Source organism: Typha latifolia, chromosome 3, assembly GCF_019914945.1.
Source record: "Typha latifolia isolate L0001 chromosome 3, TyphaL0001v2, whole genome shotgun sequence".
Taxonomy (NCBI): Eukaryota; Viridiplantae; Streptophyta; class Magnoliopsida; order Poales; family Typhaceae; genus Typha; species Typha latifolia.
In genome coordinates this window covers 5,226,655-5,345,745 of record NC_133088.1, presented here as the reverse complement: position 1 = coordinate 5,345,745, position 119,091 = coordinate 5,226,655, and the positions used below count along the sequence as shown (strand labels likewise).

Genomic DNA, 119,091 nt, shown 5'->3' with positions numbered 1-119,091 from the left:
TTTCTATTATTTAGTACATCATTAAATATTAACGAAATACTATAAGAGAGAAAAATAGCTCCATACTCATCATCTTCTTCATCATCTTCTTCATCATCTATCTTTTTTTTTTCTTTTCGTACTTAAACTATAAAATTTTAGTTTAGCGTAATTCTAAAATAATATTCAAAAGATAATTATTCGACCGTTCAAATATTATAAAATTAATTAGATAAAATCGGTGACATTATAATCTATAATTTTTTTTATTCATAGTTTTCTTTAGATTATAAATCTAAATATAATAAAATAAATACTTTTTAATTTAAATATAAAATTATATAAGATCATCATCTAGAAGAACCTTAAAAAGTCCCTTATAAAGGTAATGGATTGGAGAAAAGAAATTGTTCGTCGATTATAATTATGTAAAGTTGCGTGATGCTCCCATATAAAGAGTGGTATTTACAAAAAAACCCCTTACATTATGACACGTATTGAAACTCTATTTATAATAACTATGACCATAACTATAACTATTTTTTAATTACTATTAAAAAAATGACTGCATGTAATTCAATACTATTATTAAATTGCTCTTATACACAGATGCTGATCGAACTTTGGACTTCATCAATGTCTATAGACATACCTATTTTTAAATGTCTGAAATTATATTGATTTCCAATTAAGGTAGCTACATTCTAAAACAATTCTATGATTGGTGACAAAATAATTGAAAGTTTGTCGGATAAAGTTAGATGAGGTTAGAGGTTGGTAGATTTCATAAAAAAAATGATTAGAATAATTCAAACTTAAATTTATTTAAGCTGGGTATAAGGTATCATAACCTTACATTTTATGAAAGAATAAGGTGTTTCTTTTATATAAACTAAGCTAATATATAGATAAGACAACTAGATTAACCTAAAAAGCAGGACAAAATATATAAACTATTGTCCGTTTCCACATGTATTCTCTCATCTATAAATTAGGAATTTTTTTTTTACTTCCTCTCGAAGTTTTAATAAAAAAAATCAAATATTTTTCTATTTGTAAATGGTCTATGTAGGGCTTGAAATGGATCATAAAACATTCACATATTATTTTTTAACAAAAGAAATATAATAGATAAATGGTAATTAATAGAAAGGCATGTCAAAATTTTTTCCGTAGTTAGTGTCACAAAAAATAAATAAAGGGAGTATATATGAAAATGAGCAATAGTTGGACGACTCCGAGTATAATTATTTATAAAAAATAAAAACTTTTATAATTGCCCTTAAAAAAATTTAAAATATTATAATTACTATTTTTTTTAATATCATAGTTGTCACTGAAATGAAATTATTGTGCTCTTTAAAAAATGTCATTCTGTAAATTAAATTTACCTTTACCCTTCTAAATTTAATATTTATTGTACATCCTCCAAAACCTATAGTATTTATTTGGATGTTTTATAAGATTCTTTTTTAGACCTATAACTTAAAAGCTTATTGAGTTAGCAGACGAAAAGATAAATATGCTTAACATATATAAATAGGAATAAAGATATTTTAGTAGTTAACTTGATTAAATTTTGGAGGTGTATATATAAAATATTAACTGTGTATATAAAACTTGATCAAATTTTAGCTTTTTATAGTTAACTTGATGAAATCTTAATGGTTAATTATGTTTGAGGGTATTGATAAAAGAAGAAGAATTTTAAGAGGTATCTATACAAACAAAAAAATGTTTAAGAATTATACATGCAAATATAAATTTTGGAAGGGTATACTTGCAAATAAAATATTTAGAAGCTTATACATGCAAAAAAAAAAAAGAACTCTAGTGAATATTAGCCTATACAGTATTTGGAAGCTCAATTATTGGAACTAACTCAAATATTTAATTTTTTCTAAACTCTTAATTGTTTAGAAGTATATTTTCTATTTTTTTTTGTTTAACCAAACATGCAAATAAAAATTATATCAAAGCAATTAATGTTGAAATCTATTTATCTAGATTTGCTTTAGTTGATACTTAATGCGTCTATATAAATTATTATCAAAGTTAACATTTTAATTTGGTAAAAATAGCTAACATGGTTAATGGTTCTTGATGCACACTCCCAAAGTTAGGGATCTTTTAAAGCGAAATCGTTGTTTTCTAATCAGATAAATTTCTTTCCTTCGAGTGTAGAAACTCAATATTTTCTTAAGAAATAATAATTAAGGTATTAACCCAATAATACTACATCTTCACAAATAAAAAGTTACCAAATTTATAAGACAAGCTCACAAGAAAGGTAGGAGGTAGAATAGAATGTCACTCATCTTCTATCTAGCAAAACTCCAAGATGGATCATCTTCCTTCTTGCTCTCTAAGATGATACCAAAATGAAAAAGATGACCTAGAGTTATCTTGACATACAAAAGACTTACTTGTATATAACTAAAAGACTCATACATAAACAATATAAAAGTATTCCCAAAATGCTCCTAATAAATATGAGGACGATCAAAATAACCTTAGTAGTAACACACAAATTAGCTAGATGAAATAGTATGACAAAATGATAACTAAGTTTAGCACTAGTTTTTAACAATCTCCCTTAGTGCAAACTTGTGAGTAACCAAACTGAGCTTTTTTGGAAGTTCTTCAAACTTGGCTTTTGGAAGAGCTTTAGTAAAGATATCTGTCAAGTTGTCTTGAGAGCGCACATCTATAAGAGCAACTCCAACTGGGCTCCGTTGCAGCCACCAAAAACATGGAGCCCGGCTCCATTTTTTTTAAGCTTTTTAAAAATTTCAAGTTTGTCCAATAATTATTGTATTCAATAATTTTAATTCCATCTGTATCCTTTATAAAATAATCTAGTTAGTTAAACTAAGTATATAATTAGTTTTACTAATCAGTTTTTAATAAAAATAGTACTATTAGAAAGGTCTCATCGAGACTTTAAAATGAGTCTAATATTTTATTATTTATAAAATAAATATGTTTATTATTATTTAAAATCAATGTGTCCTAAAATATAATTACTCAAAATTATTTCCCAATGTAAATATTAAATAATAAAATACATCAGATATGAAATACATCAAATATCAAATATATCAAATAAAAATTACATTACAATTTATATTCCTTCATTCCAGTGCCTCTGCCATAAGTGTTCAATCAGTGCATTTCGAAGCTCAAAATATCTATTATTTTTATTATAAAATATTAATTTATACTTATTTTATGTAATATAATTTTGATATTTTTAGTTAATGACATGTAATGTTTATTTCGTGTAATATAATTTCGATGTGTTTAATTAAAAAATTAGTAATTTAAAATTAATTTTGAAACTATTGGATATTAGTTTTATTTTAAAGATCTCGATGAGAGTTTTCTAACCATATATTTTTTATTAAAAAATAATAACACTAAGATGACATATTAAGTAATTTAAAATAGCTAATATAAATATATATATTCTATTATTATTTTAATAAATATGGAGCCCAATGCGTTGGAGTGCATCGGGCTCTTGGCTTCATATTTGGAGCCTTTGGAGCATCCGGTTGGAGATGCTCTCAGCTTAATTTCTTTCCGAAGCACTTTCTCTCGAATAAAATGATACTATATTTCAATGTGCTTCATTCTTGCATGAAAAATTGGGTTTGCCGCTAATTTGATTGCACTTTGATTATCGCAACTAACCTTCATTGTATAGTCATTCTCTCTTTTAACACCACCAACCAAAATTTGCAACTATACACATTCTTGTGCCGCAAGGGTCGCTGCTTTATACTCCACTTCCATACTAGAGAGCGCCACAGTATCTTATTTTTTGCTATACTATGGTACACAAGACGAACAAGCTAAAAACATAACTCGATGTCGACTTTCTCTCATTAAGATTACAAGCCCAATCTGCATCAGTGAAACTTACAAGTTCACAATTTGTATTCTTCTTATAGAGTAAACCAATATCAAGAGAGGAATTGACAAATCAAAAAATTATCTTGGCAGCATCCAAATGAGGCTTTCTAGATGCTTGCATATACTGGCTCACTACTCCAATTGAAAATACAATATTCGATCTTGTAATTGTGAGATACAACAAGCTATCTACAAGTGTTCGAAAAAGTCTTTGATCTTCAAGAACCTTGCCATCATCTTTTCTCAATTGACAATCACATTCATGAGAGCAAAACATGATTTACTTCTTTGCAATTCAAACTTTTCAATAAGCTTTGATGCATAGTCCTTTTGAGAAATAAAAATGCTATCAACACCTTTCTCTACTCCAACCCAAGAAAATGATTTAGTTTCCAAATTCTTTATTTCAAATCGAATAGCAAGTTTATCATGAAATTTACTAATCTCTTTGTCATTATCACCGATAATAATCATGTCATCCACATAAAGTAAAACTATGGCATAGATACCACCATGCTTCTTCACAAACATGCTTGGATCAGAATTTGAAACATGAAAGCCAAAAAATATAAGGTATTAATCAATTTTACTATACCAAGCTCAAAGTGCTTGCTTGAGGTCATAAATTGCCTTATTCAATTTGCATATATGGTTCAGTGAAATCCTTGAAATAAAACTCAGGAATTGGTACATATAAATTTTTCGATCCACCTCACTATACAAAAAAATATTTTTGACATCAGGTTACTACATCTTCCATCCCAAGAAACTGAATCTATATCATCTTGGCCACTGAACTAAAAGTCTCATCGTAGTCTATACCATGTTGTTGTGTGAACCCACGAGCGACCAACCTTGCCTTGTACCTATCCATGGATCTATCGACCTTGATTTTAATTTTGTCCACCCACTTATATGAAATTGCCTCCATATCCTTTGGCTTTGGCATCAAATCCCAAGTTTTATTCTTCTTAAGTGCTCTAATTTTTTCTTCCATGACATTCTCTCATACATGAACTCTTTTTGCATCATCATAGCATAGTGGCTTATCCACATCAATAGGACCTGCAAAGAAGTATGAAACAACATCCACCAAATTTGTACCCGAGTTCCACTCCAACCCAAAATACCTTGAGTTCTTTCTACTTCATTTTCTGGTGCATCATCTGGTATTTGGGTGTCACTCCCACAAACGGTCTCCCATAACTCTTGGCCTTGAAGGTACTTATGTAAGTTCTTAAAGACAAGTCTAATTAAGTCATATAAGTTAATAAAGCAAGTTCAATTAAGTCATGTAAGTTTCTAAGATAAGTTCTAGTTCGAGTCGTATAAGACTTTAGAGCTAAGTCCGAGTAAGACTTTATTGTACCCGATCTCTATATATAGAGGGGCTAAGCTTTAATAATTTAAGCATCCAAGTATTCAAGTATTAAAAAATTATTTTAGTCTTGAGTTTACCTTAGGAGTAAAAGTAAAATAATTTAAGAGAAAAAGTAACTTAATCATAGCCATTTATTTTTCTAGGAGTAGATCTAAGTTAGATACTCAAATTCTATCCCCAACCCATAGCCACCATCACCTCCGGCAGTCACTATATCTTTTAATATTTTCATTATATCTTTCAATCCATATCTTTTAATCCATATATTTAAGTGATACAAAACTAGAGCTATTAGAATTCTATCTCGCGAGGCTACCACCACCTAAATTTTTATAATTTTTTTTACTTCAAATGAATCATAACATGCTTAAACTTATGCTCTCTTTCTTCAACCAATGATTGATTTTACTTTTACTCTTTTATAAAAGGAGATAAGAACTATAAGAAAACGTGTGAGCTATCTTTACTTGCAAAACCTTGGAATAATAAAAATCATCAAAAATATGTCTTTGAATGAACACAAACAATATGTTCGAGGTGCAGAAGCTGTTAGCTTTTTAGGCACTATTGTGTGAATTGGAGGTTATGCTCCACTTCACTATAAGAATTATAGACTTAAACTATAGACACAATGATTCAATGTGGGAACGAGTAAACATAATTATTGTAATAGTTGTTATATTAATTAAAATAATTTTTTGGAGCATGATCATTTATTTTATGTGAGATTTGATGCCAAGGAGGAAGATCAAGATTAGATAGAAAAGTTTTTTTTTAGAAAGAAACAGAGAAAATTAAAGTATGACTTGAAACAAGAACTTTGACGTGCGTATGAAACAACGATCTATTGATTTAAATGATAGTAAGTGTATAACAATGGATGCAATGAATAAGTTGAAATTAATGATAGTTGCATTTCAAAAGAGACCTATTGAGAACTATCAAATAAATAAAGAACCAAGAAATATACATGATGATGAACATATATTACAATACTACCTCTTTTACAATTTATTCATTGCTTTGTAAAAGTAATACTACCTCAGCTCCTTGGGTAATTTACTATTTCTTCTAAATTAATGAAATTATTAACTTACTTTTCCGTCATCGCTATTACTCATTTCACTTTGCTCCAAAGTTTAGGAATGATATTGTAATCTAAAAAAGTTTAGGAATATTGTGAAAACCGGGTATACTTCAGGAGGTGTTAGAGTAATTAACGCTATATTATATTTGCATATTTGTTTATATTGTTATATAAATATAAAATTTTGTTAGTAGCAAAAAGTAAAATTATATTTGATTACAGTATAACGCACCATATCTGATCTTAGCACAATTATAGTGCCACATAAATTAAAGATAATAACAAAATTAAATGCCTAGCGATATGTTTGCCAATGCCACTAAAGCACATAAAAAGAGTATGATAAATGCCACTATTTCGCCTTTATGTCGGCACAGAAATGTTATTGAATATAATGCAAATGCTACTATTGATCTCCACCGATATGGCTTTAGGTGACACCTCTCTATATGCATGTGCAAGCCTATAGTGATAATTTAGCTTAGTTTTAGCGATATTTGTCAACGGTTGGTATATAGTCTACATGATTTTCGACGAGTGATAAGTTGAGTATATTACTTTAAGAGTTGGACTATTTGGATTAATAATATTCCGAAAATGCTCAGTTTGGTCAAAAGCTGTAGCATTAACAACAAATTAATTCCGCAAATATTTCAATTAATTTTCATTAGGACTGAGAAGGTTGGTGATACGTATATAGTGGAGAGTACAGGGGTGTTCCAAATGGTGTAATGGAGAAGTCATGGCTCGCACGAAGTTAATAGTAGATTAGTACCAAATGGTGTTGATTTCGGGAAGTAGATAGAACCCAACTCGCTGCTGCCCATTTCCGCTGGATTCCTTTTCTTCTCCATCCGAGCCCACAATTTCCGAGGCCTTCCATCGTTGACAATTGACGGAGACCGAGCCAAATCTATATAGCAGAGGGTTTTAATCGGCACGTCTTAGCCCATATTTCGACGAAAGAGAAGAGAAGAGAAGAGAAGAGAAGAGAAGAGAAGATGATGGAAAGCAATCCATCTTCTTCCTCTGAATTCCAACCTCTGCAGCCTCCTTCAGCTGTAAGTAAGACGAAGCCCAATTTCTTTTTTCCTTTTTCTTTGCTGGCTCAGTTCTTGATTGGGATGTCAGATGGGGTTTTTGCTCCCACCGATTGGATCTCTTTGTTCTGTTACGTGTCTGATCATGATGGAGTTCATGCAGTTGGTAGTAGGATGATGAAGATTTTGGGGCAATATTGTATTACTAAGCTGGGAAGACTTATCCGTTTAGTAATTTGACATGAGATTTTTGCTATTGGCCTAGATCTATTCTTGTGCTTAGATTTTGATAGCATAGAAGTGCATTTGCATGTGGGACGAAAGTGTGTGCAATCAGAAGCAAGGAAGCTTGGATGTGTTGGTAACCATTGATGGAGCTTTGATGCATGACCTATCGGAGAGTAGATCTGGATCAGTTCTCAGCCATCCATTTGGCGGCAACATTGGTTGACCAAAGTTAGCCTCAATGAATTGACCTCTGCAACCTTTTGCTTGATTGAACGAGCTGCATACATTTTGTCGCTCTCAAATGAAAATTCTATTTTAGTGTGCAATGCAATGAGCCAAGGGGTCCCTACTTCTGTAAGCCTAGGGGGTCAGGTTGATGTAACACTGAACATGATTAATGTAGCCCTTCCGATTGAAAGAATAGTTATTATAGGAAGAAAGGATAGTTTTAATTAACTTATAGAGATGGGAATGGCAAATATTGTTTTACAAAGTGGCCTATGCGGTCTGCAGGTCGCTGCCATGGCGGTTTTGCCTTCCCATTGTCATGCTAATGTCATGGCAGTGGAAAGAAAATTGATGAGCAAGATGGGAAAAAGGGAAGGAGAAGAAGAAATAACACATAGGAATTAAGGCAACAACTTGACAAAGTTGCAAATAAAGTAAGGCCCCCAGATATTGAAAAGGTGGAGTCTAATTTATTGAAGGATGACGGAGATGAAGTACATGCAAAATTTTGATGGAAAACTCTGATGATGTATATAATATGATTACTTTTTAGGTTAAAGTCTTAGCCTCAATTGGCCAGCATATATCCGCCAAGTTCTTTTTGGAAATAGGCCCAAGGTGGTTCTAGCTTGATAGCTTCTAGTTTAGAATTGTTCTTCTGACAGCAATAGACTGCAATTATTGTCCTGTAGCTGAGCCGAACTTTTTTTCCTTCTATAAGAGCTACCTATAGACCTGGATTTTGCACATTCTCATAACTAACTAAATGTATCCTTCGGAAAATGATTATATTGGGCTAACAATTGCCAGCCTTGAGTTTTGGACACTGATCATGTTATGAAGTTACAAACTATCCATGTGTATTCACCAAAATTTCAGGAAAGATCTTCACATTATGGAAATAATCTTATCACAGCATATATTTATGTTTTGCATTGAAAAGACCCATACGCTATTGAAATAAAATGAAAAATTATGCCACATTTGAAGTTTTGTACTACTTTGCCATGAGATGCAAACCGACTCACCAATTACTGCTAGGCAAGTTACCAATGATAGTTAGGTGACTAAACAATTGTACCTTATATAGTTATATGTCAAATGGAGAAATAGTTCTATAAGCAGAGGTAGAAGTAGAACTAATAGATGCCAACCTTGTTAACAAGACTATTTTAGGAACACTTTTTTTGTGACAGTTTCATACAACATTTTGAAGTTTTGTAATCAGGACACATTCTACGATTTCTTAAAGCAGCATGGAAGTGCATAAGTTTTTTGGTTTCCCATGAATAAGAAGTTCATACAATCTCTGCTATATATCTCTATCCTTTTCATCTGGGTAAGCTTGCAACCTCTGTTGCTAATATTTTTCACTAATTATATAAGTATACTTAGTCATGTCAATATAGGAGAGCTTGAACAAAAGAATTGTACTATATTTGAAGTGGTTATGTTTTGGTACTTTTGTAGTTTAACTTTTGATGCTAAATGTCATCATCAAGAACCTGAATGCCAATATGTTATATTAGTTATCTTAGTCAACTTTTTTTTTTTAACATCTGTTCTCGTTACTCTAGTGCATTTTTTCCTTAGTGCTATACATGCATTGAGAGTACATTTTCAATCAATATGTTTGCGACTATTATGGAAGTGTTTACACTACTTTTCTTTTGTTGCTTGTCTTAAGAGTAATTTTGCAGGCCTTTGTTAAAATTTTCTGGCCTTCTGAAAGTTCTGATGCACTTGAAATCTATGTAGTATCTACTTTATCCATTTATCTTTAATGCAGGTTGGCAGTGAACCAAAAGGATTCACTCGAACCTGCAAAGGCCTTGCTGTAGTACTTCTTGGAGGATATGCTTTACTCCAAGTATTTCCCTCAGCTGTCAACTATCTTGCACTTATTCCTGCAAGGTAACCATTTGAGCTTTCTTTCTATGAAAACCAAGTGAGCACATATCTGCAAGTTTACAGAGCGTGTGTATGTGGTATGTAGTATATACATAAACAGATAAACAAACAACAAAAATGAAAGAGTAAATCAAAAACAGAAAGAGAACCCAAGGAAAAGGAGGGATGGGATGGGGTGGTGTTATGTTGATCATGGAGGAGGTTGCTTATTCCTACAAACATTAGAAGGATGACTCTTTGGTCATTTTATAAGTACATCTCTGTTTCTGTCCTGTTTATCAAAGTTTTGTTCTTTACCATTTTATGGCCATGTAGATGATGTATCATGTACGTACAGAAGCCAACCTGTGATGCTCCTTGACTGTATAGGAGGGTCTTTTTTCTTTAACACAGCTTACTTCCACTGTAATAGGATTTACTTGTTAGTATTAGTAATGCTAGCTCAGGATCAATAATCACTTTCCACACTTATTTAGGAGTTAGAACTTATTTAAAGTTTTGACTTCTTGTAGGACAATTCCATTTGCATGGAACCTCATAACTGCTGGTTATCTTGAGCAAGTTCTTCCAGGGGTAGGCTATATTCTCTTACAGATTTAGCTATCAATTATTCCTGTCTTCCTTTGTTTAATTGTACGAGTGAATGGATTTTTTTCCCTGATGTTTGTGATATCTTGTGTGATGTACCTACTTTTTATGCTCTCAGAATTCAATTAAATCATATTATAATGCATGATAGGTAGTATGGTTTTGTTACCTCTAGTAGAAATTTTTAATACTTTAATCTTGATTGAATTAAACTTTTCTATTATTTGTCAACATTCATGTATCATTTACATGAACTACAATCACTTAAATATTGTTTTAAAGATGATTCTTATTTATTTGGTCATGAGGTCACTGTAGGACATTGACGTTTGTTTCTTTTACTTGTTAGCTAACATGAGAACTGGAGTACTAGAAATTGGGAGCAATCAATATATAGTTGTTCCAAATTCCAGTGTGCCCATAAACATTTCCTAGAGGATGTCACATCAATTTAGAGTGGTTAACAAAGAACAAGGATATCATTTTCTTGCTATTTCCATATCTTGGTTTTTTTAGGTACTATAAAATATTTACACTTTAGTACTATAACATGATTTTGGAGGAATTCTTTTGTGGGTTTCTTTCGTTTCTTTCTAAATATCTTTATTTTCTACAGTTGGTTAATGTGCGCAAGTTAAGGGACAGTATCTAGAAGTGTTAAGAGGACGTGTATGATGGTATCTATTTCTAGAATCAGTTTCAGGCTACTATCTTCGTTTAATATCTAACAAGGACTTTATTCACTATATTTGTGCGTTATGTGCTTGCACATGGTTGTGGGTGTTGCATAAGCATAGGTGTCTGCGCTCCTGTTATGAACTTATTATTGGTATCATGTGAGTTATGCATCAAAAGTCCACAAAGATTCAACACATACAAATAATACGGCATGATGTGGTAGGTTGATCTTGACATTAATTATAGTAAGCTAAATATGGTAGAGAAGCACACCACCTCATTATTCCTGCTGAGATCCTATCTTGTGATAACTTACTTATTCTGAATAAGATCCTTTGGATACAATCATTATTATAATAAAAAGGCATGACTTCTGCAATGGTGGCCACCATGTTGGTTTTAAATCCTATTTGCCATACTAGGTGTTTTGGTGGCTTTGAAGAATGTTTAAGTTCATGACATGTGCAATCCTTACCATAATCAACTACTAATCTAATGCTTTAAACTATGGGAGGTCATGATCATATATGGTAGCAAGCGGATTGCTAGGTCCTCTTTATTATGCTAGTTTTTGTTCTATTATATTCTGTTGATGATTTTATTTTTGCATATGATGTCCTCCTTAAACTATTGGTGTTCTTTTGATTATGTTACTCTCTATCCTTTCAGTTCTTTCAAGTTTTAACAAATTATGATACTTAATAAAATAAACATTATATATTTTAAAAAGTTCTCTTTTGGCTCAAGTCACCTGCTATGGTGCCTATTGTCTACTTCATGCCATGAAACCTGTTGGTCTTCTTCCTAAGCTCTCTTGGTCTTCCCCATCTTCCTTTCTATCCCTTAACTTTCTTCGTTCCTTACGATGAATGCCGTGCCTGCTGGTTTCCAGCACTTTGTGTATTTTATGCAGCACAAGATAACCTTGGTATTTGGTTAGTATCTGTTGCGAAATTTTTATGTATAGTTGATACTTGATAAATATGCGATACTATTTATTCTAGCAAATTTTAGGAAGGCTTCCTAAAAAATTATATATTTATATGTATTGTCTTATATGGATAGTACTATCAATCGAGCCTTTTTGGTGAAACTCACTGAAGACAATGAATCACTGCAAGAATGAACCTTCAATCCCATACCTTCTGCATTTTACAATTGCAAGTTATAGCATGAAAATCTTTGATCTTGCTAGTTTAACTTTACCTGGAATATAATCATATGATGGCAATTTTATACTTGCAGGCTATAGGAAGCTCTGTTGGCCTTCTTTTCTGTGGTAAAGTGCTGGAACCAGTATGGGGTCGCAAGGAGTTCATGAAATTCATTATTTTGGTCAACTTTTTTACTTCTGTCTGCGCTTTTGTTACTGCTATAGCATTGTACTACATCACAAGAAAGGAGAGTTTCTTGTAAGTAGAAGAAACAATTGATCTTAGTTGTATATTCTTTCTTCACTATCTTCTATGCATTCATATTATACCTGACTCTTCTTATACTTCAACATCTCATGCATTTTATATTTTTGTTGTTGGAAGAATAATTAGCATTGTATGGTATGGAAACTGGACTTTCTAATATCTCATCATGGGTACCATTTGTTTGACTAATGTAGCTCCTATTCTTCTGATATGAGTAATTTTATACTCACCCCAGTCAGATTCCTTCCCTGCACATATTTGTAGAAGTCATTTGTTGCAGGAGCACTTACAGCACACTAACATCAGCCACATGCATTACATGAATAAATGAGCTCTATAGTTATTGCAAATGCAACACTCATCAGTCTTTATACTCATTTGTCATGTAATCATGTTTCTTGACCACTTTATAATTGGGAAAAAGCTCTTTGTTCACCATGTGCTAAGATAGCTATCAGGGCATTTTCTTTTTTCTTTTTCTTTTTTTTTGCTTTTGTTTGTCTCTTTTCAGAACTGGTCTGCATCATGCCTGTTGAAACATGTGAATCTCTATGTACGTCCTGTATTCAATCTGCAATTCACATTGTTTCTGATTTCAATAACTATTTTTTGTTGTTCTTTCAGATATACACCTCTTTCTGGCTTTCACGGTGTTCTTGCTGGATTTTTAGTTGGTATGAAGCAAATCACACCAGATCATGAGTTGCCTATGTGTTTTTTCTGGAAGATTAAAGCAAAGGTGTGTATTTAAATGTAAGATGAGTATTTGCCTCACCAAACTTCATATTTTCCAAAGTAATTGGCTTGATATTGGTATTTTCATTTATTCCCCTACTTTTCCAGTGGATGCCACTTTTTGTTGCAGTGTTCTCAATAGTCATGGCCTTCATAATAGAAGAATCCATAAATTTCCTTCCAACTTTATTAGCTGGCACGTACGTAAGTTGGATTTACCTACGATACTTTCAAAGGAAACCAGAAATTGGTCTTAAGGGAGATCCAAGTGATGAGTTCTCCTTTTCCAGCTTTTTCCCAGAATTTATGCGGTACCATTTGTTCTCCTGCTACATCAATCAAATATTTTTATGTTTTGTTCCTCCAGTTGTGATCCTTATACTTCAAATTGCAGGCCAGTTATAGAACCAATCTCATCTTTATTTGATCGAATTCTATGCACAAGATTGAGAACTTCTGAATTCATTGATCATACATTGCCTATTTCAACTTCCACAGAAGCATCCAGGAGGAGGTATGCTCTGTTTGTACTATATTGCTGTGGTATATCCATTTCCAGCACTACTAGATGTCATTTCACATAAACCATGTAAAAGAAAAACCTTCTGATCCACCAGCAGGTTAATGTGATAACTATCATAAGATGGTCATATGAAGAGATGCTCTGTTACCTACTAGATTTAGAACGATCCATACGTAAGAAAATTGTGAAACTTTAATGAAAGATAGCCTCGTGAGTTAGAATTTTTTTGACTCTAGTTTGAGTGGATTTGGAATTATGGGCAAAAAGTTATGACCAAAAGGGTGAGAAAAGGTCAAGACGGGGATGAAACAGATTATCCGATATTGTAGCGGTCATCGTAGAGTGGTGGACAACCAAAGGTGGTGGTGAATGACCGTAAGATAGAATGACTTGTGAAAGAAAATGGTGGCTATGATTTAGAAGCTTGAGACGATAAATACACGATAATAAAATAACTAAACTCAATATCATTCCACACCTGATAATTATCCCATAATAACTCATATTTATAAGAATAGAATCATAGCAAATCGAATTTAATTCACCCTAATGGGTTTACATTCACTTATTTAAAATTTAAAGTAATAAGCAAATCTAATTAACTAACTCAACTTGACTCGATTTGACTCAACTTTAATCCACATGGTTGGATCGTATTATGCTCAAAAGAAATATTTGTTAGTTATAGGAATATAGCAGGTATTATGATTGACCAATTCTAGGTTATACCTTCTAACCAAGGAAGAAATGTGGATTAATCTTAAAGTCAGCTCTCTACTCCTCTTGTCTCATGTATTTGCTGTCTTCTGCACTATTTTGGAGGATCATGAATGGTTAAAATAATTGTTGTCTAATGTATATACATCTAATAATGCACTTGCATTAGTGTGTAAATATTATATGTATATCTAAAAGAGACAAGTGAAAAAAGAAGAAAATAACCAGTGAGAAATTCTACAAAAGCGTTGTTAATCAGCGAGCGCATACTGATGACTTACTCAGTGTGTAAAATTATACATCTCGTCATATAGTGGGAAAATGGTCCAAATGTCTCTTTGGTTAAAAGAGCAACACCATTATCTGCACATCCATGTTTTAGGCAAAATTTTATCTGATAAATTGGTTAATAAAATTTTCCACTATCATGTGTACATACATCTTGCCCTCCTTGGATACATTGGTGGGAGTCTCATGCATAATAGCCTTTTTCTTACAATTCAAAAGAAGATAGAAAGTGGCACACTATGATATCTGGCTTATCATATTACTTAGTTGGACACATTATTTTATTTATTGTACATGTGTAATTACATAAATAATGAAAGTACTATAAAATCCACCAAAATTATCCCTTGATTTCTATACTTCCATTTTACTGCACTGACAGTCAACAACACAATGATTAGGCGAGTTGCTTTATTATTTTCTCAATGATACTTTTTTGGATTTTCCTTCTCCAGTTCAATTTTATTTGGTAATCTGATGTCATTTCAAATACATGTCAACTCATTAATGTTAGTAAGATTTAAGCATTTATCAATCCAATTTCTACATCAAAAGCTTTTTCATAAAGGATACCTAAACTAAAGGGACTAGTACAATTTGCTTCTCCATTCTACTATTCTTAAACTTGCTCGAGTACTTGGTATCACAAGTGCCTGATTCTAGCATGGTAATTGTGGGTCCGAGTTTTTGCATATTTATTCATCTATGATGCTTTCTTTAAAAGATAGTGAGCAATTTCTGCCCATTTCTTGCAGAGAACGGGGAGAAAGAGCATTAGAACAAAGATTAGCAGCTGAAAGATCAGCTACCATGGGGAGCATAGAAGTCGCATCCCGTGGCATTTGATAGCTTTCAGGTTCCAAAAATACAGAATTGATACTGCCTATATTTGCAAGAGTTCTGGAGGTTGCGTTGGGTTACTGTGTGATTGGGTACAGTCTGTAGGTGAACTATATGTTTTAGTGAACAGATTTATCATCATATTCTATTTTAGGCTTCGGATCATCAGATGACATTCGAAGGATGCTTCTTCTAATGTAATGTAGAAAAAATGTTGGTATAGTAACTTATCAGTTCTCTGTTTGGTTGTTCAAACCTTTACATGTAAATCTTCTAGCATCAATCTGAACATGCAAATATTATAAGTGGTACTTCTAAATATAAAATATAAAAACCACAGTAATTGGTGAATTAAGATGATTTAATATGATATCAGATCAGAGGCTTCGAATTCTCAAATTTTGTTTGGCCCATATGTTATTTAAAATATTAATTCTTTATCCATTTAATTTAAGTATATTGGTTGGGCCTGTTAAAATGTCTATTATCAATAGCTTAAAGCTTTTATAGAAGTTAGTAAGTTATGAGCATTATCAAAATTTTCATTTGTCGGTGCTCTTCAAACGCTGCAGCAAATAGTTGACATGAGGGAAGCAAGAAGATACTGCTTTTTGGAAAGAATCTGTAGATGGATGGAACATTCATTCAAAGTTGGTATTACTAAGAGATCCACCTGTGGGTCAGTCCATTCTTTGCAAGTATGTTCACGAAGAGCAAAACTATCATGAGCATTATAATTAACTCTGCTTGTGAATGAAACCCTTGGTAATATGAGCGATATGCATCCATCTAATACTTTCCAGAATTATTTAAGAGATACATCAATCCAATTGTCTCATTAGAGTCGGGCAGGCAGTCACTAAATAGCCAGCAAGTCCCTGCAGCATTGATAGCATGCAAAGATTTTAACCCTAACAGCAGCAGGGCTAAAGTTTCATCATCATATAAAGCATCATAACAATGAGGAAAGGATGCTTTACTAACTATCTCGTCCAATCCATACTAGGAAATATAAATGCCCATTCCACCACAGCATCCTCTACGCCAAGCCGTGTCCGCCCAACCACATCGCGGTGTGAATAAGAAATAAAAGTTATGTTTGCTTTGAGTTTAAGGGCACTCCTGAATTTGTTTAAAGATTCCTAAATTAGTTCACTAATAAAATATTTTTTTATTTTTTTCATACTTAATTATATTTATTTTTTTAAATTTTAAAATTAACTAATCGAGTTCGGAGCTTAATCTCAAACTAAACAATGCCAAAGAGATTAGACTCCGGCTATCTTGCATAGCATTAGGCAACGTAAGAGCAAAATCATGCAAGTATTCGAAATAGGACGAGTCACGGCCAACAATCGGTCTAATTTGGGTCAGATTAGATATAGATTCGGTCAAATTAATATAAATACAAACATAAAATATTTATTAAACTATAAAAACTTATACAATACGATTTAGAATATATACATAATTTTCTAACTAAACTAACAAAAAGAATACAACACAAATATATCATAAATAAATAAATAAACATTTATATTACAATATTGCAGCCCCTACGCCTCCCACAACGTCGACGCCCAAACGCTTGCTCGCCTCCTTATCTCCCGCCCCACCGTCGTCTGCTTCTCCCTCGACTCCAAGAAGTTCGACCTCCTCCCGTCGCCGCCCAAAATCAAAACTGCTTCTCGGAGATAAGAGCCAAGAGGCTAGGTCTTGTCCACAGTTGGTGTTCCACAGAGAGAATGAGTAGCAGAACAAGCAGCTCTAGAGACGTTGCAGAAGAGTTGGAGGTGCTTCGATGTCTCGAGTTCCTGATTGCAAAGTAGGAAAAAAACCATCAATCTTTGGGATCTTATGCTTTAGGTTGGGCCGGACAATAATTCCTCCCAAGATACATCTCTAAATGAAAAGTTTTTGACTCTTGGGATAACACCACGTTGCTAAACAATCTTCCATGTCACATCCTCAGCTAGGTCTTTGAGAGTAGACCTTGAAGTGAACTCGCCAAAGGGATACCAAAGGATAGAGTCCAACTTAGAGAGGGAGGCAGGGTTGATGAATATATTGCAAATAGCAGTGGGGACTTCAATAGGGAATGGAGAGTGGATAAGCTACTCTTTCAAACTGGTTGAGGGGATGTGGAGAAGAGGGTAACCCTTTAGATTAAAGCCAACAACCTAGAGGTCAAGCAAGATGGAGATGTTCCTACCATTTCACAATTTTCATAAGGGTTTCTCTGACACTGAGAATAGAGGACCATGACCAAGAAAGGGGATGGAGCTTCTTAGCCTTCTAGGAGGAAGTTGATAGATTTTAGCTTCTAATGCGGCAACCCCAAGTACTGCTCTAATGCTTGAGTCTCTAAGCGAGCCTGGCAATAAGGAGCTTATTAATAAGTAGGCAAGTAGGACGACATAGAGCCTTACGGCTTTTGAGATAGAGATTTTCCTTGTCACCCTTGCATCCCCACCAAAAGTCACAAACAATAGAGTCTAAAAAGTTATTAGGGAGGAGCTCAGGAAAGACAACAGTGGACATGTGTTAAGCGGGTATAGAAGTGAGCAATTATTTTATTAGGACAAAGCATCCGACATGAGAGAGGAGATTTGCTTTACAACCTGCAAGTCTATGTCTGATCTTCTCAGCAGGAGAGGATTGCGCATTTATCCATTTATTGCTATCCAATGTTGACTTGAAGGGCCGAGATAACCTAGCTATGGGAACTCACTTTGTTACTGAAGAAGATGGCTTATTTATCGTAGTTTATAGCTTGGTCAAGTGCTTCATAATAGAGGTCAGTGACCTCTTTCAGATGAGAGCCTAGGAGTGGCTTTCCCAAACAAAGTAGGTCACCCATGAAGAGTAGGTGTGTGAATGGGGAGGCCTGGCGAGCAGTCTTGATGCCACCAAGATGACCGGCCTTGAGATTCTTATCTAGGAGAAATGAGAGTACGTTAGACATGAGGATGAATAGATAAGGAGACATCGGAAACCCTTGACAAAGACCTCTAGAAGGCTTGAACGAGTCATCGGAATGCACGTTGATATCAATGGCAAGAGTGGAGATTAAGAAACAGGCAAACAGTAAGGGAAAAAAAAGTGATTAGGGAAGCCATAAAATTTGAGGCAGCCACAAATAAAATCTTATTCCATGTGACCAAAATCTGTAGAAAGATTGACTTTGAGGATGAATGCACCAACCTCACTTTTAGAAGATTTCAAGTAGCTAACAACCTCTTGCGCCAAGACCTGAATGTTTAAGATCTGGCGTGAAGGCGTTCTAGGCCAGAGAGATTAGAGATCGGGCTAAGAAATGATTTAATTCTCATGGTCACCAGCTTGGAAATCACCTTGTACATAGTGTTGCAAAGACTTTTATGGGCGGTATTTGGTGACTTTGGCAGGGCATCCTTTTCTGGGATAAAAACAATGACAGTTCAATTGAGATCCTTGTCCATAACGACAGTATTGAACAAATCCGTGATGGCAGAGCAAGTTGGTTATTTCATAACTAACCAAAATAGTTGGGAAGAAACCTGACATTGAGTCCATCAGTATAGGGAGCTATATCATGGCCCATGCTCCCAAGATATTATTTATCTCCTCATTTGCAGGGGAGACAAGAGTAGGTCTAATGGCTTCCTGCGGAAGAGAATAGAGGCTTTTCCATCTGTCACAGCTGTTGCTAAGAAAAGAGTGAGGAGAGGAAGTGAAGATGTTCTTAAAGTACGCTATGAACACTTCCCTAATACTTTGACGGTTTTGGGACCACTCATCTCCAACACTCAAGCAACGCTCGTCTTCCATGAGCAAATTGTGGACAACCACATTATTACCCAAGAAATGGGCTCCTTCTTGAATACCTCCCATAGTAAGACCGACTCCTTTATGCTCAAGGCGAATCAATCTAAAGCATTCGATAGGATGGAGTGGTATCTGGAGCGCTTCCCTGAATACTTTAATGTGTTTGTATCTATCTCCTCCTCATCTCTCGCTATTGATGTGAACGTGGTGGTGATGACTCTTTTCAGCTAGGGATGACAAAGATTGACCAAACCCAATAATACGACATCATAACCCGACTTTTAAATGAGTTTGAGTTTAATATAATAGGGTTCGGGTCATAAACTGATCAACCCGTCTAACTCGATTATTAAATGGGTCATGTTCATGTTTATAATCTCAACCCAATTAACTCATTTATGACCTAACTCATCAACCTATTTATAACATGAGAACTCATTTATAACTCGGCTAATCTATTTATGACTCAATTAACTCATTTATAACTAGATTTGAACCTGGCTAACCTGACTCGATTGCTACCCCTATTTTTAGCTCTCTTAAAAGTTAGGGATGCCTTGTTAGTCTCTACCTCTTTATCAGGAGTGCACTTGTTCCTCCTTGATCAAGCCTTGAAAGCAAAGAAAATCATAGGAGTTCAACTAGTGAGAGGTACCCTAGCTATAAACTACCTCTTGTTTGTTGATAACTTTCTACTCTTTGGAAGGGCGTTGATGGAGGAAGTTTCATCCCTTGCTGAGTGCATCGACATATATTGCAAGTTATCTAGTCAAGCGATCACCTAGAAAAACATTCTATAAGGTTTAGCAAAGGTGCTAGGGCTTCTTGCAAACCTTCCATCACATCGGCTCTCAAAGTTCATCATCTCAATGATGGTGAGAACTACTTGGGCTTGTCATTATCGCTTTCGAAGCTCAGCACGTCCTTAACAAAGTTCACAGCAAACTTATAGGATGGAAAGGTAAGCTCCTTTCACATGTAGATAGGGTGGTCCTCTTCAAATCAGTCATTAGTTCCATTCCTACATACATCATGTCTTCCTCCATCCTCCTCGAAAAGTAAGGGTAGCAATTGGGTTAGGTTAAGTAGGTTCGGGTCGGGTCGACTTTGCCTTAACACAAACACAACCCGATTATTAAACGAGTTGCATTTGGTAGACACGAACATAACCCGTTTATTAAATGGGTAACATGGCATGATTCATGTAATCCATTTAATAAATGGATCATGTTAACACAATACGTTAACTTGACATGATAAAAATAACATGACATGATAATAAAATAACACGGCAAGATTAACCTGATTAATGATTTATACAACATAAAAATATCGTTTATGTTTCGAAATACAAAATAACATAGGCATACAAAATAACAAATAATAAACTCACTACAAAATAACAAAACAATCCACCAGCACTGGATCTAGCTATGAATCCATCACCAATGCCTCAGTGGTGATTGCATCGTTGTAAGCAAGGGGAGTGGAGCCCTACCATTGGGCAAAACTAGGCGAGATCAAAAAAATCAACCTCTTGTGTGTGGTGATCGAGGCAGACGTAGGCCCTATTGCAACTAATGTCATTGACATTCTAGATCAGCTCCTTGAGGATAGTGGTGCCCTTGGGGTGGTTTACTAGGACCTTATGAGTCATGACCTTGCCTCGTGAGGTTGATTCTCTGCCTAAAATCCTCCAGCAAAGGGAGGTCAAGAGGACCAAAGGGATCTATCTCTTCGACTCGAAAAGGGGAAGATGGATGGAGTTTGACAAGGAGAGAAGCTCATCAAAACCCTATGAGTGGGTCAGTAGCGGCGACGTAAGAGACTAAGGGAGGGAGTGGGAGAGTAGACAAGAAGTTGAGGCTTGCGTCGACTATTTGAGGCTGACATCACGAGCAATGGCTGCGAGGGAGAACCAGAGAGGTAGAAGATGAAAGCTGAGGTGGGAGGTTAGGTGCGGCGGCGATTAGAGAGAGTAAGGTGTGAGTGAGTTAGGGTTTAGGCTTAGGTTACATATATATATATCGGGTTGGCCAGTTGATGGGTTGATCTGACTCGACCCATATAATTAAACAGGTCGACACAGGTCAAAAGTATAAACCCGAATACGACCCGATTATTAATCGGGTTAGGCGAGTTAACCCGTTTATGATCCGAACCTAATTAGACTAAACTCAAACTCGATTGTGAGCTGGGTTATCGTGTCGAATTATTAGGTCGAGTCAATTTCTGCCGCCCCTTCTCAGAAGTCCTTAGCAAACTCAACTCAATGTTTCAAAATTCCTAGTGGGGAGTTGCGAGAGATGGTCACTACCTCCACCTCCAGAGTCCACAGTTGGAGAAGCATTTGCAAACCCCTCTAGGGTGAGGTTTTGGCATCAAAGATCTTCCCCTAGCTAATTAACTCATGGTTCTCAAGCTTGCTTGGAGTTTTACCAACAAAGCGAGCTCTCCTAGTGCCAGACTTCTTAAAGATAGGTATTTTCGCTCGTCCCTCTAGGACTCCTCAAAGAGTCGAGCTTTGTAGACTGGTCCATCTCACAATTGAAAGACAATCTCTAGCAGAACGTCATATAGAGTTCCGGGGATGGAGCTTCAATCTTGATAATTAAATATCCCAAGCTGCCTAGCTTCCGCCTATCGACATCCTCTTATCTCCCTCGATCTCTGGGGTTAAAACATCTCCTCAATTACAATGACTAGAACAAGCCTCTTGTGCGAAGCTTAATCCCTCAGAATGTGGCTAGTAGCATCCCTAGGATCCGCATTGGTTTGGCATCAGCTAAACGTCTAGATCACCTAGTTTGGACACCTCGAAGTCTGGGGAGCTCTCTAACAAGTCCACCTACGATGCCCATTTCGAAGGGGAGCTGGGCGAGCTCTGCTTCTTTGGTCTCTGTTAAAGATACTTGGAAGTTAATTTGGAAGTGCAAGTTAGCCATCTCTCTTTTTAGAACTTTCTTTTGGCATTGTATTCTGGGGAGCGCTGCTAGTGAGATACACTCTTCATGGAAGTATTTTTTAGCATCGACGATGATTTTTCAATGTGCACCTCTGGCCCGAAAGTTGTGGACTATCTCCTCTTCAATTGTCCCTTCGCTCGAGCTGTGTGGTTCTCTTCATAGACTAAATCCTAGTTTAGACCACCGTATGAAGCCAAAAGATTTTTCTTTTTAAAAGGCAAATGATGACTTTATGGTTATTGTGATATTTTTTGTAAATCTACAAATATACCGAACCAAACTACAAGAAAAGCAATTGAGAGTACCCTTCTATGCTTTATTTCAGCAAACTTTTCATTGAAAATTGCAATTAATGCCATAAAGATGTTATATCAATCTCCATTATTGCCATTTCATGAGAACGATTGCAGCTAGCAACTAAGATTACGGTTTAATAGAAGCTAACCAAATTAAGATTCAGATCAGCGATATGTGAAATATATCTACTAAATAGCAGATTCACATTCACAAAGTCGCAAAGTTTGCAAATACTAAATCGGCAACAAAAGATGTGCTGAGTTTAATGAATCACAGAAGCTCATACTATGTCTGTCGCTTGCCTAAACTTTACCAGCTGCTAGTTTATACAAATCATAAGCCAGCCATCACAAATAGGAACACATGCTGTATGATGATCAATTTCTTTATACTACACAGGTTATACATTTCTGGATTCATTAAAAGGTCACTTCATCTTAACAAAGTATCCTAAAAGTATATTACAATGGCAACTAAATTGAGATATCTACACCATGCCAAGGGAAATGAGAAGCATAATTTACAGCAACACATTTACATAAATGCAGATATCAAACAACAACAAAGACCAAGGAGATAAATACATCCTATGATCCTACATCACCAACTATAGGGCATGATTTGTGTTACACCTGTTAAAAACAAAAATTAACCATGTTATAATGGGAAAAGATGCAACTTTTATTAGAGAATTCTAAGAAAAGTTGAAAAGGATTTAGGACTACTAACCAACATCATTGTTAGCGCACACAGGTTAATTGCTCTTGCCCGTATTCACTACCTTTTTTCTCTTCTTCTTGGCACCATCATTGGGTTTTTCTGTCTGACCAACAACCCTCTTGGTAGAAGATCTAATTGCAGGAGATACCTGCATGGGAGTCAACACTGCGCTTGGAGCCCTAGCTGATGCATTTTTTCCCAAAGAAGGAACATCTTTTCCCATAGCAGACGGACCGTTTCCCAAGTTTTCATTCACTGAATGATGAGGGTTAGTACCTCTTTGGTTGTTGGAAATCATGCTACCATCAACTCTTCTGTCTCCTTGCAACTCTTCATACTTAAGGACTTTTTCTCTAGCCTCTTTCATTACTGATAAAGCAAACTCCATAGAATCAATATTTGTGGCTCCAATCTCAACGATATCTGCAAAATATTGATGTCCATGCTTGTACAGGTAGTCATAGATCCTCATTTCGCGAAAGTGTTCCACATGTGGAGACGTCATAGATGCATGCACTCGTTTATAGTCCTTCCTCCAACGATTAAGTATGTATTTTGTCGGTATTAGCATGACAAGTTCTTGCCTCAATACTCCTAGTGCATGGCTGCACAAAATACCTTTGAACTGAAAAGACCTACAAATGCACCAAATGTCTTTCTCGACACTGTTATACATTACTGTATAGTCAAACCTCCTCTCTTTCCCTAGTACAGTGACTGTATAAGTAACTACTGGGCCACTCCTATTGACTTCACTACAAATCACATGCATTAGTTGCTTTACCTGATCTTGGAATTTCTGAAACATGTTTATTGTATAGATCTTTGCAATCTGCTCCTCTAACTGCAATCCCGATAACAATTGTGGCCTTTGCTGAAAGGATCGATAATCATCATAAGCATCTTTATCGGATTTCAATTTCATAGCGTCGTCATATTGTTCAACAAACTTTCTGATTGTAGTTTCAGGTGTTATATATCCATCAAAAAAGGAGTCCAACCTCTCGCTCTTTTGAACAGTGGACATACCAGCCCAAAATGTGTCTTTCACATAAACAGGTGCCCATTGCTTCCGATCTTCAAATAAGGAGGACAACCATTGATTGTCTTCAAGACGATACTGCTTAAGCATTTCCATCCATTCTCTTTCAAAATCAGTAGCCACTAAGGTGTCATAAACGACTTTTTTCAATCTCATACCTATGGCTTCGCGGTCTTCCGTTCTTCCCGACATCTCAGGAAACTCTTTCATGATATGCCAAAGGCAAAACCGATGCCGAGCATTTGGGAATACCTCGGCAACAGCTCTAGCTATAGCTTTAGAATGGCTGGTTATTATTGCATCAGGTGGCTTGTCATTCATACATCTTAACCATTTTTTAAAGAGCCACATGTATGTCTCCACAGATTCATCCCCAAGTAGACCACATCCTAATAAGACTGGCTGCCCATGATTGTTGACTCCAAGAAATGCAACAAGTGGCATGACATACTGATTTGTCAAGTATACAGTATCAAAAGAAATGACATCACCAAAATATTGGTACACAGCTCTAGATCGGGCATCAACCCAACAAACATTTTTTAGCCGGCCTTCTTCATCCATATCCCAACTATAAAAGAAATTTGAGTTTTGGGCATGCATCTTATCAAAGAAATTCATAAGCGCATCGACATCTCCTTCGAGAAGCCTTAATTTCCCTGTCTTGCTTACTTGATTTGAACAATCCTTCAGAGTGAATGTCGGATTGGTGTGCTCTTTATTTTGAGCATATGCTTTAACAATCAACTTCTTGCGAGTTAGAGCAGTCTTGCTATTGAATGGATTATGCTCCTTTTGCCAAGCAGGAAGATCTCGGAAACACTTCATAAACCGCACCATTTCAGGATCGCAAGGGTGATTGTGCTCAAGCTCAAGAAAATCTACCTCCCAACGGTTCTGGCGAGTACTATCTTTTATAACCATCATAGCCTTGCACTCAGTCTTTGCCACTAGCCTTCTTCTAGATTTAGGGCCTGGTCTAACTCTAGGCTTGCCTTCTTTACAGCAAACAAATGCAGCGCGGTACTTAACCCCATCCATGCTATGACAGCTTCGTTTGATAACCCCAAAACCAGTGCGATATCCGTATGCCATATAAAATTGGAAAGCTTCATCGATTGACCCAAAGATCATACCTAATCTCGGAACTAAAGAATCATATTGACCAGTAACGATTCTCCCGAGCCTTTCGCTCTCCTGTAAAGGATTTCTGATAAGGGAATTATTCCGTGGATCTTCCATAGTCCTTAATACCAATAAGCCACCTACAAAATTACCAAAATTCAGCAACGCAATAATAGAAGAGCAATGCAAGCAACTAAGTTAATGAAGCTACTCATATGCACTGAAGAAGATAATTCACAGTTTACATCTTGAATATGCACTTATATTCGCCAGCATTAGACTATAAAAACCATTTTTTTTTCCATACTCGAAGCTAAATTCATCATTCACCAAATTTAGCTGCGAGTGCTGCATGATAAGAATCCTCATGGAGTGGGCCCTTATTTTCTTCTCAAAGTTCGTGATGAAAGCTCCCAGATATGAAGAAGACGAAGAAGGATACTATCTAAATTTAGCAACTCAGTATGGAAATCCAACATAACCAACATCGGAATTTAGGAAGAGTAGAAGATACAAGAGATTGCACAATAGCAGAGCAACCAATTCCGCAAATATTTCCATCCGAAGGATAAAATAAAAAAAAAATTTAAAAAAAAAAGAGTCCTTAGGGAGGAAAGAATCATACCGGAAGCCGACGAGGGGGCCTGGAATCGGATCGGAGAGAGCGGCGGAGCGAGAAATCTCAGAGCCCCACTTTTGCATACTATTATGTTGCTAGGGCTAACCAATAGCTACCCAATTACTACCCAAAAGTAGTGATCTGACGAACCAAACCCTGGACGGACCCGATCGGTCAAACCCAAACCGAATACGTCTCCGCTTCAGCCTTCAGGTAACCTTTCTGGCCGCCGTAGTCTGGTCAGTCCAAATAAAGCCGATTACTACTATCAAGTGTGATAGGTTTTGAAATTTTCCGTAGGACACCCGGAAAATTGTGATTAATACCTTACATTTTTTATTATTTATAAATCGAGTTTTATAATTTAACAAATATGTATAGAAAATATCATACTATTAGATATATTAGTTAAACTTAATAAAATCTCTAGATTAAGTTAGCTATACTATGAAGATTATAAAAATATCATGAGCTAAGTTATACTTACCCCATATTAATCCAACTAAACCCAACCTAACCTAATCCAATCTAACCCAACCTAATATAACATAATCCAATCCAACCCAACCTAACTTGGCCTAATCCAACCCAACTAAGGTAGGATCTTTTGATCGTTTTTTATAAAATAATTTAATTTGACGAAATATTCTCATCTTCCTAAACAGTGTTAGTTCAAATCTAATGTAAAATATTTTCTGCACATATTCATTAAATTATAATTTTATTAAAATACATAGTGTTCTATGTAAATTTCTCTTTTTTTTTTCTCTCTACTGTTAAGCATTTTTCTAAGTAAAGAACTTCTTAGGCTAAAGAATATGAAACATTATCCGTAAACAAAAACGCTGACAAAAATAATGTTTTACTTAAGAAAATGTTGATCTTATCAACGTTTTTAGTAAATTATAATAAAATAAATATATTTTGGTATTTAAGTGTGGGATCGATCTATTTTAGTATATAGATTGAAAATTAGATCAAGTCAACAACGCACCCGAACTAGATCAGCCTGTGCTCATCTATGCCTTAAACAAATAGTTTTGCATAGTACTCCTCAGGATGCTACTGCATGGAGGATTGAGTGTGCCACTAGAGTATCAATGGTTACCCGGATAAGAAAAAATTAAATTAAATTAAATTAAATTGATAGAAGGTTAAAATTAGAACACAATGTGGTCCTAATTTGATTAACATATTCCACAAGAATATCATAGTAAATAATTTTCTCTTGTCCTTGTTATTAGTGTCATTCGTTCATCACACATCCTTAAAAAAAAGTTAAAACATATATTTCACCTAATAATCGAGCAGCTTTGTGCCTAAGCAAGCATTGAGTGTTCACCACCTAATTAACTGCATACTGGAAGTTAATACCCATGAAAGCCACCACACATATCAATATATCATCACATTCTTTCTAGCAAGTCGCATTGGCAAACCACCGGGAATCAACACGATATATGCATCAAACAGCTTCATAGCAGCCATTTCTAGAAAGCAAAGGAGATTTCTGAGAGTTTTTGACCAAAATAGCCCAGTTCCAATTTATTTTTACCGAATTATACTACTCTTCAAACTTATTACCAAATAGAATCTAATTTACCATAGCCCTAATAAAAATATTAAATCAGCATTTTATCTAAGCAAAAATGCTAATCTATTAAGCATTTCTGTCTGGTCCTAAAACACTGAACTAATCAACATTTTATGTATGTAAATCTTTTTAACTTAATCTTTTAGCAATTAAGTAATTAAGAAAAAAAAATTATTTGGTGATAAAAACACTAAACTGATTAGCGTTTTATTAGGACTACAGTAAATTAGACCTCATTTGATAATAAGTTTGAGAGATAATTTATTTCGGTTAAAAAAATGAAAAACTGATCTAGTTTGGTCAAAAACTTGATTTATGGAGAAGAATCAATCGAGGATAACATATGCAAGTACTTTTGATACATGTTTTAGGCATGGAACTCCATGTCTCAAAGGAATAAAAGGAACAACAAAATGGCTTGACATTTGCAACTATAGGTTGTAGACTATCAACAAGGCATGATACAATCTGTTACTGTCCTTAACAAAATAAAAGGTTTCTATGAGCAAGAAACACTTAGAAACAGGAACCATGAAAATTGCCGCAGGTTAGGTCCTCAAGGTAGCGTTTCAACCAATATGATGTGCATCCATCCTCTTGGTGAATTACAAGCAGATAAAAGAGTGCAACTTAGAATTGCTACTTCAAATAAGTAGAAGATACCCAGAGAAGCATGTAGCTTATCAAAGAAGTGCTCACTTCCAAACTTCTTGGACCTTGAAGTAGAGGTGGAACCACAGAGACCATGAAGAAGGTCCCCAAAAACCAGGAAGCAAAGAAAGACCCAACCCTGAAGAATACAAGCAATATCAGCATTCTGATAAGAAACATTTGCAAATCATGGCTGAACACCAAACAGATGAATGATAAAAATAACAACACTCCCATGGAAATCTGATATAGCTAGAAACAGTGATTTGTTAATAAGATTGTCAACAAGCTCAAGAAGTTGGTCAGTGACGCTCAGATCACCAGAATATGAAGTAGTAACGTACTCCATAGTAACCAACAGTGAAAGGAAACATTTCCTTTTCTTCTTAAGAAAATAAAATGCAATATACGAGACATCTCTATCAATCAAGCTAAAAACCCTTGTATTTTCTTGTTGCAAAAAGTAGCTGCTTATAATTTTGTTATAGATGCTAAAGTACTATGACAGATCATTTATTGGACCTTATCATTTAGTGGAAATTTGGAATACTCTTTCTAGGTTGCAGTTCTCTGCTATCTGCCTCAATAAAAAGATGGAAAAAGAAAAAGAGGACATGTCTATAGACTGCACAAAAAACAGGCACCAGTATATTATCGACAATAAGAAAATAACTAGATTACTCTAGCAATTTCAAGAAAAGCATTTAATAGGTACACAAGGAATGCTTAATTCAGAACTTTGGCCCAATGCATAAGGAATTAAGGATGGCAACCAATAGAGGGAATGCTCAGAGCAGCCCACCTACTCAAAGATAAGAATATTTTTCAACACATTACAAAAGTTCCAATGCTAACAGTGCTAGAAAGAAATTCCTTATTGTACGTTCAAGGCTAGTTGTGGGCCTAGACAAATGGCCGATGGGTGTATGCATACTTGTTGGGGGTGTAATCATGTATATGCGGGAAAGTTATATAGTTATATTTGTGAACAGACAAGCATAGAATGTTAAAGCATACACAGAAGACAAAGTAGGCGTACCCATATAAGAATGCTCGGATTCGACTCTTAAGCCTGTTGTATATGAAATATATGGATACCACAAGAGAAATGGCCACCTGAAGTGTTGGCCCTTCTTCTGTGGGAAACAGCACAGTGAGAACTCCAAGCACCAAAAATGCCAAGGTAGTCTTCAAAATGAAATTCCTCTGGGGAGCTTCAAACCTACTAGTGACGGCCTTAACATAACGCGATTGAGTAACTTCCCTTACTTTTTTCTTAATGTTGATTTTTGGATTTTTCCTCTCAAAAAAACTTTGCATGATAATCTTGTCATGAGCAGATTCAATTGCATCAATGCTTGGCTTGTGTCCTGAATATTTGTTTATTAGAAAGTTCCTTGCAGCTTGAATTTCTTCTTCAGATGCGTCTCTGCTTATCCCAAGTCGTTGATAAGGGTCCCTCACATTAATTCTGGGGAATATAGCTGAGGCAAGATATGCAATTAGGACTTGACAAACAAATACAGGAGTTATTAGATTGACATCATAAGATCGGCAATGGATATATTACAAGAGGCATGGACTATGCTTTATCTATTTTTAAGGTCAGGCCATCAGTACATTCATTTGAGCATCAGCAGCTGAAAAAAATGCAAGCATTTCTAATTGAATTACAAGAATGTTTAGGATACAAGAAAAACAAAAGAGAAAGCAGCACATAAGTCATATTTTGCATTGCATGCCTCCAAACAGAACCTCTGAAAAAAAGAACAGAACAGTGCTGACAAGCTTCATTTCTTCATTAACTCTTCAAAAGAATAAAGCTCTCAGATCACCACTACCCTCTGGATTTGAAATCACTGCTTAAACCTAGTATTGGCCATAATTACAAGAGCAATCTGGAGTATTAGTCACAGGACAAAGATTTACTAGTGTGAGATGTCACACTGTTCAAGGAACACTAGATGACATCAGATTAAAGAATGATCAACAAGGGCATCCTAGTGCAGTATAGATTCTTATCCAAGGGTTATATTATTTTATGATGACATGTGAATTGCTATAAACGTGCATGAACAGTAAGAAATTAAGTTATATATACAAAAGTTACTAAGAAACAACTTATTTATTCGGCTTTTGATGTCAGAAAAGGTTGCGATCATGCCATGCACTTACTTTTCTCCATGGGAATAAAAAAGATGTAACTATTTGTGACAACCCTACTTAATCCCTCTGAGCAGATAGGCAATTCTGTTGTTTAACTGTTTTTTATTTTCTCAATTGAACGGGAAAAATTGCTAGTCCCCTTCAAAATGTGAAACTACCTGGTTAGAGAACAATTCATGCAACGGAACTCTCCATCTTAAGAACTTTTCATCCCTTAAGGTAGAAGCTCATCACTAATAAACTTTTATATCACATTAAAATCTAAGACAGTCAATTTTTAAGAGAAGCATGACGTCCATTTCCCAAAGACAAAGGATTACTTTTTAACACTGGTTACCCTCCCACAGAGTTTATCTATCAAGAGACCAATCATTGTGCTCATCTTAGATGCCAATAGAACCTTACCTCCAATCAAAATCCTTATAGATGATTAGAGACCATCCCCAGCCATCATTAATAAAGGAACTCAACAAAAAGCCTATGACCACACCACACAAACTCTACTGCAAAAGGTTGACTCCAGATAGGAAGATCTTATCATCTTACATGCATAATAATGTACCTTGAGCACAATTTCCAGGTAGTTTCAGTGCTATAGTATTGTAATGCACCTCCTTCAACCTCCTGTCATCATAAAATTGTATAAGACTACAGGACATCATTGCCATGGCCATCATGATGTAGCTCTTCTCAGCTTTGACTGTCTAGGAACCACCATTATCTGGATATCTCCAAGCATTTACTCTTCACTGAAGCTTTCAGTTAACAACTAGTAATCTCAGTGTGCTTATCTTTTTTCATCTCTCCAACAATGGAATGCATGATCCCTTTTGCAAGAGTCAAGATTCTTGTGTTGGATAGTGTATATTTCACCAAGACACTTCATTGTGAGTTTAGACAAAATTCGGTCTTTAAATCAGTAGAACTGAAGTCCCAGAAAAATGAGAAACATGTTTAGATAGTTTGATATTTTATTCAGATTTTAATATCACTACAAACTATGAACTTATCGTCAGCTTCAACTTTTCTATCTCTAAAAAGTATTGATACTCTTTAATATGTCATCAGGTCCATATGTTATAGCCATGAATTCAAGTATCAGCTGATCCTGATCCGTATTGCCGAAATTGATCGGCTAATACGGCTGATTTAGCTGATCCCTGCTCTGAATTGTCTGAAACGGAAGGCCGATAGAGTCGATACTTATCATTTTTTCAAGCACCCGATCTCGATTCTGAAACCGATACTTAGAACCTTGCTTATAACTCCTTGAGATCCTAGATCATTCATCACCTATCATTTTATAGATTTAAAAAGAATACAAAGATATACTCTTATCCTGTTCTTCACATGCTCACCACTTAATGTACTATGCAACATTGTATTAGTAGTAGATATTGGCATCAGTCCATATAGAACAATATGCACTAGAGAATCCATTTAAATGAAAATAAAGATATGTCACTAATCAGATTTTCCATATGCTCACCACTTAATTTACTATGCTACATTGTATTACTGGAACAATAGTAAATATTTGTATCACCCCTGATGGAACAATATGCACTAAAGAATACAGCCAACTCTTACTAAGCATGTAATTATCTTCATGCATGTCCTAGTTTCCAGAGAAATTGCTTGAAGCATGAATCAAGGGCCAAAATACCAACAGGTAATCAATCCGAAAGAATAAAAGGTATACAGTACACACCACTTGAATCTTCAGCCATATCACTGAATGACGCTGATATTGTTCTTCTGATTTTGTAATTTCTTCCAGATGGGCATATATGGATGAAAGGAGATCTATATTTCCTGTTGTAAAAGACAGCACTGCAAGAAAAACCATTCAGATAATCAAGCTAATAAATTTTCTAATAAGCATGAATTGGCAAGAATAACAATTGAGAAGGGAAAAGAACAAGATAAAATATTTTTACCTGTCTGTTTGAGATAAGAGTGGTATTCTTTCCCTAGGTCCCCCATTAAATTTCAAAGATGAGATTAAGACAGATGGTTGATTCGGTCCTCTCATATTCGTACAACATGGAATCCTTGAGGAACCACAATTCAGACCATATACAAACATTGTGAAGTACAACAGAACAGCTGACAACTAAAGTTCTGGTATATGTCCTCTTTGAAGAAATACTGGAATTGTCAATATCAAAGGATTACAAACATAGAAATGTACTACACTACTACAAGTTTCACCAACAAATTATAAAGGAACTAAGAAATGAGAAAGAAGTAAATGCACTAGCATGACCACAAAACAAAAGTAGGATATTCAACTGATAACTCAAAATAAGGTCAAAAAGAAAGAATATCAACATATGCATTATCAATTAGCAAAACGATGATTAGCAACATAAAAAATTAAAAGGTCGCAAGAACAGCCTTATAAGGATCAAGCACTCAATTAGGAAGCTCAAGGTACTGATATGATACTAAATTCTCAAAATGCTACCTTTTGAACAAATTCGGCAATCTTCTTCTTTGTATCAGTACTATCATAAGTAACTTCGTAAGAAGTAGGTGGAGATAAGTATGTAACTGGACATCAAAATGAAAGCAACCATTGGATGTTTGAATGCTAATGGAAAATTAAGACATCATGTATGCATAAATTAAAGGAGGCATATTCAAATATGCATAGAAAGTGGTACAAGAACCAATATCTATTTCTCCCACACTTACGTTAATGTGGTATAGAACTTGTTATCTTTCAAGTGTATAGAACTTTTATTTTGCAGAGTGTCATTGTATTCAGGTCTATGATAAGTTCTTGAACCAAAGATAAGCTACGCAACTATACCTTCAAGATCTGAATATATTATAGAAATCAGTCCGCACAACCGTGAAAAAATATTCGTCAAATATTCTCCTTTAGTCAGATAATTACGAAACCAATTGGGTTAGATCCGTAACTTCCTGATCTACAACTTTCGTATTTACGCCCTTTGTAGATTCGAACTGTAGTAGGGGCGAAAACAACGAATAACGTGGGTAATGGTAGTGGTGACGAATGGAGTGGATATTAGGGTTATGAATGGATATGGAGATGAAAGTGGATTGTGGATGTGATTTAGGGATATAGATGAAGGGAACAAAGTGGTCGAGATCCCAAAGAAGATGGGTGGCTCGACAGTCGAGGGAGATTAAAAGTTAGGAGAAACCTTGCCAACGGTAGAGGTAGAAGGATAGTGAAGAGGGAGGTGGGAGATTAGAATAGATAAATGATAGAGAGGCAAGAAATCAATATTTCAATAGCATAATGAAGTTGGCTGTCATCCACATATATATAGAGGCTAGCCAACAAGTCCTAAAACAATATGAAACTCTAATTCTAGAACTTTCCCGTCGATCGCATTCAAACGCGCCTGATCGCGTTCGAACGCACCAAAAGACGTTTTCTGTATGTGCGAACGCGATGCAGGCATTCGAACGCACAATATGCGTTCTCTGTATTTGCGAACCTGATGCAAGCGTTCGCAAGGGCATTCGAACGCGACCTTTCCTGCATTCGAACGCGACCTATATGAATTTTATTTTAATGAAAATAAACACCTAATGCAATAAGAAAAGATCATAACTAAGTGTATCAGTCTATTAGGAGGTTGTACTATTAGAAAATTTTTGTTTTTATCACGAAATTGTCTAAGTAGTTTATTAGGTTTTATAATTGGCAAATTTGTGAACAAGCAAAGGCATTCATAATGTATCTTTACCTTAGCTTCTCTTGTATGAGTTGTGGCAAAATGGTCTATGAAAGACGTAAGTTTTCATGAAGATCCAAAGATGTTTCGCATCAAAAACAAGTTCATTAGTGTTCTTTTAGAGCAAATGCCCTTCTAGTGTGTTGGTTATGTGAAAGCCAAGTTCGAATGATCTCAAGTAGATATTTCTAGAATGTCAAGATGTTGAAGACCGTTCGAATGTTCTTGAGATGGAATTTCCAAAATGTCGATAATCCAAAGGATGTTCGAATGTTTTCAAGAAGAAATTTCTAGAACATTGAAGTTCATATCGGCAAAATCCTTCCATTTGAACGCCACAAGTATTGGAAATGTTCCTAGTTCGACTTGGTGAATATTTGACTAGGGTTTTGGTTCTCCTAGGGTGACTATAAAGGGAAAACTCATCCAGACTTGAAGGCAACCCTGGTGAAGGCTTTTGAGATCTCTTTCATATCAAAACTATAGGAGCTTTATTGGAAAAGAGAGGGGATCATTTCTGTTCAAGATCTACTTTATCATCGGAGCTACAATGTGAAGATCTTGGAAGTTCTACCATTACTCACATACATCAGTTTCTTGGGGGAATATTGAGATGTGGGCTTTTTGACTCTTGACTTTTAACAGAGTTTGTGATCTACTACACTAGGTGTAGTTCACCGTGGGATCTAGGGAGGCAAAAAAAAACTTAAAAGTTTAGTTGTAGATGTTGAGCGATGGGGCAGGTTGTCAGTATATTTCCATTATTTAATAATGCATTTGTTTTGATCCATGAAGGGGGATCCATGATTTTTACCCTACCCTTGGTTAAAAGGGCTTTCTTTCACATAAGAGATTTTGTGCATGTTTGAGTAATTGGTTTGATTTTTCTATCTAGTTTATTATTGTCTTCTACTAATTTTGTTTCAATTAACTTAGGAGTCCCATATACTAGATTTCATCCGTTCTGAATTTTTTCATAGAGGTAAACATCAAGAACCACACATCCGAAGTTTTTCTTCTCCCTTTCTTTTGACTAGTACTTTTTTATTATTAGTTTCATTACTCTCTTCTTCATCAATATTCAAAAGGTATATTTTCGCTAACAACATCAGATAATTGAGAAGGATTCCAAGTTACTGACTCTGATATCTACATAGAGAAAAAAAAACAAAAACAAAAACAGAAGTACTGCTTAAATTCTAGTAATATCTAATTTAATACAAACAATGCAAATTTAAGTTTCCTTTTCAGATACTAGTTTCCTATAATTTGACAAAAAAAAGTAATTACCATATGCATGTGTAAAAAGAAAGAAGATTGGACAAGAAGCATCTAATGAAGATGCACATGTTCAAAAGGTCAAACCTTAACTTGTTACACAGTATTGTACTTAAATTTATACTATAATATTCTGCATATAAATTAAATCCTGGGTTTCAGTGTATCATTCAAAGAAAGGTTTATGCAATCTTTCAGCACAGATATGTTTACCAACCAAGTAAAGTATAGCCATAAGCTCCTAAAGACAACCTAAACAATTCTAGAAATATCTCAAAAAGTAAAAGTGTCAGATGCAAACAGAAATACTGCTTAAATTCAAAGAAATGTGCACATTGGTGCAGTCAAAGTGCCAGGCCGAAGCCAAATTCAGATTGATGCATCTACTTAAGATTCAAGATTACAAATTCAGAAAATTGGTGGCAAAGGTTTGTATATCCAACTTGATCTATGGTCTATGGATATTGACAACAAACTAGCTGTACTCCAAAAGTAAGAAGACCAACTTATCCTAGATGGACAGACCTAGTTCAAAATTAGTAAATTGCCATTTGAAACACAAGTCTTCACATCCAACAATAGAGAAAAGTTCAAGGGTGGCATGTCAGCTCTCACTTTGGAGCAACACTGATCAAAACCTAGAAACAATTTCAAAGAAAAATAAGATATGTTTATCAACCAAGTATTATTCAAAGAAAGGTGTATGAATTTTTTTATCACAGATATGTTTACCAAGAAAGAAAATAAAGTCATAAGCTTGTGATGAAAAGCTTAACTATTTTAGAAATATCTCAAAAAGTATAATAAGATAAGTGCGCCGGTCAGCCAGATGGCTTTGCTATAGAAGATAAATTTCATGTGTTCACTAGCACATAAAATAAGATATTTTAGTAATATCTAATGAAAGTAATTTGAGACATTGAATCACTAGCTGCTTTCGCAACCAAACTAAATGATCATGTCTTCTGTTAATCAACAACAAATATTCCACCAAATCTCCAACCAGAGCAAATGGTTAGCTACAATAAATTGACAAACCAATGAGCACATTAAGATGTGAAAAATGATTAGGTACCTATCAGAGGCTTGGTGCTACTCTCTCACATGAATTTAGCAAACATAACAGTGTAAATAATAAATTAATAATGCTTAAAAGTACCTCTTGCCGACGGAGGAGGTGCCTTACTTACGGATCGGTTGGAGGAGGCCGACGAAGGAGGCGGCGGCTTGCCGACGGAAGAGGAAGAGTAGGCGGCTTGCCGACGGAGTGGCTGATTGGAGGAGGAGAAGGCGGAGGCGGCCGGCAGCTTGAGATGAAAGGGATCGGGTTTTAGTTTGGGTTTGTGAATCGTGAGGTTGGGGTGTGAAGGAGTAAAAAAAATTTAAGTGCCAATTAAAATATAATAACGAATAGAATGGCAAGTATACTATTTTTAAAATTTACAGTCGTAGTTACGTAAAAACCATTACACTATGTTTTCTTGGGCCTTTCACAGACTCAAAAGTCTAATCCCCCAGCCTAATAGTTTCTCTAATAAATAAATATGAGCAAGGATATTTATAGATTTTTAAACTTAAGCCTTTTTTTTTATTTTTCTTTTGTTTGAGAAGATAGATTTAAAATTTTTTGTTTGAAAGAAGCATTAATTTTGTTAAATCAGCAGAGGATAGGTTATTTCAAGATTTTTTGGGGGAATAAACGACAATAAATATAAATGAAGAATGATATTTATAATTTTGAAAAAAAGAGAGGACTATATTACAATTTTTACCCCCTTGAAATATGGCTGGATATTTGATTGCAAGTGATGAAGACCTTATTTAAAGATCGCTGTTTGCTTTGAGATTTTGAGAAAATACAGAATAACTACTATAAATTCTTACTCCTAAAATTGTGTCTCTAATTCTGATCTAGAGTAAGTTATTCAAATATTTACTTATAATCTAAAACAGTAGTATAATAATATTTTTTAATGTGATATAAAGTTTAAAAAAAAATAGACTCAAATATCTTTAATTTGATGTAGGAATTTAAATTAAAATGTTTGGATGCCATTTGAGCTTCTTTTTTTATGTACAAGAGGTAATTGTCACGATTAACCTTAACCATGACCACATGTGACATGGAGGTAAATGAAGGTAGGTAGAGTTGGCTGAGCCTCTTCAGATATATAGTAGGTAACATATTTTTGCTCAATATTAGTCAATATATGTAGCACCCAAACCCTAAATACGTGCATGGCACGAGCCTACATGACATGTGCATGGTACCTAACTATTTGATTAGTTACTGACAAACAAATAAATATATATCAACATCATAATTTATCCACAACACATAAACTAATAATAACTCAAGTTTAACCGTCAACAACATACAAATAACCCTACTTGGGCCCCAGACAGGCCACAACACATCATCAAAAGTTTTTCACAACTACATATACACAACGGTGGTATATATACATAATTATACAAGTACAAAATTACCTGCTAAAATATAAGACAATGATACATACACACTTTGGAGGATGTCCACTAATACATCAGACAAGATAACTTATCTAGCATATAACACTAACCATACTCTACTCCTCACTCGCCGGCAAGGCCTCTAAGAAAGTATCATGCTCTACTCATTCACCTAGGTTGTTGGAAAGGAGAAAACAAGGAGAGTCATAAAATAAAGGCTCAGTGAATAGACCTTACCCCGAATCAGTGAAGCCAAACAGAAAGTAAATCATGTACTGGATAATATGAATCAGAAAGAGCATCATATCATGAATGAATAAGTACATGTATCTTTAATAATATAAATGAAAAGTAGATAATATGTAAAATTAAATAATCATCGACAATGAGTAAACAGATCTCCATGTTATATCATCATCACAACTCTTTCTCAAACATGACACATGATACATACCGACCATGACCATGCTATGATATCAAATGTAATCATATGTGATGCATATTGATCACTCGATAATCAGGTAACCAAATGATAATGAAATCATATGCATTTCTCAATATCACAATCATCACCGACATCTCGGTATAATATCATCATACTATACCACTGTGCACAATCAACACCCGGTACCCAATCTCAACATCATGCTCGGAGGCTCAGAGCATACTCCGTCACCCGCAAAAGTATCTAAAATATAATTATACCACGCCACCCGCTAGGGTATCAACATCCATCCAGACTGGGCACCCTTCTAGCTGATAGAAATCTCATGAGGATAATTCGCCACATATGCCCTATCGAACGGCATGTGTCCGAATGTCTGCTGCGCACACAGACTAACAACTTCGGACGTATGGCCAACAGGATCGCGACTATGTCGAGTGATCAATCATCCACTAAGCACGTCCTAACCCTCGCGCCCAGTCGGGTATCCTCACGCTTTCTATCAACTATCCTATCAATCACATTTCATGCTTTCCTTCTAAATGACAATAAATAAGTCAATGCATAACAGGAATTTAGGTAGAATAGGAATCAAGAGAAAATGATGCAATGTAGTCTCCAACCGTATCGTCAACACATGCATACTCATGCTAATCTATTACATGCATACTCATGCTACAGATCAACTCGGTATACAAGCATAACAGTAAAATTATCTCCAATCATCTCTATATATATCACCAATGTACTCATATCCCAGATCAGCATAATCAAATGCATGATAAAATATGCTCGACTGTAATCATCTCTAGATAAAATCATATAATCATGCTGGAGGTCAAAACATATATGTACATAATATATAATATAACATAATTTGAGAAATACTTCTAGGGGATAAGACTACTCACCACCACTGTAAATACCAAACAACCACTCGCTCACGTTGCTACGGCAACGATCAAGCATTAATAGCTAGGTCCATAGGGCCTTGAACAGGGGGTCGGGATCTAAAATTATTTATAACAAATAATGTCAGTCTTTCTATTCATTAAAATTAACCCGACAAGAAAAATAGTTTCTTGCTGTAATTATGTAGTCTTCATTTCTATATTTATTTTGTTATTTATTAATCATAATTATATTATTTAATAGTGTATTTAAAATATAATTTATCTATCTATTATTCTCCTTGATAATTAAGAAAATAAGAATTAAGTTACTGTAAATAATTACGTAAGAATATACGTACATAACCCTAATAATTACTATTACCTACTTAGGATTAAAATAGTGATTTATATTGCAAGTATTTTACTAAACATGATATAATTAGAATTATATATTAACTATGATATAATTATATTTAATTTGTATAAACTAAATATATTAAATTAACTAAGCTAAACTAATTATGCATATATATATATATATAACTATATATAGTGCTTGGCTCAGCCGAGCACCATGCACAGCAGGGCGCTGGGCCGAGCCCAGCACCACTTGCAGGGTGCAGTCAGAGGAGAGAAGGGAAGAAGGAGGAGGAAAAGAAGAAGAAAGAGAAGAAGAAGAAGAAGAAGAATGAAGAAGGAAGAAGAGGGTTGGGCCATGGGGAAGGGGTGCAGCCGCTGATGGCCACTCATCGGCTGGCCTCTCGCCGACGGCTCAATCCTTCGACGGTCGAGAGAGAGAGAGAGAGAGAGAGAGAGAAGGTGGGAGGCTCACCGACGCTAGTGGAGGTGGCGACAACAACGAGTAGAGAGAGAGTGTTTGAGAGAGAAAAAAAGAGAAAGGTGAGAAAGAACCTGAAAGAAAGAAAAGAGAGAGAGAGAGAGAGAGAGAGAAAGAAGAAGAAAAAGGAGAGAGGCGATGGGGAGGGAGACTGCGGCGACGGCAGGGGCCCACTGCGCCAGCTCAGCCAAGTTGGCTGGGCCGGCACTTGGGACGCGTGGCACCCAAATTACAATGTAGCCAATGGAGCTCTAATACCGTTGCATTGCATTTTCTATGCGCTCCCCGCCCGGCCGTGGCCGGAACAACGAGCCTCTGTTTGCCATCTAAAAAGTTTAGTTTTTAGGCCTTTATACGACGCATCCAAAGCTTAGGCCCTTCTTCGTCTCCTAATCCAATAGGGAGACACCAAATCCATATAGGAGAGTAAAGGCATATATGCCAACCATGACACGTACGACAATCCTCTTAAGAATTAGTAATTCTTCAAATCAAATTAGGACTCCTCGTGACAAGGCCGGACCCAACGCTATAGCACCAGGTTTTTCAGACACTTTGACGAGTAAACTGAGAAAGTAATTGGGTAATTAATTTCACATATGTTATATCACTAAACATAAATGTTAAAAGACAACAAGAAGCTACATTGATCGATTCACCATTCATGTATAACTTAGCTCCCTCACTCTTTTATTCGCCCATTTTTGTCACCTCCCAGCATATGAGAGGTTCAGAAGTTGGGGCCAGCAGCAAGAATTTCCTCAGTTAGCTTATTGTCTTTGCCAATCTTGTAGCTGGCAAATACCTCAAAGTTCTTCTTGAACAGACCAGCCAGCTTCAGGAGTGTCTCATTGTATGCTGCCTTGTCCTCCCACTGTCCAACAACACCACCATAAGATTCTGCTGAATTATGAACAATGACTTCAAGAAAAGAACAGGCTTAAGAGCTTACGGTGTTTATTGGATCCAGGATTTCCGATGGCACATCTTTGATTTCCGTAGGTATCTCCAGCCCAAACACCTCGGTTTTCTTGTAGTTGGCAGTTAGAAGGCTACCAGAGTGTATGGCATCAATGATCTTCCTAGTGTATGGCAGCTTGATGCGCTTGCCCACACCATACCTAAATTACAGCAGGAAAACATGAGTGATTTCTTTTTGAAGAGTATAAATAACTGATAGCATTTGCTAAGGAAATAGTCTGTATAATCTTATACCTGCCACCTGACCAGCCAGTGTTAACAAGCCATCCAGTGGCACCATATTTCTGCATCTTCTCTGCCAGCATTGCTGCATATTTAGTAGGATGGAGCATTATGAATGCTGCACCAAAGCAAGCTGAAAATGTTGCTTGTGGCTCCTTGATGCCATCCTCGGTGCCGGCCACCTAGTTCGACCATGACATTATAATCCACGATTACAATAACTTAGGACTGATGGTGACCTCATCTTAAAGATGGAGTACATACCAGGGCTGTGTAACCACTAATGAAATGGTACATAGTCTGAGCTAAGTTCAGCTTGCTAACTGGCGGGAGCACGCCAAATGCATCACATGCCAAGAGTATGGCGTTCTTTGGGTGAGGCCCAACACAGGGTATCTTTGCATTAGGAATAAAATCAATTGGATAGGAAGCTCGAGTATTCTCTGCAAGAACATCAATAGTGAGAATGATAAGAAATTATTTTCTCATAATAAAGATATGCATCCAGGAGTTTTACCTGTCACCGATTTGTCTGAATAATCTACATCACGAGTATGCTCGTCAAATACCACATTCTCCAGCACTGTAAAGAAAAACCAAGTGCTAACCACTTTATCCTGTGAACTTTGAGAGGGATGTGAACTTCAAGAGGGAGCATAAGATCAACTTTTACCAGTTCCAAATTTAATGGCATTCCAGATGTCAGGCTCCTTTTCTTTTGATAAGTCGATGCATTTCGCATAGCAACCACCCTCAATATTTGAAACACCATTGTCACTCCAGCAATGTTCGTCATCACCAATTAGAAGCCTATTATGGTCCGTAGATAGAGTGGTCTTCCCGGTGCCTAAAAAAGACCATAGAAATGTTATTATAAGGCAACAGGAGAGATAGACAGATGCATCATCAATCATATATCATAGGTATGGCTCTTAGAGGATAGATTGTGGATGCAGGTGGGCAGGCGACGGCACCACATTCCAGTGATCCACCCTTACCTGATAGTCCAAAGAAGAGGGCAACGTCACCATCTTTGCCCATATTGCAGCCAGAATGCAACGAGAGGATTTGTCGTTTAGGCATGAGATAGTGCATCACACTGAAAAGACCCTTCTTCATCTCCCCGGCATATTGCGTACCGAGGATGACCATTTCCCTCCTAGCAAGATTAAGATCTATGCTTGTGGAGGATGTCATGTAGTGTGTATAACGATTACATGGAAACTGGCCAGCATTGTATATTGTGAAGTCCGGAGTACCGAAATTCTCCAGTTCTTCAGGCGTGGGCCGGATACACCTGTCACCCATCCAGTCATGGTATGTACAAGAGCTAAACTACTATTTTCCGAATTCTCATGTTTCCTCACTGTCTTGGAAGGCAAGAGGAGTCGAACCTAGCCACTATTGCTATTACTAGTACTAATATAGAAGTAGGCAACGTCGAGATACACTTATCTGGCGAACTGTAGCAGGCCCGGAGAACTAGTACTGCAAAAGAATTGCATTCTAATTTGAGGTTTAGTATCTGTACTTACATGTTATGCATGAAGAGAGAATGATAAGCCCTCGCGGATACGATCCTAACTTTGATCTGGTGCTCAGGGTCCCAGTTAAGGAATTGATCATTTACAAACACCTGCAAAAGTTACGGTTCATTAAATATACTTTTATGTAATAGAGATCAAGCTAATAACAAGAAAAGGAGTAGTTAACATGAATAAATTTTCCTTTTAACTTCCTCTTCTGACAAGAGTGGGACAATTAAATCTAGGCTACGCCAAGCAATTATGAGTTGTTGTAGCTTCCAAGAAAATGACAGGACAACACCACAAATTGCAAAGATCTAATGATCTCAAGAAACCAAAAAGAAAGAAGAGGACTCACTCATAACTGGAAATTGCATGATAGGAGCTTCATTCACAATTGTTAATAGCAGAACACAAGTAAAAATTTTACTAGAGTATCTCAAATTTACCAAGTAGGACTTATTCTTGAGGGAAAAAATAACAGTTACAATTAAGCATGAGAACAATAAAGGCACACCATCAATGATGCATACGATTGACAAGAGCATATCAGAAATTCTCCAACATGGGAGAGTAGGTTTAATCAGTTTCAGTGAGGAAACAGATCAGAGAGAAGAACAATAATTACATGATTAACGAGGTCTAATTTTGTGTAATGAGTTTTTCAGGCATGCATCATAAAGTAGCACCTGATAATACACTGTCCAACTTAGTAGCAGTACACCATAAAATGCAAAATCTATATAACCTAGGGAAATGGATAGAAATGTTTCAACAGTGGCGAATGAAAGATGTCTCATTCACAAAGAGATATATGGTTCAATCCATATGATAGAAAAGTAGCTTTTACTTTCTGCCACCAAATCACCACAGATAAAATTTATGGACAAAGAACACAATAAATTAGGAGATTCTGATAGCATTTTAATAGCTTCAATCATTTCTAGATGGTGACACCTGCGATGACAGAGAAATCTAATGCAAAGCTTTCGTTATTAATGGTCACGGAACTCCGTAAAAGATCTACGCCAATTCTACAAGAAGAGGTTTATACGGTCTAAAAGCATACAAATAGTGTTCACTCCACTTGCCCAAAGAATTTTCATCTTATTTTGGTTAGTGAAATAGAAGAATTACCAAAATTCTATGTTAAAATCATAAAACATGTAAACGATAGAAAAATGGCCCTTACGCAAATCTTCCACTCATTAATCTCTAATTGTCTATTAAACTTACAACATAGCTAAAATTCAGAGTTGTGAAGCACTTAAGTATAGCAAAACAACAGCAAATACCTTTTCCAGAGAATTCAAATAATCGACTGCCCTCTCTCTGTTGACCAGGAATGTGTGCTCGTCCATTTCAATGTTGGGGGAGCCCCTGCATATACGCAATAAAAGGATCATACCTCAGGAGAGAATGACACAACATACAAAACTAACAACAGATAAGAACTATGATTATACAAAGAAAACCACTTACTTTCCCCACCAAAGGTCCTCTGCCGTGGTCTCATCCTTGACAACTCGTTTGTCCCTCGGAGAACGTCCTGTCTTTGCACCAGAGAGGGTCGCCAATGCTCCACTGGCTGTTATGAATGATCCCTTCTCATACTTAATGGCTTGCTCATACAGCTCTGCGTTAGAAGCAATCTCATTTTTAAGTTAAAAAAGCTACGTATGTATAAGAAGGAAATTGAAGCAAGACAGTAGTATGTACCAGCAGGGGAGAGGTTGTACAGAACATGGGTGAACTTGAGGGCACTATCACTGATGCTGATGGTTGGAGTGAAGTAATGTTGATGCTCCACCCCAACCCTGGGGGTTGACTCTGACTTCCTTGCTGGGTCACCCTTCACCAGCTTGGGCCCTGTCTCCCGAGTCAAGGATGCCAATGATGCACTGCCAAGTGCCAAACACATTAACAATTAAAAAATAAATCTAGAAAATGCAATGCAGGACTATTCTACCAACTCCACTGGCCAAAATGGAAATAATGATGCTTAACGTGCAGTAAAGAACGCAAAAGTCTGACTATGTTCAGATATGTCAAGTAACTTGTGAAAGAATTCTAAAGAATTGGTTACAAATATGTTGGTCATACATAATTGATCGACGGACAAAATCCCTTCACCACGGACGCATAAATAAGGCTCAAGTATGGCCGAAGTGCTTCTAGTATCAACCGATGGCTAGCCCCTTATCTGGCTTATTTGGTTTACCTAATCATTAGAGATATTTTTTAGGGGATCCTAAGGACCCCAAGATTACTATATCTCTGTCTGCCATTGTTTGTATATAACCGAAAAAAACAATTCTCATCTATTCACTCTGAGGTACCTGACATGAGTCAGTCACGCATATATGGGCCCCCATGGATGCCCTATTTAGCAAAGGCCCGTGCAAAACACGTGCCTACGTTGGATATTACCTACTGGTTTGTTTGGTGGCTCGTACGTGTCTACATTAAATAGTACGAATAATCTATCGACGTACCGGGTCGTCGGCAATCAACCGGCACGAAGCACTACTCAACTCTTTTATTCCTAAGCAGAAGATAATAAAATAATCCTCTGAGAAATAGACCGAATACCCTTCAAAAAAAATTTAAAAAAAAAAGATTGAATAAAGATCGCCTTCATTAAAAAAAATTTATTGGCCTCCTTTAAATTGGGGGAAAGCCATCTGGTTCTTTGTTTCTTTATATGCTTTGAATAAATTTTATATTCTTTCAGAGTGTAAGATCTTGCCACGTACGCTAAAATACAAATCGTAGCCGTACGTGCAAAATGTAACCTCTTTTTGAGTTATTTCTTCTCTTTTTTTTTTCTTTAGTTTAAATATATTTCATTAATTTCACTTTACTCTTTGTATTTCAGAGGGTCCACCGAATGCCCCCACCACCAGAATATCTAAAATCTCCCAATTCAAACCAACGGCTTTGATGCAATCCACATGCATCAGGGGATCTCCATCAGACGGTCTTCAGTCCATAATCATCATCCCACTTCCCATCTTTTATTTATTTATTTATTTTAATTTCCCTCCTTATGTTTATGTAGGCTTTAATGGTTAATTAGTGAACTAATTAAATTAAGTAGTGCAACCATTACCGAATACCAACCTGATGGATTGGAGTTGGAGGATTTGGCGGTCCTCCTCGGAGATGGTGGCGAAGGCGGCGGCGCCGGCGGATCCGTCCTTGATGGGCGTCGTCGGCGCCGATCTCTTCTTCTGGAGAGAGTGGAGCTCGTCGATGGTCTGCGCCTTCACTGGCGTCGCGCTGTCATCGTGGCAGATGCCATTCTCCGCCTTCTTCCCGCTCCCGTGCGTCTGGATCCGCGGCAGCCCGTTTCCCCCACCCACCATCGCGAAGCTAAACTCCACGTTCTCCGCCATCTCCCTAACATCACAATGATCAGATCAATTTTACCTTTTATCCGCGAATCAACGAGATCTATTTATAATTTACTCACCTGGGAAGAAGAAGGGAATAGAGATCTCAAACCCAATAGAAGAAGAGATAACAGAAAGGAAGCTTAGAAAGAGAAAGGAACGACCATAAAAGGGCGGTGGTGTGAGAGAGAGTAACAAAAGAAACAAACGCAAAGGATGAGAGGAGGAATGGCGCATCTGGCCCTATTTAAAGGCGCGTCACTAACCCAGAGAACCCTACCCGGGTTAAATCTCAACCCTCGGGTCAGGTTAGGCTGGAAAAAGAAAAGAGAGGAAAAAAAAACAAAAATATATTAAATGAGGAGAGATATCTAACGGAATCCCAAGATATCCTTCTCCTCTCCTATCAATGTGGTCCAATCCACTCCACCAACTTTAATGATTCCTACGATCATGACCGTCCATTATAATCAACCGCCTCGTGATCTGTGCAGAGGTGACTAGGCGATGAGGTGGCATCGGATTGGATTACGACTTACGAGCATTGGGTTCTCGAACAGGAGGAAACTTCTCCGTGAGTAGATTCAGAATGCCATTTAAGTCCTTCCTTTTATTGTTACGGCCAGTTCCAATGTCCGAGTTACACGAAAAATGCAGCAGTAGAGCACGCGGAGACGCGGGTTAGCACTAAACTTTGATTACATCGAATAATTAAAACGTAATTAATACATTCCGAGAACATGGCAGGAATTCGTCAAAGGTGCCTGTTAGTTTAATCACGGTCTCGACTCCGTTTAATTATTTTATCCAGGTAATGCGGGATGGTCTCAGGGATGGTCTCAGTCCGGAAATGGACCATGGAGAGCGTACGACCTGGCCCACTGCCATCGTGCCACGTCAGAAGTTACTCGGTCTATAGGGATTTACAAGGTGACGTCACTCTCTATCACGGACCACGGCTCTGTCAAGGAGATGGTGTAACGGAGTGAGGTCACTCTCACGCCGGCACGGGCAACCCGTGGCACAACGACTTCTTGCCCGTTAGATATATATCCATAATATTAAACCAAATTTTTTAAATTAAAAAAAAATAACTAATTGTTGCATATATTCTCAATATACAAGTCGCGAAATTTCCTACAATTTTTTCCAGCACTAATATAAGTTTAGTGTGGACTTATTATAATTATCTAACATATAGTTCGAGTAGAACTAACTATTTTATCTAGCTTATAATAATTTATCAAAATAAATAAATAAGGTTTACCTAATCTACGTGGGTTCTTTGTTTGTTGTTAAGTAATTAGTTGTCTCAAAAATTTTAGTTATCAGATATATGTCTTTAGAATGCCCGATTACTTTTAAAAATGTAGCTATGATATTTCCTTAGATTAATAAATTAATTTAAAATTTTAAGCTATTAAAAGAGGGATCAACAATGTATATTATAATTTTACTCTGGATTAATATTTTTTTGAGATCTTAAAAGTGAATTTAATTTAAATTTATGAAAATTTTCTTAAACAACCAATCAGCTAACAAGATTCGAAGTAGAGGTCCTAAATTCGATTTCTTTATTTTTTTTGTGTGCAAGAAATACGAGTAATGCTATTCTCATGTTATTTTTATTTTATTTTTTTATTGTTCTGTATATAATAGTTCTTAGCATATCCATACAATTGGGAGGATTAGATCAGCCATTTCATTTGTTGCTTTTTACCTAACTTATCACATGATAATAAGCATCAATAACTAATGGGTGAGTTTTTTAATGGTCATATCATGAGGATGATAAGTTGATCGATTTGGGATGAGACTCTTAGTTAATCTACATTGGGCCAATAATTTTGAGTTAATAAACAAGTCACACCTAAATTTATTTTACAACAGCATTTATCATATTTGCTTAGTGAGATTTTGAAATTTAAAAAATAAAAAAAAAGATGAGAAGGATAGTTCAGATAAACTTTTAAATTAGTACGATAATTTAAGCCGAATTTACTCGTAGTATATTATTGAAACTAAGTGCATAAATTTTCAATTGTTGCAATAGAGAATATTTGACTCGATTTTTCATAGCCGAGCATTTTTATTATTGCGCTAATTAATTTTTGCATTTTGTCGGCTCTTTTCTCTTGATGTTGTGCCACCAGTAGTAACCTTGTGACAGCGACGTTATTTGTATGTGTTAGCACGGATTTGAAAACTAATTTATGTGTCTTGATAGATACAAATTGTTAAACCCTTTGCAACACAATGAATGGAAAGAAATTGTAGTAAAGCAATTATGAAGGGACTTACTAGGGTTTGACACTTGTTTTTAATTTTCTCTTTAAGAGTGTTTTTTTAGTTAGTGGCCGCAACTAATGAGTTTTCTCTCCTCCTCTCTCTCATAGCCCTAGTTCAAGTGACTGGGGAACAGGAGGGGCTCTTTCTCCCTTCTGTCTACTTAGCTTCCCTCTCTTCTTCTTTTTCTTTTTCTCAATTTTCCTTCTTTTTTCTTCTTCATTCACACCTCTCTTGTCACTATCATCATCCCTGTCGCCTTTATCTGTCCCGTCCCTCCTCTACCACCACCATCCATTGCCTCACCATCATCGGCTCTTCCTCAAGATGTGTTTGCCCCTTCTCACTCCCTCTCCCCCGACGGCTTCTCCTTGCACCCTCTTTTTTCGACGAGGCTTCTTCTCCCATCTTTGCGCCGTTGATATACTCTGCGAGCTTAAGCATTCAACATAAGTCTTCGTTTACTTATAATAAGATATCCTTATTTTGGTACAAGCCTTCTTATACTACAATAGTAAATAAATAACTATTTATCTCAATACTTGTTTGCTTTATACTTCTCTCTCCTCCCAATTTACACCACCAAATTAATAATAAAAAATTACATATTTGACTTTAAGAGGACAACACTCAAATCAATTGTCATTTCACTATAATACTCTCTCTCTCTCTTCTCAAATGTCGCACAAGTATACTCTCCTCTCTCCCTCAAAAGACATAATATTGTACTCTCTTCTCTCCTATCAAAAGTTATAGTATTATACTTTCCTCTTTCGCACTATTAGCAAATTATCATCCATAACTTAAGGACATCCTCATCCTACATCATTAGATATGGCTAAGTTTATATCATAAGGTTATTTATTTTTATTAATAAATAATATTAGTACTTCTCTAAATCTAATCAAGAGTATTTTGTTCATTTGGTGTAAAACATTACTAATTTCTCAATATAATTATACTAATATCTATTATTTTAATATTAGCTTTATGCACATCAAATATAATTATTACTCATTATACTAGTATATAGTTAAATATTAAAATAACTTATACCGATGTTAATTTTCTTCTTCTAGTATAAAAAAATCTAGAATAGTTTTTTTTCCTATTTTTTGTAGGTCCATAGTAGTTATAAATGAAGTTTTAGTTAGCTGGCAAGTGATATTAAAAATTTTGGGTGATATCTTTTTAGATCTTGTTTACCTTTTGGGCTTGATGCTTATGTCTTAGCTTTTCTAAATATCTCTCATTATTTCTATGTATCAAGCTTATAAAACTTATCCAAATTTAATAAAATTATCAGACTACAGGCTTTCATAAAAAATGAAAAAATAAAATAAAAACTGTGAACGAACTTTTAGTCACAAATACAAGAACCTGTTTCCTTCCACCCTCGCTGCCTTTCTCGCAGGCATAGAACCACATGATTAAACTAAATTATAATATTGTATGCATTTCAATTTTTAAATCATTTTTTTTTTTTGTGTGTGTGTGTGTGTTTTTAAATCCCAAATTCTATTTTGTACTAGTACTATAGGAAGAAATATGGTAATTTGATATCTAGTATCTAGAGTTAACTTTTCTATGGGCAGTGGTTAGCTTCCATTTTCAAACAACGATCTTAAGATAAGGATGTCTGTTTTTTGAGATACGGCTGCTTTGTTGCGAGGCCCAAGCAGGCAGATACTAACTGAGGGAGGCTGCTTTCTTCAAGTTGGTGGGGGAATGGGGTTGATAAGAATAAATATATTTAAAAAATTTATATATAACACCCTCCTTTATACTGTAATTATAATTTACATCCTATATTTTGTTAATTGAGCCTTATAATTTAGTGCAGATAATATTCTGGATTAGATTTAAGCTAACACCGTGAGAATATTTTGTTAAGCAAAGATATATTATTTATAGAATGACTAAAATATTCTTAGTATGATTTGGTTGATGATATTTTCATAATTATTTTTAGTATAGTTAATTTAACTCAAAATTTTAATTAAGTTTGACAAACTGATCTAATGGCAAGATATTTTCTACACATATTCACTAAATTATAATGCTTAATTTATAAATAATAAAAATATAAAGTGTAAACTATAATTTTCTTAAAAGACCAGGTGTTATATATAAATTTTATATATAACTCTTGTTTGTACTGTTCGTATATATATATATATATATATATATATATATATAATCCTGAAGTGGTGGGGGGAGAATGGGATTGCTTAGGTTTAGGTCGTGTCCGGGGAAGGCATTCTTCTGCTGCAAATCCCTGCAAACGCGCTTTCCGTGGGGGACTAAAATATCCACAACATCGAATTAATTCTAATTTTTTGGTCCAAATATATCTACAAAACATCGCTCTAGACTCTAGAGCGTCTTCGTGGGGGCCCTCAGTAATAAAAAGTTTTAAAGTTGAATTGGGGACATTTTTATTGTGAATTAATTTCTTGGACGCTTTTGGAGATGGATAGACTCCTTTTTGGAATTTTCCCCTTGCACCTTTTGGACGAGTCATTAATACCAACCGTGTGGCAAATATTGTGAGTTTGATTTGCCACATGAATGTTACAATTGATATTTGTTAGCAAATCTTGCAGATGGGAATAACACAAGTATTTGAAATTAGGACATCTCAATTTAGTTGAAAACTTTTAATCATCTGTCGTATACCCACTAAGTGCTATATATATAAATATATATATTTATCCAATTCTTCCTTGGATATTGCTTGAGATAAAAACTCAGTAAGTTTGGGAAGAAAAGAAAAGAAAGCTAACAGGCGTTTCCCAAATTCCACTTCAGTAGTGCAGGTGGTTCAGGTTCTTTGTTACTTAGAAAATTGGCTCAATTATCCTATCCCATCCACTTCGGCTTTTGCTTTCCTAAAGACCTGGAAGAATAGAGTTTCGTTACTTTTGGACAAAAAGATCAACCTACCCCACTTCTGGGCCGCCCTCGTGTTAGTCTTACGATCCTATCAAGAGGTGCTAAAACTATTCCTAATATTTTTGAATCTAAATACTCAAATATGAGGAGAGAAAAAAAAAATTTTGAACGCGTTTTCTTTTTCTTTGCGTTGGGGTTTGTGTTTTATAATTGTACGGTGCAAACAATGAGTGAGAAGGTGCTAAATTTTTTAATGAAGTTTCAATAATAAAGTTTATAAGCCCACTATTAATATCATCAACTAGTTACAAACTTGATACATAAAAAGAAAGAGGAGAAATTGGGTAAGAACTCTAATAACAAGCTTTATACCTAGCTGAATTGCTAGCCGAATAATAATTAAAGCAACATATTAAGAATAAGCTCTCATGCACAATAAGAGAAAGATGAGATAAAGCAAAGCTCTAGAATCAAGCCTCCGCTTGGCCAATAACAGCTGCATAGCAGGTAAAAGCAAATATGAGTCTTGAAAGACCGAGCATTCAGCATGCCAAGAGGAATACAGGCACATCAAGGACGGAGTTCATCAATTATACTGCAATCGCTTTAAGGTTCCATTTGAGTAACCTGTCAAACTAAGAACAACCAAACCAACACAAAAATAAACGGGAACAACAAGAAGAGGGCAGATTTGTCAGTAACATCCACGACCAGAGAATCTAGAAATTTAGATTAGCAAATCAGTGGGAGGACCTAGCGATCTAGCTCTTGAAATCAGTGGGAGCAGAACAGGTAGGGCAACGAGTGCTGGTGGGCTAAGATCAACTTAGACGAGGTCCACATTAGTAGCACAAGCAACAGCGAGGCGGAAGGATGGGTAGAGGACCAAGGCGAGGTCTGCCGCCCTCACAGCAGATGTCAATAATGAAGCCGAAAATCGGGACAAGGTCCCCAGCAGACGACGCAAGTGTGGCTGGCCGAGAGAGGGGGAGGAAGGATGGACGGCCGCAGCAGAGGCACCAACGAGAGTGGAGTTGGGGGGGCGGACGACTGTGAGGAAAAGAGTGACCGTAGGAGGGGAAAAAAAGAAAGAGGGGGAGAGGAAAGAGGGGAGTTGAGGGAGAGAGTAAGAAGCCAACCCAAAAGGAGGGGGGAGGAAACCTCTCGGAGGCATACCACCAACGACGTCAGGAGGAAACCTCTTTTGCAAGGGGGAATGGGCCAAACCACTGTTGTTCTTGTTCTAAAGAGCTAAGTTACAAAATTTATATTTAGAGCATATGTCTACTTTTTGTTTCTGTTTACATAGTAAAACTTTTTCATTTTCTTCTTCATAAATTGCCCATCTCAAATCTTGGGTTAGGTTAGGCTAGTATAAAAGATGGGAGCAACCTAATCGGTTGGGTTGATGTTTCCAAGCAATCGATGGCCTAAAGTCTTACCAAATTTATCTTTCTCTATCACTATGATAGTACCCTAATTGCGAAAGTGCATGCTATGCTCGAAGGACTCAAACTCCCCTCTCAGCGCTAAGGCAACAATAGATTTAAGCTCTTATATGATTATCTCTGTAGTCAAGAAAATCAACGAGTAGAAGGGTTTTATTAATTGGTCTATCTACTCTATTGTGCTCGCATGTAAAAGGTGAACTTCTTCTTTCTCTTCTTTTAGGGCTTGTTTCACGAGTTACACTAATAATATAGCAGCTCATAACTTAGTCAATCTAGTCATTTAAGATTGTATCTCTTCTAAATGGATTGATCCACCGACCGAAAGAATTTGATTGTAACTTTAATCAAAAACAAAATACTCTATGTTTGTAACTTTAATCAAAAAAGAAAAAAAATATATGAGCAAAGAGAAAAAAAAAAAACCTAAAACCAAAACCAAAATAGGTATAAATAAGGTGAGATATCTAACAGAGTCCGTATAGAGATAAGTAAATCCATGACATAAAAGATAACGTCATTTTTATAGATTGATTAAGCTCTTTTTCATGGAATAGGATCTTGAACAAGGTGATGGGTGATTGGACCTCAGATATGGGATGTAGGGACAAATACACTTTGATCCATCCCTCAAAGAAATTGATAGCATTGCAAATTTATTTAAGATAAACGAGAGCTTAGGAACAATGATATGGTGACAAAGAATAAAGAGGAAAACGGGAGTTTAATTTACTTATGAATTACATTTAGAGGAAGAAAATAATAGACAATAGAGGCCAAAAAAACCAAAATTTTGGTAGAGGATTGGAGGAGGAAGTTGCTTGCAAGGTAAAGGAGAAATTTGTAAAAAAATAAACTGAGTTCTAATTATAGAATTAATTGGTTAAAACATTGGAGAAAAAGAGATGAAAGAAGAGAAGAACGGAAACTTAATTTTAAAATAAAAAATATTAATGAGATATGTGATAAGTGCATACCACAGCTTTTTCTATGAAAGAAAAATTCACATGACTCTAAAGTTAACATTTTGAATAATTATATATAGGGCGAGAAAACATATTTGAGTTGTCGTATTTTATATATATTTTTTGTTTTTTTGTGAGAGGAGTGAAAACTAAATAATACTTCGATTAAATTAATGCAATTCGAATTCAAGATAACTTAGTACAACATGAGCTACTTGCAAAATCTGAAAATTTGATTGGAAATGCATACACATCATTCATGTTGTATTGTTGGCACTCTCCTTATTCATTCGGTGCTCCGGTAATATCTCTTAGAGATAGACGAAACTATTGAGCACCTTTTTTTAGAGCATCCCTTCACACGAGTTATCTTGGTTTGCCGATTCTCTTCCACCCACCAAATGAGTGTGAATGTAAGCTTTGAGCTCTCTTCTCTCCACTGACTTATTTGCTTACTCATAGTAGCTTTCTTTCTTTTTTTCAAATATTTTTCTATTTCTTTTTATCTCTCTTTCCTTTCCATTATCTTTATTTTTCTCTCTTTTTTTTTTTGGTATTTTTCGGAATAATTTCTTCACTAATTCTACCCCTCTATTTATAAATCTTTTTCAAAAAAATAGTGTGACGGGATTTGCTACGAGGCCAATTGCATGAATTTGGTGCAAACGATCTAAATGGCGCATGCATTGACGTCGCTAACACAACACATCGGCCAAATCTAATGTTTGGTTGGTTGCACTAATCCGATGAGACTAGGTTGGATGAAGATAGACCTGCGCATGTTGTGGCGAGTCAGTGGGTTTGTCATGCAGGGGCTGGCCCGAGAGCTCGTCATTTATTTTGAGAAAAAGAGTTGTTTTTATTTATCTAGATACCTCCAGCAATACGATTCGATTAGGTTATCATAATTAAGAATAACATATAAATATGAGGAATAGGGTCCAAAGGCCCTAAGACAATATGAGAAACCGTCCCTCTACCTCAATTAGCTGCACAATCAGCTGTCCGATTACATTATCAACCTACATACAAAATCTGAACTTCTGTAAACATCTTTAGAAAACGTAAACACTCATCAACTAGTCCAATGATCCTCCAAGGGAATTGTATGCTCCACATAGAATCCTTGCTGCCTCCAACGAGTTCATCTCCACCTCTAGCCTCCAACTACTCTCAGCAAATTGGATAACTTCTAGACTAGAAGAAGGGTCACACATATCTTCCCTTTTTATTTGTTGAGGGATCCGTTATATGGATCATCTCCACCTCCATATCCTCGTCTCCTCCAATGTTCTTATCCTACGCTAATGAATGACCTACATTGTACAGCACTAGAGCTTAGCTCTCAGCCACTTCACTTGAACCTCGGTCTGAGTTGCGTTTGAGGAGATCCACCATTTTCGCATGCACCTCCAAGGTCATTCCCTAGAAATAGGGCATTTGTTGATAGAGGCTATACCCTTATTGAGTACCTCTCGAAGGTATACCTTCTTAAATATTAAAAAAAAAGAACCTGTTTACTAGGGCTTCCAAGAGTTTTGATGTAGGCTGATGCAGGCTGTTCTAATTTAGCATCGCCAAAAAGGACCTCTATCCCATCAATTGAGATCGACCTTGGATGCGAAGGCCATATGTCATAGTTAGACCCATTTGCCAGACTTACCTTTATCTTGTCAAATCTTGACAATTTCAATATTACCTTCTTGGTAATTATGGAGTCAGAAGCCTCTTATTCTTGAGGTCCTAGTTGTTTGTCTTAGACTTAGGATCCACCTCTTGTTATCTATAAGGTGTAATTCATTGTGCTAAGGTAAAGGGTCTTAGCCTTCTTCCCCTCGACATACTTGGACGAGGATTCACCTCGTTCCCATTGAGCCAAATTATGTTTAAACATACACTCCTTGTATAGAGTATGTTTAAATTGCTTTTTTATTATATAGCTGAGTAATATTGTCAAAATAATGAAGCCTGTTTGAACTCGACTTGGTAAGACTCGAAAATTGCTGAGTTGAACTTGATCTTGAAAATTAGCTCAAATTCGAGTCAAGCATGATCATGAGCCAGCTCAATTTCTAAAATTTATTTAAGTGGATTATTATATTTTCTAATTTTGTAGAATTTAGTTCTAAATTCAAATCCTATTCAATAATTTGTAAATATATGAGATTTCTATTAGTTTATATTTTTTTATATTGGGTAAACCACATAAGAATCTTGTGTCTCTCTCTAGCATACTACACTTCTATTCACCTTCATTGTTATCAGAAAGCTATATTTCATTAAAAGTTCTTTAATAAATGTACTTATTTTAAAAAAAAAATTAATTAATTAGGTAAACTGTTGTGTTAATTTGCCTTGGATTTTATTAGTTTGATTTTTTTTATTAATTAATAGTTATTATATTTTAGGTTATAAAAGGAGAGTTTCTTGGTGTGAAGGTGAGTTTAGGTTAGGTAAGAATATTTTGGTAATATCTTTGGCATAGTTTAACTTAATCTAGAATTTAATTAAGTTTATTTAATAGAATATAACCGGTAAGGTATTTTCTGCGAACTTTCAGTAAGAATTGCATAATAAATTTTATAAATATTAAAAATATAGTGCGCAAATTGAGTAATACTTGTAGAGGGTCTTTAATTTGCCATTTAAATACATTTAATTTTTTAATTTAATATATTATTAAGTGCATATATTTTCTACGGTCCATATATATTTTCCTACAATAATCAATTTACGGATAAAACATTAGAGTCTATTATTATAAATAAACAAGTAATTATAATTAAGAAATAATTTTTTTTTCACTCCTGAATTGTCGCCCTTTATTATAATTACTCTTTAAACTTTTCTTTTAATACATAATGACCTCTGAACTATAAAAAATAATTCAGTTGATTAGTTTTATTAGGAAGTCATTATATATATAAAAAAAATAAAGAGATAGTTTAGATAAAAATAAAATTATCGCTATAATTAAATTGTAAAAGAGAGGTAAAACCAAATGGAGTGAGTAACTTAACTAATAAGGGTTCAGCTATGACCAAGAGAGTGCTTTCATGGATTGCAAAGGGAGGAGATGAGAAATGCGGCCTCGCATTGCCACTTCTCGCAGCTCGATACTTATCTCCTGTGCGACGTGTCATCGTGTCCCTCTTCAAGCATGCAACGTGTCCTCCCTCCCGTGTTCTCGTTTAACTTCAAAATGGCGCACGGAGCGCGGCCGCGATCTTCTCTGCCTCCTGGGTTACCCCCCCCCGGCCCCGGTAGCTGCTCGTCACGAAGTAGTATTCCCTTTTTCCTCCTCTTCTCTTTTCCTTGTGCTATTTTCTCTTCCGTCTTTTCGCGCTCGCTACTCGTTGTAGGTTAGAAAGCTTCAAGTTTTGGTTGGTTCTGCCGCCTGTGTCATTGGGACGTAGAATCACGCTCGTTTGTGTTACTTTGCAAGCGATCCTCCCCTGATTCGAATGAATGTCGACCATATTATACCTCATTACGACGCCCATCGCTTTGGTGCAAATAGTATTCCTGCTCGGCGTGAGAACAGCCGCTCTCGCCGCCCTGTTGTGGTGGCAGTTAGCGAAGGCGATCGTCAACTTCCATGTCGACATGTTCTGGCAGATTATGGTGTGGTCTGTCGCCTTGGTCACCCTCCCTATCCGAGTCCTGACTGCTTTGCAGAGGGAGAGGAAGGTAAGCCTTTTGTTTTCTTCTTCTATCGATTTAGTTTCTCAGTACTAATTTTGCAGTTAAATAGACTCTAGATCTTAATGTTTTCACTTGTTTCCTTCGAATATTGATTGAAGTAATTGCGTAAATACTTTTGCATTTCACATGTGTGTGAGTGAACTCGATCGATCATATGTTCCATTGGGAGGAGTATCTCTTATCACCCATTGTTCATATACTTGGATATTGGAGATGACAAACGTCAACTATGTGCAGTTAGAGAGGCTCCTCAGTGAGATGCAGATTCAGATGGAGAGATTCGATTGGGAAAATAAGGATCTCGAAGAGCGACTACAGGTAGCATATAAAGAGCGAAGGGTCTTAGAGGCAATACTTGAGGAGATTGAAGAGGAGCACGACAAAGCTCTTGCTAGAGTTGATCTACTAGACAGTGAGGTGAAACCCCGTCGCTTCGCAATTAATCCTGCTACTATTATATATGACAACTGACAGCAAAATTATTTAGCTACAACTTATTAGTACTATGGTTGGATATTTCACATTTGTTTCTGCTACACAGTTGCAGGATCTTAAACGAGAAAACATGCGACTGCATGAAGGTCAGGGAAAAGCCGGCTGGGACTGCGAAGCTTGTCATGACAAGGATGGGAATGTGGACGACGGCCTCCTCCTCGGAACTAGTTACGATCATCTCCCTCCAATTCCATGGCGTTCAGCTAATAGCAAGAGTGGGATGATCCTTGGGGTTCCCTGGGGCATTGCCGAGCAGTCACAGGATGTAATCAAAGCTGCTGATCCATACTCTTTCCCTCCACGGCTAGTCTCAGGGGATTCAACCGTGGAGGAGGTTTTACAGCAAGGGAGGGCCGTCGCCCTCTCTCGGAGTCTCTTCAGCGCGGGTCTATCCCTCGTTGTTGGCATGACTGTCTGGGAAGCGGAGAATCCATGCCCGCCTCTGGTAGCAGCTCTCTTCTTCGTGGTGGGCATGTCTTTGTGCAGTGTCGTTCACTTCTTCGCCACCCTGAAGAACAGGCCGGCCTCGGACGCCGTCGCGTTGCTAAGTTTAAACTGCTTCATACTCGGTACGATTACCTCGCCGACGTTGCCTAACGTTGCCGGGATTTTGGCTTCCCGGACTGTCAGGCTCGTTAAGCCAGTGCTCATCTGGTTAGGTTATACGACATAAGTAAGTGTGTGCCCCAGTTACTCTTTTGATTTGCTGCTTGTGAAGTTATAGGTCTCTAGTATGTTTGCCGTGTAGATTGGTGATGGGTGATGGGTGATGGTGTACATATTTGAATCTTAATTTTGAGCCCACATAGATATGTAGCTGTAGAGATAGAGAGTATCACTTGATGTGTATTCAGCTCGTCAGGTTTCTTTTATTCTGTGGAATAAAGTAAATAGAAGATCCTGCTTGAGTTGGGAGGTTAGTACCGGGATAGTACGGATATTATCAGTTCGCTAGCTGCTAACTAGGTATGCATCTTGATACTCACAGTTTAACATTAATTTGATAAAAAAAAAAATTATTTGTAGTATTGAGTTCAAATTATTTAGATTTTTCGATTTTTTCTACTTAATAATTTTAGGCACCTTTCAGATTTCAGATCTCACATTTTAAATTTTAGATTTCAGATTTGTACAAATATCTATCTATCTATCTATCTATCTACTAATTTGACACATTTCATATTTCACATTCCTAAGCAAAATAATATTTCAGATTACAGGTTGAAGGCAGCAGAGGCAAATGAATTCTAAAGATACAAGATTATAAAGAAGATATTAAGATAGATAGAGGAGGGAGAGAAACAGAGAGGGATCTTCATAATTTACCTTACAGTAAGGAGTGAGAGAAATGGATCGGGAGTAGGAAAATGCTTGTGGAGAGCTTGAAAGGGCTTTCAGAGAGCTCATTGGAGAAGGAGGAAGAATGGGGGGGAGGAAAGAGCTTTTGCCGATTCGTGTGCAGAACAAAGTTGTTATACTGTTAAAAAATGAGAGTCATTTTTATTGACTTTAGGAGAAATTAAAGCCTCGTTTCTAGTTTTAACCGGCTAGAAAAGATATTTAGGATCTTTGATCTTATTTGTTTCTAACACTCTAAATATTTAGACATAATACTTAGAAGTCTTGGTCTTACCTCTACCCTCTTAAATATTTAAAGAAGATATTTAAAAACCTTAGTAGTTAAGTTTTATTTTGTCTTTATATAAAGTTTTAAGCACTATACTTGTTAAATCATTTAAAAGATAGTGTATTGAGATATAAGTGAGAACTTTACAAAGAAATGTTATTTTATTATAGTCTGTCTCTTTTCTTGCATCTGTGCTATATTTGTTTTGAGGCTAATTTCATTTTGAGAAGAAAATAGATTATGTGAATTAGCAGACTAATAAGAAAGCTTAAGTCTATGACATTCTGCTAACTTAAATTTGATAAAAAATCTCACTTGTTGCTCCTGCTAACCTAAAATAAATTAATATTATGTTTTTATCTTTATGTCATTCCAAATTCTTTTGTCACATCCTATTTATACTAATATCAGAGGGAATATGATAATCTGATATATAGAGAGTTAACCTAACTATGATTCAGGCACGATTAGTTTCCATTTTGTCAAACTAACAACTTAGTCTTAATTCCAGGACTATTTTTCACAAACTACAATGAGAGAGTAGCAAGAGATAATTACACTTAGATCCTCTGAATTATTAAAAATATTTTACATCTTAACATCATAAACTGAAAAGTTAAAAAGACCATATCTCCATAATAAGATAAGGATATTTTAATAAATTAAAATTTATCTCTTATTTTTTTGAAATTATAAAAATAAATATGGTATATAACTACTCAGGTGATAATTTTTGAGATATTTTTTAATAGTTTAAGGAGTAGTTTGGAAAAGTAATATGTAAAATAATAATAGCTAAAGAGGTCTAAATATAATGCGCATAAGATAAGACTCTTGCGAGGGCCAAGGAGGCAGATACAAACAAAGGGAGGTAGATATGCTACTTTCTCGAAGTTGGTGTGGATAAGAATAAATAATTGTTGGTATCTATTAATCAGAGCTAAGTCTTTCTACGTATTGGATAAGCTTGGATCTAATCTGGGAGTGGGAGAAGGGATAAAAGCTTAGGTGGTGCCCGGGGAAGGCATTCTCCTGCAGTCTCTGCAACGCTTTTAAAAGTAGCCACAACATTGAATTAATTCCAAGTTGTGCAATTAATGCTTGCAGGATAGTGCCAACACACGACCACCCAAAAGTATAAAACATCGTGCTAATTGTGTATGTATGTAGTGTTTGATTTGGCAGGATGGAATTCGTTTTATTGGGTGGTTAGTTGTACAAGTATTCTTCATGGGCTCTCATCGAGCTTTGGAATTTTCTCCTTGCATTTTTTTGGTTTGGAATGTTCGAGGTGCAGCCATTACTTAACCTACCCCACCTATTATTGGCCGCTATCGTGTTAGCTGAGGCATTGAGCAGTACTTGAGGTACTTTGTTGGAAAGATGCCGAGACAATGGTTGAAATTCTTATCGTGAACGGAGTGGTCTTATAACACCACCTACCATAGCAGCATTGGCATGACTACATTTGAGGTGGTGTATGAATGCACGGCTCCGAAGTTACGCGCTTATGATCTAGATATCTATATATCGTACGGAGGTAGACTTAACTTTGATGAATAGAGACGCCACATTGAGGAGGTTGCGTGCCTATTAAGAATTAAAACTATACCTAACGTTTTCATATCTAAGTTGTAGTTCAGTTCTTGCCATAAGAGTTGGATTATAAATTTCATGTTAACTTCTTCTTTTTGACGAAAGTCGATATTTTCTTTTTCTATTGAGCATACTGAGTGAAAAAGTTTGAAAGCGCTTCTGTTTTATCTGCACTGAGATTTGTATTTTATAATTGCAAGGCATAAATAGTGGTTTAGAAGGTGCCAAATTTTGTCTAAAATTTCAATATAGACTTTGTAAGCAAACTCTTGCTGTCAGATCTAAACTACGAACTTTAAGTAGTCTTTCTAAGAAGAATCTTTTTTTTTTTTGGGTATACTTTGAGAGTCTAATCAATTGTTCCAAAGGTGTTCAAACTTTCCACTAAAATTCTAACATAAAATTTGTTGTCCAACTCTTATTGTAATAAGCCATGAGGAGAGGATAAAATTGTGAGGCCATTTTGGTCAGGAAATAAGCAGTCTCGGCCATGTTAGTAAAGAAATTTGGTTTTGACCTTAAGATGCCAATGGGAGAAAACAATCAAAAAGACTCGGTCAAGAAATGTCAACCTTAGCAGCTATACATGAAAGACAAGTATGCATGCATCTAGTGGTGATAGAGGTGACGCCCATATATCGCAGAGTTTTGCCGCTATAGTTTGTAAGCTTTGTTTTAAAGGGAAAGGCTCAAGGTGATATGCTGCACTATGTTTCCACATAAGGTCTATAAAAGCAATTGTGAAGTGATATGGTATCCTTGAAAAAGAAAAAGAAGAAGACTATCTATGCATCACAAAACAATCTATGTCTTATAACTTAGCCCCTAAACTATCCAATACTTAACTTCACTTTTACAATTAACTTCTCTCAAACTAATAAAAACATAAGAAGCTGTACCAAAAGAATAAAAACTATGGTAAACAGTTTCTTCAACTGAGACAAAGTAAATGAAGTTAAAAATAGCTTCCTTACCTCAAAAGGAAGCCAACAAAAATGAGTGATTCAGCTACTCTAGTTGGGTCCACAACCAGCGGTTTGTCTTCCTTCTGCAAATTATTGGACGACTACAGTGGCAGCCAAATTATATCTCTCACCGAAACAAAATATCTGGTGGGGGTTAAAGACTACATTGGTGGCGGTCAGTCTGAACTGGCATTGATGGCTTGCATTGACGTAAATCTCCCAAGCATCAGATCCCACCCCCACATTTTATCACAGCTGGTAAAAAGCCTTTGCTGGAATGTCAAAGTAACTAAACACAGTTAGGACGCAAACAAAAAAAGAAGACTGAATATAAATATGTCATCCATTATCCTGCACAGATATCAGCCCTTTAAACTAGACGCATTTTCATAATTTGGCATAGGTTGGGTAATTGCACGGATTAATAATCAAAACCTGGTTATTTTATATGAAAGCCTCTATAATTGTCTTTTTACGCACACAGAGCAAGTTAGTTAACAACGAAGCAGGATAAGCTTAAGAGCCGCAAGTACTTCCAGTCATGCCACGAAGTATCATCAGCAAGTAAACCATAGATATGACAGAGGTCATGAAATAATCAAGTGTCAAATCAAAGCATGCTTTCATCATTTAAGGTGGGTTGGGCTACTTGCCAACCTGCCATCTTGGTGTTCAAAGCCTAGTTGTTCAATACAAAGAATATATAATCGTCAGAAAAGTACTCTCTCATCATTTAGTGCACAGAAGGAATACATGGACACAAATTTGTACAGGCAACCTACATGAAACCCGAACTCAGAAGTGCAATTAGAATGAGTTTATAGAACTCAAATTCTGTCCATGTGCCTCAATAGTGTAGCAGTTTCTTTTAGCAGTGACTAGCAAGAACAAAAGCAGTCTCTAGGAAATTTTTCTGGGCTTTCAGTGAATATCTATTCAAATTACCACCCTCAGTGAAATGACTAAGAAAGAGACAATGTAAATAGAGGAATCAGATTTTGGAACTAACCTGTCAAAGGTGATAAGAAAGATATGGCAATTTTTATTTCAGGGGAATAACAACATCCAGATTCCTTGAGACTTGCCATCCTTTAGGATAGGCAAGATCTTTAGAGTCCAAATGAAGATGCCAATTCATTATCTTCGAACAATCATTTGGGACACCTTCCATCTGACTTTCATCTTCTACAAGCTGCTCTAGAAATGATGTCTCCTGCAAATGTTGTACGCACCAGATTTTTAATGAATAAAGAAGGCTGTGAAATCCTCTGAAACCAGCAAGCAAGTGCAGTAGTTATAGCAAAACGAAATAATTTAGTTGGTAAAGGAAGAAACAGTATCCAGACTTGATATTCATAGACAATACTATTTTATGACATCCTTTCTTGCAGCTTCATGTATGCATGTGTTGTTGGTATCATGTGCTAAATCATTTCTTCAATGAGTTTGACTGGCATGGGTGCAGTAGATGGTCAGCAATAATAAGACAGAGCAGTAAAAAAAATTTACTTGGGAAAAAGAGGAAAATAACAAAATAATTAAAACATCTTGTAAGAAATATCAATCATGTTCAAGTTCTTCAGATTGTTGAATGATGTCAGACAAGACCACATGCAGATTGTTGGGATAGAGAAATGGCATCACTGTTGCTGCTAATAATTTTTGTGCAACAGGAAGCAAATATGAATGCAGTAAAAAAATGGATAAAATTAGCAAAATTTGATTATGATTGGAAAGAAGAATACACAAGACATTAGGCAAGGATTTGTGTCAGAGAATCAGAATGAGGAGAAAAAAAGACCTATTAGAACTCAGCTTATATAGGATTAAATGACATGTCCAAGGTGCATTTAAAAAGCAGATTACCTAATCTAGGGTGATCCCTAATAGTAAAAAATCATTACCTGAGTGCATTTAAGATCAGTTGAGGTGTCTAGGAAGTTGGTTTCTATGAAAAAATTTACACTTTGAAGAGAGATAAGATTACTGATTTGGAGTCATACAATTGAACAGGTGAGAGATATTGGATATCAAAAGATATATAGAGATCGCATGACAAAAAAAACTTGTCAAGTTCTGAATTTTGACTCTTCTTAATTGTGAAGCAAATGCAGTAATGGAAGTCACAGGTATCTATCTACAAAACTACAAAGCTATTTCACATTATAGTATACTGTTTACTTGTTTCATCAACAAAAAATTGTTACTTGGCAATTATATATATTCTCATAATATTCTGCATATTTGTGTACACAAGCATCTTACATGTTACGCCAAAGCCTAAATTGATTAACTCTTGCCTCTAGCGAGCAATGTATATATCATATAGCTAAACCTCACATATAACGAGTAATGTATATATAATATAACTAATCCTTACATATAGCAGGCAATATGTAAATCATATAGTTAACTCTAACCTCCAATGAGCAATGTATATCACATAATAATATATATACAATTGAAAGATGAGAAATATTGAATATCAAAAGATATGGTAGAGAAGGCATGACAACTGATGCGCCTTTGTTTTAACAAAACTAGTTGAATAAAGAACTTATCAAGTTCTCAATTTGACTCTTCTTAATTGTGAAGCAAGTGCAGTAGTGCAAGTTACACGTATCTATCTACAAGACTACAAAGCTATTTGACATTATAGTTTACTGTTTCATTGTTCAAAATGTTTACTCGGCAGTAAATATTTTCTCACAATATTCATGCATATTTGTGTACATAAGCATCACAGACAATTACATGTTAAACCAAAGCCTAAATTGACATACTAAGAATTTGCTTTTGATACAACACAGCAACACTGTACAAGGTGAAATTTGTACAATGTATTACAGTATTAAGAAAGAGTCTAGGAATAATGAAGAATGGAATGAATGGAAGATAAATTCATGCTTGGTTGATCCTATCCTGCTCCTAAACATTTGGGTAGATTTGGCTGTTCTGGTTTAATAATCAAGCAAAAAAAAAAAAAATTAAAAACAGGTCAGTTGAAGAGTATCCAATGCTCCTTTGGTATATATTTATTTGCTCTCTATCAAATCTAGATCACAAATGCAAAAGCAAAAAAACAAAAAACAAAAAACCAAAAAAGAACCTAAAATATTAGACATAATCTCATAGCACAAAATACATAATTTTTCTGATATTCCTTGTAAAACAATAATTAGTGCATCTGGATACCATGTATCATAATTAATAAATCAAATTCTTTATATCAATTCATTTGTTCCTAGACATATCAAACATCAAGGAGCCATGCAGTATCAAGGTGGACTAAACAGCTATAGGGTCTTTTCATGTCACCAATAAAAACAGAAAATTTGCATATCAAGCTTTGAGAATTGAAATGTTAATAGAACAATTTCATTTGATGATACAAGCATATATAAAATCATAAAAAGTTTGAGGAGGCTCAAATGCTCCAAACTTTGCAACAGGTACATATTCAAACTTGGACTTTGAAAGGAGAATATATATAACTAAAAATTCAAGAGTAAAATTAAACTGGGGAGGTAAACAGAGACAAAACCTTTGACTCTGTTCAAGGAGAAGCAAAAGATGCAAAATAATGGTGCAAATAGAAGATCTACCAGTTTGGAGTATAAACACAAGAAAGTCCAGTCATCTACTTATCTTCACTATTGTGTTATTTGTTTGCTCGAGAATTCTTTGAGTACAAAAAGTTAAAAGAAACGAGAAATATACTTGAAAGCCCTCCTTCACTGAGTCCAGTTGCCGAATAGCATTCCAAGATAGATGGTTCCTCTTCTTGGGGTCCCAAAGCATTGTGCTATTGAACGCAAATCCTGACATATCTACATGAAATCTCCGAAGCCTCTTGCTCTTTTCATTTGTATTCCATCCAATAACTTGTCTCCTATTGCATACCGGACCTTCTATTATCGCCTTACTTTTGCTTTGAGCAAGCATTGCAACAGGCCAAGTGCCAAATTTCCTATATATCAACAAATTCGATAACAGAATAATGAGTTAATTTAGTAGGCATTACTTCCCCTTTAAATAAAATAACTAGTTCTAAGTAAATTGAGTAATGGAAATGGAAGCTAGAACTGTAGAACGTTCTATGGTTGGATAATACAATAACACAGAAGAAGAAAGACATCAGATCTTTTTTTTTATATCATTATTTTCTCAAAAATGACTTGCCAAATTACAGAATCAGGGCATAAATTAAAGCAACTGTAGATCCAAGATTGAGATGCAAAATGGTACCTGATCTCCCTAATGTGGTCAAACAGCTCGAGAGAATAGATATTGTCATCGTCGGCGAAGTAGACGATCCCATCGAGCCTATGGTACTCGATGTGGTCAAGCGCCACATTGCGCTGGTGGACTCCTCTGTCCTTGGCCTGCTCGGAGGAGGAGTTGCCGTCGCAGACAAGGTGCCGGTACACGACTCCGCTCCGCCGCAGGATCTCCGAGGTCTCGGCGGACGCCTCCCCCATCTCCACCACCATCCACATCAGCGGCGGCGAAACGAGGCGTAGCGTCTGCCCGAGGCGGTGCAGGTAGTACGCCTGCATCGCGCGGTTGTAGGTCGGCGTGACCACGATCACGAGCTTATCCTTGCTCTCGGGGAGATCATCGATTACCTGGTCACTGTGGGGATCGTGGGGTCGGAAGGCGTCGAGTTCGGCGAGGCGGAAGATGCCGAGCAGGATGCCGAGGAGGAAGAAGAGGACGTAGCGGAGGGGGAGGACGCGCCGGCACGGGATGCTGAAATTAGCGTAGTGGGTAGATTTGGGGACGCGGGGGGAAGAGGAGAAGGGGAGGCGATCTCGTTGGTGGTGGTGGTGGTGAGCAGGAGAGAGAGTTCGACGGATTGAGGCCATGGGAAGGGGGGAGGCAGGGAGGAATAAGGGAGTGGATTTTATTCTCGGATAACTCTGGGATTGGGGGAATAGGAGGGGATAGGAGAGGACGTGAAAGTGGAAGTCTCGATCGTCGCATGCGAACTGTGGGAAGAAGGAATGGGGGACGACTGGGTCGCCGATAAAGGAATCATGTTGGGAGGAGAGAGAGAGAGAGAGAGAGAGAGAGAGAGAGAGAGAGAGAGTCCCGGCGGGGTCGGCGAGTGAAATTATTCGAATCGATCTTGCTCTCTTACGGGGTTGGTGGGTTTCGTTTCCCGATGTCAATCGATCCTTCGGAGCATTTACTTTTTTTAGTACTTCGATTTTACTAGCAAGGACGCGGTTACGAGGAACGTGCCCATGGGAGACAGCGGGTTGACTTCGATTCTTGGGGGTAATATGGGCATTTTACCTTCTTCTTTAAACACAACTGAGGTAAGTTTTATATCTTTTAATTTTAGTGATAATAACATTTTGACCCCTTTAATTATAAGAAACTTTTAATTTTGTTTTTTTTTTATTACAACTTGACCCCAGTATTTATTTACTTTATCTTTTTGTTTATTAGTCAGTTTTAATTAGTTAGCTACCGGTGATTGAAAGAGTCGTGGACTTCACAATATTTTTAATTTTATATAATTTTTAACTCCTTTGTCTAAAAATAAGATAGAGGCTCTTCGAACACGGAAATAAAAACTTAATCACATAAGAGATGATAACAACATCACCAACAATAATTAAAAGCTTAATCAGATTTTAATTTTGTGATTACTAATTTATGTACTTTATCTGAGTAAATTATAAAAATATTAGTTTTAATTTTTATACTTTCATTATTATAAGGGTTTTACTTTAATTATCAAAAAATTATCAAGAACTTGAGATTAAAAATCTCCCATAAGATCTTAATTTATATAATAATATTTTTATTTTAAATTTAAATAGAATAATATTTTTTTAATTATTTTAGTGATCTAGTAACTCCTTCCTCTCCTCCCTAGAAGAAATCTTAGCTTCTTCACTAACTAAGATTGGAGGTCATTGCTATTTATAGATGAGTTAGAGGTTATTAAGGGGTTGTTAACAATGTGATTAGTGGTGGGGTTATAAGATTTATATTAGAGTTGTGATTTAGAAGAAAGAGAAAGAAAATTAGAAGGGTAAGTAATAGTGGTGAGATTTATAGCTAAGATTAGGGTTACGAGAAGGACGAGGAGAATTAGAAGGATCGATAATACTGAGTTATAGTGTTGAGATCGACTTTTTATTTAATATTATTTTAACAAAAAATAGTATTTTAATAGTGGTTATAAACTATTTATAAGTTTAAGTTTTTCTCTCCATGTAGAGGAAAGAATGTCCAAGATAGCAGTATTTTGAATAAAAATACTTAAATGTAAGTAGCTTTAAAACTGCTTAAACTTTAAGTATTTTTTATATAAAAGAAAAGAGGCAAAGCCTCCAAATAGTTCTTATAAAGATAAAGGTGATTATTGGTACCCGATAAAGTTCAGCTCGAGCTCGAAATAGTAATAGGTGAGACGGGCAAAGCTTTTGCATGCCTAACTCAACCAAAAAGCACAACCGGTTATGTCTGCTCGCTACCTACCTCATTACTATTGTTATTTAGTCTCACATTAAAAGTTTGTTGTATTAAAAACTAGTAGCTCTTTTTCTCTAAAAGCTAATATAAACCTAGCCTAATACTTTTCGACCCAAGTCGGTTATCTCTTAGGCTACTAATGGGCGACAATGGGCTAGACATGGCGAGATTTCCTCCACCAAGCTGCGAATCAACAATAGGTATGAAAATCATTAGCGAATAATGTGGTTGAGAGAGAGAGAGAGAGGGTCTATGAAAGAAATCTAAACACACGTATGTATCTAAATCCTAGGCAATGATATCACTCATTTGCTTAAGTAAAAACGAAACAAATATTAAAAAATAAAAGCAAAGATAAACACCAAGATTTTTACGTGGAAAACTTCAAACGGGAAAAAACTACGGATCCAAACTCGGATCAAAATCAATTACTAAAATAGTAGTAGTTACAAGATTGACTCACAAAACAACCTGTCGATTTCCACGACTTTGTTCCTCTCAATTTTGCTCGCTAGAACCCACGATTCACCACTTCCCATGATTAATATCCAACCTCAATAGCCTTTGAGATTGATCCTTCGTCTAGATGACCCTTAAGATGAAAGCTTAATGCGATGTAGAAGAAACAGACCTTGTTGGTTAAAAAAACGATGTAGCCTCAATAACTATCTTTTTAATTGCCTTCACCAACCACCCTAGAGTTAGGGCATCACAATGCTTATATATTTAACCAAGATAGAACCAAATCTAAGTCATATATGAACTCACATAAGTCCAAAATTTGCATATTACGTAGGTGCGTTCGAATGCGGCCCGAGTGCGTTCAAACGGGTTGACTTGTTCTTAGGTGCATTCGAACGGGCCCAAGTGCGTTCGAACGCGATGACTTGATTTTCACTGGTTGAGTTCGAATGCGCAAATACACTCCTCTATATATGTGAGCGTGTTGTGAACGTATGCAGGGTGCATTCGAACAGCAGAAAAACATTCTTTGTATTTGCGAACGCCTATACAAGCGTTCGAACGGTATAAATGTGTTCTCTGTGTGTGTGTGAACGCATGTGCACGCGTTCGAACGGCCTGAATGCGTTCTCTGTATGTGTGAACGTCTGTGTACGCATTCAAATGCCCCGAACACATTCTCTGTATGTGTGAACTCCTGAGAGCACGTTCGAATGCGGTGCGAACGCAGAAACCTTTCTCCTTTGATCTTAAAATTTGTTAATCCAAATACTTTTAAAACTTGTATAAATGCTCATGTACATGTATAAAAATATTTGGAATATTTTGTATACAATTACCAACACTAAAAACCTAACAGTCTATCTTAGCAATCACCGTAGAGAAATTCAAGCAGCTAGCAGCAAGCGTATTCATGATAGTCTCTAGTTGATAAGTGAAGAAATAGAGGTTTTCATATCTGGGTCTCACTTATAATTCAAAAAAGAAAGGGCTCGTAAGGCGCTTATGATTTGACAGGCTCACAACTGAAAAAAGACACTCTCTACTTATAGGCATGCTTTCTATTAAGAAGATTTCAATGTCTATTCAAGCTCCCTTAACTCTAGCCGCAGAAGCTATTCTTTCACCAGCACGCACCTACGAGAAGACTAATGCTATTTGCCTAGTTAAGACTTCTGCTAGCACTTGACTCGCTTGAAATAGCCCCCTTTTGATGGAGTTGTACTGGCTCTGACACACAGGTGAAGATACTAGTGAAAGCTCTGTCTCTTTCCTCAAGTCTCACTTGAAGGAGCACTTGACTAAAAAGCAAAGAATATAGCCTCTCTTTTTTTTTAATCTTCTTTTGTAAAATGAAACTCTTGCATGAAAGACCAAATTTGATGCAAGATGAATGGTGACTCTTCGAGGACAATACCTTGCGGAAGATGATCATTGGGGGAAAGGATATCCTATCAGAAGCAACAAGTATTTCGACTTCTCTAAATATGTCATGAAGAGTTGAAAATCAAGTTAAAAAATAGAACACTTTGCTCCTTAGGTGGTCATAAGGTGGCCATATGCTTCCTTATGCGTGAAAAGGCCCCACTTATTGACGAGATAGATCACAGAGTCATCTGCAAGATTCTCTGAGTCAACAAATGCCTAAACCAAACATTAATGCGTCCCAAATCCAATGCCTATTAGAAATAAGGCGAGCCACTAATTTAGAACCAGACCTAAAGATGGGCTTGCAGCACAAAGCGAGGGTGAAGGCCCATGGATCACCAAGGATGGTAGTCTACTTACCTTCACTAATACATTTAGAGAGCTAGTCCTTAAGACCCATAAGCACAAGCACAGAGAATATATACTTATAAGTAAGAGAGGTCCAGCCCTTTTGGGCCTCCAAGGGTGAATCGGCCTATACTTTTCATTCATAAACTTAGCCCACCAAGACAAGACTGCTCCCTATTAAGCAAAGCTAAGAATCTTTGCATTGCGAGAGTATGTCTTGCTAGCCTCAGCTCCTTCAAGCCAAAACCTCAAAAAGCCTTATGCAGCATGGCCTTGTGCCAGCCAATTAGGTGTGGTGACCTTTAGACAAGAGAAAAATAAAATAAAAGGCATCAATGGGTTACACAGAGAAAGATATCAAGATTGCCCTACTTGCTTGCAAAAGTATACACCACTTTCACCTAGCTATCTTAGCAGCAACCTACCAAGATAGTGGTGCAATCCTGAATTATGAGCCTTCAATTTCAAGCAAATAATTCAATAAAAACTATTAGTTTTTTTTCCTAATCAAACGGTTGAGATTAAATAATACTAAATAAAATTAACCGGAAGTATCGGTCACTTTTCTAAATTATAATGATAAATTAGTCATATTTTATTCTCTCTCTTAGTTATCTATTTTTTTTTATAAAAAATAAAAACAATAATAAATTTGTAGAAGTTAATACTCCTATTATTAAGAAAATAGTTATAAGGATAAATAATAAGAAATTACTTAAATTTTAATTACTTGATTAATTAATTTAGTCACATATATAAAATATCCTATATACTATTTAATTTATCAACGGATAAAAAATATTTTTAATAACTAATTGGTTAGTATCGAATCATTGCTCTAAATTTTAAGCTCGTTGTCCACGAATTGACTTAGAGCCATTAAATGGAGTCTAAAGAATATATTTAAATGTAATTAGTTAGTGCCGCTTTCACCTATCCATCGAATTAGTTAAGTAAAATATTTTAAACATTTTTTCTTCCATTATTTATAACAAAGGCTAAAGAATATAATTAAATAATTCAAGAAGTATATGCCTCCATTTTTTTTTTCTTAAGAGGTGAAAATAATATGGAGTGGTAGTTAAGGGTTCACAGAGTAATTAGCGTTGGAAGAAAAGATTAAAAAAAATAACAAGTCTAATTTCAAAGTTTTATCTACTGTCACAAAGGAACAATTTAGGCATCCCTTGTTTCCCCAAGACTTACCAATTGCAATCCTTCTGGCATATCCTAACTTGCAAACCAAGGCAGATTAATGGGTTAGTGGCCAATCCATCCACTAGCACTAAAATATGAAACACCATAACAAATGGGTGGTTGCTAAACCCAGCTCACTCTTTTAACTTTTCTCCAATTATTGTGTATGAATATGTATAACAACCAGAAGATATAAGTGACCCTAAAAGTAATCACTCACTCATTTTAATGTTTTGGATGTAGTTTGTAGATGAGAAGATTGTTAAATAGATGAATTAATGTGAAAGGACGATAATGAACGGTATTAAGCTTATGTAGTTAAAAGAGGCTCCTGATGTACTAATGTTTTCGAGTTTAAATTTCAAAGATATCAATTTAATTAAGATACCATTAAGTTCTTACTTCTCATTATACGAAAAATGACAGAGAGTATCTGTAAGCTATGTTGATACTGGGCTCACTTTTGAATAATAAGTAGGCTATGAGTTTATGATCTATAAATAAAATAACAAAAAATAAAAATGAGAGATAATTTGAGATTTATTTATCTAGAGAAGTAGGATTTTAATGACTTCCAGTTTAATTAGTGCCGTTGAAATGCAAACCAAAAAAATACTCATATATATATATAATGTATGGTCGTTTAACAATCTGAATTTGAGTTGATAGTCGTTCTCTTAAAGTTTTTTTTTTCTTCTTAGTATAAGGACATCAAGATTAATTAGAGTGATGGATATGATTATTTGGAAGCAGGATTTGCTTGCTTGTACACAACAGAGGTGATATCTCTTGTAAACCTTCTAAAATTTTGATTAAGAGAGGCAGTATATTCAAACCTTTAGATATACTTTGTGAAAATATTATATGTTATTGTAATCTAATTAAAAATATGCATTTATTTCTCTCTCTAAAAAAATATTTACTTAAAAGCAAAAGGATATATGGAAAAAAAATCATAAATAGAAACCAATATCCGTATCTATATTCGTAAATATAAAAAAGATTTATAAATTATTTAAAAAATATGTGGGTAAAATAGTATCGGATATGTATTCAAGGTTTTTTAATCCAAAATTGATTTGAATCGAATCGAGTTAGATAGCAGATCAAATTGGAGTTAACGTTACTGCTAATCTCTATTCATATTAGTTATACTGCCTCACCTGTAAGTAGGAACTTGAAACTATTAATCATCTTATCCACGGGTGTCACTTCGCCAGTGCCTCTTGGTTTGCGTTGCTTAGCCAAGTCTACTGCTATTCTTTTGGGCATCAAGGAGCTCATGTCTAGTTATGGTTAGAAAATAGGTCAGGTTTTCAGTGACTGTTTGGTTGCTGTGAATACTGTGTGAATGAGACAACCGACCAAGTTAATTGGAGCATTTACTCTGTTGTGCAAGATTGTATTAGGTGGATGGCACTTTACCCCTCAATCAGGGTATCCTATACATGCAATCATGAACTAATCCATTGTCGGATTTGAATATTACTCTTTGTGATTATAATCAATGAACTGTCTATAGACATCTTTCCTCCCACACAAATACAAATAAATTTGGTAAACATAATCTAACGATTATAGTAGCCAGTTTTTATACCAAGTACCAATTCTAAAATCTATGACGTAAACAAAAAATGTGTATTAGTCAAGAAATCACTGTGCCTATCTTTCGAGTTATATGTTCTTTTAGATATGATATACTTTAACTATAGAATATATCATTTAATATTAGACAATTTAATTACCTTTATATGAGATAAACTTTAATTTAAATTTAATTCTCAATATCTATCTTATCAAATTTTAATTTAAATAAATCTTAAACTAATAAGAGATTTATGTAAATAATTAAAGATAAATTTTTATTGAGTTAATTAAAAAATATATTAATACTCTTATTATGATATATATATACAGACACGCGTATAATATTACTCTAAGTTAGTGATATATATGCCTTTTATTTGATATTATTAAGATAATAAATTATCGAAAAAATAATGTGTAGGGTAATATATTTTAAAAATAAATAGTTACCTATTGAACCTGCAATATTTTTATTTTTTAATTTTTAATTTTTAATTTTTTACATTTTTATTATACTCTTAAGAATCTTAGATTCCTATTAGACATATTATTTAACACTTACCTCTACCGCAGGGAGGAAGAATTAGTAAAACAAGTACGCACTAGATCTCCCTTTCTTTATTGACTGGTTTGTTAACACACATTAGACAACCTTCCAGTTCCAGTGAAGGCCAAAAAGGCCAAATTGAAACGTCGTCTGACTCCACCAGTATAAATCCCAGCACCTTTATTACGTATTCCTGATCGAAGTTTTAGTTTTTTGTTCAGATGCAGTTGTCTAATTTGACGATCAATTCTTCTAGACAGCTCCTAGATCTCAACGTTCTAAGCTGCTGCACAGACTGCGAAAAGTCTCAACCATTGCTGGTCCATATGTGATGTGTTAAGAGTTTATATGGTAGGCCCCAGTCCAGCCGTTCCGATGCTGGCCGGTGTTCACACGGCAACTTTCCAAGCCGATCTCCTTGTCAATTTGCCTTCACGTCGCTATCGCCAATTCATCAAGGGAACAACGGAGTGGGGGGGTTGTTTGACTGACGTCTTTATTAATTTATTCGAACCCGAAGAATTACTGCTATTCCCATCTATTTATTTGCCTCTCCTCCCCACTCTTATCGGATTCGGAAAGAAGAGTGAGAGAGAGAGAGAGAGAGAGAGAGATGGGAAAGATGAAGCGGGAGCTGCTGCCGGCCGAGTGCGTCGACCTGTCGACGGTCAAGTACCAGCCCAAGCATATCGAAGGTCTCTCCTCGTCTTGATATGTTAGTGAGATGATGGGATCTTCGCTGATCTTGATTTGTTTTTTTTTATCCGTCAGCGCCCCACCTGACTGGAATCTCGCTGAAGCTGTTCGTTTGGCTGATGGAGGCACCGGTCGTCGGGCCCGTCGTCACATCCCTTTTGAAGAAGAAGAATGGATTGAATCAGGTCTTGCTTTTACGATTCAAGAATTGATACTTTTTGGTTTCTTCTTCTTCTTTTTTTTCTCTTGCCTTGGATCTCTTTTCTCCTTTAGCAGATTCTGCAGCATACGGTTATTCCGGAAAAGCCAATGTACCGCCCCGAATACCCGCCTCAAGGTACCGTTTTTCTAGCAATTCCTTTTGAGTCTTCTTCCTAAATTGGGTTAACTTAGCTGGTCAGCGTAAGTAGTCAGCGTAATATTGATAATGGTTGTTGCTGGTGTATCTAACAACATGGAATGTAAATTTCAGAGGAAGAGCCAGGAGTAATTGAAGTAAATGAAGAGAGAGACCCTGTAGATCGCCTTGAGATGGCTGTAGAGTGCCTACCTCCTTATGATCCCTCTCTACATTGGAATCAGGACTCTCCTCCATTTCTTTACTGGACAATCCGTGACTATGCACACGCTTATCGGTCTAAGATCACCACCCCATCAATTGTAAGATACCAGAGTTTTCTGAGATTTTGACTCTTTTATTGATGTATGGCTATGGATGAGAAGGGACTTAATTTGGAGAGTCTAGATTGTAGAGCATATTTTATCAGCTGTGGAAGAATGGAATAATAAGAAGCCTCCCATGCCAATGCTGATTACTTTTAGCAAAGATGAAGTAAGAAAGCAGGCTGAAGCTTCCACAAAAAGGTTTCAGGAAGGTATGGAAAGGAGAAAAAGTTAATTTACATTATAATCTTACATTTATTGTCCATGATTTTGAAGTCATTATTTTTACTATTTTAGTCATCTTCTGCATTCACAGGAAAGCCGTTATCCATCTTGGATGGAATTTTTATTGCCGTTAAGGATGATATAGATTGCCATCCTTATCCAACAAAAGGTAGGACAATGCAATTTTTGTACACTTTCCTTCTAGATGATTTTGGCATTTATGTGTATTAAATGTCAAAATGCTGTGATTTCAGGTGCGACTGCATGGCTCGATGGAATCAGTGGTGTGGAGGAGGATGCAGTTTGTGTAGCTAGATTGCGCAGATGTGGAGTGATTCTTGTTGGGAAAGCAAATATGCATGAACTAGGACTTGGGACAACTGGAAACAATCCAACTTACGGGTATGACGATTGCAATCTTTGTTCTAGAAATGTAATGATATATAACATTTCTCTGTTAACATTCTCATACTCAAATGTGGTCCAAACGCTCTTGCTCTTGCTCTTGCTCTTGCTCTTGCTAGTTTTATAAGAATAAGAGAGGATCTCTTATGCAAATTATGAGAACTTGCCCACTTGGGTTACTGTTGGAACTAGGAAGTGAAAGTTGACTTGTGGATGTCCCAAAAATAACCAGATTTCTCTAATTATTTGATAGTGTCACAAATGTTAGTGACTAATAAAATAAGATACCTGCACATTATAGTTTCATGAATTCTTTCTAGCACATAACTTCGCAATAGAAATCCACTGATAAGAGATGTCATCAAAATTTGAAAGAGGCTATGGTTCACTTTGTCTCTCCAGTACTGCAAAGAGTATCGGTTTGCAAGGCCAAATCAACCAATTCTTCCATTTCAAGGCATGATTATTTATGTCCCTAATAAGAAAAAGACAAACCAATCACAATGCTAAATCAATCAGTATTTTTGTAAATATCATTTTATAGGACACTGAAGATGCACGTAAGCTAGATACGGTTACATATTAAGAGTAATGGATTGCCATGTCAGTAAACATGTTCGGGATTGGTTGACATATATTGCCCCATGCCGACCAATGCTAGCCTATGCTCATGGCCATGCAACTCCCCATGCCACCTGAAAGGAAATTCTTCGTTTGAGATGTTGATATCGTTCAAAACTCTTATTTAATTCTTTTTGGTCCAAAATCGGTAACTTTTATCAAATCTCTTTTAAACATATTCAATGAATGATTCAAATTTTTATCATTGGTTATTTTAATGATCTTTCAACTTGCTTCTTGTCCCTTAGGCTCATTTTACCATGTAAATTGAGCTTTATGTTGAGCTGTTCCAGCTTTATTTTGATAACGATCTATGCTTCTCCAAGTGCTCATCTCACCCCTGTCCACACTCCTGTCCACTCCCAATTTACCAACCACCCCTTCTCTCTTTCTTTCAAGTGCTAATCCATAGAACTTGAATGTGATTGTTTCTAGCAAGATGTTACTTTCAGTTATATTCTTTAGACTTGCAAACTGTCAATATTTATGGCCTTAATAATTTATATCAACGATGGCCGCGCTAGTAGCGCGTGCCGTGCCACCATCAAGAGGGCACGTGCTAGTCAGTATGGGGTGTGCCGAACGGCACGCCTCAGCACGCTCTGCCGTGCTAGTAGCACACCCTTGCGTGCTAGTGGCACGCCCCTACGTGTTATTGGCACGCATTTATAATATTTTTAATAAATTTTTTAGGATATTTAAAAATATTTTTGGGTTTTCTATATGTCAATCTTTAGTTTTTGGTTTAAATATATATATTAAAAGTTTAAAACCTACATATAATGCTTTATCTTTAGATTATTTTTGTAAATGACCTATTTTAGAAAAAAATCGGAGGTTATTTATATTCCTCGGAAACCTTTGCCCCTATCACCGTTCAATATTTTTTGACCTATTATTGGCCAAACTACCTGAGCACTAGGCCTAATATGAGTAGGATCAGAGGTAGATCTTTGCCTACTAGGCAAGAGGATAACAAGTTACAAATTCTATCTTGGTAGGACATGTATTTTTATTACTATGAAATTAGTAAATAAATTAATAAATGAAAATGAACTAGTTAATGGTAGGGTTACCATTATTCTTAAATATAAAGCAACAGCTAAATATAAATATTATTCAACACATACTATGATTGAAAACATTTATTGAAACTAATATTAATGATTGAAGACTATAATATAATTGAAGACATAATATTAATTGGTAATAGTTTAATAATTAAAGGTAATATATAGTTGAATGTAAAATAACGAGAATGATCAAAGACTTCATTTGCTAGTACAAGAATAACACGAGAATATTGCATTAAATACTGTTGATATTCTTCAAAACCCATTCACTAATAGTATTGCTTATTGTAATGTCTCACATAGTCTTTATACAAATAAAAATTTTATAATTATTCTATGAAATGATATGAATATTGAACATGCATGAAAATGAACGGCACCAAATATGTACAGACATATTATAAGTATATGTAGGTTGTGGATATAAAATATAATAAGGGTGTTCTGGCTTTGGTGGGTGTAATTGATATGATGGTAATTATGATAAATTCATATCATTCTGTGGGTGCACCTCTCCTGATGTTCTGCTACGTACAAACTCAAGTTCTTTGTAAAAAGAATACTTCTCTGAGAAGGTTGTGTAACAAGAATACATGTCTCATCTCCATCATCACCATTACTAGACTAAGTCTCATTATTATCATCATCACTATTGCCATCACTATTATCATCTCTAGTCTCATTATCATCAATTTTATGTAAATCTTCTAAATAATCAACTGATTAATTGATTTAATAATGATTGATGAAAATAAGAAAAATTAAAAAAAGAGCTTTATATGGCATAATGATCGGCACACAGCGGTGCCGGACCGGCACGGCTCGGCATGGCACGTATGACGGTTAGTATGTAGTCGTGCCGATCGGCACGGGTTGACACGACCATCTATGATTTATATTACCAATGTGGAACCATAAATAATCCCTTCTCTTATTAACTATAATGCGTATACCGGGTAATTTCAATTGCTAATGGCTGAATCTTTGTTTCTTGTTTGGTTCTTTTGTCTTTTGAGTCATTAATTCCTATTCCTATTGACTAATTGTGTTTATACTTAAGGTTCCGAAACTCGGCATCGAGATCAGATTGGAATCGGCAGCTAAGAAAAATGATACGTATCAGTTGTATCTATCATCAATATCGGATTAAACTATTTTCTAATTATGTAAAATTCTAAATATTATTTAAAAATACAAGGAAATTTCTGAAAATTTAGAAAAGTAGAAATCAGTCACATGTGAATCCTAAAAACTAAAGAAAAAACTTGCCCAAAACCATAATGAATTATAAACTAAATTTGGTAAATTTCTAATTTTCTATGCTCGTAAATTGTTGCTACAGAAGTGAGGCAAAGAGAGAGAAAGGGAAAGTGTTAAAGAGTGACTGAGAAGAGAGAAGATAAAAAAACACAATAGAGATAAAAACACTCATTTGAGTTCACCAGAGTGCGGAGTAGCTAAAGGGGCTCACCGGATTGGTTACCGGATGAGCTCGGTAAAGTATGAAGTGGAAGGAGAGTGCAAGATAAAAATTAAAAATTTGAAAAGAATGCAGATGGGAACATCAACTACTAATGTCTCATAGAGTCCTAGGTCAGATTCATTTTAGAAAAAAGTTAATTTTGATAGATCCAACCAATTCTAGATGGATACTGGTCACTAGACTGATTTCGATTCGGAATTAGCCGATTTTTGGAACCAAGCTTATACTGAGTCATATTGATCACTTTGGGCTACACCTTTTATTCTTTTCGCTTGCCATTTTAAGGTAGTACTCTTAATTATTTGGAAGCTAATAGAATTGTGGTTTGCCATTTGACTAAGGAGCTAGAGTGCGAGAACACATTGGTCATGTTAATTATCATCAAGTGCTTACATGATCAAAATCTTGAATATCGGGCTAAACCAGGTTGAGATCTGGTTGAAGTCTAGTTAGGAACCAGGAATGAGGCTTTATTAATCAAAGTTGAACCAGATCATGTTTAATCTTACCCAAAGTTGGTTAGTTTCCTGTGTCTCAGACCTGGAAGCTAAGGGGCTCTCAATTGCTACAAACAAGGTTGCAAGTTGGTGGGAGATAAGAGATGAGGGTGTTGAGGAGAGGCTGATCTTAGTTAATGAGAAGATGTGGGTCACAGTGTTCCTGCAGTTTGCTGATATGAGGGAGAGTGAGAGAGAGCTACAGAATTGGACTGAGCTATTCATCTGCTCCGTGGGGGAGGGGAAAACAGGTATATGGGAGACATTAGGGATGGTAGCAATCTTCATCTCCTAACTAAAGAGATGAAGAATGGGGTTAAAGAGATGAGTTTCAGGACTGACTTTTTCTGGTTGGACAAAAGGTCAATGGCTATAATTATTCATGCTTTTGGGCCTGCAAGGTAACTGCAGTGAAGCTTGGGTCATACACCTCATAAATCCAGAAAAATTATGGCTTAGCTTGTTAAACCTTGTACATCTTCCAATGCAAACTCTAGTCTTGATGGTGCAAATCTCAACCAAAGAGCTAGTCTTTGGAGGACCAAAGATGGCAGCTCAATCTTGACAAGATTCATGTAGTCAATTCGATGGAAATAAAGATTTTCATTCACTTTAGAAGTAGATTTTGATTGGAATGCCTTGATACATATCTTCAACTCAAAGCTAGTTCTTAGAAAAATGACACAGAAATGATGGAATCTGACCACCCTTCACACAAACATTGGTGTTTGAAGGTTAATCAAGGAATATATATGTCTGGCACTTTATCAGGTCAATATGTGTTTTATATAGTTAAGGCATGATATGGTTGTATGACAACTGTTAAGTATTGCTGGAGCACTGGTAGTTATTGGCGCATATTAGCATACTATGAAGCTTGTCCAAAAGACCAAAAGTACTCTTATGTTTTCAGGTTTTTAAGTTTATATTAGGTTGAAAGTTGATTAAGAATGTTTTTCTTGAGTACCTGTTAAATTGTCTGCTGTTTTCCCAGTTTTGCTAGTATAACACAACAAGAAGCCATTAGCCATGACTCCCATCTATTTGGAGCCTTGTGTAGTGTGCATTAGGCATCCTTTTCAATAGCATGACGCTAGATAAATCAAGTGTTGAAACAGAATATTCGTGAAAGTATGATTTGAAGTTCATAATTTGGAAGTTTATTCAGAAGGACGATTAAAGTTGTGCACGAAAAATGAGGGGTCTATTTCCACTAACTTAGAGTACTTCTTTATTATATATAGTTTCTTTATTTGCTGTATTTCTGTATGAATATAATATATTATAAGTGTTTTACGGTAATATTACTGGAGTTAGTATGTGATTGATTAAAAGTATTCTCCTAACAACAGCAGTTACTTTTACTTACTGCTCTTTTTTTCCTTTTTCTTTTACCCTTGGATTTTTGAGTTAATGGCCTGATAAAGCAGATTTCAACATATTAACAAGTTGGTTATGAGCATCTGAATGTTATAATATTGTAAATATATGCCCTTTTCAAGGCTTTATTCTTCAATTCACAAAAACACTCCACATGATAGAGTAATTCTTTCCCTTGTTTTTTTGGATATTTGTGCTGTTCAGGACTTACTCTTTCTTATGCGACAGTTGGCCCCCTAGAACAATTTTGTTTGCATTTTTTTTTGTTTGCTGCTTCTGTTCAGATTGTCAAGGGTGTTTCTTCTTAATTGTCTGATTCTGTAACTTCTATCATTATGTCTAACCAGTACGCTCGTACTGTAATTCCTCACATTCAGAACAACAAGAAATCCACATTCAATTGAAAGGTACACTGGTGGATCTTCCTCTGGTCCAGCAGCACTTGTAGCATCTGGCTTATGTTCAGCAGCGATTGGAACAGATGGTGGAGGTTGGTAAACGTGAAATTCCAATTTGACTGTCATCTTTATTTGGAGTTCAATGTTATCATGCTTTTAGTCAAAGGCAGGTTCAGTTAGGATCCCATCTTCGCTTTGTGGTGTTGTGGGTTTGAAGACAACATATGGGCGAACTAACATGAAAGGGTAAAATGCTCTGAAGTTCTTTTTATTCATTGTTTTCTCCAACTGTTTGTCTGTTCATTGTGTTGACGGCATATAAGATCCAGTTCTTATCGCCAATGTTATTCATTGACCATGAGTACCTTCTACCTCACTAGTCACTACAATCATTTTTACAATGTGTTACGAAAAGAGCTAGGCTTCATGTGGCAGAATGTCAGCCAGCTGTGGTCAAATATTTATTATATCCAAAAGGAAAAACAAGCTGGAAGAGTGGGTGTTATTATTATAATAGATTGAATGGCAAATTATTTTGGCCATGATAAGTTGGGAATAAAACTGAGGATAAGATATGAAAAAATATATAATTGTTTAGATCAACAATGGCCGTGCCAAAGACACATGTTGTGCTATGCCACCATTGGCATGCCCTTACGTGCCAGTGGCATGCATTTAACATATTTTTAATAAAAAACTTTAGAATATTTAAAGAAATTTTTGGGTTTTAGGTATGTCAATCTTTGGTTTTTAGTTTCAATAAATGTATTAAAATCTACATTATAATCTTTTATCTTTAGAATATTTTTGTAAATAACCTATTTTATTAAAGATATAACAATAGTTAAATATAAATATTATCAACACATAATATCATTGAATACATTATTCAAAACTTATATTTTGTTGTGTTCACTTCTGGAATAAGGCTAGAATAGACAATATTATTCTAATTTTTTAATATCACAAGAAGAGAGTTGATACTAGTAATAAGTTATTCTAATTTTTAATACTAGAAGAAGAGAGCTAATACTAGTATAAGCTATTCTAATATTTAATTCAATATTAGTAAAAAGAGTAATATTTACATTTAATGTGATATAAAGTTAATATTAAAATATTAAAGAATAATAAAATTGTATTAGGAATTGATGATGTTTTAAATCAAATGACGAAAATACTCTTGAGTATATGTTAAATTAGTGGTAGTAAATAATATTTTTTTAAAATGATATTATTTATTATTACAACTTTGGACTTAACAAACTCTATAAAATGAATTATTTATTATTATTTATAATGCATGCTTCCTTGAATTGTCGGAGGGAAATAATATTTATAAATTTTCCCGCATTATGTAGGTTTGAGGGGGTTATAACCTCATGAGATGACAATACATAATTACTAATCATATTAACTACAATTGCTATATTCTTTCTGCTATCTCTAAAGGCAGGTTCACATATTTAAGTGCGGGATTATAACCTTGTTTGCCTGCGCTGTGGGGTATTACCCCGCATACCTGAATAGAGGGCTATAACCCTGCACTATGTGAGTATGTAGGGTGATAACCCCGCACAAACTCTGCATCTTTCTACATCCTCGTGCAGTGCAGTGTATTACCCTACATACTTGAGTGCGGGGTTATAACCCCACATACTCGCTATAACCCTCGCATACCCACATAATGTGGGATTAAATCTGATAAATTGTTGTTTAGTTACTACACCAGAATAACATATTCCTATTCTACAAGTGAAGGGGGCTTGATCATTAGACACTTCATAATATGATTGAATACTCTATAATATAATTGAACACATAATAGCATTCAACACATAATATTAATCGATAATAATTCAATAATTAAAACTAATATCTAGTTAAACGTAAAATGAAGGGGAAGATCAAAGACTTAATTTGCCGGCATAAGAATTACATAAAAATATTGCGTTAAATATTATTGATAATCTTCAATCATATTGATAATGATTCATTTGTCAGTACAAGAATAACACTAAAGTTATTTGATGATGATTGAAAATAAGAAAAAGTAAAAAAAATGGGCTCTACATCAGCATGGGTCGGCATGCACTCGTGTCAGTCGGTACGGCTATCTTTGGTTCAGACATCACAATTCACAATTAAGACAATATATAATTAATTTTAGTGACTCAAGAGGGAGTAATTCTTCGTCCATAATGGACTACAAGCCTCAACTAAGGCAACAACCCAATTTTTTTTCATAATAAGGCAGAATTGTGATTTGATATTTTTCTAATTTGAACTCGGAGGATTCAATGTACATATCAAACAAGGGAAAGTAGCTACCAGTTCAGGTATCTCGACTGATTATTAGTGAGTTGATTCAAGTTGGAGGCTATATGTGGGAAATAAGACATAAATCTGAATGGCAGATGGATTTGTATATATGGTCAGATAGTTGGCATACAAGTCTTTTCTCAATGGCTATTGCATGATCTGGAAGAATCAGAAGTTACATGTAATGAAGTACCAATTGTAATGGAGGACAGCCTTGGCTAGTTAGAACCAAAACTGCAAAGCGTCACCTAATGGTGGCTCGTGAGTCTTTTTGTATGTGTAATTACCTAGGGAACATCAGGACTTCTCCTTAACGAGAGTCACTATGATCTTGTTACCATGGTTCTAAATAATATTAACCATTCAAATATGAAATAATAACTCAACTCAGAAATTAGTATCTGAAGAAAGAACAAAATAGTTACATGGTATCATCATATAAAACCAATGTTTTAAAAAACGGCTGCGGGTGGCAGGCGGTCACCCCACTGCCAAGCGCCTAGGCGGACGGCGGGTGACAAGGCGGTCTAGCATTTTTAATATAAATAAATAAATAAGTATAGTATATACAGAAATTTTAATAGTGCACTAAACCAAAACACTAAATAACATAATCACATTGGCTAATTGCTTATTAGTGATAACTGAATAACTGAGATATCTATTTACTAACTTTAGTTTATTCACATGAATCACATTTCAAAATCCTCTAATTAGAAATTATATACTTAAATAGCAGGCAATTAGTAATTCCCCCAATTAATAATGCATGACAGTGAAAAAAAATTCCTTTTTTGTAATATTAATTCAATAATTTATAAAGCAATTAACTCCTCTAAATTGGTTAGTTTTATTAAACCCGGTCTACTATAAAACCCGACCCGCTCACTAATAACCGCATCTCGACTTGGCGGGCCGAAGCGCTAACCCCCCAAGTCGGGCCAGGCGGCCCACCTAGCACTATTTAGTGCCTAGGCAGCCTGCCAAGGCGCTTGGCCGCCTTTTGCCGACGCCTTTCAACATGGCGGGGCGGCCGGTGCACCGCCCCGCCATGGCGGCCGCCTTTTCCGCTTTTCAAAATAGTGTATAAAACATATATGATACTCAATATTTCTGGAGTTCCATGAAAGAGTAATAAGGATAGGGCATACTTTTCAGCAAAGACATCAAATATTCCTAAGGAAGTTAAATAATAAAGTAAAAGCAAGACCAATTGCACTTTTGGCATACTTGATTATTAACATCAATGATTACTTGGCAAGCGTGATAAATCAATCTTGAACTCACGCTTCAATCCTGAGGAGGTAGATGTTGTTTGTAAATGGTTACTGTTTGATTCTTTTCCATTGTAATTGTTTGCTGTTTTCCTATATTATTTTCATTTTATTTTTATTTGGGAATGCTCTATCTAAAAGTTATTTACCAATCTTGAGATGGGTTGTAGGTCATTATGTGAATGCGGGACTGTTGAAGTTGCTTCTCCACTTGCAGCCACAGTTGAGGATGCTATGCTAGTGTAAGAAGTTCTGCACACAAAATGATAGTTCAGTGTAACTGATTCCTTAAGTTATTTTCACCGGTCATAACTACTGCCGAACCAAATGTTGATCTTTCTGAATGCAATTTATTTGTCATATTTCTAGGTGTCGGGATGAATGTTTGGGAAACATTTCCTTTTAAAATATTAATCATGTTGATTGTACCTTGATTTTGCAATCTAAACTTCATTAATTGGGTAAAGACAATCTTTGTAGAAATTCTATGTTTTTTTTGGTCTCAAATTGGTGAGTTGTCAGTTTGATATTGTTCATCTATTTTCAGCTATTCAGCACTGGCGGGCTCTTCTCAAGCTGATAAAATCAGCTTGAAGCCGGTAAGATGATTTAGTTTCTTGTTTGACTGCTTAATTAACTTGTTAATATTTTTTCTTAAATCTATCTTAAGTGTTATTTGGCATAGGTTGGTCACATATCCCTAGTGGACAGAAACATCTTCTACATGACTATACTACTCTTTCCCGTTCTGCAAAGTCCTAAAGTGTTGTAGACATAAAGTTGATAAATAAATCAATTATACAACTCGATAGTCCTGTGCAAGTACAGAGAAATTAGCTAAAAGTTAATGAGATAATTGTTCTGTAATAGTTCTGTTTCCAGAGTCACTTACTGCATAAATTGTTCCTAGGATGTGAAACAAATCATTTGTGTGGTAAAGACTGATACTTAACTCAGCATCTGCCTGCGAATATTTACTGGTGGCTAATCCTTAATACACTGAAAGGTGGATCCAAGTTGATTGCCCTTGATGTTTTCCTATCTTAAGTATTTAATATTGGTAGATGGGGAAATTCAAAGGTAAAGTCAAAATTACTAGAATAAGAGAATTCTAAATTTGGAACATTAGAATGTAAAGTGACAAGAGCATCCTTTGCAATGACAAGCTAGTTCCTCACTGTTAAACATTTTGATGTTCATGGACTCCATTATTCTTCTAACATGCATCGCCAAGAGGGATCTCCAAAAGTTTTCTTAGACATAATTCTAGAAGAACAAAAAAATGATAATAATCTATAGTTGGTTGTAGGGTAAAAATAAATATCTTTTGATAACTTATATTCTGCGTAGAGAGAATCTCTAATGTCAGTTTTGCATAACGGTAATCCTAGCCTCCAACATCAGAAGAAACCATAATTAATTAGGGAATCTTTATGATTTCTATCATGAGAACCTCCAAAATGATGTTATTCAATATTCTAAGAGAAATTCATGGGGGATGAAACTAAATGAGTTCTTTCGTTGTGCTCCAAAAGAGGCATATATAGAAGAATCACTTGTTCAGTGTGATAGGTATACTACCTCAAATTAATCTTGAATACCAAGATGTGCGGAAATTTTTGGATGCTGAAGTTCAGAAACAACAGGCCTTCTTTGCTGAACTCAGCTTTGAGTTGGTTATTTTGGTTTTTAGGAGTTGCTAACAAGCAATGCTATATATGACACAGGTTTTTATATCTTGTGAATTTTGATTGGAACTGGGTCCAGATGAGGCAGTACTGCACCAATTTTTTTACTGGAACTGGGTCTCATAATTTAGGGAGCTGGTCTCTTATTTTTTTATTGTAACTGTGAATTTTGATTGGAAGGGAGCTGGTCTCTTAAAAGGGGAAAGCTATTTGCTTAGGGTATCTAATATAGGAATTGCTAGTATTAGCCATTAAGTACTGTGTTATTCCTTGAACAACACGTTGGATTTACTGATTTTTTGTTTTATTATGTTATCACGGAGTTACGTCTTTCTGTTTCTCTTATGCTTTACCTTTGTATTGGGGACATTGACACTCAGTCCCTTTGAACTATCACTCATTTTCACATAGGCCCCCTTAATTTTTATTTACTACATATTGACCCCCTCAACTATTAAAAACCTCCCAAATGCCCCTTTTGTTAATTATCCGTTTAGTTTTCTGTTAATAAAGTGTAATGTGGCTGTCATGTGACCAATTCTATTAATGATTATTACTGTTTATACCATTATTTTGAATAGAAGAAAAGGAGGAAATTTTATGTCCAATATTGTCCTTACCTTCGCATCAAATTTAAATTTGTTGCCTCCTTCCCTCCTCTATAACCTAGCTTGTTGTAGCACCCACACTTCCTCCAAATCCCTCTCCTTTCTCTCCCTCACCTCAAAAATCCTCTCGATAGCCTCTCTACTTCCACACTCCCTCTCTTTCCCCAAAGACAAGATGTCTTGGAATGGGAGTAAAAACAGAGAAGGGATTAGCAGTGCGGCACAATAATCCTTCCTTTTCTCAATCCAATACCCAATTGCACTCATGGGACACCAATTGCATTTGGAGTAGAGGAGAGCAGAGGATAGCAAGGTTCCAAAACTCGATACCGGAATTGGGATCGGGCGTTAGAAAAAACGATATGTATCGGCCATATCAACTGTGTCGATCGTATCGGCCGCCTGTATCTGATCAGACTATTTTTCGTAAGATTCTAAATATTATTTAAAATATAAAAAAATTTCTAAAAAATTATAAAAAATAATAGAAAAAGAAGAAATAAAAATTAGTCATATATGAACTTTAAAAACTAAAGAAAAAACTCATTCAAAATTATAGTGAATTTCGACTTGAATTAGACAAATTTTTATACTCATAAATTATTACTATAGAACAACATGAAGAGAGATATATCTTCACTGTTGTTCTATAGCAGTAAGAAAATAGGAGTTAAAAAGTGGGCGAGAAAAAAAAAAGAGAAAAAAACTCATCTGAGTTCACCAAAGTGTGGACTAGCCAAAGGGGCTCATCGGAACAGCCGCCAAATGAACTCGGTGAAGCGTGAGAGTGAGAGGAGAGTGTGTGTGAGAGATAGAGAGTAAAAACTAAAAATTTTAAAAAAAGTTTTGATGACTCAATTATTAATATCTCCTCGGTTAGATACATTTTAGATTCATTATGAATCTAAAAAAAAATTAAGTTTTTAGTTGATACTGACCAAAAACAATCAACATTGGTCGAAGCCGATCTAATCAATATCAGTTATGGCCGATCACGATCCGGATCAGCCGATCCGACTCAGATCGGCCGATTTTGGGATCCATGGAGGATAGAAGATGATAGTAGAGAATATGAGAGAGAATTAGGGTTGTTTTGAGGAACTATGGCATACAAAGGCAAAGATGTAACGAAAACAAAATGGAAGGTGGCTATTTCTTAAGAATTCTCGCCTATCACTCCCACCTTTTTAAGCTCAGGTAAATTTGTCTTCTCACATTTTCTTGTTATACCATCAAGAGTTTGGAAGGTTTTACATAGTTAAGAGTGTCAATGTGTCATAAAAAATAAATAAAGGGATCTCTATGAAAATAGACAATAGTTCAAGGGGTCTAAATGTAATTATCCCTTTGTATTGTTAGCATGGTTATCTCTTCTGTTTCATCTTTATCACAAAGGAATTCTACTATCTATGCATATTGTCACGAAAATTTGGTTTCTTAGTTTTCTGTTGCTCTTTATCATTGTGATGTATCCACATTTTGCTAATACACAGAAAAGTAATCTCATTTCTGAAATCAAACAGTTGCATTTCTGTGTTTTCAGTGTCTCAATACATAGTTACATCACGTGTGATACGACTTCTTTACTTCTTCTATATGTCAATGCAGCATATTTACCCCTTTAGAAATTTTATTTTCTATAATTTTGCTTTATTTATTTGAAAAAGAGGATATTGATTTGATATTCATATTGCACTTACTTTCCTTTCCTGTTTTCATTACAGTCTCCCCTTTGTTTGCCTGATTTGTCATCCTCCGATAATTTAAACATCTTGCAGAAAGTGAGACTCGGAAAATATTCAGAGGTATGAAATGGTGCATTGTGAATTTTCAGTAATTATCTGTTTAAATTTGTTCTGAAAACTTGTTTTTTGTAGTGGTTCCATGATGTTTCCAACAAGGATATCTCCAACAAATGCGAGGATGCCCTTAATCTGCTTTCCAATACCTTTGGAAGTGAAGTGAGTCAATATCTTTTTATATGTATCCACGGGGATAACTGGATAGGGTCATCAGATTTCCAAAACACACACGAAGCGCACACACACACACATATAAAGACTATAAAGACTATATATATATATACATTCACAGAAGGGTGCATCATAAAGAGTTTATGACAACTGTTAATTTAGGAATTGATGTTTTAATCTTAAGCCTTCACAACTGGATGCCATCTGCAAGGTTTGAATTGCTGCATGATAAAAGAAATTTTTTGAGTCCTGCTGGTGCATAAAACACTGGAAATTAAACCTTTTTTTATATTATAGTGGTTTTGGAGATTTTAACCATTGTGCATGCAAAGTAGGGAATCATGTAAAAATGAAAGGATTGAGATATTCATTATACGACCTCTAATTTTTTAGTTCAATATATATACATCCTCTGTACTATATCCACAAGATATGCCCCTCTCTACACTTGTGTCTAATATTCATATATATGTATCCATGTTTACAACATTTTTTCAGTCAGACTTAATAACCTTTTACTAAATTAAAAGTTATTGCTTTTTCTTATAAAGGGAAGCTCTATATAGATAACAATATTTCAATTAAAATGTGATTAATTTCAAGCAAACTTGATCCAGTTTTATTCTCATACTTCCATAATTATTTAACTCCGCCTGTGCACATTTAGTTTGATATTACAGCCGGTCCCAAGCCCGAGTAGGGTAGGAGGGGTGGTTAGGTTGCTTGACAGCCAGCATAAAGCTTTCGTCAAGAAAACTATGAAAATGAACCCTAATCTTAAGTTCTTAATTGTGAACTTTTGATTAGAAGACCATCCGTATAATCTTTACACTTGATTTATAACTTAAATGTATTTATACTTGTAATTTCTGTCTAACCTGCTCTGTTTTGTTTGCTTTTAAGATAATGGAGATAATATTGCCAGATCTGGAGGAAATGCAAGTTGCTCACGTTGTTTCAATTGGTTCTGAGTCCCTTTGTGATCTAAACCCTGATTATAAGGATGGGTACTGGAACTTATCTCATGAGTCAATTTTCTGAATTTTATAGCTATTAAGTTTCCAGTTTTCTGATGCAGACTATAATAGATTGGCAATGTATTCTTTCTAAAAATTGAATCAATAACTTGGACTTGCTGCTCTGAGTGATTGATGCTGATTATTTGTATGACTAGAAGTTGTGGTCTCCTTTTTGGTCAAGAATAACTGATCAGTGTGAAGAATTTCATTTTCTTTGTTTTCTAGGAACTGTTCTGATTTGACACTTGATACACGAACTAGTTTGGCGCTCTTCAAATCATTTTCTGCAACTGATTATGTTGCCTCCCAACGCCTTAGGTGAGTAAATCCAATTTCATGAACTATCTTGTAAATGAAGTTTATCTTATTTGGCGCAAAAACTACATTAGCTGCCACAGGGATGTAATAATCCTATAACCAGGCGAAAAGCTGGACATACAGAGTTGTACAAGTACATATTTTCTTGTATTCAGTCTACTAGCATTTTGGAATTTTTGTTCTACTAAACCTCATCTTAAGCAACTATAAAGTCACAAGTTATGATTTAACATAATTGAACCTTCGTGATATACTAGTCTTACTCATAGTTTACTAGCCCAGTTACTTGCTCATCTCTAAGATGAAACACCAAATTCATTATGGTCAACATTTTAGCACGCTTCTATTAGTGAGGGATTGTCCATAAAGCATAACTTGAAGCTGACAATACTCGGTCTTTTCCCATAGTTTGGTTTGTATTTTATCTTATTACTGCATTCTACCTTGTAAGAGAAGTATTTGTGAGCATTTTTCTGTTCTGATGAACAAGTAGACATTTCAAATAATAGTCACAGCTTCCTGCTGTTACTGATAATTGCTGATTTCAGCATATGGGGACATGCCTCGTGTCCCTTTTTAATATCTTATTCAGAGTTTTTGATTTGTATGTGTTGATTACAACTATAGTAGAATTACTACATATTTACTCATAAGAGATGTTTACTTTGCCTGACAGGAGAAGGATAATGTACTATCACATGGAAGCTTTTAAGAAGGTCGATATCATAGTAACACCTACAACAGGGTAACTTCTCTGCTGATGATCATGTGATATCTTAATTATACCAATATATGTATATGTATACATATGCACATTTGTATATACATACATATAGGTAATACATATTTCTTATATATCTAACAAAACTTCACATTTGTTGTTTTAACAAGATATTACTCTTTTCTAGCCTTTCATAGTGTATTTACAAACATGTATGTACAAACACACACACACACACACACACACACACACACATCAGTGTATCTACAAACATGTGCACCTCAAAATATTATATAGTTGAAGTTCCAATAGTTATTTATTTATTTTGGAGCAATGAGCATGTTTACTAACAAGCCAACAAGTTGCAGTAGCTATGGTCATTCAACTCATGGTTCCTAGTTTTGGCTGATCCCGAGTGGGATCAGCTGAAACAGATCGGGCCGAAACTAATCTATTGATTGGTTTCGGTCAAGTATCGGCCAGATCGGCAGATACCCAATTCATTTCGGGTCGCGCCCGAGACGAGCATGGGTAAGAGAGAAAGAAAGGGGAAAGAGAGAGAGAAAGAGAGGGAGCAAGAGAGGGAAAAGAGAGAGAGGGAAAGAGAGAAAGATAGAGATGGAGCAAGAGAGGGGGAAAGATAGAGAGAGGGAGAAAGAGATAGAGTTTGTGGGTTGCAACAGTAAAAGGGAGAGGGAAGAAGGGAGAGAGGGGAAGAGGAGAGAGAGAGATAGAGAGAAAATAAAAATTAAAAAACTATGTTAAAGAGGGAAAGAGGTGGCAGTCGGTGAGGGAGAGGGAGAGTTTTTAAGAGAGAGTTAGTAGCAGAGAGAGTTAATTAGGGAGAGAGTTTGATGAGAGAGAGTTAGTGAGAGAGAGAGTTTGATAAAAAAGAGAATTAGTGGAGAGAAGGTAAATTTTTTTTTAATTTATGTGGGAGAGAGAGAGTGTGAGTGGTAAAAAGGGGAGGAAATAGAAATTGAGAAAATAATATTTATTTTTTAGTTTTTAGACTTTATATATGAATAATTTATATTTATATCTTATTGTTATTTTTCTAAAAAATTAAGAATTTTTCTGTATTTTAAAAATTATTTTAAAATACAGGTCGATACGGACGGCCTACGTATCGGTTTTTCAGACGGCCGATCCTGATCCCGCTTCCGATACTTGGAACCTTGATTTAACTTGATAACAATGCCTAAAATGACAAGGTTAGCACAGAAAATTCAATGAGAAAAGAATGATTATATGAAACTTTTCACCAATCTGATATATACCTGTCATCTGTTATCTCTTGACTCTTTTCTTTTACTTTTCTTTTTCTTTATCTTTTTTGTATTGCTTTCTCCAGATCAAATGATAGTGCAGTGAACATACACATATCAATCTCTTATTTCTTTTTTGTTTTTTACTTAATCTAACAATGTTATTGTTTCCTTGTGAAATGATCAGTACTTTTTGAAGGAGAAATCAAAATTGTGAATATCTTTCTTGCCATAGTAAAAAAGTATATCCTTTTTTTTTAAGTATGGTTAGAAGGTCCACAAACTTCACGAGAGAAGTATGAGAGTTAATAAAGAAATGAAGATACAATTAATGATTAGCTAGCTACCCTAGCTTATTCACAAGCATAAGAAAACTTATATACCATTGGAGATCAGATATGTCCAGTAACTTTAGTTGAGTAACATCCATGGTTTTCATTTGTTTAACTATAAATTTAAACATTGTTTTGGTAAAGCTAATCTACCTTTTTTTCTTGACTATCATCTTTTTTCATTGGCAGCATTACTGCACCAAAAATACCTCCAGGTGCTCTCAAATATGGAGAGTCCAATTATGAGGTGTCAAGTGAGTTTAGTGTCTCATAACTTTTCTGCTTTATATAGTTATATGCTAATGAAGTACTTCGTGATCCAGTTTTGTTAAATCCATATACGTTGGATAGTTTTCTTTTCAGGCATGTAAGTCAGTATGATCTTGCAATGTGCTTGAAATAAAAATCAGTATTAGTAGGGAAATAGATTTTATTAGTTTCATTTTCATCTGTAATGCTTTCCTTTGTATAGACAGATGAGAGCTTCCTATAATATGTTAGTTGCTCTGTTCCTCTGCCACGTTATACATGATGTTATCCCACACATTCCATGAGGTCTTTATTGTATATGCTTTAGTGATTTCAAATACTGGATCAGTATTCTAGTAGTCTAGAACTCTAGATAGTTTAATGCAGTTAATCGAGAGATGAGATTGGGAAAGCTTCAGGAATAAGCAGTATAACTGAAAATTTTCTTGACGTGTAGGAATGTTGGACACCTTGAAATTGGGGACATTTCAAGATGCCTAGCTATTTGGATTCATCAAATTCATATTATACCATTGGTGTAGGCCTGTGCATAAATATAGGATTGAAACTATTTGAATTAACGGAATAACAAAATAGCTACTTTCCATTGTTCAACGAGGTCCAGGCCTGCTTGTCATCGAATTTTTTATCCACAAGTTCATCTGAGGTCATGAGCAATGATTTTTCCCATTGACAGTCCACTCTCTTAATCATTAAAGATCGAAGGATGGCTAGAATGCTAGATATCTCAATGAATTTGGTATAGAATTTCTAGTTATCTTTATAGTGATAACAGCAATCTTCCTCTTTTCCCTCCCAAGCCAGGTGGATATTTAGGTGTTTCCTTTCTCGTTTCTTTCTTCTTGCCACTTGTTGCTGTTCTTATCACCTAATATATTAGGTCTCTTTCTGAAATCCTAATTTGATCCAAAAATATGATCAACAGAAATGCTCCTATTTAGCTAGCCAAACTGTTCAGATCTTGGAAGCACACCAGTATAAACATCTTAGGTCTTTGCCAAAGCTTCTTGCTCTTACAATGAATTCTTCTAGTTCCAATCACACGGAACAGTAAGGAACTATTTTGTCCTTTTCTTTATGCAGCTTCCTATTTTCAGAAATCTCATGAACCATCTCTGGAATTTTCCAAGTCAATTTCTTCCTGATATAGCATGAAGACTGAAGAGTATTATCAAAGTGATCCTTATAAAATTTAGATATTTTAAAATACACCTATGTGAACTTTTGTGTAAACATTACTAATGTCAGTTTAACATCTAATGAACTAGTGCCAAGTTCTTAGAAGGTCTACCAGTGGAAAATAATGATACAATCCTACCACATGGGTCAAGTCAGTTGAGTCGAGTCGAATTTAGTTAGTCGAATTTGTTTATTGCTTTCAATTTCAAATAAAGCGGATGTAATCCCAATAGGGCGAATCGGATCCGACCCGCTATGACTCTACTTTTATAAATATGAGCGGTCATAGGTTAGTTATCATTGTGAAATGAAAATTGGTTCTAGCTATTTTTTATTTATGCATTTACCATTTTATCAAAGCCAATAGATTGCATTTATTTTCTTAGAAGTGGATTTTAACTTTAGAACTTCTCCAAGCTCCGTACACCAGCCACCACCTTCCTCCACGAGCTATCCTACTTTACAGCCGTCCCCCAACATCCTTGGAGCCACTCTCCGATGGCCGCTACAATATTGGATATTTAAAAATATGTCCAGTTTCGACCTTTCTTTACTATTTCAATTTTAACTTTTTACTTCGACCTTGCAATCAAGTGAACTGGAGCCAAAAGATTCCTAACTCACTAAGCTATCACCAATAAAAATATCATAATTTTCTACGAGCAGATCAGTTCAAATCTAGTTCATATCAAATAATGAAAGCATACTATTGATAAATTTGTTGAAAGAATTCTCCTATGAGTAATGAAAAAATGTATATTCTCCATCATCTCAAGATAATGCAGATTGAACTATGGAAGTTCTGTTTTAAATATTGTTCCAATACTAAGGTGAATCCACAAGGTTTCAGTACAAAGAATCAAACAAATTTTCAGGTTAACGGATTATTCTACATGTTCGTGATACATTTCTTTTATTGCAGGTTATCTCATGCGATTTATAATAGCAGGAAACCTTCTTGGTCTCCCAGCTATATCTGTTCCTGTGAGTAAAGAATGTATTTCTACAGACAATTTTGCTTTCACTGACTTCATTGTGCTCTGTGATTTATTTGTATCCTCCATTGAAGATAAAGATGAATCTTTATTATGTAGAGCAGTTCCACAATTATCCTGTTATCGGATGGATATAGAGTACATGTAAAGCTGAAGAGAAAACAAATAATCTATATGCTAGAAAATTCATGTCTTTTATAGCAAATACATGAGAAATATCTCAGAGAATTTGAATAAATGCTATGAAGAAACCAAATAGTATGAAATTAAGATACCTTTAGAAGCTGCCTTGTCTTGTGCTTTAGTTAGATCATCAAGAAAAAAAAATCAAAAACCATCCAGTAGTATTTTCTTTATTCACCGAATCTTATGAGTAAATACAATTAGTAGAAAAAGAAAATTAGGATAATTACTTATCCGAGCTTAAATATATGCTATTCATAAACCTGAAATTGAGAAATTGTAGTAGTGTTTAAGGCTTAAGCCTTTATAGAATTGTTAACAAGCCTCTCCCATAGTCAAAATATAATGCTATACAGTCTACTTGTGCATGTGAATTACATAAACAAAACTCCATGTTCATGTTAGCCTGTTTTTTTATCCAGATTGGTCATGATAATGAAGGACTTCCAATAGGCTTGCAGCTGATAGGCCGTCCATGGGGTGAGGCTACCTTGCTGAGGGTTGCTTCTGCAGTGGAGGTATTATTTGCTCTAACAAATTCTAAATATATTTTGTATTTTTACTAATTTATCTACTGGCTAAATAAACTATAATAGAAGCTTGTGACTTTGTGTTTTCCTTTGCCTTTACATGAAAGCAAATAGAAAAACCTGAATAAGATTCTCTCATTCACTTGGAATAAAGCCAATATTAGTATAGTTATTTTAATTTTTTATACTTACATAAGAGAGCTTATACTAGTATAAACTATTATAGTATTTAGTTGTATTCTAATATAGTGTGTAATAATTACACTTGATGTGGCGTAAAATTGAAAAAATAGTTTGACAAATGACTATCATATCTTTTATAATGAATGAATGAGGAGAAGATAGAGAAGAGAAAGAGGAAAGAGAATGAGTGACTGAAATAATACTTGATTGAAGTGATGTTTTTTTCAAAGGTAAAATAGTAATTAGTAAATATAAAAATATTAGATAGAAATGAAGAGGGAAGAGTAGGTATTATTATACTAGTATAGACCTAAGTGATTGTTTACTTGCTATACCAGTATATAGAGGTTAGAATAAGCTTATTCTTATTCCACAAGTGAATTAGTGTTTTATAATATTCACCTAGTGCCTAATGCCTTCTAATTCAAATCTGGAGAGGCAAAAAATGAGTGGCACTATCATAATTACTAATGAATATATTTTTTATAACCTAAACCTACTTGGCGCATGAGGGTCATCTCATTTCATCTAGCCCTCTCACCTAGGCCCAACCCAACTATTAGGCCATCTAGGTGAATGGATAGTCGCCTAGGGCTTAATTCTATGAAACTTAGAGCCATTAGATTTAGGGTGCCCAAATTTGTCAAGTTGAGACCCTTTTTTTTAGCTTGGTCAACTATTCATTGTATGCATATAGATAACTGTTATGCTCGTGGGCCCAAAGACCAAAAGGCCCGGATGTAGTACTACTTGCTTGTTGGAAGAAAACAAAAACTAATTGACTGAAGTAAAGCTATGAACCTTGGCTAACCTCTATAAAAATGAGAATCTTACCATCTACACGACAGATAACTAATAACAAATTAATATATATATTATTATGTATATATAAATATGTTTGTTCATCAATACCTTAATCAACGATGGCCATGCCAGTAGCACGTGTCATGCCGTGCCACCATCGGCACGGGTTGTGCCGAGCGAGCGGCACACATCGACACGCCTTTACGTGTCACTGGCACGCATTTATAATATTTTTAATAAACTTTTTAGAATATTTAAAGATATTTTTGGTGTTCGATATGTCAATTTTTGGTTTTTGATTTATATATATATATTAAAAATTTAAAACCTACATTATAATGTTTTGTCTTTAGATTATTTTTGTAAATGACATATTTTATTAAGGATAAAGCAAGAGTTAAATATAAATATCATTCAACACATACTATAATTGAAGACATTCATTAAAACTAGTATTAATGATTGAACACTCAATATAATTGAACACATAATATTAATTAATAATAGTTTAATAATTAAAAATTAATATCCAGTTGAATGTAAAATAGCGAGGAGGATCAAAGACTTTGCTGGCACAAGAATAACACGAGAATGTTGCATTAAATACTATCGGTATTCTTCAAAACTCATTCACTAATAGTATTGCTCATTGTATTGCTTCACATAGTTTTCATATAAATAAGAATTTTATAATTCTCCTATGATATGATACGAATATTAAATATGCATAGAAATAAAGGTCACCAGAATAGGCACAGGTACAAACACAGACACCATAAGCATATGCAAACTGTGAATATAGAATATAATAATTGTGTTCTGGCTCTGATAGGTGTGTTTGATATGATAGTAATTATGATGAACTTATATCATTTTGTGGGTGCATCTCTCCTGATGTCCTGCTACCTACAGGCTCAAGTCCTTTATAAAAGAATACCTCTCTAAGAAGGTTGTGTAATAGGGACGTATGTCTCATCTATATCATCATTATCACTAGACTAAGTCTCGTTAATATCACCATCACCATCATCATTATCATCAGTTTTAATTAAGCCTTCTAAATGATCAATTGATCAGTTAATATGATAATGATTAATGAAAATAAGAAAAATTTTAAAAAAATTTGCTCCACATGGCACAATGACCAGGATGTAGCCGTGCCGGACAGCACACATGCCGATCAGCACGGTCGGCACGGGGGTGTGCCACTTGCACACGCCATGCCAAGTGCCAAGTGCCGTGCTATTATCGGCATGGCAAGTGCCGGTCAGCATAGGGTGTGCTGACTCGCACGGCCATCCATGATCTTGATATAATATATATTAAATATTATTTTATGTTTTAGTTTTCAAAAGGGCCCTGTTAGTTAAATATGCCTATTAGTGTTGAGAGAGCCTTGCTCTCACCTTTACTGGACAACTATCTTCCCTCCCTTGATCTCTTTGTCTCCATCAGCATCTTAGACATTCTTTCTCAACCATACCAACCACCTGGATACTTCCATAGCACCCCTTTGTCCAGTGTTGGGGTGGACTACGGTGACTATAGGCATGCTTGCACAAGTCAAACAGGAGAATTCATGGAGGTGACAAAAGGGCACTCCTAGCTGCCTCTAGTAACTCTAGCCACCTAAACAAACCATCTTCTCTATTTAAGTACGAACGAGTGTAATGGTACGATCACCATTGTGCACTTTTCAGTGCATTACAGTACATTAGTAGAGCAAAATTTCTATTAGATAGTTGTCGCGGTTGCTGAATAGTGTAAATAAATGAGCCAACAGGTAAGAGGATATCAGCTATTCTTCTGAAATCCTACAGAGACCGCCCTCTATCTTTGTATTTTTTTATACTAGTACATATTTGACACCATAAGACTATAGGACTTTCTCTTTGCCTTTATTTGTAGTTTCCTTTGGTTTCATAACATTTCATAGATCAGTTTTAAATATCCACTAAACAAAAAAAATGCCAATAAGATAAAGTTACATTTAACGTCTCTCTAATCTATCTTACTACAATATGAGTGGATGTTTCTAATTAATTAGTGAAACATCAACACAAAAGCATTATTAATAAGCTTGAAACAAAATGCTATATTATGTAAAATAATATTAACCTTAATTAAGATTTGCAAGCGGCTACTTGAGTATAAAGAGAATGCTGGGTTAGTTGGACTGGCTATCTCATAAACATAAGGTAGATAAATTGAATGCAGGAATCCTTTGAATAATTTGAGTTTTATTTGGTCCACATATTGCCACTATCTAGACAACTTTCCTCAACAAGTTATTATGTCTTTTATCAAATAAATATTGATGAATTCAATTTGGATTAGGACTATTGGAAAATTTTACATTTTTTGTTCCTATTATTATAATATTTTTATCTGCAGGTCCTATTCTCTTAAGAGATTTTCTAACAAACATGAAAGATAACCTAGAATATCGGAATTTATGTAGAATAAGATGGAAAGTTCACTAAAACTATTAAGAAATTTTTTGCAATTATATACTACCTTTTCACCAACAAGAGCTCATTTTATAATAGAGGACCATATGTCGAATATCAGTATCTTGACAAGTCGAAAACATAAACTGGATCAGAATGCATTGTAGAATATTATTCATGATGCTGATTCAATAAGTCTACTTGGGGACATTCATTAAGGTGCTGTGGTGCCGGCTACAGTGTGGTCAAAAATGTTTATAGGTAAAAAGTGCTACCTCAGCTGAAACAGCTCACAGTTATCTTCGAATATAATCAATAATTCATATCCTTCCGCTATGATCATATTGAAATATGAAGTGTTTCTTTATTGACATATAGTAATTAAAATTAAGTTCTTTAAATGGAACTGCCAATAGGTATTGTTACATACTTGGATATCCATCTTACACCAATGCTGTGTCCGATACTTTGCTCCATGAGTTCTATGTATTCATATACAAGAGTGGCATGAACTGCAACAGATACTCTTGACTCTTGAGCCACTCAACTAGTTGGAGCTCACTTGCGGTATAAACGAGCTGAGCTTGAGATCTACTTGAATTGGTTTGCTTATATGGTTCTTGATAAATAGATATCCTTAGAAACTTAAGAGTTTAAAGCATAAAAACCACTTATGCCTAACAGTTTAAGTTATTAGAACAACTGGTAAGATGACATAGTATCAGAGTAGAAGTTCGAGTTCAAATCCTATCAAGCTCATCTGTTATTTAAAAATATAAAAACCTCTACTCATTTAGATCAAATCTATTTTTTGAGTCTATCAAAATATCTAAGTCTAGAAATGAGGAATATTAGAACATAAAACATAAAAATCACTATTCTCTGACAGCCAGTTGATAAAGATAACAATTTGATTACATATAACAGACATATATTTATTGACCAGTTGTTAGCTCAAATGGTTGTGATATATTTCACTACTAGTTCTTGGTGGTTCAAACACCTGTAGCTAGACTAGTGAATCATTCTTTTTCTTTTTGATACTGAGGCAGCTCCTATGTCCTAACTGAGCTTGGGTTTGCCTTTATAAGTTCATCTCATGCTCAAGTTGAGCCCAGGTCGGTTCTAACAAATTCATGCTAATCGTAGCTTAGCTCTGCTCATTTACACCCATACTTTGATGGGACATTCTAAAAGCTTTCTACATCTAAGGACAGCACTTCAACAACAATTGATAATGGATTTGTTCTAAGCAGGAGAAAATATGATTACATGCGATAATTACTAAATATAGATACTTGTTCAGAAGAACAAAAGAGTAAAAATTGTGTTACAAGCATGATTAAAGAAATTAATAGTGAAAGAAAATGAAAAAAAAAAGATTTAGAATATACATAAAAAATTAATCACATAATCTGAGTTTAAATGCAGATTATCATCAAGGTAAATAGACATGATCTTAAGGCTTATTTTTTAAATGAACATCCTGATACATCCATGTCCACTAGCTTGCTATATATAGTATAAATATATAATGTCCATATGAATCAACGTTTGGATAATCAATGTAGATAAGTATCCAATCTGCCCATTATTGGATTTGTGCTCCTTCATAGAAAGACAACGATCTAGTTCATGTTATTTTATATTTGGAAATAAATGTTACCGCAGGAGTATTTGTCCACATAGTGTAATTATGAAAAAGATAGAAATCTAACAGCCTATATTAAACTTGAATACTTGTTGTGGATCTTTGTACCCATCTTGAGACTTCAGTATCACACTTTCAATTCCCATGGACATGGATTATTTGGTCAATACATTACGTAGCTTCGATTGCTTAAAGTGGCATGGCTTACAGTGACTTGTTTTATTATTCTTTTAGGAACTCCTTTTAAAATCTAGGAGGCGGCCTGCAACATTTTACGATATTCTCAAGGGCATATGATCATGTGGAAATAAAGTTTTAGTTATTCAGAGGAAACCACTGACGAAGTCCAGGCCGTTCGCATTGTCCGCAGTCACAGAAATTGTATCGACAATTCCAGTTGATTTCTCGTTGGCATTAGTAAAAATTAGTTATTGGACATATAGCAGACTGGAATTCCTGTTCTATTGCAGATCACACCTTGTGAAATTTTATTGCTAATTAATTTTTTGACGAAAAATATGAACAACAGCTATAAGCTTGGTGCGAGTTTACATGAACTATCTGATTGTCTAAAATATTTATCCTTCTTTCAGTTGATGTCTCAATTATATATATCAGGATAACTTAATGGTTCTTTGGCACAATTTAGTTTTTCCTAGTAAGCAAACTTATGATCAGACAGTAGCTGTAACCATTCTAACCGAGTTTACACCACTTCTTAAGAAAGAGATTATTCAGTGGCCTGCACTTGTAGTTTTTCATCGATAACAGCAAGATTTTAAAAAGAAACAAGAAGAAAAAAAAAATCTCCCACTTTGCAGCTTAACTTGAATCTTTATTTACAGTTGAATTGTTTTGCAAAATATTAAGAAATTGATGGATCCTAAATTTAGACGTTTGAGCATATGGTTTACCTGCTACTAAGGATGTTGGTTCTCCGTAGGAGTAAGCCTAGTTTTCATATTGTAGTATGTTGTCTATAAATCTGCAATTTTTATATTTACTCGTGCATGTATCTATAGAGGCTAATTACGCAATTACCAAATGAGTTAAATTAACAAGGTTTCGCATTAGTGTATTTGCCTTGAATTCAGATCCGATCGTGTGTTTCCCTAGTTGTAATATTTTGATCATGGTTCTGCCTATAAATATCTCTCAGAATTTTAGTCCACAAAACTATCCCAAGGTCCAAATTGTACACCATATTTTCCCTCCATAAACGAGCATATCTAATGAAGTGTTGTCTTATAAACAGAAGAAAAAGGAGATTAAAAAGGATGCATGAGACGTAAAATGCTTCCTGTTCGTGTAAGATGACCCCACAAATTGAACCTTGGATTCCAATTTCACTTTTCTTTTATTTATTTATTTAAGAGGACAGCAAGTCATCACAAAACTCTCTCAGCATTAGAACACTTCACTATCTTGAGAGACGATTATGGATAGTTCACGAGGTACATCATAAACTAGGTCCTGATCATTTGTGGAATAAGACTTATTATCTATTCTAATTTCTTATAAAGCTCAACAGACGAAAACCAACAAGGAAACAGCATCACGACTTTGGTTATATAAAGCTCCATAATTTGTCCAACAACACTTTTAATAGGCGCAGCATCACGAGAGTATGATATCATCAGCAAAATGATTTTTATTAATAGGGATGTCCCTAATCCCTCCCTCTATGCATATTCTCGTTAAGAGAAGCCCAGAGAATTTGCAGAGTAAAAAGATATAAGGGAGAGATTCTCGTCTTAAGGCCGGACCTACCTTAAAAGCCATTTAGTAGGAGAGCCGTTGATCAGGAAGGCAAATCTAGGAGAGAAGATAACGAATCCAAATCCACCTACAATTGGACGGAAATTTCATATTCATATACTAAATGTCTAGAGAGTTGGCATTGAATTATATATAGCTGCACTGCATTGACAAATGTATCCCAAGTAAGAAGTATAGAAACGGAGTAAGCCAACAAGCATTCAAAAAACTAAGATTCCAAAGCTCTGCTCCATAATCAAACTTAATGCTGCTCAATTTCCATTGGCAACGTTTTTCTGAGAAAATTTTCCATCCGCTAAGTTGCCATAACATCTTATATCATTCATTAGTGCAGCTCTTAGGTTGGGCTTGGCACAAGTTTCTGCAGATTGATGTAAAACACCAGCTAGGGAAGCAATTCTCAGCAGTAAGACATTGGAGATATATTTGAGATCAATTGATTCACTTGAAGAATGATCCTTAGATGTACTTATTGATGCTCTCTTTGAAGAAAATTGTTAACAAATACCCAACTTGCTAATGCCAATATAAATATTCTAGGATCTAATTTAGGTGTGAAACTTTTTCTCCGGGTGCTTTTCATTTGCAACATCACTCGGAAGATCAAGGCCTTGTGGAATCTTTCCAGGATAATTGCTACTTGAGGGATCCGAACCCAGCATACTGCAAAACAATCATTTGACATCCTTAGCAAAAGCGTCATAAAACAGACAAAGGAACCCCTAATGAATCTAGAAAAGTGTCACCTTCTGTCAACCAACACCATAGATCGGAGCTCACAGTTGGCAAAGCTGCAGAGAACCATAAATATATAAATTTCTGGTACCAATAGCTCGAGCAAATACTTTATCTCTTTATTTCTTCAGAAAATAGATGCATGAGAAAAAGAATAAAGAAAACAAACTTCACTATTTGCTGTAAAGCACTGTCACTCACTTGTTTTTGATGAAGTCAAAAATTGTATTTAGTTTTTTCAGCTATTTGTAATTGCATTGGTGTTTACTTCATGATATATAGTATATGCCTTTCCTTGTCTAATTTATCTTAGTGAATGATCACTTCTCCAAGTATATTATCACTAAAAGGGAAGCATATTAAGATGAACACACATATTACTGAAAAATGAGTGGGTTGCTGAAAAAGCAGCAGATAATTGTTGTGCCCCAGAAGATTTCCAACTGTAAGTCATCAGATCTGCAGGGAATAACTCTACTAACAGAGTAATCAAATTAGATCTGAAAAAGTGGGCCAAAAGTTTAGATATAAAAATTCTTCTGTCAATGCATACAAGCTAAATTGAGTTGCTCGGTCTCAGAAAAACAACACAGAAATTTAGGCTCTCTTTTGGTCATTTACTAAAATGAGTGAGCTTGCGTCTTACGACTCGCAGCTTGCAATCAGTTGAGGTTACTTGACCACTCTACTTGCTCATGAATAAAATATCTCCTGAATTACAAGATTTATAATAATAGAAGGAAAGAGCTGACATCAAGTCTTGAGACACTTACTGCTTGCAGATTTCGTCCTTAATGGATGGATGACAATCCTTCCCGTACATGCTTAAGGTGTGATACAGAAATCCACTATGGGTGACAACAGCTATCTCTTTCTCTTTCCTTGTCCACAACCTGGAAATATACCAGCATATATGACCAATCAAGGTTGCCTTCAGAAGGTTCTCTAACTTCAGAAGTTCATTGGAGCATCAATAATTACTTGAGAATTGAGATGAATATATATTCCAAAGCAAACTCCAAAATTTGACTTCATATGGTTATGTTTGTCTTCACAAGTCGCAGAGTTGTATAGATATATTAAACTTCGCTCAAAATTTTCTTGGAAATTAAAAATGGATATTGGATACAATTGAAAAGGTGCAAAAATGGACATATTAAACTCCTAAATTTGTGTATGTTCTACAATAACTTGAATAGATGATACTAGATAGAAAAAAGGAAGCAAGAAATACATATAATGGGTTCAAAGTTTGTCTCAATTACAACGTTTGCATAAGCCAACATGTAAACTAAATATTCACCAAATAAATTGCTAAAGAGAAAAGGAAAAAGAGTAGACTAGTTGTCAACTAATTAAAGTACCTGATTTTTCTCAAAACAAAAATAGTAAAAGTTAATACACTTATACTTATGGAGATTTCCTATTAGGTGGGAATGTTCTATTTGTAACCATACTTAACCTTAAATGTTATTCTATTGGAGCGAGCTATGACTTTGAAGCAGATCCATATTAGGACTTTATGATGCAATCAACTCATGAGGTATAAATAATTCATTATAATGGTAAGCTTGGTTGATGAATAAGCTAGAGATGTGCTAAATATATAATATCACATGTTATAACAATAACTTCTTAATAAATAAAAACACAAGTATGCGCAAGTACATATTTAATTGTGGATGCTTATATATAACAGATACTTATGCTTAGGATACATACTGTCTATTTATAATTGTGGATGCTTATATATAACAGATACATACTGTCTATTTTATACATAGTACATATGCTTAGGATATCCTTATCCATTTTACCATACAGCAACTGAACAAGATATTGACATCAGACCAAGTTTCCATGAAGAAATAGTAAATCTAGCTTCTAGATGAATTCAGCACATAATTTCAAAATATAAAGTGTGCTGTCTGAAAATATATCCAAAGAGAAATACAGTCCCAAACAAATAAGTATTAGTACTATCTTGATATATGGGGTGAGGTCCTTGCAGAAATTAAAATATGCTTCTTGGTCAGAACAACTTAATATGCATAGGCAATGAGTCAAACTTGAAATAATATTATCAGATCATAATAGTATCTGCAAGTAAAAGATGAGGATCAGGACTCTAAATAAGAAAAGATGATATAAAGTGAGGTTTGAGCTTTACAATATATAATATAATTGTCTACACAAAGAACATAAAAGGCAATTGTGAAAATGACTGCAAATGAAATACATCAATGTACGACAGATCAGAACGAAAGTATGAAACCGCTATTTTCTATTGGTGTCACAGTTCTAAAAGTACAAAGAAGTTTCTCTATGAGCAATGCCACATACTGATAAGGATCTCATAAAATTTCTCTTTGCTTACAACATATTGCTAACAGAATTGCATTTAGGGAAAACCATTTACCAGTTGATAAACTTCATTCCCCTAGCTGCAAGATCTTCATTCCTCTCTCTTATGTCTGCTTCCCAGAGCATGTCTTCGTCATTTTCTATCTGAAAAGAAAGTCAAAGCTTATCCCTGATGCTTCAGTAGGAGTGAAACATATGGAAATAGTTATTTGATAAACTATCAGTTGACAGCACAAGGTACTTGCCAAAGAAAAATCAATTGCAGGAAAAAGAGAACGGTATTCTGTTATACTTCTCCTCTTGTCACATGGATGAACTCCCTGCAGTTCACAATAAATTCTACATAAGAATATGAAAATATAACTTGAACAAGATACATATTGCTTTCAGTACAATATTACATTCTCTTGCCAAGTAGAAGATGCTCTATATTTGTAAATGCCAAGTTAATTCGGAATAAGAAAAGTATATTAAACATAGAAATCTGACGTCTGAACTTTACAGTTCATAACTACATATAGAAAGAAGATTTAGATTTAGAAAAAGATCCATCTACTTACTTAATAATTTACTGATACTCAGATGTTTGAACAAAAGAGCAAAGAATGACAAATAAGAAAGATACCAAACTAGCAAATGAACTGTTCTTGTAAAGTAATACTATAAGATGATGATCTGCCTTGAGTGAAGAATTCTTTATTCAGTATGAGTTCTTACTCATGTGGAAAGAAACTAAGCGTACCAAGTGTTCTCGACAATACTCCACCGCGATAAAAGGTGGGCAATTCAGACTTGAAATAGCAGGACGAGAACTATTCCCTGCATTTTCCACCATTAATGGTAGCACATTTATGCCATCAATGTAACTCTCACCACCAAACACCCCAACTGCAGTTTGCATTGTCCTGTAACATGAATCAACTATCATTAGAATGAGATTTAGAACAATTATTTAGATCATGCATCCTTGGAGATAATAAATCAGAACAACAAAGAAATCCAAGATGATCTAATAATGCCAGCAAGTGCCAAAGTTTGTAGACCATATGAAGTTCATTTTTAATTAAGCTCATTCATAATGTACACTGTCTCCAACCTTCAAGAAAGGGCAAAAACCATATATAATTAATATTGGTGATGAAATCTGTGAAATAACTAGTTGACCCAAAAGCCAAAGTTGTTAGTAACGGGCCAACAATGCTAAATGATGATAGAGTTGGGGGGCCTCCACATTATACAAGAATAAATAATAGAAAATAGAAAATAAAATGGAGCACGCTTAAACTTAAGACCTTGAAAAATCAAACCAACTATGTATATCAAACCTTTAAGAATATCTAGACAAATTAACCAGCATACACATGAGCATGCAACCAGTTCAGTCATTTAAAATATACAAGTCATCCTCAAATGACCATCCAATCACCCTAATAACCTTATTTATAATTAGATGCCAAATCCTTAGTTAAGAGATTGGATGTGTTTAATTTTACAGAACAAGCTTCTTCAGATATAAATGTACTGGTGTTTATCATTATAAATTTTAGTCCACAAAATGAGTTGGTTGAATAGGTCTCGATGCCAAACTAAACCTAAGGTCAGAGGCACAAATTGATTTTATGTAAAAGCTAGATTTTGGAATCAAATGCTCGACCTCCTACCAATCCCCCAAAATGAAAAGCCAAGACAAAAGGTTAAGATCTAAAAAAGGGAAATTTGGATGTTCCCAAACTTTTCTAAAATTGCAAAAAAATCTGAAATTAATGTATCAATTTCATTCAAATTGAGTCAAAATCGGTATAAGAACATATTAGATTAACTCTATATGAGTTGATTTGAACTTAAGTTTTATAGTTTTTACCTAAAATTTCAGCATATAGAAATATTACTTTTCCCCAAAAATTTACTCACAAAATATGAAATTCATTTAACTATTAACTATTGCTTAGTCAATATTGACCATTTAAAATTCATTTAACTATTAACTATTCATTTAATAAAATAGGTGATTCATAACATTATCTAAGGATAAAAGACTCTAATGTAGGCTTTAATACGTATATTCAAATTAAAAACTTGTATTAAAAAGCTCTTTTTAGGGATAAAAGTTCCTAAAACATATATTCGAGGCATGTCAGTGCATGCCTTCAACATAGAAATTGTTGGTCAATTGTAGCTTCTTGAAAGTTGTAACCACAGTAGGATTATATCATACAAGCTTCCTTTCCTCATGCAACCATCTTACTTTAAATATAAGCCATGCATACCTGTACAGATGGTCAATTGGAGTTCATACCTGGAGATGAGAGGGTTTTGTGGATAATCAGATTATCATCACAAAACAAAATACTTCGACTGAAAAACTGAACCCTAATATTAGATACATTTGTTTCGATAGCATGTAATTTGTCCTCTAAGATATTGTTTCATAAAGCATAACTGACCATATTAATAGTCGTGCAAAAAAGTTAATTAGACCATGACTAGAGATGCTTAATAGTGGCCCAAAGCAAAATTTTTAAAAAGGTAAGTAACCATAGTATCATGTAGAAGTGCTAATAAACAAAGAAGAGCTATTATGGGATGCCACAGAAAAAAAAAAAACAGACTTGCATTATACTCTTGTGAAATAATTGTTCTAACAAACGTGCACCAGGCATTATGATGAATTAAATAAATGAGGTAGACATGCAGTTCTTACATCCATATTAAATAGATGGTACTCCCGTCTAGTGTACAGATGTAATCTGTTAAATAAATATAAATGTGTAGAATTAATATTTTCCCAATATGATTAAAACTCCTTAATGCAGTTGTATAACTAACTAAAATGGCCCAACTCAAATCACATATTCACACTAGACCACATTTTAAGAAAGTAGTAAATACTAAAAAAATTCTAAAAAAATAGTTTCTAGCTCACAAGAGCATGCCTTCACAGCAAGTTCCTTAATCCTTCCAAATGTTAGATATATGAAGCTCAACTTGCTTTAATAAGCTTTCATCTCCTTAGTCTTAAAGGACTTTATAAAAGGCAGAACCAACAATTAAATGCAAAAAGAGTCAATCAAGTCTCCCATGATAAGCATAGAAAACGTAGGAATTCTCTCAGCCAGACAAATATCTTTTAGCTGACCAGTAATGATTTATAGGAGTAAAAATTCCAAGAAGAATCTTTGCAGAGCAACAAGATAAAAAATATACATGAGAAAGCATCTTAACATAAGATCAGCACCTTAGCAATGGGGAAGTAATAACCAAATCAATCTTCTTGGTAAGTCCACATTTATTAACGTGCTGCCGCAAATTGTTAACCTATAGCATGCCACATCATAATAACAAATTATATTGTATACCAGAAAAGAGTTAGATAATTACACTTATAAGAATCTAATAATGTACTAAAAAAAGAAGAATTAAGGAAGCAAAAAAAAAGACTTGGTTTATGATTCACAAAGCATATGTTAGAATAAAGGGCTTTAAATGAAATTTTCCAGCTTATAACCATTACAACATATATTAATGATCCTCCAAATAATGATGCTGATGGATATAAGAGAAAGGAAATCCCCTGCCAAATGAAAGAGGATGATGATAAGGAAAAAAAGAAGAAAAAAAATCCATGCATCAGATCTGGAAAGTGGAAACATTGACTATTATGCCAATGACAAGGTCTTCTATTAGCTTCCAATGTGACACTAGCTTTAAATTGGCGGAAAAAAGTGATAAGCACAAAAAAGCAGCCTAGGCACAAAGTTCCGCAATTTTAGGTTAATAATGGAGTTATTAAGAAAGCCATCGAATAGGTTTTAAAATTTTAACTGTTGACCATTACATATCTTCCCTCTTAGGTAGGTCAAGATGATGAGACTTCCAAGTTCCAACATCATTAAATTATCACTACTATGCTCCCAAACAATTCCATGAAGCAGAAACTAGTTAGAAGGATCCAGCATATCTATATATTTTCCACTGTCCCAGCATAAGCTTCAATTTGCATGTCTAAATATGGTTTGACATTTGAGAGTTGTATGCTTTCTTATAAGTTATAAATATGTAACTTTGGAATATCTATTAACTTGTAAAAATAAAAGTCTGTGTTGAGGAGGGATTTATCAGGTTCAAACTCTCACAAAGCAAAAACATGTTGGACTCTGAATAAACTCCATGCATGCCATGCAGGCAGTCAATTCCTTCACTTCCACCAGAAGTGTTGTCAGGAAGGACGACTTAAACAAGCAATAAGAGCTGTAGAAAAAAGATCAAGAGGAGATTTTAGAACTTCGTAGTTCCTACACTTTGGCACTGAATTCTTAGAGTAGATACTGTCCTCAACAAGCAATAGTAGGGAACAAAGTGCAACAAGAATAGTGCAGATGAAAATACACTTTTCAAGGAAAGGCAATGAAACAGTACCTGATCCCACCCAAGAGGCGTAAGGTGAGCATCAAATAGTTCCGGGGACATGTACGCTTTGAAGTCCTTCTCACCTTCCACATTATGAATTCCCTGAGCATGCCTAACCTGAACATATTGATGACACAAAAAATGACATGAATATACTGTAAAGTCCTGCATTATTTTGATATGTGACCCAAGTGATGAATTCGGTCATCATGAATAAGATTACTATGTACATATTTGATCATCACGAACCAGGTGTACGGTTTTACAGCGATGCAAAGGATAAAGAGTTGAACCAGCACTAACATCCATATCTGCTGAGAAATTAAAAAAACACAGTAACAGCATTAGTTATTACCAAAATACATTTCAGATCTTCTAATAAAACAAAATGTTACATGACAAATTGATCTTGTAGTTGAAATTAACTAGAGAAACAATTAACTCATAATAAATTGCAGATAGATGAGTTGGCAGCCTCTTAATGTGTGACTATATATGAAAAGGTTAATTATCCATGTCCTAAGGGTAATCAAATTGCTTGTTTGGTAATATAAGTATTTTATATTCAATTTACAAATCATTTGTCTAGCTCTCCTTGCGAGAAAGGACCATCCGCACCTAGATTTGTCAATAGGAGGCTCTAGAAACTATAAAGTAGAACAACAATAGGTTAATACTTAATACCCCATCAATAGAAGAATCTATAGCTTTGACACTAGACCAACAAAAATATTCTGGGCAATCCTGAGCCAAATCCTTATATTTTGAGAATAAGGGCACCTGGTCAATTCTTATAATCTGCATTGACCTATCAATGGTTGTCTCATGCATCCATTACCCATATGAAAAAAATTGGCTCCAAGGGAAATGAGCTTCATTATTGTGCTAATTACTCTGTAATCTTAATCATTTGCTCATGCACATGTTAGGAAATATTGAAATATTCATTTGCAATAACTTATAAAAATAAAATGCAGTATTCTGATCAGAATTCATTAGGTAGAACCACAGAGGTAAAAAATGAGAAGGATGTTAAAACACAAACTAACCACACCCTTGAAAAACTAATAAGAGAGGACAACATAAAAATTATAAGGAGAAAATTTGTAACAATTAACTTATGAAACAAGAATTTGGGATAAGATACAACAGGAATACCATGATACAGCAAATCCCAAAAAAAAAAAAGATATGACACATCTAGGATACAGTGATAAACAAATTAAATGAAAATTATTTGTATCATACTAAACTATAGCTAATCATATACTATTGCCTATGTTGTTAGCAGAGAAAAAGTAGCACTCTGCACTCTATGAAAATGAAGAAAAAAAGTGAAAAGAATATAGTGATATTGCAGAGCAAGTAAAAAAGGAAAAAGAATGGTGAGAATTAGGTATATACCCGACTGTTTATAAGTTATAACTAACACCTACATAAGAGAGAGGGTGATTATTTTTTTTATTTTTTTTTGGTGAAACTTATCAAACATAGGAAATTTTATTGAGTAATCATATGATTAGAGAGTAGCATGCCTTCGTGGATAGGATATTATGGCAATGATTCTTTATCAATGTTCTATGAAATTGTAGGCAGTAGGTGGGCAGCCATGGGATCATTGTTGTTGTTCCTCGCATAAAGTAATGGTCAATATTGCCACCGCAAGAGTAGTCCAGTGTATTAGCAATAGCCTTTTGGTAGTTGCTCTTCCCTATAATAGTAGTCGTTATTCATCCTTAACAAGAAAAGAAGAAAGAGGGAGAGAGGATGAGAATAATTAAAACTATGGCAAAAACAGACTTAATAGGAACTAGAAACCCCTTGCAATATGAATGGTATGTAGGTTTCAGGATCAAGTAGGAATAGTATTTTATGCTTAATAGTTAATACTTGTTATAGAGTTCACCTGTGTTGACTGACCACTCGGGCATCCATTTGATAGCCTTTTCAAGTGCCTAGACCCAAATAACCTCAAGGACACGCGCCTTAACCTTTTCTTAAAACAATATTCTCCATATATTGCATTGCACCTTTTACCTATTTATTAGTTTACTATGCTAAAATATTTTAACACTTCAAATAGGTAAATTATATATGTTCTTTTTAATATTTTTATTGCTAGACCGCATATGCACCTACATATGCGTATGCACTATACGGTGGCTTGACCACCCACATGCCACAAACACTTTTCACAAGATTGATATAAGCTTGTTGCTTCTAATTATGCTGGCCTCCAGCAAGCACAGAATATGGAATATTTTGCTACCAGACAAATTATTAAGAGGTATACCAAGGTAACCTTAATATTTGACAAAAATAACCTCTTATTTTCCATCGTTTTTTTTTTCATCAAGATAAAATCACAGACTAGTTAAATTTATGTATGATCACTGAAAACTTAAAAAATGTTTCTTTTTGTGTAAGTTGTAGTCATCAGCACCTCGATTCACTTTCTCTCAATAAACTGATAAAGTACTTGTAATGTTAAACACAAATAAGAATCTCTCTTAAAGGATAAAGCAATCATGATCTATTTCACATATCTATTATAGATCACCAAAAAAAAGTCAATATAATGGATAGTGGCCATAACCTGAACAATGAAGTACAATTGTCTTCTCATGTTCAACATTGATGACAGAAAGAATTGAGTCCCAACATATTAAGTAAAAGACATAAAGGTATGGTCTGGAATGACAAATAATCCTCGGCAAGTGCCAGTCCCATTGTACTGACACAAATCACTTTGCTAACTACCAATCTACGCTAGTAGGTCAGTTAAATGTCAGCAGAGAAGATAAGTTTAATGCATCACTCAAAATCCATGAGATTTCGCAATAAAAGTGATTAGTACAATGACTGAAGATATTTTATGTGTAATTGAAGCAATAAAGAGAAAAGTCAGAAAGGGAAAAGGAGTAAAAAGAAAGAATCAGAGAGAGATAAGTGAAAGGATAGAAAAGAATGGAGGGAAGGTAAAAAGGAGGAAGGGAGCAAATTTCTAATGTACTACACAACGTAGTTCCTCCTTGGATATCCTCCTTTTTGTTTGTGATGGAGCCAACATCAATTCATTAGGCTTAGTAGTGTTCAACAAAAGGTGAAATCTAAAGTAGGTGCTTCAGTCAAGTCTCAATCAGTTTCTTTTGGCTTTAGACAATTCTTACTTCCTCCACTCAGCTTTGGGTAATTAGAAACACTTCAGAACAGTTATGGCTAGTTATGTAATGCAACTTCCTAGTCAGCCAAAACTCAAATGAAGGTCGTTTCGATCACTTTCAACCAATAGTTAACATCATGTGTACACAATAGCTGGAGAACAAGAACACTATTTAAATCTTGATCTGATCCTTAGAATTAACTAAGCTACTTGAGCTTATATAACAAACCATGAGGTCAAGGAAATGGCTTGAGTGCATGGGTTCTCAATACCTCCTTGTTGTTACCATGCGGAAAACTTTATGGCATGGCACATCATGCAGTGCTATAGCAGCCCATACCACATTTATCCGTCATAGAAGAAACTTGTGTCATCCATCATCTGGGCAAATTAGCAATGATTTGCACCTTACGAGCACGAGATTAGGTCTGTACCTATCCATACTACACTATATTTTAGCTGTGTGCCCAAAAGAAATTCCCATTCCAGATTGTGTAATAACAAGCAAAAGAGATAAAAGAGAAAACTGAAAAAGGTTACTTTGCCTGGAAACCGAAATCCCATTTTAATTGTTGTAGAAAGTGAACAGATAAGAAGAAAAAAAAAACGAAAAGAGAGCATAAAAGCCTGAACTTTAGTGCCTCTGCACAATGATTATCTTCTGAGATACTCAAGTTAGATAGACATCCTTTCAATTAGTAAAAGCTCCTCCCTTATTATCAATGCTGTCTAGAATATCCAAATTAACAATATAACAAACATCTTGCACATCATTACATACCAAACAAATACAAAATAGAAACTTTTGGATTTCCTTTTCGCACAAGTCGAACCGTCAATTTAAACAAATTATAACGTCACAAAAAAAAAAACCCAATAGTTTCCACCAATCTGTCTGCCTGCAACTCAGCCTTCGGAAAAAGATGCAAAGCTACTAAAGGGAGCACAGTTCCAAATCAGAAAAAAAAAACTCGTCAACGGCAATGTCGAAGACAAGGGTCAGATCCGAGAGCGCAATGCTCACGTAGACGCACGTCAAGAAGAGAAAGCATCACAGGGACAAATAACGAATCCATCGGTACAAAAATTCTAACAAAAAAGAAAGAAATAAAGAAAGACGACATCAAAAAGAAGGAGCGAGTCTCTAACCTGAGAAGCCGGAGGCGCAGCGAAGGATGGGGAGCGAGCGGGGAGGATTATGCGGGGAATTGGAGCGGGGAGGTGATCTGACAAAGGGAATGGATGGAGGAGAGGAAGGCGAACAAAGGGTCATGGTATAGTTCCCGGATCTTTATGTTAACGGATCGTGGAGGAGTTTCCCCCTTCCCTCCCTCTGTCTGAATGACCTCGAAATTAGCGAACACCTAATTTACTAATAATTAATAATAATATTATTATTATTATTATTTATACTAGTGGGTGTGGTGCATGTCACATGTGCGATGACTCTGGCTTGCTTTGACTCCGAATGAGAATGGCCGGTTGGATAAGCCGTGTGGAAGGTGTGAACGTTACGGACACCTAAAGTGATACAAAGTCGCCACTAGATGGGAACTTCACCGTACTACTGCCTGACATGTGGTAGGCGCCTTTAGGCTCTAGGAGTGATGACTACCACGCGGAGGTGTTCGGTTGGAGAGGATAAGACTCTATTTTTTTTTTAAAATTCTTTATTCTTTTTAATAATGGATAATACTTTCAAATAGTAGTAGCATTACGTGCAAATTACAAATTTGCCCCCCTATCGTTTTGCCTAAAATTAAATCACCCCTTTTTTTTTATTTATTTATATTTGTATCACTTTGTTATGTAATATTGTTAACTTTATTGGACAAAGTATAAATATTATCAAGACTCTTGCTTCGTATCGAGTGTAACTGAGCTTGAACACTAATCATGCATCCCTGAGCTCAGTTATGTTATTATGACTCATAAAAAAAAAAAAGAGTCTAGAATAATCAAATCATCGCTATGATACTACTTGTTGTGATTCACCATACTCTAGGGCATCTTATTAGTATTTTCGTGCTCATATTGCACCACCCATGTGGTCCGCAGACTAGAACTCGAACTCCTCGTGAGGAGGCCTAATCCAACAAACCACCATAATGAATATTAAAATGTCTTTCTCCTTCCATTAAATTTACTCACCATATCCTATTTTTTAAATTTAACACACAATGCAATTTCAACATGTTCTGCTATCTAAAATTACAAACCTCAAATTTTAGTTATTATCCTCTGTTTAAATATATGATTGTATCAAAATATGGGTAGAAGATCAATATTTACTTAAAAAATAATAATATTATTCATATCATACGGGTATTATGATAATATATACTTTTTCTACAAAATTTGGAGAAAAGAGTTAACTAAAAAAGATTAAATCAGTGACATCGTAATATATGTTTGTTCTATTTGAATTTTTTTTTTTATATTCAGACTCTATCTAGGACAGAAACGTAATATAATCCGAAAGAAATACAAAGACTAGTTTAGATAAACATATTAATTTAGTTATCTTTATTTTAATTTTAATAAATAAGGACTTATGACTTGTATCTTGTGTATGCATTGATTTATTGAATATATTATTTTTCTTCGGTCACTCTCTCTATGCCCTCATCTCTTTGGTCTCTATGGTTAAAAAATAAACAAGTAAAATAAATAACAATTAGAAAAGAAGCTAAAATCAATACTACAATCTAAACAAAATATATTAATGCATTCTTGTTAAGAACTACAATTAGCTATTAGAATCCACTAATTCATTAATATGTACAATAGTTTTAATTTTTGGAGTCAATCTATATACCTAAATATGATAAAAAGATGTCTAAGCCAAGTTAAATTGTATCTAAGATGGGAGTGTGGGTGTGCATGCGTGTTAACGCAAAAGTTTTTTAAAATAATGCTCCATGATGTTGATGCCCATACTGAAATATAGTATGAGTGGTCGTGATGGACCTACATCCAAAGATTCGTATGTAGTAGCAGATGACCAGTAGGATTAGTGTCGAGTGAGATGATAAGATATGTAGGTGTTGAGAGAGTTGTATATGGTTAAACCATACTGGCTAATGAGAGATAATAGAGGAAAAGAGAAGGATAAAGAGAGGTGAATTAAATATCTGAGAGGAGGAGATCTGATGATTATAAAGAAGCAAATTTGTGTTCAAGCTCAACTCTAAAAGAATTTTCAGCCGAATGTTTTATTTAGGCTCAGCTCATTTACATTTGAGCCGAATTTTGCATTCTAAAGGTAAAGTAAATTCTCAAGTATATTCATTTTCTGTAATGAATATTACAGATAAAAATATGAAATTATTCCATTCCTCAATTTATTCTAAGTTATCCTTGGTGACTGCCTTCGTTTCACCAATCAAATGAATACGCTCGGGATAAAACAATTTGGCTTCCAAACGCAACCTAAAGATACAGATAGAAAACAAACTCTCTCTCTCTCTCTCTCTGTGTGTGTGTGTGTGTGTGTTGGTTGGAAAGAGGAGGCAGAACTAATAATAGACTGAAGTTGATTAGGAAATAGCTTTAGCAAGAAAGCTAATTATAATTTGACCAACATCTAAGAATATATTCTGGAATATATTCTGGTTCATCTCCCTCGATCCATAAAAGCAAGCCAAGTTGGAGGCCAACAAAGTCGGCAAAGCAGCAGCCCTTTAATAAAAGTTCATGCCTGTGGCCAAGTTGAGAGAGTTATATCATGTGTTAATCCCTACCGAGTTCTCTTTGTTAGTTATATATATTTGTTTCCTTCTTCATGCTTTAGTACAAATAAAAGTTGAGAGGATGTGTTTTATTTAAGTGAATATTAAGATGCTGCAGGTAAGTTTATCTCAACCAAAATGATATTTATACATCCAAAAATTAAAAACTAACTTTTATATTATCTTTATATATATATATACATATAGTATTTCTAAATACATAAAGCCAAACAGCACCTAAGTAAGTTCTCTAAATCGAATTCATCTGATATAGAAATGCTTGACTTCTCAAACAATACAATTTCCAGATAGCTGAAGCATGCAATCCAAATACTTGAAGAAATATGAAAGATATAAAGATATGAAGTGTATTGAATTACCTCCCAATGCTCTTCTTCTCCTCTCTTCTCTTCTCTCTTCTCTCTCTCTCTCTCTCTCTCTCTCTCTCTCTCTCTCTCTCTCTCTCTCTCTCTCTCTCTCCCCCTCTGTCAGCTTTTTGTTTCTTGGTATGGTTTTACTATATTCTCTAGTGGAGTTGGGATGCCTATTTTTTAGTACAAGTGGAAGGTAGAGTGGGTTTCTTCTAAGAATTAATAAGATGATATTAGTGACTTGGCAAGTCTTTCTTTGCTATAAATGAGTGCCATATGATTCACAACTTAGGAAAAGACATGGGCCAAATTGCTACAAAATTTATCAAATCCACATATAACTGGCTATTTGTGTCCCTAACTCCCTGTATATATATATATATATATATATATATATATATATATATGCAAGTTACTTGTTTTAGAACAAGAGTAGGTCACAACTTGGCTATAATGTTTACAACCTCTGTGCCGAAGGAATGAAGGGTATGTTCCAGTTGCTGACATTGAAATCACCAGATGTAAGTTATTATATTAAGATTGTTGAATATATCATGACCTATGATGCACATCGATCAATAGCTTTAATAACCTATCACTAATTCGAGGATTCTAATTGGCAGTCAGTTTTTCAGTTCAACACTAACCCTGATTTAGGTCTTGTAGGAAAGGTATAGTTTATTAAATATCAAATACTATGATGAAAGTTGACTCGACCTGATTACTTAATATGTTAATCCAACTTCTAAACCGGGTTTGAGTTTAGTCTAATTTAGTTTGGGTTTTATAAACAAATTATAATCGGATTAATGTGACATTACCTGTTGGCAGGTCGAGTTATGAATGGGTTGAGATAATTACTAAACAAATCATAATCAGCTTCTGTATGTGTGAATATTTTCTAGTGTGCGTTCGAATGACGACGTAGATAATTAGATATAAAGTGATAGTTCATGTATCTTTGGGTATTT

General features: G+C 35.2%; 8 protein-coding genes across 13 annotated transcripts; 3 read left to right on the top strand and 5 right to left on the bottom strand.

The window, feature by feature from the left end:
- The first annotated feature begins 7,088 nt into the window (after window positions 1-7,088).
- On the top strand, window positions 7,089-15,817 carry LOC140784907 (rhomboid-like protein 19). 2 transcript variants are annotated; one of them, XM_073132513.1, is made up of 8 exons: window positions 7,089-7,426; window positions 9,651-9,775; window positions 10,285-10,345; window positions 12,284-12,450; window positions 13,084-13,198; window positions 13,303-13,505; window positions 13,589-13,708; window positions 15,478-15,817. In XM_073132513.1, the coding sequence occupies exons 1-8, from the start codon at window positions 7,367-7,369 to the stop codon at window positions 15,566-15,568; spliced, it is 942 nt and encodes a 313-aa protein (XP_072988614.1). In that variant the 5' UTR covers window positions 7,089-7,366; the 3' UTR covers window positions 15,569-15,817. The 2 variants fall into 2 exon arrangements, with proteins under 2 accessions (XP_072988614.1, XP_072988615.1); XM_073132514.1 differs by lacking the exons at window positions 9,651-9,775; window positions 10,285-10,345 and having other exon boundaries at window positions 7,094-7,426.
- A 7,184-nt stretch (window positions 15,818-23,001) lies between these two features.
- On the bottom strand, window positions 23,002-26,294 carry LOC140783267 (protein FAR1-RELATED SEQUENCE 6-like). The gene is made up of 3 exons (XM_073130086.1): window positions 26,145-26,294; window positions 23,362-25,659; window positions 23,002-23,264 (listed from the first exon to the last, which is right to left on the bottom strand). The coding sequence occupies exon 2, from the start codon at window positions 25,634-25,636 to the stop codon at window positions 23,387-23,389; it is 2,250 nt and encodes a 749-aa protein (XP_072986187.1). The 5' UTR covers window positions 25,637-25,659; window positions 26,145-26,294; the 3' UTR covers window positions 23,002-23,264; window positions 23,362-23,386.
- A 1,750-nt stretch (window positions 26,295-28,044) lies between these two features.
- LOC140784924 (protein CHAPERONE-LIKE PROTEIN OF POR1, chloroplastic) lies at window positions 28,045-36,966 on the bottom strand. 2 transcript variants are annotated; one of them, XM_073132553.1, is made up of 5 exons: window positions 36,706-36,966; window positions 32,490-32,700; window positions 32,261-32,382; window positions 29,423-29,867; window positions 28,045-28,522 (listed from the first exon to the last, which is right to left on the bottom strand). In XM_073132553.1, exons 2-5 carry the CDS (start codon window positions 32,636-32,638, stop codon window positions 28,372-28,374), a joined length of 867 nt encoding a protein of 288 aa, XP_072988654.1. In that variant the 5' UTR covers window positions 32,639-32,700; window positions 36,706-36,966; the 3' UTR covers window positions 28,045-28,371. The 2 variants fall into 2 exon arrangements, with proteins under 2 accessions (XP_072988654.1, XP_072988655.1); XM_073132554.1 differs by having other exon boundaries at window positions 36,733-36,946.
- A 3,796-nt stretch (window positions 36,967-40,762) lies between these two features.
- LOC140783533 (phosphoenolpyruvate carboxykinase (ATP)-like) lies at window positions 40,763-46,540 on the bottom strand. The gene is made up of 13 exons (XM_073130439.1): window positions 46,399-46,540; window positions 46,047-46,325; window positions 44,643-44,824; window positions 44,406-44,559; window positions 44,219-44,303; window positions 42,933-43,033; window positions 42,396-42,694; window positions 42,071-42,244; window positions 41,915-41,980; window positions 41,662-41,840; window positions 41,410-41,579; window positions 41,147-41,315; window positions 40,763-41,068 (listed from the first exon to the last, which is right to left on the bottom strand). Exons 2-13 carry the CDS (start codon window positions 46,319-46,321, stop codon window positions 40,925-40,927), a joined length of 1,998 nt encoding a protein of 665 aa, XP_072986540.1. The 5' UTR covers window positions 46,322-46,325; window positions 46,399-46,540; the 3' UTR covers window positions 40,763-40,924.
- Window positions 46,541-57,095: 10,555 nt separating this feature from the next.
- LOC140785326 (uncharacterized) lies at window positions 57,096-59,032 on the top strand. The gene is made up of 3 exons (XM_073133173.1): window positions 57,096-57,602; window positions 57,855-58,034; window positions 58,159-59,032. The coding sequence occupies exons 1-3, from the start codon at window positions 57,381-57,383 to the stop codon at window positions 58,783-58,785; spliced, it is 1,029 nt and encodes a 342-aa protein (XP_072989274.1). The 5' UTR covers window positions 57,096-57,380; the 3' UTR covers window positions 58,786-59,032.
- Window positions 59,033-62,123: 3,091 nt separating this feature from the next.
- Window positions 62,124-67,466, bottom strand: LOC140785325 (probable beta-1,4-xylosyltransferase IRX9H). Its single transcript, XM_073133171.1, has 4 exons — window positions 66,549-67,466; window positions 66,021-66,270; window positions 63,310-63,513; window positions 62,124-62,572 (listed from the first exon to the last, which is right to left on the bottom strand). Exons 1-3 carry the CDS (start codon window positions 67,166-67,168, stop codon window positions 63,343-63,345), a joined length of 1,041 nt encoding a protein of 346 aa, XP_072989272.1. The 5' UTR covers window positions 67,169-67,466; the 3' UTR covers window positions 62,124-62,572; window positions 63,310-63,342.
- A 7,090-nt stretch (window positions 67,467-74,556) lies between these two features.
- LOC140783637 (fatty acid amide hydrolase) lies at window positions 74,557-102,162 on the top strand. 2 transcript variants are annotated; one of them, XM_073130580.1, is made up of 20 exons: window positions 74,557-75,056; window positions 75,133-75,242; window positions 75,334-75,394; window positions 75,530-75,717; window positions 75,803-75,932; window positions 76,037-76,114; window positions 76,200-76,347; window positions 81,782-81,894; window positions 81,973-82,048; window positions 85,569-85,640; window positions 85,946-85,997; window positions 89,419-89,499; window positions 89,572-89,655; window positions 90,571-90,674; window positions 90,912-91,004; window positions 91,681-91,749; window positions 93,515-93,579; window positions 95,697-95,758; window positions 96,375-96,470; window positions 101,805-102,162. In XM_073130580.1, the coding sequence occupies exons 1-20, from the start codon at window positions 74,975-74,977 to the stop codon at window positions 101,865-101,867; spliced, it is 1,827 nt and encodes a 608-aa protein (XP_072986681.1). In that variant the 5' UTR covers window positions 74,557-74,974; the 3' UTR covers window positions 101,868-102,162. The 2 variants fall into 2 exon arrangements, 1 of the variants encoding a protein (XP_072986681.1); XR_012108162.1 differs by lacking the exons at window positions 96,375-96,470; window positions 101,805-102,162 and adding an exon at window positions 92,833-92,939 and having other exon boundaries at window positions 95,697-95,764.
- A 1,584-nt stretch (window positions 102,163-103,746) lies between these two features.
- Window positions 103,747-115,395, bottom strand: LOC140784326 (phosphoglycerate mutase-like protein 1). 3 transcript variants are annotated; one of them, XM_073131656.1, is made up of 10 exons: window positions 115,168-115,395; window positions 111,105-111,169; window positions 110,865-110,972; window positions 109,684-109,763; window positions 107,191-107,353; window positions 106,694-106,768; window positions 106,504-106,592; window positions 104,858-104,977; window positions 104,096-104,140; window positions 103,747-104,012 (listed from the first exon to the last, which is right to left on the bottom strand). In XM_073131656.1, exons 1-10 carry the CDS (start codon window positions 115,289-115,291, stop codon window positions 103,898-103,900), a joined length of 984 nt encoding a protein of 327 aa, XP_072987757.1. In that variant the 5' UTR covers window positions 115,292-115,395; the 3' UTR covers window positions 103,747-103,897. The 3 variants fall into 3 exon arrangements, with proteins under 3 accessions (XP_072987757.1, XP_072987758.1, XP_072987759.1); XM_073131657.1 differs by having other exon boundaries at window positions 111,105-111,166; window positions 115,168-115,381; XM_073131658.1 differs by having other exon boundaries at window positions 111,086-111,169; window positions 115,168-115,357.
- Window positions 115,396-119,091: the final 3,696 nt, after the last annotated feature.

Coding starts and splice junctions, on each gene's coding strand:
- LOC140784907 (XM_073132513.1), top strand. CDS start 7,367: ATGATGGAAAGCAATCCATCTTCTTCCTCTGAATTCCAACCTCTGCAG. Junction 7,427..9,650: donor CTCTGCAGCCTCCTTCAGCT/GTAAGTAAGACG, acceptor TCTTTAATGCAG/GTTGGCAGTGAACCAAAAGG. Junction 10,346..12,283: donor TTGAGCAAGTTCTTCCAGGG/GTAGGCTATATT, acceptor TTATACTTGCAG/GCTATAGGAAGCTCTGTTGG.
- LOC140783267 (XM_073130086.1), bottom strand. CDS start 25,636: ATGGAAGATCCACGGAATAATTCCCTTATCAGAAATCCTTTACAGGAG.
- LOC140784924 (XM_073132553.1), bottom strand. CDS start 32,638: ATGTTTGTATATGGTCTGAATTGTGGTTCCTCAAGGATTCCATGTTGT. Junction 29,868..32,260: donor TATGGCTGAAGATTCAAGTG/GTGTGTACTGTA, acceptor ATCTTGCCTCAG/CTATATTCCCCAGAATTAAT. Junction 28,523..29,422: donor ATCCGAGCATTCTTATATGG/GTACGCCTACTT, acceptor TGTATTCTTCAG/GGTTGGGTCTTTCTTTGCTT.
- LOC140783533 (XM_073130439.1), bottom strand. CDS start 46,321: ATGGCGGAGAACGTGGAGTTTAGCTTCGCGATGGTGGGTGGGGGAAAC. Junction 44,825..46,046: donor CTCCAACTCCAATCCATCAG/GTTGGTATTCGG, acceptor GGCACTTGGCAG/TGCATCATTGGCATCCTTGA. Junction 44,304..44,405: donor GAGGACCTTTGGTGGGGAAA/GTAAGTGGTTTT, acceptor GCGTATATGCAG/GGGCTCCCCCAACATTGAAA.
- LOC140785326 (XM_073133173.1), top strand. CDS start 57,381: ATGTCGACCATATTATACCTCATTACGACGCCCATCGCTTTGGTGCAA. Junction 57,603..57,854: donor CTTTGCAGAGGGAGAGGAAG/GTAAGCCTTTTG, acceptor AACTATGTGCAG/TTAGAGAGGCTCCTCAGTGA. Junction 58,035..58,158: donor TTGATCTACTAGACAGTGAG/GTGAAACCCCGT, acceptor TCTGCTACACAG/TTGCAGGATCTTAAACGAGA.
- LOC140785325 (XM_073133171.1), bottom strand. CDS start 67,168: ATGGCCTCAATCCGTCGAACTCTCTCTCCTGCTCACCACCACCACCAC. Junction 66,271..66,548: donor GACCACATTAGGGAGATCAG/GTACCATTTTGC, acceptor GTTGATATATAG/GAAATTTGGCACTTGGCCTG. Junction 63,514..66,020: donor CAGTGAAGGAGGGCTTTCAA/GTATATTTCTCG, acceptor CAACATTTGCAG/GAGACATCATTTCTAGAGCA.
- LOC140783637 (XM_073130580.1), top strand. CDS start 74,975: ATGGGAAAGATGAAGCGGGAGCTGCTGCCGGCCGAGTGCGTCGACCTG. Junction 76,115..76,199: donor CCATCCTTATCCAACAAAAG/GTAGGACAATGC, acceptor CTGTGATTTCAG/GTGCGACTGCATGGCTCGAT. Junction 89,656..90,570: donor CCAATACCTTTGGAAGTGAA/GTGAGTCAATAT, acceptor TTTGCTTTTAAG/ATAATGGAGATAATATTGCC.
- LOC140784326 (XM_073131656.1), bottom strand. CDS start 115,291: ATGACCCTTTGTTCGCCTTCCTCTCCTCCATCCATTCCCTTTGTCAGA. Junction 111,170..115,167: donor CTGCGCCTCCGGCTTCTCAG/GTTAGAGACTCG, acceptor TTAATTTCTCAG/CAGATATGGATGTTAGTGCT. Junction 104,013..104,095: donor ATGGTGTTGGTTGACAGAAG/GTGACACTTTTC, acceptor ATTGTTTTGCAG/TATGCTGGGTTCGGATCCCT.